The following is a 132,815-nucleotide window of genomic DNA, read 5'->3' on the forward strand; positions in this document are numbered from 1 at the left end:
GTTCTATAAAAACACGTCTGCATGCGACGACGATTGCGGCTAGAATTGTGACTTTTATTATGCAATTGAAACAACTCAACAATAAAATACTTTTACCAATCTTAATGTGCAGTCTTTCACTGTCAATATCACTATTAATATGCTAGTTTAAATAAACTAAAACACACAGATCAATTAATTATATCAGACATAACAAAAAACACTACCGTTCACCGCAAAAGCTTAGACTTCTGTATCATAGCGGTACTGCGTTCTAGTTTGTTGGCAGTAGCTTTGCAACTAACATGACCTGCTCCCGTCATGCTAGAGGTGTGGCCGCTGGCGACACGCAGAGGCGAAGAAGAGCCTAATAGGTCATGTCAAATCTGGGCATCAACACAATAGTCGGCATAGCAAGCCGCCCAGAAGAAACAACAACACGGGAGGAAGTCAAATGGAAGAAGCAGAGCGCAGGGGAGCCATTCAAGTTGTACATCAAGTCGACTTGCAAGCATTGATGAGGCTATTTCGTTACACGGAAGTGCAAGAACTAGAACAAATATGTGAGAGCACTTTGCCATACCAATGCCGGGATCTGCAAGAGCTAATACGGCTAGCGGACGAGTTCGAAGCACTGGAGAGGGACAAAGAAACGCTCAGAAATCAAGCACGACAAGCACGCGGTAATTTTGGGACAGAGTTGCACGTAGCCAGGCAGCCTTATGACAGCCACAACGGCCGAACATCTGTCTATCTCAGAAAGGCTTGAACTTAGCTCTGATCATATCCCATTAATTATTAAATTAAGAGTTGCTGCGCATAAAATCTGACATAGGCCTCGCATCCTGCCTCGAAATGCGACCGTTCCTCGTTTTCAAGCAACAATAAGCCAGCTTGTTAACCTCAATTTGGTATTAAGCTCTCCCGACGAGATCAATGAAGCTGTTGAGAAGTTTACCCAAAATATATTGCTCGACCTACGGACTAGTCTCAACCCCCAACCTTCCTCAGACACTTTTAAAACCTGAGGTTATGGACTTGGTAAGATTGAAAAGATTCTACGTCGCAGGTATATGAGAACTCAAGATCCAGCTGACAAAAGAGCATATAGACATGCAGAAGGCGACCTCAGAAAGCTCCTGCGAAAAAACAAAGTGCGAATATTTCGATGAGATGCTTCTTAACGCAGATCCCACCAAACCGTACGGCTTCAACCTTTGGAAATTAAACGGCAGCCACTTCGAAAGATCCCTATAAAAAAGGCAGACAACACGTGGTGCAAGTCTGACACTGAAATTTCTATAGCTTTCACGAGCTTTAGAATCGCTTCCAGCCATTTGACGTCGCGAGCCCCGAGGAAGTGGAGGAAACACTGGCCTACCTTAATGCCCCTTCTCCGGATATCGTTAGCGGATCATATGAGCCTAGAAGAAGTATCTCACCATATCCGAAATCTACATCACAACAAATCGCCGGGATTTGATGGTATTGACAGCAGAGTTGCTTAAGCTTTGCCAAAAAAAGGTATCCTGTTCCTGGTTCTCATCTTTAACTCCATGCTGCGTATCCACCACTTCCCCTCCCAATGGAAGTGTGCTGTGATATCGATTATACCAAAGCCCGGTAAACCTGAGAACCTCGTCGAGCCTTACAGACCGATAAGCTTACTACCCAAATTCGCTAAAATATTCGAGAGGATATTTCTTAGTAGAATCATGAGAGTAAGAAGTGTGTAGGACGTTATTGCAGACCACCAGTTTGGTTTCAGACCACCATGGACTCCAGAGAAGGTACACCGAGAGCAAATCTTAAAGGCGTACATGGTCGAGGTGAGAGGGGAAAAGTGAAGCATCAGAACGGCTCGTGCTGGCGTTCCACAGGGAAGCGTCCTTGGTCCTTTGTAAACTTTGTACACATCAGACCAGCCTAATGAACCGGGTATGGGGGTATGGCTTCTGACACCAACGTTATGAAGGTGCAATGCGTGTCCAAAACCGAGCGCTGCACATGATTACAAGTGTCCCCATGGTATGTTAGAAACGTCGCCCTTGCAAGCGACTTACGCATTCCCGCAGTCAGGGAGCAAATCAACCGCCATACGAGTCGGTACAATGAGCTCCTCGCTGCCCGCACAAACCGGCTAGCGGCATCTCTCGCCAAGCAGACAATCAGAAGGCGACTTAAGCGAAGACAAAGACAAAAAGACGACACATTATTCGAGTCCTTAAATTGTAAATGGTTCCTGTTATTTCATGTTATGCTTTCCATGTTATGTTATCTTTTTATCTAGTTCCTAATTGCAAACAACGTTTTATAACCATAAAGTTGATTGATCAACATTAATAAATGTATATATGTTAAACTAAAAAAGAAAAAACAAGATCCCGTGTATTAAAGTATAATAACAATCCTGTTTGCGGCTTTTTGCGGCTTTTGCAGTACTTCAATTTTGTAGATGAGCTTGCTTTCTGTCATGTAACTCTGCTGGACGCATGGATCGACCACGCAACTCTACTAGGCTCGCTAAGTGGATATTTGACCAAAAAAGAGAAGAAACGCTGATCGATAAAATAAGGAGTGAAATTTTTTTTTTTCAACTTTCCTGTTTTATTTTAATCTTCTCTGAAATTGAGACTAACAATAAGTATACAAACTTATATATAAACATTATCTAACAGTTTCTTAAACTGTTTTAGGATTGCACGTTCCTAGATTCTATCGCTGGTTGGTAGGTCGTTACTAGACGCAGACGGGAGCGGCTGCACAACCTTGTTAGCCCTCGCGCGAGGGGATTAGGATACGAAGAAAGCTTGCTGTAGTATTTTTCCTTGTGTTCAGCTATTACATTTCTGACTGGTTGAATATTTAGGTCTTTCTGTATGTTTTCCTTTCGAACATACCACGGTGCGCCGGTGATAGTTCTAAGGACTGAGACAGGACCGAGCGTTGATAAGCCAGTGGAGGCTATTGGCTTTTAGTTTTAGTTGCATTCTCTTTGCTTCGATGTGCCATGTGAGTCTTCTGTCGAGGTGTACTCCAAGATACATAACTTCGTTTGTTTGCGGGAGTGCGGCATTGTTTAGTGTGACCGGTGTGAAATTTTGCCTGTTTAGGGTAAACGTAACACGCATGCTTTTTTGTTCGTTTACTTTTATTCGCCAGTCAGAGAGCCATTTCTCCACTTAAAGCATATATAGTGTTGGTCCAAGTACGGACTCCAGCTCTACATCTCATTGCAAATTTCCTGTCGTATAGATAAGACTCTAATAATTTGTGTTTTATTAGGAAGCGTTGCTCTGATCTTATGCGTTAGACCTTCTAGCCAGACTTTACCGAATGCTTGGGATGCTTAATTTATTTATTTATTTATTTAATGTCAACTATGAACAGTCGACGATAAAAGATAAAGACTACAAAATATATTTCAAATTAAATTTAAAAGTATCTAAAATTTTGTTTTTTGTTTTTAAATTTGATAAACTTATAGATTGGGAGTGTTAAACAGACACAACATTCGTTGCAAGGATTGGGGAAAACCCAATCAGGTCTGGATTAGTGGTAATTATTAATAGTTAAAAAAGTTAAAATAAATATTTTAGTAATACTATCAGAGGTTCTGAGTCGGAAACAGAATAAAGTTTGTTGTAATCAGCACAGAGTACTCGTACGGGTTTATGGAGTGAATAGTAAGTGTACAAACTTTAAGTGATAAAGGAACAAAGTTTCGAGTATACCGAGCAGGAACTGAGAATTAAGTTGACTCAATGGAGTCAATTTCCCCTTTAACTAATTTAATCATAAACATGACGTCTAACATAATCGCAAAGCAAAAAAAATAAAATTTTTTTTGGACAGATTCAATACTATTCTGGCGGTTCGAGTATTGTGGAGACCAAACACAAGAGCCATACTCCAAAATCGGAAGAACAAGTAATTTAGTTGTGTAAGGGTCATCAAATTCTTTAGCTCTTCTTTTGATAAAGCCGAGAACTTGAATTGCCTTACTGACACTTAGAGAATTATGCTTGTCAAACTTTAGCTTACTATTAAGGAGAATGCCTAAGTCATTTACTTTTGCTAATCTATTGAGAGGTAACTGATCAATGTGATAGTTGACTATGTGAGACGAGTGTCTATGGAAGGACATTACTTTACATTTATAACAGTTAAGTTTTAATAAGTTGTATTTACACCAATTGACAAAGCGGTCAAGATCTGTCTGCAATAAAGTACTACTTGACATGTCTCTAATCGACGTTTCAATTCACAATGACTGAGGGCAGATCATAGATAAATAGATTAAAAAGCAACGGTCCAAGGTGACTACCCTGAGGAACACCAGACGTCCCAGCACTGGCTTGGAAACCGCTGACTTGAAAACTACCTTTTGAAATCTGTTAGTTAGGTAATTAGATACCCACTTCAAAAAATTTCTTGGAATTGCAATCATAGTTAATTTATTTATTAGAAGACGATGATTGACGGAATCGAATGCTTTAGTAAAGTCAGTATTAATAAGTCAGTCTGCATTTTATTTTGAAAAGCTTTAACCAGCCTTGAAGAAAACTCAAGTAAATTGGTGGTTTTAGACTTTTGTTTTAAACTGTGAACTACAGAAATGCATAAGCTGAGATGTAATAATTTTTCAAAGAGACAATAGCAGACAATTTTGAAACACCTGAATAGTAGCTTACGTTACTTTTAGGGCCATTTTTATGTAGCGGAATAATAAAAGATTCCTTCCAGATTGAAGGCAATGAGCAACATTAAACGGGCAATGCAAAAAGTCTATGTAAAATTAAGTAAGGAACAATATCTAAGTACGTAACCTGGTATACCATCTGATCCCGGAGTAAACACAGGTTGCAATTAAGTTAGTTCACGTAATATCGATTCTTCGGTAATCACAGGCTCTGGAATAAAATTATATTTTTGTACTATAATAATAGAGTGTAATTGATGAGTCGATATTAACAGAATAGGATCATAAGCAAACTGAAGCCGACAACGGCATAAATAATCGTTGTAAAGTTGCAAGTTTAGTAAGCTAAAATTAGACTTGGCAGTAGAATAGCGTGAAAAATCAACACTGTTCCCTGTACGCTTATATTTTTTATACACTTTGACAGTTTTGAAAAAAATGGAAAAAGGGTATTATGAAGTTGCTCAAATGTAATTAACAGGGAGAAGGAGGCGTGGCAGACCCCATAAGTATATATGTATATTCTTGATCAGCAAGACAAACTGAGTCGTATAGCCATGTCCGTCTGTCCGTCCGTTCCGTTTTGTCCGTACTGTTATGAGTGCATGTTTCTCATGCAACTATAAAGAGCTAGAGCCAACCAATTGGTACTGTAGGTGCTCCTATATGCCAGACATAACGCTTTTATTTTATTTTTTTTATTTCCTCCCCCCTCCCCCGAAAAACTATATATAAGGCAGTACAAAAATCTTTAAAAACCAGAAATAAATCACACCATACAAACGTCACTGCCGACGCAGTCGCTACAGAGAAAACTAGCTGTGACGCGCTAGTTGTTTTGTGTGTATGTGCTTGTGAGTGCATGCGTGTGTTTGCTGCGATGCCCTATGCAAAGTGTATTTAAAAGTTGGTGGCGCTCAACTTTAATTTGTCCACTTGTTAAAGTATAGAGATTTTATATTCTTTAAACCATCTAACTCTCGGGTAAACCATAGAGGGTAGACATACTAGGCTGCCTCCGAGTTATTAAAGGCGTCATAAAAAATAAATAAAGCAATTTCCAAGTTATTACTGGCAAAAAAGTAAGACCAGTTATAATTTAAATTAATTTATTTAATTTATTAAAGTCGGTTTTTCTAAAACAAAGGGGCTTTAATGCTACTGTACTGTGTACAGTTTGCTCTAGAGCCGGCAGTTCTATAAGCAGTTCCAAAATTTGGTGAAAGGCATCTTCGGGGAGAGCAATCGGATCAATTCTGCTAACAGTGCTAGCTGAAGGATCAGATACAAATATTAAATCAAGAAAACGGTTGTTGCAATTACGAACGGTTTTTATTTCATTACGTAAAAGATCAAGTATGCTATTTACTCATGAGACCTAGTAGGAACAACTTAATTATCCATTGTGTGACAAGATACATCTTGTAAATTAAAATCTCCCAGTACACAAATAATCCCTATCAGAGAGCATAGAGGATATTAATTGTGTATTGGATAAATGTTCATTATAAATTGAAACATCCGCTAGAGGTGGAATATAAGAGCATGTTATATAGAAGGAAATTTGACAAACAATCACTCTAACTGCAATAAACTCAATATTAGATAAGCAACAAATTAATTCCGATAAAAGATCGGCTTCAACGGCAATTAAGACGGTCACATCTATAAGTGGTAAATTTATTTGTGAAAATTAATTTAACAGAGATAACAAAAAACTCGTCCCTTCACCGCAAAAGCTAAGACATGTGAAAATCAACAATAACAGAAATTTTTGTGTGTAAAAAATTATAATCTTAAAAAAAAACTTATTTTTATCAACAAAAAAAAAGCGATAAATATCTTATTTATGGAGCAAAAAAATATTAATCACAGATAATTGTTATTTAAATACTAAAAATATAAATAAAACCATTCAAAATTATGTGCATAATAAAAATTGGAAAATTTTGATTTATTTCAGAATCATACTATACGTCAATTGTCACACGTCTTTTCAAAAGTATCCTAGCACGCCACCTTATCTTTAATTTTTTTGGTAGAAAATTTTACAATAATAGTTATTTGCGGTCCCTGGTATAAAATTCTCTTTACATCTTGTTTTTATATCACAGCTGTTTGAAGCCCAAATGTTTTGAGTATCTATTACTTAGTAAAAACCTTTTACATAACACAATTATTGATCCCAGTATCGATATTATTGTGAGGAAACATTAAAAGTGGGGGCTTTTTAGAAACTTTGACTTCTAGGCGAAAGAAATAAATTTATTAATTAAAAATTATTAATTAATGTTTAAAATCAACCAAATTGTATCGTTGTGCACTTACTCTTTTGTCCTATTTACTAGCAGTCTAAATAAACACACGCACATTCGCGAATTCGGCCCGCTGTCTAAAAAATACTATTTTTTCCGTCTTACATCAGCTTAGGATATTGCATTGGGCTATTAAAATGACATATTGTTGTCTCTATCTAATCTTGCATGTTAGCTCAATTGAGATGACTGCTTCGATATTTATGACAGTTGTCACTTTTTATGGAGTGTTTCCCCATTGATTTAGCTAATCGATTATTTTACATTTTCGATCAATCTAGGATCTTTCGATTATTCTTGCACTTTTCAATCAATTTTGTACTTGTCTTTGACTTGTGCAAAACTAGCTCCAGAGTATGTTATGAGACAATTGCAAAAAATTTTGATTGTTGGTTTTGATTAGAATAATTAATTTGGAATGAATGAGTCTTACTACAAGTTTTGGAGCCCAAGTTTAGAAAATTTAAATTAATAAGCCAGTCACTCATGAATTGTTTTATTATTAAACATCAAATCTTTTTTCCGTATGTTTATTAGAAGATTAAAATATTTGAATAGTATTTTTCAGAAATGATATCAATTATAACGTTCATCATTGGAGCTCTATGTGTATTATGCTGCGGACTAGAAAATGGATTGGCAAGGACACCCCCAATGGGATGGTTGTCTTGGGAACGTTTTAGATGCAACACAGATTGTTTGAACGACCCGGACAATTGTATTAGGTAAAATGAATTAAATCTAATATTCTGCTACCTCATATTATAGTTAACAAGTATTTTTTTGTAAGACTATCAAAAGAGAAATACAATTTTAAAATACTAATACCATCCCCAAATCATATACAAGAGGATTTTTGATGGCGTGCCCGCGATGCCCGCTTCCATATGATTTGCAAATCTTAAAAACACTTGGATCGGAGATTTCTAAGAATTTAACAAAACAAAACATAAAATGTATAAAAAGTAATACTGTTTAAGAAAAGTCATTCAATTTCTAATATTCATATGAAATATATTTCAATATTAATATTGTAGAGAATTTTAGCTAGTTGTCGGTGGCACTACTTCTGGTGTGTCCCGGTGTTAGGCTCCTGGTTGGCCGTGGCAGGTAGACGGTTGAAGTTAGAGAGCGGCGCATGAAATATACTACGTCGGCACTTTGTCCAATCCAGTAGTAACGCGCCTTGGTTTTCTCCACAGTTTTCTTCACGCCAAAGTGACCACCACGTGTGGTGGAGTTGTGGATAAGCTGTAGCGTGCCGTCTCATATCGAGTGAGGCACCAACGTGACGAGCTTCCCACCTTATTGATGAGCATTGGCATCCTTTCGTTGAGTTGCAGACGATCGAACAGGTGCCAGTAAGCCTTACGCGCTTGGCGCATTTGGATGGCCTCTCGCCGTCGGTTACCCCGGGAAGAGTAGGGCTAGGGTTGGATCCGCCGTTTGCGATTTAGTCGTGTGTATAAATCTGTAAGAATAAAGGCATTCTCCGCAAGGTCGATGAGATAAAGCATCTGCGTTCCCATGCTGTATACCGTTGCGGTGTTGGATGTGCATGTCTTGCGATAGTAGGAACATAGTCCAACAAAGGATCGCACGTCACTTTGACATCGGACCTGTTCTTTCGCAACACCATGTCGCAAAAAGACTGACCACCTACAGTCCTACAGGAGATCAACAACAAGTCCAGCCTACCGGCTGGTTATACCAACCAAAGATTAATAAGTCACAGAAACAGTTAAGCAAGGATATATGATATGGACGTACGATGTGGCAATTATATATTTAAAATATTTTTCAAGATTTTTTGAATTAATTACACAACGCTATCACCACCAGAAGTAATTATGGCTGCGTCTCCATACAAGCCAAACCACTGTGCAATGTAGCGAATTTTAGCTGCTACCTCTGGTATGTGCCCAGGTGCTAGGGTACTGGTTGGCCGAGCGGTGGCAATCCTGTGGCAGGTTAGCAGTAGGCGGTTGTAGTTAGAGAGCGGTGTCCGAAATATTAGACAGGCTTAAGGATGCGGCGTGTGTTTGGCGCGGGCGTTAATTCAATAGATCACGCAAAGTAATTGGTTTTAATTTTAGATTGTTCAAACAACACATTTGAATTGTCCGAAGTCCAGGCAAGAACAGAGAGAGATCTAGGGGCTCTATCGCCTAGAGCTAAAAGCGCCCATGGACAAAGAGTAGCTTGGGCTAAAGCCTCTGTTCGGCTGATCCCACCGACAACTCATCTTATTTCGCTTCAATATTATAGATATTTTATTCGAGGATTTTAAATTAAAACAAGGAAAATCTCCCATAATGTGGCATTCTTTATTAGAGTTAAAAATCATCGATTCTGACAGGTTTCCACCCAGTGCACAATTGGCCCAATTGCCGATATTTTGGCATAAATCATCAAAATGAACAAAAGCGAATGTAATAAATTGTCTTATATTTCTAATACTAAAGAGTGGACACTTTCGTCGTCAGATTCATCAACAGCTTAGTGTATGATTTCCAGTACTTGGTTCGATGTTAGGGATTTCCCCTAAAAGCAAAATGATTTCTTTTGGCAAAATAAATTTTTTTTGACCGTTTTTCATTAGAAATTCTTGAAAGCAGTGGATTTGTAGAGTCACGATCTGTGAAACACATCAATCAATTATTGGCTCATAAACAATGTCGAGCGTGCGATCTCCTATCCAGTTTATATAATTTATTCCGGAACTATGTATGTATTTTCGGCAAGGCTGTCTGCTGGAACAACCGCCGTTGTTATTATTTCGTATTCTTGAACTAATATTTTATGTAATGTGGGCGACATTGGGTACCATGAGTATTTTGTCATAATCGCTGTACAAGTTTTTTCACAGTACTTTTGGAGCTTGAAAATTCGTATGAAAATGCAATTAATATAACTCAAAGGCTTTCAAGCATATCTTCATATATCCAGCTCCTAAATTAATGCTAATAATTTGATATCTGAAAACCCTTTTCTTGCCGTATTGCCATCATTAATATTCACACTTCCATTTTGCTTTAGCTTATCTACATTTAAACCCATTTCCTGATGCATTCTCTATTGAATGCAATTCTTTTTTTCCTTCATATATAATTTATCCATTTCATCCCTTACTTGCCATTTCTTGAAATCCATTTTTAACGATTTTAAGTTTTAATTCAAAGAAAAATCCATGTATGTAATGGGATAATTCCGTATTGCAGAGCCCCTTGATTTGGTGTAAATATTATTGCAAAAAAATTGGTGGTAGCCATAAATTGCTTAGGTGTCTGTCAAAATATTTAAAATTTTTTTTATCTATTAACGTCTATTCTATATGCTAATCTGAATTCCGTTCGAAGTTGTAAATATAAATGGCAATATACTTTTTACTTGTGCATCCAAACTTTCTTTTTCCTTTAAAATGTGTTCATTGCTTTCCCTAACGAATTTAATTTTAAGTATCGTACAATATTTTAATGACTGGGGTGAAAGTCAAAGAACTGTTTTTCAGTCTCATGGTCTAGGGAATCCATGACCCGTTGTAATATCGAACCCGTAGCTAACAATCAACTAAGTACTCCTAATATCAAGTTCAATCTAATATTACATCATGCATAAGCACAATCCGGCTTACAGTATGGTTTAATAGGCTTCACAGTGGAAGTTCAGCTTATGTTTCAGTAGCAGTTATTTCTTGCGGCCGCAATAATAATTTAGCCTCCTGAACTCTTTTGTAGCAATGAAATATATGTAGCGTTATATTTCTTTTTGATGAAGCAAAAATTCTAACGCATTACTATGCATTAGAGGTATGGGCTATTTTGTTTTTTTTCTAACTTCACTTGGTCCATTTGAAGTGCGTATTGTTTTCTTTAGGACATATGATGTATCATGTTTATTTGTTTTTTTTTTGTTTTTGGCTGAAATCTCAGCTGCCTGCATTAGTCTCTTAATGTGCTATGTGCTTCATTTGCTGCTAACTCGGAGGCCAACTTTGTCGTCAAACGTGCTCCTGCTGCATTATGATAAGCATAAAACACATAGAGGAGTCAAATTGACTAAAAAGTTGTTGTGGACGATTGGGTCCCATGCCTGCTTCGTGAATTTTAGTGCTGAGATCGCGACCCGAACACTCATTGCCGTTGTATGCTTAGTGATTATATTTTAGCTAAGGACGACCCTCTCCTTTAGGGCACTGTTTATCTTTCTGGCGTTCCATAGAAATAGTTTTTCAGAAACCCTGCTTTTTAAGACGGAAACCTCTTTGATGTTATTTAACCATATGTCAAGCAAGATTGCATGAGAGAAACTCAAAGCTGAACTTTTTTTTTTTATTTTTTGTTTTTATTGAATCTTCTCTTTAATTGAGACTAACAATAAGTATACAAATCTTATAACTAAACATTATTTAACAGTTTCTTTTAACTGTTTCAGGATTGCACTTCCTAGATTCTATCGCTGGTTGGAAGGTCGTTACGACGAAGATGGGAGCGGCTGCATAGCCTTGTTAGCCCACGCGCGAGGGGATTAGGATGTGAAGAAAGCTTGCTGTAGTATTTTACATTGTGTTCAGCTATTACATCTCTGACTGGTTGAATATTTAGATCTTTCTGTATGTTTTGACTGGACTCTCTGGACAATATTAATGTTGCTAAGGATTTTTGACTGGACTCTCTGGACAATATCAATGTTGCTATTGCTAGCGTTCCCCCATAATTGGGAGCCATAAGTCCAGATGGGTTTAAGTACGGAATTGTAAAGCAGGACCTTATATTCAAGGCTGAGAGAGGACCGAGCGTTGATAAGCCAGTGGAGGCTATTGGCTTTTAGTTTTAGTTACGTTCTCTTGACTTCGATGTGCCTACGCCATGTGAGTCTTCTGTCAAGGTGTACTCGAAGATACGTCACTTCGTTTGCTTGCGGGTGTGCGGAATTGTTTAGTGTGAGCGGTGGACAATTTTGCCTGTTTAGGGTAAACGTAACATGTTTGCTTTTTTGTTCGTTTACTTTTATTCGCCAGTCATAGAGCCATTTCTCCACTTCGACCATATGAAGAGCCAGTTGCGCTTCTGCTTGCATAGGGCACCTCGAACGGCTGAGAATAGCTGTATCGTCAGCAAAGGTGGATGTTGTTAGTCATCTACTTGTTGGAATATCTGCTGTGTAAAGGACATATAGTGTTGTTCCATTTACGCTCCCCTGTAGGGACTCCAGCTCCTTGATACATCTGTGGGAACTCAGCACGTCCAGACATAAGCAGAATTGCATCTCACTTGCAAATTTCCTGTCATATACATATACGACTCTAATAATTTGTGTGTATTATTAGAAAGCGTTGCTCTGATCTTATGCGTTTCCTTCTAGCTAGACTCTATCGAAGGCTTGGGATACATCTAAGAATATTTCAGTGCAATATTCTCGGTTTTCGAATGCGCTTCTTATTTCAAATGTTATGCGATTAACCTGCTCGATAGTGCCGTGTTTTTCACGAAATCCAAATTGTATTGTGGATGGATTGGTTTGGATTCTAGTATGGATTTTTATCCGTGTCAGCAACATTTTTCAGAGAGTTTTTACAGGCATGATAGAGGCTTAGGGTCTGTTATGACGATGGCATTTGGTTGTGTGATCTTTGCCTGGCTTTGGTATCATTGTTAATATTGACTTTTTCCATCTCTCTGGGAAGTAACCAAGCTTAGTGAATGGCATTTGAAGAGTTGCAGCGAGGGATGCAAACTGCACAATATGGGAGCTCCATAATCATTTTTGGCGTTATTTGGTCGAAGCCTTGTGATTTTTTCGGGTTCAACTGATTTTTGATGATGTGTGCGATTTCGTTTGGGCGAAATTCCATTGACTCTTGTTGAAGCTGAGAGTCACTTATTAATGTTGGTATTGTGAATGAATTTGTGGCAGGATTTGGCTGAAACACATTTTCAAAGTGTTCTGCAAAGGTTTTGGCTCTGTCTTCATCACTGCGGGCCCAGCCGCCTAGTTGGTTTCTTATAGGCATCAGAGTTTGTGTTGGTGGGCATAGAGTTGGACGAGCTTTCCACAGTGGTTTTTCGTAGAAGAGGTGATAAGTTGCGGATTTGTAGCGATGTTGACTATTTGCTTCTTTGTTGCTTTAACGCTTTGGTAAGCTTCCGGGTGGCGTCTTTAAGCCTTTGACGTGCATATGGCGACCTGTGAGACTGCCATTCTCGTCGGAGGCGTCGCTTTCTAGAACGAGTTGCTCGATTTGCTGATTTGTCTTCTTTTGAGTGTAAGGCGCTTGTGCGGTTTGAGGAGTTGCAATGCGGGCTGCGGTGACAAAATTGGACTCTAGTGTTTTTTTTATAAGGCTGTCGATATCATCTTTAACGTTGAGTACAGGATTTAGAGTATTGTGTGAACTTATATATTTCCTATAGCAGATCCATTTGGTTTTGTATGAGGTCAATCTAAGCGTTGATCATCAGTTACTGGATGACTGAGTAAATTAATTAGGACGGGTGAGTGGTCAGATGATGAGATCTGAGAGACCTTGCGGCGCGATCAAATTCGAAGGAATTTTTGGTAATTGCGAAGGTTCTGATTAAGTTGGTCTGGTGGCCAGTATCGTTGCGTCTACCGGGGAAAACGTGGTCGAGTTTTTGTTGCTGGCTTGCATTGCATTATAGAGCTGCTTTCCTTTTGGAGTCACAAGGCGAGATTCCCAGTGTGTGTGCTTTGCATTGTAGTCTCCTGCTGCTATGAAATGGTCTCCTAGTGAGTCGAAGAACTGCATGAAATCTCCTTCTGTTATCGGTGAAACGAGGGGGGCAATATACTGCGGCTAGAGTAAGTTGTTTACCACAATCCAGTTTTATTCTTATTGTTGTGGCTTGTAAATAATTTTCTGCGAGCTCCTTGTAACGGTGATGCTTGATACGGTTTCTCATCAGGATACCAGTCCCACCGTGTGACTTGCCATCGGGATGGTTTGCTGCATAGAATGTGCCTCTTAAATTGAAGTTATATTTGTTGGTCAGATGTGTTTCTGACAATAGCATGACGTCAATGTGTTTGTCGAGCAGGAAATGAGATAACTCAAGTTTATGCTTGTGGAAACGCCATTAGCATTCCACGTGGATATACGTGGAGGAGCCATTGTTTATTTGGACTGGTGTGATACTAACAATTTTATCAAGAGATTCTGATTACGCATTAAATCTTGCATAGTTTGTTTCGCATGAAGGACATGAACTCCATAATGCTTTGTTGCAGGCTAGAGAACAGTGCCTCAAGGTTATTTTGTTGGTGTTCAATAGGCTGGTAATGGTTTGCCATATTTATCTCAGTGTTAGGTGCTTTTGGGTGCAATGTATTTGGCGCAGTGGGCTCCACTCCTGAATTTAAAGCGCCTGCAAATGTCACATTTTTCCTTGTTGAGGATCCGGAGTCAAGCGACGATCTTGGTTGCCGACGAGGAAGAAGACATCTGGGTGTGATTTAGAATGGTGTAAGCCGTACATTTGCGGAGCGCGGCGTGGTGACTCGCTGGTGGGATTCGACTTTTTAACTCCTTATATATTGGGCAACCTCTGTAGTTAGCTGTGTGATTACCACCGCAGTTGCTGCACCTTTTGGTACCAGAGTCGTCTTTGCTTGCTAGGCAGTGTGCGGATTCGTGAAGCTGTCCACAAACTACGCACACCGGGCGGAGTGTGCTATATTCTTGTGTGTGGCCATATTCTTGACAATTCATACATTGTACAGGGCCGTTGCGTTTATATGGTTCTTCTACAGTGATTCTGCGATGCAGTAGAAACTGAAGTTTCTTCACTTCGTTTTTTTAAGAGTAATTGTTGTCTGGCTCCAACTCTACCTTGAAGAGCGGATGGGGCTTCTTATCCTTGTTTAAGATGTTGAAGACTGTTTTAGCGTTAAAGCCTTTATCATGTAGAGCCTGAGTTATTTCTGCAGGTGTTACATCTGATTCTATGCCCTTTAAGACCACTTGCAAGCCCTTACTGCTTTTTAATTGATACGTGAAAAAATTCATTTTAGTGTCGTTTAGATGCTTGAGATAATAATTCTAAAGGCTTTTTTCTTCATGACTTCGTTTGAACTTTTGTTTCATGAATATTACCCCGACAAGGGAAATTTATGTGGAAGTTGTCTTGTCCAATGAGCTCTATAATTTTGCTCACAAGGACATTGGAACTTTTCTTCCGTATATATATCGGAGGTGGCCTTGGCTTCTTTTTAACGCCGTCTTCGGGCTGCAGATCATCTGAGTTGTCTGATAGAATTTAAAATCTATTGGTGGTGTTAAGTTTTTCGCTTGAAGCTGCTTTCATATTGCTGCGGGTCATTTTCGCTCTTTGCATTAGGGGGCTGCACAAGCGGCCCATCGCTTGCGTTGTTAGTCGTGGAATTGGTTTTGGTTGTCGTTATGATTAATCTTTTTAGTTTTTTGATATATCTTATTTTTTATACACTTTGACATTTTTGTAAAAAATGGAAAAGGGTATTATTGTAGTTGCACAATGCTGTGAACTGCTGTCGGATGTGCTGAAGCCGCATTCGTCGGACAAACAGCTTGTGGGTTGAGAAGGAGGCATATCCATAGCCCATTGGTCGATATAGCCATGTCCGTCTGTATGAGTGCGTGTTTCTCAGCAACTATCAGAGCTAGAGCAACCAAATTTGGTATGCATGTGCTCCTATATCCAAATCCGAACGCTTTTATTTTATTTTTTTAATTTCCTCCCCCCTCCCCCGCAAATCGAAAAAAACCATATAACGGCAGTACAAAAAATCTTTTAAAAATCTGAAATAAATCACAAAATTGCCCTAGTCATGCTTTTCGAGCCGATTGGTGCAATGTTTTCAGCACGATCGGATAAATAACTTAGGAATTATTTATAATTCAATTTTCAATATAGACAGCGGCGGCGTCGCGTGCTGACGCGCCATACAAACGGCTGCCGACGCAGCGGCGGCGTCGCTGCTGACGCTACAGCGAAAACGAGCAGTGGGACGTGTTAGCTGTTTGTGTGTATGTGTTTGGAGTGCATGCTTGTTTGCTTGCGATACACTAGTCAGAAGTGTATTTAAAATGTGGTGGCGCCCAACTTTAACCTGTCCACTTGTTTATAATTAATAATTTTTAGTGCGTTTTCATCGCACTTAGCGTCTTTTCGCGTTTTACACTAGTTATACACTCCACTGCACTCTAAACTTGTGGGATTTATATTTTTGTGAATAAACTCACGCGCACTCTTCTTTGCGCTAGCATTCGGCACGGCGCTAATAACCTCGTGCTCTCTTTGTGCGTGCCCACTAAGTTCATCTCTCTTTGCACTTGCCTTCTGCACAGCTGCACTCGCTCTAATTAAATCTTCTATCACATCACAAATCGCTAAGAATTATAAGGCCGTGCCTATAATTCTCTTCTTAACACTTACTTTTTAACGTCGTAACGTACAATTTAGTCACTTAACTCGATCATATATAAATTACAAACATTGGTAAACAATCGCTTAACTTGCTAATAATAACTTATACGGGCGGGCCTATAATTATTTACATACATTGTTATATATCGAATTGTGAACTACTAAATTTGTCTGCTCAAGGCAGCAAATACATATATATATGCAAGGAAGAAAAACATCGTTTTCTTATATTTATATATTCAGGCGTTTAATTCGCGATTTGCAATAACACAGGTAGCGACAAGTCGCTACCGCAACACTACTGCTGGCGTTCCCCCAATAGTTGGGAGCCATAGGTCCTGATAGACAGAGTGTTGACAAGCCAGTGGAGGCTATTAGTTTTTAGTTTTAGTTCTCTTATCTTTTATGTGCCTACAAAGTGACGAAGGAAGTGACGTATTATGGAGTACACTTCGACAGAAGATTCACGCCATATGTATGTCACTCCCTTTGCTTACGGGAGTGCGAAATTATTTGGAGTGAGTGGTGGGCAGTTTTGCCTGATTAGGGAAAACGTAACATGTTTGCTTTTTTGTTTGCTTACTTTTATTCGCCAGTCAGAAAGCCATTTCTCCACTTCAACCATATGAAGAACCAATTGCGCTGATGCATGCTGCCTCGAATAGCTGCATCGTCAGCAAAGGAGGATGTTATAAATCGTCAACATGTTGTAATATCTGCCGTGTAAAGGACATTTAGTGTTGGTCCAAGAAGGCTGCCTTATGGAACTCCAGGTGTAATTGCTTAGTCGTCAGACGTAGCAAAATTGCATATCACTGCAAATTTTATGTCATATAGATAAGACTCTAATAATTTGTGTGTATTTTAGGAAGAGTTGCTATGTTCTTATGCGTTAAACCTTCTAGACAGACTGTATCGAATGCTTGGTATACATTAAATATATTGCAGTGCAATATTCTCGATTTTCGGATGCGCTTCTTATTTCAGATGTTATGCGGTTGTCCTTCTCGATAGTACCGTGTTTTTCGCGAGACCCAAATTGATATCATGCGATTTTTTTATGGATTCTTAAATATGAATTTATTCGAGTTAGCAAGCATTCAAAGAGTTTTGAAAGGCTGATAATAGTCTTATAAGTCTGTAGGAGGATGGAACTGTCCGATCTTTGCCTGGCTTCGGTATCATTATTATTATTGACATCTTCCATCTCCCTGGAATGTAACCTGCAAAATATGGGAACTCAATAATCACCTTTTGATGATATGTGCGATTTCGTTGCGCGAAATTCCATTGGCTCGGGTTGAAGATTAGAGTCGCGTTTTAATGTTGGTATTGTGAATGCATTTGTGGCAGGATTTGCCTATTATATCGTATATTTTTTTTTGACTTCTAGTTTTATTTTATTTCTTACAGCAATTTTAATTATGTACATAGGTATATTCCTACGCATAGATTAACGTCCCAGCAAGTGACCCTTTCTATCTTTCTCACCCTTTCAGGCTTTGCCTATGATGGAATAAAGCACTAATTTTTTTTTTTTTTTTTAAACTTTGCTGTTTTTATTGAATCTTCTCTTAAATTGAGACTAACAACAAGTATACAAATCTTATAACTAAACATTATCTAACAGTTTCTTTAAACTGTTTTAGGATTGCACGTTCCTAGATTCTATCGCTGGTTAGTAGGTCGTTACGACGCAGACGGGAGCGGCTGCACAGCCTTGTGAGCCCTCGCGCGAGGATTAGGATGCGAAGAAAGCCTGCTGTAGTATTTTACCTTTTGTTCAGCTATTACATCTCTGATTGGTTTGGATATTTAGATCTTTCTGTATGTTTTCGTTTCGAACGTACCCGGTGCCCGGTCATAGTTTCTAGGATTTTTGTTGACTTGGACTTCTGGACATATCAATATTAGCTATTGTTGCGTTCCAATAGGGTAGGAGCCATAGTCTAGATGCGGTTTAAGTACGGAGTTTGTAGAGCAGGACCTTATATTCAAGGCTGGAGAGGACCGGGCGTTGATAAGCCAGTGGAGGCATTGGCTTTTAGTTTTAGTGCTTCTCTTGCTTCGTTGGCCTACGGCCATGTGAGTCTTCTGGTCGAGTGTACTCCAAGATACGTCACGTCGTTTGCTTGCGGGAGTGCGGAATTGTTTAGTGGGCGGTGGACAATTTTGCCTGTTTAGGGTAAACGTACCATGTTTGCTTTTTTGTTCGTTTACTTTTATTCGCCAGTCAGAGAGCCAATTCTCCACTTCGACCATATGAGAGCCAGGTGCGCTGCTGCTTGCATAGGGCACCTCGACCGGCTGAGAATAGCTGTATCGTCAGCAAGGTTGGATGTTGTGTAGTCGTCTACTTGTTGGAATATCTGCTGTGTGTAAAAAATATTTAAAGGTGTTATACTGAATAATAACCCACGGAACGGAACAATTGTATGCTGCGTGTATTCTTTTATTACTAAACTTAAGCTTAAAGGTAGAAGATTCATATGATGTTATGCTAGTATAAGAGTAATAACATTGCTATGTTAATTGTTCAGTGTTAACTATCGATTAATAACATATTTCATAAATGATTAGTATTCAAGTATATTGTATGAAGCTATACTTTTGATAGCTTAATTTTTCACACTGTGTAAAGGACATATAGTGTTGGTCCAAGTACGCTGCCTTGTGGGAACTCCAGCTCTGATTACATAGTCGTCAGACATAGCAGAATTGCATCTCACTGCAAATTTGCTGTCATATACATACGACTCTAATAATTGGTGTGTATGATTAGGAAGCGTTGCTCTGATTTATGCGTTAGTCCTTCTAGCCAGAGTGCTTGGGATACATCTAAGAATATTGCAGTGCAATATTTTCGGTTTTCGAATACGCTTCTTATTTCAGATGTTATGCGATACACTTGCTCGATAGTGCCGTGTTTTTCACGCAACCCAAATTTATGTGATGGGATTTTGTTTTGGATTCTTAGATATGGATTTATCCGAGTCAGCAAGCATTTTTCAAAGAGTTTTGGACAATTTAGAATCAATTTCATTACATTTTAACAGAGCTCGCAAGAGCAACAAGTCCCAAAAAGAACTGTTGCTTGCAAAAAGTCCCAAAAAGGGGATCAAAAAGACACTTCAAACCCTGTTTTTACAGCGTGATATTGCTCATCAGTGTAGTTCTTGTCGCTCTCTTTTATGGTAGGCGCTCACTTCGAGACACTTAATCGGTGAGAGGGTCTTGGGCGTATGTATGTGTGACCATTTCTATCTCTCTCACCCTTTCATGCTTTGCCTGAAATAAAGCAAGAACAAAGCACTAATGAAACAACAACAATAAAGACACTTTGTGCTTGAACCAGAGAACGGCAATTGTGGCACTTTTTAAGCACAATGGTGGCAGACACAACAATCAAGTGCGAGACCATACGCGCACAATGGCAACTCGGGAAAAAATACGCACACGGACACAACAAAAAATTGCTTGTGCGGCGCACAATCAGCGCACAAAACACCCAGAGAGATCCGAGAAAAGGTCCGTTGTGTTTTTAGCCACAACGAAGCAAGCGCAAAGGAAATGTGCGCGAGGTCGATCGGCTGGCATATAAGCATAAGCGAGAAACAATATCGCTTGCTGTCTCGCTCTGTCTGCATTGGCAGCCGCGACGACGCGACAACAGGTAGCGAAACAGAGACGCAGATAGTTTGACCCTTTTCTTAGTGTTTGTGGCTTGGGTAGACTTGGCCTGCGCACAAAATGCTGCTGAAATAATTTTTTATACGCTCAAGTAATTGCATTGTGGTCTGATCCACAATTTCGCTTGTGTGTGGCAGTACTACCATGGTGTACGCGTTGTGTTTTTAGTGGTGCGTGCACTCATGCCGTTCTCTGCCTTGAACGCAAATCGTTTGGCTCAGTTAAGGAGCGCCGATCAAAAATATCCCATTCAAACTGTTGTCGCAAAAGCGCTTCGTGTGTTGTCTCACCGATCAGCATAAAACAGAAAACACGAGACGAAACAAATTTGAAGTATTCTGTTCAGAGAGTGAGCGAGTCTGTATAATATTTCCCTGTTAATTCAGTGAGCAGACAGTTTGTGAAATTTTGGTTTTTTATTTTATTTTAGAAGCTCTACATTTTAACAAAAAATTTTTTTTAGAGATAGTTTGAGATAGCTCGTTTATGCTGTGAAACACCATTAGCAGCATTGCACATGGATACATGTAGGGAAACCATTGATTATTTACACTGATGTGACTCCAAAATTTTTATCAAAAGGTTTTGATTACACATTAGATATTGCATAGTTGTCCGCATGAAAGACGTGAACTCCATAATGCCTTCCTGTAGGTTAGAAAACATTGCCTCAAGGTTGTTTAGTAGCTGCTCCATAGGCTGATAATGGTTTGTCATTTTCCTCTCTGAGTGAGGTGCTTTTGAGTGCGATGCATTTGAGGGAGGGGACTCCAATCCTGATTTCAAAGCGCTTGCAAATGTCGCATTTTTGATTGTTGATTTTATTGTCGTTTAGATGCTTAGATAATATTCTATAGCTGTCTTCCGACTTCGTTTGAATTTTATATTTTTTTGTGTGAAAATTAAGTAAACAAGCAATATTGTGCACTATAAGCCTCTACTTCGAAATTGACTGCTACACCTAAACTTATTAAAATTATTACTTCTCAACTAAGCCATTTCTGTAATTCAATTATCTCATCTTTCCAATAAGGTTTTGTGAAACATAAGGCTACCACCATCAACCTACTTGAGTTTTGTTGATAAATGGTTTTCAAAGCAAAATGTAGACTGACGTTATTTATTCTGACTTTAGTAAAGTATTTGACTCCGTTAATCATTGTCTTCTAATGAATAAATTAAATATGATTTGATTTCCAAAGAGTTTTTTGAAGTGGATATCTAATTACCTAACTGACAGAATTCAAAAGGTAGTTTTCACATCGGCGATTTATAAGCCGGTTTTATCAAAGCATCTGCTAAAGAATTTGATGACTAAATTACTTTATATATCTCTGGTTTGCCCGATTCTGGAATATGGCTCTTGTGTTTGATCTCCACAAAACTCAAATCACCAGAAAAGTATTGAATCTGTTAAAAAAAAATTTTATTATTTGCTTTCCGAGGCTTTTACTGGGATTCACGTGTGGATCTACCATCTCATACAAATAGACAACTTTTAATTAAACTCACATCATTAGCTAACTGCCGGATTATGTTAGGTGTTATGTCTATGATTAGTTACGGAGAAAATTGACTCCCCATATTTGTTGATTTAATTTAATTTCTCAGTTTCTACTAGGTACACTCGAAATTTTGTTCCTTTGCACAACTAGTTATTCACTGCATGAGTTCCGTCGAGTACTCTGTGCTGATTACAACAAACTTCATTCAATCCGCACAAAGGATTCTGATTTTTTTACTAAACGATAGACTTTAACTTTTTTAACAATTAATAATTAACACTAACGCAGAACTGATTGGGTTTTCACCAATCCTGGCAACAAATGTTGGGTCTGCTTAACACTCCCAATCTATAAGCCTATCAAATTTACAGAAAAGAAAAAACTAATTATATACGCTTTGACATTTTTGTAAAAATGGAAAAGGGTATTATGAAGTTGCTCAAATGTATGTAACAGGCAGGAGGAGGCGTCGCAGACCCCACAAAGTATATATATTCTTGATCAGCTCGACGAGCATGAAGTCGATATAGCCATGTCGGTCTGTATGAGTGCGTGAGCACTGTTTCTCGCAACTATAAGAGCTAGACAAAGCAAATTGCACTAGTTACTTTAGATTTAACATGCTTCATTATTTTATTTTTTTTAATTTCCTCCCCGTCCCCCGCAAATCGAAAAAAACAAAAAACAGGTCAAAAAAATATTTTAAAATCTTAAATAAATCACAAAATTGCATAGTCATGCTTTCGACCGATTGTGCAAAATTTCAGATCGGATAAATAATTAGGAATTATTACACTTTCGATTTTCAATATAGGACAGCGGGCGTGCACGTGCTGACGGCATTACAGAAGTCACTGCGACGCAGCGGCGGGCGTCGCTGATGCGCTACAGCGAAAACGAACTGTTGACGCGTCCGCTGTTTTGTGTGGTATGTTGCTCATGAGTGCATGGGGTGTTTGCTTGCGATGCTCTAGTCAAAGTGTATCTAAAAGTTGGTGGCGCCCAACTTGAATTTGTCCACTTGTTTTTAAATTAAAAAACTTTTAAATTTAATTTTAAAAATTTAATTTTTTTTTACCGTCGACTGTTCATAGTTGTCATTAAATAAATTAATAAAATAAAAATTTGTTTAATTTTATTTTGTACATGATAATTCACTGTACTCAGGGTTTTTTTTTTATTCTATAGCATTTAATGTGCAAATGTATATAACAGGTATATATAAAGCTGTCGTGGCAGACCCCATAAAGTATATATATTCTTGATCAGCAAGAGAAACTGAGTCGATATAGCAATGTCCGTATGTAGGAGTGCGTGTTTCTCAAAAACTATAAAAACTAGAGTAAGTGTAAGTGCTCCTAAACCCAGGATAAATCGCTTTTATTTTATTTATTTTTATTTCCTCCTTTAATTGCGCCCGCTATGTTTATAATCATGTTACTTTGCACTTGAAACGCACCTACAACTATATTAGAGTTCTATTTTATAATAATATTTATTAAATCATTAAAAATTTTTTAGTGAACAGCTTTTTCAAATTATGGCTGATCTAATAGTATCAGAGGGATATGCATCTGTGGGATATGAATACATAAATATTGATGACTGTTGGCTTGAACGACATCGTGGAAATAATGGAAAGCTTTTATCTGATCATAAACGGTTTCCGAATGGAATAAAGGCATTATCAGATTATGTAAGTATTAAAAATATTTTTTATGGAGATTTTCCTTTAGCTTATCCTAACTCATCAGTACCATCGCCGAAAGATGATGCTTGTATGAAGTTGGGCAAATGTATGTACTAGAGAGATGGAGGCGTTATAGAGTATATATATTATATCAGCAAGACAGACTGAGTCGATATATACATGTCCGTCTATTGGTATGAGTAACAAGAACTCAGAGAGCTCCTAATTTTTGTGTTTTTTTTTTTTGTATATATATACTCTCTCACCTATATAAATAGAAAAAAAAAAATTTACGCCCACGTTCTCGACCGATGCCACAAATTTTCGACACGGTCGGAATAATAAGTTAGGTATTATTCACATTTCAATTTTCAATATAGACAGCGGGGTGCGCATGCTGCGTCGCTGCGCACGCTACAGCGAAAACGACGCGTTAACTGATTCATGTGTCTGTGCTTTTGAGTGCGTGAGTGCGTTTTCTGCGATGCCCTTGTAAAAGTGTACGTAAAAGTTGCATGCGCCAATCTTTAATGCGCTTTTTTCATCGCTATAATAAATCAAAAACTAAAAAAGGTATTATGAAGTCATGCAAATGTACTCAACAGGAAGAAGGAGGCGTGGCAGACCCCACAATAAATATAAAGTCTGAATCAGCAAGACAAACTGAGTCGATATGTCCGTCTGTCTGTGCGTCCCCAAAAATAATTTTCCTTGCGCTTGCTGACGCTGCAGTCTGACTTTATAGCGAAATGTGTTGTGCGATGCCTTAGTCCAAAGTGTATATGTATAAAAGTTTATTGACCCCAACTATAATGCGTCCACTTGTTTCAGACTAAGTATGTTCACAGCAATATTTGTATCTCGGGAATATTTCGGTAAGATGTCTTAACGGGAAGTATTTTTGGCGAAACTAGTCTGCAGATCCATCAAAGCGCGCTAAATATCAAAAAATTATATAAAACTATTATTCTTTGCTGTACATTGAGTTTCCAAAGAGCAAAATTAAGGAGTGCAGGGCTGTTTCTGCGGACATACCGTTGGTATATGCATTAGGTGCACCTCTATTACTCTCTCTAGTGCTTTGAACATTGAATATGTGTATTTGAAACAGCAATCGTCAGTCATTAAAACAGTTGGGATCCCAGTTGCAGTTTGTTACGATCCTAATATCGTTTTATCGAGAATTTGAATCAGTTGGTATTCCCTAAACGTACGTATAATTTCGTCACAACCAAAATAAAGCAGCTCGCAGTTTATGAAAATATTTCAAGTTACAAACCAAAAGAAGAAATGTAGTTTAAAATATGAAACAACAACACACTGCTTACTCCATAAATAAAACAATTAATAATTGCATATGCCGGCACATTATGGGTAATATAATCTAATATAAGCAACATACAATAATACAACTATTGTGCTAAGTTTAATTTTACATTTGGTGGCTGAACCTTACTTTTGCAAAATTGCGAAAATTTTTGAATTACTTAAGAGTAAGTGAGATAGCGATAGTACCTTCACCTGTTTCTAATTAGGTTCCTTTGTTTTTTAAAAAAAAAATCTATAAAACAATGCTTATTAAATTAAATAATAAAAACGTTAAGGCTATCTCTATGAAATACATCTGAATTTTTGCTTTAAACTAAAGTTACGAACTTATAATGTATTAATATTACCGGTAGATAAAGAGGTGTGTCTTTCATTTAAAATTAATTTAAGTACTGAGAACGACCTCTCCATCGATACTTGTGTGGCTAACACCACCTTGGCAACTTCAATCAAAAGAGGTCACTTAAATTTTGCCACAGTAAACATCTTTAATGTTTGCCGTTAATGGTAACCGGCCATAAACTAAATTAAAATTTTCAATTGCCACATAAACTGTTAGTATTTAACAAGGACGGTTTTATAGCTAAAAACACACATATAAAAACACATATTTCCTTCCAGTAGACGAGACTTGTATGTTTCAACACTTTTTTAGATCATAATTTAGTGCCATACTTGATTTAAATTAAAAAACCGACTAGCTATTGTTGTTGTTTTTCCACACATTTCTGCTATCCGCTCAAAATCAAATTAATCCTTGGGTCCAAGTAAATAGCTGACAACAAGGAGTCGTTTTCAAGCAACTTTGTTTCTTGCAATTGGAGTTGAGCTAATAACTTCTTTGATAGTTCGTTTTGGCTATTCTATGAAAAAATCACTGTAAGCTAGCTGCTCATGTTGGAGTTTAAGAGTTGCATCGTATCTTTAAACGCATTAAGATACAAGTCAGCCCAGCCCCAGTCAACGTCTATAAAAAATGTGCTTTCCGTTTCTAAAAAGCTCTTCAAGTCAAAAAGATTCATCAGCAGATATGTGGAGTTCCACCTTGTAGTGACATCCAGAGTCGGAATGCTTTTATTATGCTCCATCAAATTCTGCCTGCAATGATATCAATTATATTTTAATATATTATTTGAACTTACAAAACAGACAAACCAATAACTATATTTTCCTGATCGCAGAGTTTTTATACAATTGCATACATACACAATTGCAACGTGTGCGCTGCACATCGCACAAGCTAAACATTATTTAATGTCATGGTGTCCAACATATCCATTACTTCGATGCCCTTGTCGTCGCCCCTTAACATATTGTAGCGCAAATTAGCTTTGGGTGGGGAAACAAGATTTCTGAGTGCACCGATGCTACTCAAGCTGTATTTAAACGTTAGGGACGGGCAGTTAGTGCGTAGAGAACACAACACAGTTTTGTAGTTTTAATCACATTTATTGGTAGGATTATTAAGCTATTAGCAGATTTAAGTTATGGTTATAATTTATCACTGTGGAGTCCACAATGGACAAAATGCAGTACCTCAACATACTAAAGGCAAATGTGGAGCAAAGTGCAGAGAATTTGGAAATACGTGATAGCTTAACATTTTATCAAGATAATGATCCCAAGTACACAGGGGGAATAGTGCAATCGTGGCTAGTTTATCATTGCCCACATGACATCAAACCAGCAGCCCAATCACCAGATCTTAACGTGATTGAAAATTTATGGGCTATTATGAACAGAGAAGTTCGGAAGCAGAATATTTTGACCAAAAATGATCTGAAAACTACTTTGGTGGAGGCATGGGCAAAAATTAGTCCCAGGTCACACAAAAATTAGTCAATGGCAAAAAGGCTTAAAATGGTTGTTGACCAGAAAATATTAAAATAAAGCTTTTAGTTATTAAGCATTACATATATTAATTAAGGGGCTGGTTTACATAAGCTGCTTTAGTTTTCTTTGTTATTTTAGTTTTTAAATGCAAATATATTATATTAAAAAAAATATATATTAAAAAATGTGATTAATAAAAATAAATAAGTTAAAGCACAGCCCTATGAATGAACATTTCAATTGTAACAATAACTAACTGAGCTTTTGAGGTGAACGGACGTGTTCTTTGTTATCTCTGATATAATTAATTGATCTGTGTGTTTATTTATTTAATGTCAACTATAGACAGTCGACGATAAAAGAAAAAATATTTAAAATTAAATTATGTTTTTGTTTTTAGATTTGATAAACTTATAGATTGGGACTGTTAAACAGACCCAACATTCGTTGCAAGGATTGGGGAAAACCCAAAAACCCAATCGGGTCTAGCTCTAATAGTTGCTGAGAAACACGCACTCATACAGACGGACGGACGGACAGACGGACATGGCTATGATCAAGAATATATATATATATTCTATGGGGTCTGACACGCCTCCTTCTCCCTGTTACATATATTTGCACAACTTCATGATACCCTCTTTCCCTTTTTTACAAAAATGTCAAAGTATATAAAAACGGTTGTTGGTTGAGCGAAGAGCTAAAATACCGTCAACGACATAAATTATCGTTGTAAGTGAAGTTGCAAGTTTAGTAATTAAAAATTAGACTTGACAGTATAATAGTGTGAAAAATTCAGTGCGTTTTAAAGTATTTTTTAAAGTATTGCGATTTTATATTTATTAGGCCAGCTTACGCTTGGCCAAACTATAAAGGCTTGTTAGACATTGTTGCGCTAGCGATTTGCTGCTACCTGTATTGTTGCGATGTAACGCCCGAATTTAAGTATATTAGAAAAAGATATTTTTCCTTATTATATATATATTTATTACTGCATTCTGCAGGTAATTTATGTTTAGCTTTAGTAAATTTTACAAGTAAATTTCGAAAGTCTTTACATCTGTGAATAAGGTACGGCCTGTATATTTAGTTAAGACTTAAGTGAATCGAATGAGAAGCGACAGCAGGACCGTCTTGCGAGAAAGACTACATAACTATATCTGTACGTCTCGACGATCAAAAGTAAGTGTGTTCTTACTAACAAATAATTAAAGGTACGGCCGTATTAGTTATTATTAGTAAGGAAAGCGATTAGAACTGATAAGTCAAGCGACGGTACGACCGGCTTGAGAGAGCGAATAAAGTTCAACTTGTTAGTTGAGACGATCGAATGTAAGTGAGGGAAGAGAATTATAGGCACGGCCTTTTAATTCTTAGTGATAGATAACCAGTGATAGGAAACAAATGATAGCTAGTGCAGCACAGCTTGCAAGAAGGTAAGTGCATAGACAGAAGAACTTCATGAGCACGCACAAAGAGAGCGCGAGCTTTTATTAGTGCAGTGCCGAATGCACGCACAAAGAAGAGAGCGCTTGAGTGCAAACGCAAAGACGAGAGAAACGGTTCCTAGAGAACTAACCGATCCAACCAAAATCCGATGGGCAATCGATTAATTTTTGAGCTATAAGTCCCCAGGTATGGATGTGATAATCCCAGCCGTGCCAAAGACGGTCAAAGAAGACGTAACGCCATGGCGTTTAGTTCAAGGCTAATCAGCCTCACCTCGTTCACGCTGAAAACACTCGAGAAACTCATAGAGATTCACATTAAGAATTCCGAGAGGTTTAAACTTAACCCAAACCAACACGCGTACACCAAAGGAAAATCAGTGGAAACGGCGCTGCACTCGGTGGTCACCATAGAGAAAGCACTGCACCACAAGGGATATACGATGGGTGCGTTTATAGACATATCTGGTGCATTTAACAATGTAGCCACAGAAGCCATAACGAGAGGCCTACAAGCCAACTCTGAAGACCCAGCGGTGAATTCGTGAATCAAAAAGCTTTTGAGCTGCAGTAGTGTTCAAGCGGAATGGGGTCCAGCGATCATGACCAAGAAGGCGCACAGGGGAATACCGGAAGGTGGTGTCCAGTCGCCCCTACTATGGAACATGGAGTGGACGAACTAATAAAAAAATTTGACAGGAAAGCACCCAAGATAACTGCCTATGTGGATGACACATGAAAAATCACATATGACATCACGGAATAATGTCCATTGACCACTAGCTCGGTCATAGAAGGAGCTCTAAAAGAGCTAAGCTTGACATCAATGCAGACAAATCAGAACTGGGTCTTTAAAGTTTCCAGATGGATTCTGCCAAAAATAAAATACATTCATTTAATACCGCGCAAACATTCATTTAATACCTCAATACTCACATGGAATGTGGAGGGCAGGGTGGAAAATGCTACCGTAGAGCTTTACACATCACAAAGAACGTTAGGTAGCACATGGGGTCTATCATCCCGACTTACACATTGGATCTTTATCTCAATAGTAATGCCAATTCTCCATGGCATACTAGTTTGGTAGGAAGCCACCCAAAAGTCAACATTGCTAAAATTAATAGAGAAAGTACAGCGGCAAGCATTAGCCTGCATAACGGGGGCGCTGAGAACAACTCCAACGAAAGCGCTAAAAACAATCCTAGGTGTCTTCCCTCTGGACATTTAAGCCCGCTTAACATCAAAAGAGGCAGCGCAATGCGTAAGTGCAACGGGCAACATTAGAATACAGCCCTTCGGACACAGCTCAATCGGCAATGGTTCCGAAAGAGTAACAGATTATTTAGCTCCCCAGGACAATTTCAAAAATATCCCTACTACGCTGGGACCAGACGATTTGTGCTATAGTCTTAAACAATGAATTCCATCGGAGCAGGAGACTACTGTGCGAGGCCGGAACTGAGGCTCTCGCACAAACTACCTGATTACTGCGGCATATTTCAGGCTGAAATATTCGCTATAAGGAAAGCCGCAGAAACGATCCAACAACAGCTACTGCCTACACGAGGTACAATAAACTTTATTGTAGACAGTCAAGCAGCTATCAAGTCACTCCAAGCATCTCCTGACATGCAAGGAAGCGATAGACAAACTACACACCTCGAAGAATGTGTGTATCTCTTGGATACCAAGCCACCAAGGTATAGAGGGCAACGAAACTCACCAGATTCCTAATACAACTTCAAAGAAAAGAGTGTAGGAAGGGTCAAGGAAGCCCTAGAACACCTTCTATGCCAATGTTCGGCACTTGCGAGAACGCGCAAAAGAAACACTTCAACAAGTGCGAGATATCCACACTAAAAGCAGCAGCCAGGCAAAGTCCCGGCTCGCTACTGAGGTTTGCTAAAAGCAATAGCATACTAATCGAATTAGACAACATCGAAACTCTCCGTGGCAGACTCCGACAACACTAAGGACCCAAAATGCTCTATGCGAGGCCACTGTATGGTGACCTAACGGATTAACCTAACTTAACCTATGCACCTAACTGTAAAAACTCATCAATAAAATACTTTTACCAATCTTGATGTGCACTCTTTCACTCTTTCACTATTAATAAACTAGTTTAAATAATTTAATAAAGCAAGAAACGCACAAATAAATCAAATATATGAGAGTTAACAAAAAACACGTCCGTTCAGAGCAAAAGCTAACTACGATTTCACATATGCTCGACAACGTTAACATCCTTGATTTAAATTTAGCACAGAATAAAATTTTTCTTTCTCAAACTAAATTGCTTATAATTAATTTTACATAAATTTAGGGTCAACTAGTCAAACTAATAATTGCAAATATCCTTTTCCATTTTTTATATTTATTTATTTACAAGAATAATTATTATACAAACTAATATAATAACTAAAGATTGTGAGTGCTAGCTACTAAGTCCATCGACTTGACAGTTAACTAGATGCTAATCAGTATGTTATTATAGTCTAAGAACTTAATTATTAGCTTTACGTTGTTGTGGGTAGATGCGGAGAAGCGAGGTTGGTTGGATCTGGCCAAAAATCTGAATCCTAGAGTTGCTAAGTAGACAGGTGTCCAAAAGGTGTTGCGTTGATAGTTCTCCTCCGCATTTGGGGCATCTGAGTCTGGGGTTTCGTTTTAGCAGGTGTTCGCGTGTGGCCTGTTTTCTGTGACATCAAGAAGTATAGCCGACTGGTTCCTTGTTGGGTTTGTGTTGTTTTAATCTATATGCGTAATTTTTCCATTCCGACATTTCCTCTTTCTCAGTATATCTTTAATAGTAATGCATAGGTGTCGGATTTCGCATTTTGCTGTTTTAGTTATATGTGTTGTTGACGGCATTGAGAGTTGTGAGGCTGTCGCTGCAAATTATGAATTTGCCTTTAAGCTCGAGAGCATGTTGGATTGCTTTTAGAACCGCTACGGTTTCGGCGGAAGTAATGAGAAGTAAGCAGGGAGCAAACCTGATGAAACAAACAATTGGTTAACGACTGGGTAAGGCGCCAGTGCTTCGCCGTACTGCTGGTATGCGGATAGTATTTGTTTAAATAAGTAGATTAGTATCTTTGCAGTTGCTGAAGATGATGGCATCGTCAGCGTAAACTGAGAGTTGTTTTTTTTCTACTTTAGTATTATATTATTGAGTGATTGGAAAGCAATCGTGAACAAAACGACAGAGAGTGAGGACCCTTGTGGAACGCCGTTGTGTAATTTATAAAAGTTGGTTAAGGTGTTATTAAATCTAACACGGATGGATCGCTTGGTCATGAAGGCCTTCACGAGGTAGAAGATCTTAGGACCTTAGGGAAAGTTGCTCAGGTATAGAGTGCTTCTACGTGGTCAAATGCCCTTTCGAAATCAGTCGCCAGGATGGTTACATGATTTCTAGTTGAAAGGGCATAAGCCGTGTAGTGATGGATATACAAAAGGGCAACTCGTTCTAGAAAAGCGACGCCTTAACGAGAATTGCAGTCTCACAGGTGGCCATATGCACGTCAAAGGCTTAAAGACGCCCACCGCAAAAGCTTACCAAGCGTTAAAACACAAGAAGCCAAATATTCAACATCGCTACATCCGAACTATCATACTCTCTACGAAAAAACTCATTTGAAAGCTCGTCAACTCATGCCCACAACACAAACTCTATGCCTATAGAAACCAACTAGGGGCTGGGCCCCAGTGTATGAAGACAGAGCCAAAACCTTTGCAGAACACTTTGAAATGTGCTTCAGCCAAATCCTGCCACAAATTCATTCACAATACCAACATTAACAAGTGACCTCAGCATCAACAAGAGCCATGAATTTCGCCCAAACGAAATCGCACACATCATCAAAAATCAGTTGAACCCGAAAAAAACACCAGCTTCGACCAAATAACGCCAAAAATGATTGAGCTCCCATATTGTGCATTTGCACCCTCGCGCAACTCTTCAATGCCATCACCAAGGCTTGGTTACTTCCAGAGAAGGAAAAAGTCAATATAATAATGATACCTAAGCAGGTAAAGTCACACAAATCCATCGTCATACAGAACCATAAGCCTATTATCATGCCTGTCAAACTCTTGAAAAATGCTTGCTGACTCGGATAATCCATATCTAAGAATCCATAAAAATCCCATCACAGCAATTTGGGTTCGTGAAAAAACATTAGCACTATCGAGCAGGTTACGCATAACATCTGAAAATAAGAGCGCATTCGAAATCGAGGAAATATTGCACGCATATATTAAATGTTATACAAGCATTCGTAGTCTGGCTAGAAGGACTAACGCATAAGATCAAAACAACGCTTCCTAATAATACACACAAATTATTATTTTAAATAAATATGAACAGATTTGTGATTTGCAATTCTGCTATGTCTGACGAACTATGTGCATCAGAGCTGGAAGTCCCACAAGGCAGACGTACTTGGACCAACACTATATGTCCTTTCACAGCAGAAATTCCAACAAGTAGACGACTAACATCCACCTTTGCTGACGATACAGCTCTTCTCAGCCGTTCGAGGTGCCCTATGCAAGCAGCAGCGCAACTGGCTTTTCATGTGGTCGAAGAGGAGAAATGGCTCTCTGACTGGCGAATAAAAGTAAACGAACAAAAAAGCAAACATGTTACGTTTAGAGGCAAAATTGTTGACCGCTCAGACTAAATAATTCCGCAATCCTGCCTTTATTTTCCAACGTAAACTCTTTAATAAGCAAGTATTGTGGCCAGAAAGAAGTACAACAAATAGAGTCGAATAATGAAGATATTTCTACAGTTGTAAGCAGTTACATCCTGAAACAAAGTATTCCGGGTGAAGCCTATAGATAAAAAACTTGTTTCCGTATAAGGAACAGCTAATAAGGGCTTAGGATCTGGTCGGGGAGTATGGAAATTATCAGTGGGCGGTGACCTAACAATCTTTCTAACAATTTTAGATGACGGAACCAGCCTCGTCCATCATTTATAGCCTATGCTAGCGTAAGCTGGAGTAACAGGTGTTACTGGACAGCTTACCAATGTTAGATCGTTAGTGTTCTTTAGGCGTTACATCCGTCATTAACTGAAGATTCGTTCTAAAGCTTTATGAGCTTTAAACTGCCTCTTCATGCTTATAAACTCATCGTTGAGTTTATTAAAGGTCTTTCGCATAGCATAGAAATTAAGTTTAGTCTGTCGCATCAACTTAGACATGTCGGTCTTCGGCTTCACGGCAAGATTCGCATGACCAATTTAAGCCGGTCTGCGCACTTGACATGTATAAATTTATCGCACAGCCAGCAAATGATGCACTCATTTTCATCGCTTTGGAATTAAGAATTTTTAATGCAGCAAGCGAACATGATGACAAAAAGTATATGCTTTGCGAAAGGGTAAAAAAGTAACAAATATTTTAACAGTTAATGCCACGTATGAGAGCGCACAACTAAGAGAGTACGTTAGATGAGAGCGTAATTATTTTAATGCGTGAGCGCAATTACAAAAATGCAACAACAAGCACATACTAGTTTAAACAAACTAAAACACACAGATCAATTAATTATATCAGAGATAACAAAAAACACGTTCATCGCAGAAGCTAAGACCGTGTAAATTTAATGGTCCATATAGCCATAATCTGTGATCGTGTAATCTTCGTGCGGATGTTCCCCTGGAGAATACATCAGCTGCATTGTTGGCAGATGATACATGATGCCATTGATTTTGGTTTGTCAATGCCTGAATTTTGCAATTCTATTTGCCACAAATGTGTGGTATGTTGATGCTGCTGCATTAATAGGACAACAGTAGAATCTGACCAAAGTAGCCTGGCACTAGTTCAGAATTTAGATTAAGATCTTGTCGAACTCTGGCAGTGAGTTCTGCGCCTAATAGTGCGGCACATAGTTCTAGTCGTGGTAATGATTGTTTTGCTGTTGGAGCTACTCTACTGCACCGTATGCACGCTCTGATGCATCTAGAAACGTGTGTAGCTCCCTAGTCCTCTCATCAAATAAGTGTTTTGGAATCTGCATTTTATTTAGGCACTGCAAGTCCTCGCGATATTCCTTCCATTCATTTTGAAGATTTGTAGGTAGCTCCCAATCGAGATTTGATTCCCAGAGACTCTGCATAAATATTTTTGCCTTTACCACTACTGGAGCAAATAATCCTAAGGGGTCGAAGATTTGTGCCAGCTCTAAGCATACTATACGTTTTGTAATCTTTGTTGACGTGCTAGCCTTCTTGGGCATCCATATAAAACCCAATGTCTTAACACTGTACTATTCTAGCATTTCTCCAAGCTGGACATCGCTTACAATGTCGACTTTTGGGATTCCTTCTAGAATTTGCTCATTGTTTGAGCACCATTTGCGAAGCTTAAGTCCTGATTGCACTGCTTCGGCTATTGAATTTGTGCCTGTTAAGCAGTCATCCACATAAAAGTCATGTTTTAGTGCTGTTGTACTTGATTGAAATCTGTCCATATGTTTTGTGGCCAAATGATCCAGACATCTTGTTGGTAGAAATGGAGCGGTTTTTGTACCATATGTCACTGTTTTTAATCTCTAGTACTTTGACTCCTCTGATGAAACTGATTTTCTGGATTGATCCATACCTGGCGATACCTTTTTTTCAATATTAGCAGTAAACACATACTTATATGTTTTGAATCGTAGCATTATTGACATTAAATCGCTTTGAATGGTAGTGGCTGCATGCAATATATCATTTTATGATTTTCCAGTAGATGTTTTACATGATGCGTCAAACACAACTCGCAGTTTTTTTTTGTGCTGCTGTCAGGTTTTAATACGAAATGATGTGGGATAACGTAGTGATTTTTGGGTATTTGATGAGTTAACACTTGTTTCATGCGTCCCATCCTTTCATACCTTGACATAAAGCCTACGTATTGTTTCCAAGTATCTGTTGAGGCTGTGCGTTCCAATGCCAAGAAGCGTTTGGTGGCTATATCCATCGAAGCTCCCAGGGCTGAACAGTGTTCAGAAAATGGAAGTTTGACTATGAACCTGACATCCGCTGCAACTTGTAAGTGCTCGAGGAAGTGAGTGGCAATAATAGCGAGTAGTTATGTTCCGCTTCAATCAACATGTCAATTTTTCCTGGTATGTAGAAATATGGGTCTGCAAAGGGCATTTCTGGCGTTTTCCATCTTCTCCTTATTTCTTGAGCTGGTTGATCTGATATGATACGTCATATCACAAATGCCTCAATCCGGTGGTTAAAGCCGTTGTGAGGTGACTTTAGCGTCCACCAATGTAATTATTATTACTTGCCGCTCCTACAGCTGGGGCCTGCAAGATGCTGCTTGGTTTGCCTTCCAAATGTAGTAACGTGTTGTCTTTTGTTATACTTGAAGCATGAACGACTGTTATATGCCTGTGCTTTGTGATCATAGTTCGTGAAATAGTTGGTATAGAGTCCCTCCTTCTGAACCCAATGTAAGCGCTGCGGCACAGTTAATCCAAGGAATTTGTCGCAATGGTAAAAAAGTGCCCAACTGCCTTGCAATGATGGCAGATTCGCTGTTATTGGTGGTTGCTGAGGCGCATGTATTTATTCTTGCCTCCTTTTTTCCTGACCTTTTTGTTGTGCCTAGCACTCTTATTCTTTGGTCAGGAATTGCAACAGGCTGAATATCTTTTGAATTGCCTAATGACTGTTCATACAATGTTTTATTATTGATATGATTGAGATGTCAATCCCTAATCCTTTTAATGAAGCTAAGGATTCAATTGTTGTTATATACAACTCCTTTAATGACTTGGAAGCGGTTCAGAATTGTGCTGGCCACTTCCCTGGGATTATTGTACGTATCATTCAATATTTGTAATTTTCGGCTCTCATGTCGATGTGCCGAATCAATCTTTCAGCGTCGCCGGTTACTGTGGTTTTTAGGTACCAATATTTTTGCTCCGTAGGCAGTTTTGTTTCATGAGAACAGATCATAAAATTGACTCCATTTAAGGATGTCACTATCAAACCTTGGAATGTTGATTCGTGGTAAATTAATGTCTGTCTTAGTTTCATTGCAGCCCTTTGCTTGCAATGCCAGTTGCACATTTCTTTCCAAGGTAAGGTAGGCTTCTAAGTCATAGTTTCCTTCGCTTGGATTGTTGTAAGTATTCTTCATAAATATGTAAGTGCAGCTCTTGGGTATGATGCCAGCCATTAAAGAATATAGCTCTAATTTTCCGCTAGATTTGTTGATATCATTAATATTTCTTATCATTAAAATTTCTTATTAATGACTCCATCATCGCCTTTTGCCGTTTGCAGTGTGCTGCCAATTTTCGGCCTGCATCGACATCAGAAGGGCGTCGGGCTTTTTGCTATGAGATTGTTCCTGTGTATCTGCATTGCTCTTAAAAACCTGCATGTATTTTGCAACATAGTCCTCGTTGCCGTTAGCTCCGACAACCTTCATTATTTGGTTTTCGTTTTCCACAAAACGGTTTTATGCTTCCTGTAGCATTTACATACATCTTCGTTTTAAAGTATGACCCTTTTGCCTTTCTCGCAACAGAATCTTTCTTAAAGTTCCTGATTATTCTTGAGATTTCTTCGCCAATCTCTTGTTGGACATCCATCGCTTCTTGAATGTCCATGTTTGTTTGTTATTATTGACGGGTGTCAATATTGTGTGTTATTTGTGACAATGAAATCTGTATGTTTAGTGTACTTAAATGAATGTTTTTTAAGACTATTGATGCCTGAACAATACCCATGGAGCAGGTTGGTGAGCTTATGTTGAAAGTTTTCTGTGGGATGTTTTGACATATAAGTATACCAACGCCATGTTTAGCATGGAGGATGGTCGAATTATTAAAGAAATAGCCAGTGAATGGTTTGCGAGTAACGACTTGTGAGATATTTTATTTGATATTAGTCTCCTGTAGGCATGTAATATCCGGATTGACTAGTTTAATTAATAGTAATAGTTCTATATAATTGAAGTATCCGTTTTGTTGCATTGTAGAATTTTAAGGGTCATTTTGAAAGAAGTGCAGTGAATATTACATACAATGGAAAATTGAAACGGAAACGCCTTTTGTGAAGTGCTGGGCATTCGCAGAGGCGATGTTGAATGCTTTCTTCTTCTTCAGTTTTCCCGCAGGTACGACAGAAGTCTTGGTGTGGACTACCATACCATGCGGCTGATATGGCACTGCCATGTTAAGACTCATTTCAGCATCCTTTTCTTGCTAAAGTGTAGGAAGACTTATCAAAGTTCTTTTGAGATCAGTATAGCTGATCAGTGTCTTCTTTCCATATTCCTCTCAGACCCCGTGAGTTTTAATAGTGCATACTGGATGGGTTTTCTTACATCCGTCACCGCGGAGCTTGAGAACAGTGCTGATCCGGACCTAGCACACCTGTCAGTCATCTCATTCCTGGTACACTTATATGTCCTGGCACTCAGATGAGTCTAACAGATTGTTGCTAGCAGTGGCTCTGCGCGCTGACTGTGCTTTGAATGAGTTCGCTCTTTACTGTACTAGAGGTTTTATCGCTGCTTGACTGTCACTGTAGATCGACATGTCCCTTGGCATATCTGTCAAGTTGGTTGTCAATTTTATTGCTTGCCAAACAGCGTAGATCTCCGCCTGGAGGACCCTGCACCAATCTGGAAGTCGGTCAGAAAGCGGCAAAGCTAGGTCAGAGAAATAGACTCCAGATCCTGTGCTTTTCTCCGCAGTCTTCGATCCGTCCGTATAGATCGACATTAGTTCTAGTTCTTGTTGGAAAGACAGTTTTAAAACTGTCGGTCCATTTGACTTCTGGAGATCGTTAGTCTTTTTCTTCTAAAAATAGCTGTCCTACCGAGAGTTGAACGGTGCTATCTCCAGTATTTCGCAGCTTAAAGAGCAATATGGCTGACTGCACTTCTCGCAGATGTGTACTTGAAGATAATTGCTTTTGGGTTCAAATCTAGTATGGTATCTAACGTAAACATCCTGTTACACTCAGGCAGGCCAGGCTTTGCACCTTGTGGAGGTTTTGCAGATGAGTAACAGCCGCTTTCGGTGGTGACACTAAAACTCCGTAGGCCTAATGACTGCGGTGTGCATCCAACAAATAATGTACGGTTGCAGTACCCATAATCTACCAAAAGTATTTTAACCTATGAACAGTGCTTCTACTGAGTTTCTCTGCCAGGAGAGCTTAGTTTATATTACTAAGGTTTTTTTAACTCTCTTCATAGCTTGAGCTGCGTTCCTCCAAGTGTTGGAACTTTGATGGTCGGGATCTTGTATTTTCGTGTGAACATAACGATTTCGGTTCTGCGGGTCGTCCACAAGACCGTTTTGCTCTGTCCAACGCAGAGTTTGGCCAAATGCGTTTTCCACAAGCTCGCTGATTGGAAGCTTCTTCCCTGTAACCAGTAGAACTAGGGCGTGGGCGTACGCTGTAGCTCTGCATCCTTTGTGTTTTAATCTGATTAGAAGGTCATTTAGAACACGATTCCACAACAGAGGGGATATGACTGTGGAGTGCCCCTCGTGGACTTTTCCTTATTGACGATGTTGATGACGAGCTCATTGATCATTCTTCAGCTAAGTCATCTATTGATCATCGGGTGTGAGCCCATATTCTTTGGTGAGCAGCGGTTTATGTGTCCTATCTTGGGAATGAATGTCACTCTCACTTCTCTCAAGTTTCTCGGAAGCTACCCTGCATTCCATGAAAAGTTTTAAGAGCCATGGTATGAGTTAATTGCTAACCGTAACATGGCTGGTCTTATTTGACCCGGTCCTGCAGATTTGTAGAGGTAGAACGGCTTGACAGCCCAGATTCTATGTTCTTCAGTTATTATTTCATCTATGAGGGGATTGATATTCATATTCAACTCGTTCATGGGGTGCCCGCTGGTAGTGACCTGGGGCAACCAGGGAAGTGAGTGCTTATAAGAAGCTGCTACGCCTGACTGTCCCTTGCAAACTTGCAAACTTGGGATGGCAGGATTTTTTGCTATCAACCGTCTAAGTCTGGATGCTTCTGTGCTTCTTTGCAAAATGCTACACATGAGTCTCTTTTGGCTTTTCTAGATATCGTTTTGAATCGATAGTCTTCCCAATCTGCCGGGCAGTTTTTGTCTTTTGCCCTGTTATAGAGTCTTCTCGTCTCCTTTCTGTTTTCGCCGAGCTTCGGTGCTCACCATGTACTGCGGTTTGAAAGTGGTGCTCCGATAATAGGGCAGGATTTGCCAATGGCTCTACACAGCATGTCAGTGACTTTTTGGTTCGCTTTCTCGAGAGTGCCGGGATCGTCTAACTGGGGACAGCTTATTTCAAACACTATTCTATAACGAGCCAATTATCGTGTGGAATCTTTTCTGTCTATAATGACGACCTGGAGTTCAGGCTTTAAGCTTAGTCTGGTCAAGATTACTCTCGGACGTAGCAGTGTCATTTGACCTCTGTCTTTTATTGACGTAGGCAGATGTCTTCTGATTCTTGTTGTCACCAGTTTACCTAGTCAGTGGCTATCAAATGCAAATCTATTTTATTTGTTGAGCAAAATTCACGGAAATTATTACTAGCAAAACTCCTGCCTTGATCTGCAATAATGCGATTGGGAACGCCAAAAAAAAAATGATATGGCTGACTTTACAGCTTTAATGCAATTTTCAGAGTCTAGATTAAGAGTGTGATGTAAGTAGACAAACTTGGTGAATGCATCTATCTGGACAATAATGTATTCCTTCAAATCATTCTTTCCACTAAGCTTGCCACTTATATCCACGTGGATGGTATGCCAGGGTATATCAATCTTAGGTATGGGATGCAGTTCCATTTGAATCTTTCCTGAAGATGGTTTGGATAGTTTGCAAGTTATGCAGTTTTCGACAAATTTTCGGACATACTTTGACATGTGTTCAAACCAGAATTGTTCATAAGCCTTGTCTAGAGTTTTTTGCCATCCTAAATGCATCATGGCCTCGTGCACATGATTTATGACAGACCACCTAAACGCCCTTAGGAATAACTGGTACACAACGAATCTTCCCATTACGTTGTTCTTGATTTCATAAGTCTTAATTACATCTGCCTCCATATCTTCGCTATTTAATTGACCCATGATTTTCAATATGCTTTCATCTCTTTGCTGTTCCGCTATCAGCCAATTATTTGTTATTACTGCTAGACCTACACGAGCCTCTGCAGTCCTACGGACAACAGTTGAAGCTATAGGAATTGGGTTCCTTGATAGAAAATCGACATGAACCATTTGGCTACCCTTTCTGTACTCAACACTAAAGTCAAATGCCTGTAAGTACGCCCACCAACGATGCACTCTCGGGGTCAACTCAGCTTTTGTTCGGGTCGCTTTTAGTGAATTGCAATCGGTGTGCACAAATTTTCGTCCGTGTAGATAATGTCTGAAGTGTTTTACTTCATTGTAAACAGTTAACGTTTCTAGCTCGTTTGAGTGATATTTTGATTCTGATGCGGTTGTGCTTTTGCTAAAATATTCCACTACTCTTCGTTTTCCATCCATATTATGCATCAGCATTGCGCCATAGCCATCTGTATGAGGTTCGATTGGTAGGGAAGGGTCAAAAATTATCAGCACGGGATCACTTGTTAGTACCTTAATAATCTTCTGTCGAATCTGCTCGTGCTCCTTTTTCCAAACAAATGTTTTAAGTTTAGAGGTCAACTGATAAAGCGGTCTCATCTGCTCAGAGAACCGTGGGACAAATTGTCTAAAGGACGATGCCAGACCTATGAATGGCCTTAACTGAGTCGCAGATGTTGGTGATGATAAAGCAGAGAGGGCCTCTATCTTACTAGGATTCGGTTTAGTTTCACCATCATTAATATAAAATCCAATATACTCTATACCAGTGCGAAGAAAAGCGCATTTTTTTACATTAAAAGTAAAACCTGCATCTGACAAAACCTTTAACACTTTGTTTAGCCTTTCGAATGCCTCCTCCTATGTGCTCGCAACAATTAACACATCATCTATATAGACTACTGCATATGAATAGGCCAAGTCGCCCAATGCACTATGGCACGTTGGAAAATCTCTCTTTTTCGCAAACGATGTAGTCTGACTAGATTGTAGCAGCTCGTCAATGTAAGCTTTTTCTTTTGGGCTCCATCGCATGCATATCCCAACTGGTTGATGGTCTTCACACGAAGATAGGGTTTTTTCAATTTTGAATCTGAAAGAAGCTTGCAACTGTTTTTGCAATTTTTGCGGATAGTTCCAGTTGCAAATATGACCATTTCCTTCAATACAATCACAAGGCTAACTGACGTGAACCTGTTGTGAAAATAAAGCTTAAAAGATTTGCCTTTGGGAAGCCCTTTTGCTACATCCGACGATATTCTCAATCCATAATGAGGGCAGGTGCCCTCACCAACATACAGCGTATAGTCATACACTAACCCAGATGTCCCACCGCATGTAAACATTTTCAGACCCCATTTGTGGGGCTTAGCTGGGTTGTATTGTTTATATGACGATTGGCATGACAACAAAATTAAAACTAAGGACAAGGTTTTCAATAAAATTTAAATATGACATATATGACAACAAAATTAAAACTAAGGACAAGGTTTTCAATAAAATTTAAATTTAAATATCTTTGTACGGAATAACTTGCGCACCATCGCATTGATGTTCTTCTTGGGGTAATTTACCGAAACTTTCGTTTAGCATGTCTAGTAAGGGACGTATCTTGTATCTTGTCATAGTTTGAATCTGTTTTCGTCGATTGCTTGGTGTTATCATTGAAATGTAAACATTGCTTGATTTTTTTAAACCTTCCTCTTGGCATTGCATCAGATATAGCAATAAGCGTTCATTCCTTTGACCACGCCTTTTTCACTTGCGGAACTTTTATAGCACCCAAGTATAACAAAATGCAATATATCTTCTGATGTGCTCCCCAATGCATTAAACCACTATGCCATGTTCTTTGTTTGCATCGTTATGAAATCTATTACTTTTATGTCAACAAATTTGCAAAATTACGCTACAGGTGTCATCACTTCGTCAACTTTGGACACCCAATTTATTGTTGTGTCTGTGTGCGTGTATGGTCGTTCTCTGATGTATATACATCCATGTATGTATGGATTGTGGTAGGATGTATGGATGTATGTATGTATCGGACAAACTCTTGTGTTATGTTTTCTTAACACACTCTTTTAAAATGTCAAGGTAGACAAATTTATACATTTTACCATGGATGTGTATGAGATTTACGGAAGAGTAGCTGGAGACGAACCCTCTATAGACCATATGAATAACAAATGTTGAGTGCGATTTGCAAGGAAATACTTGCTGAAAGCACCAGATTTTTGGAATGAGGTAATTTAATAGAATATGCTTATAAACTAAATTTTTTTTTAACACTAGGAATGAATAAAACCTTAAAGTATTGCCTAGTGTTAAAAAAAATTGTTATTCCGCTCGCTTAACCTAATGGAAGTATGTCCGTACATATATATATATGTATATGTCACAGCGTGATTGCTAGTAATTATACGCGGGTACATTCCTCAGTAGCATTCTCGGAATTCGGGGATTCTGGGAACTCTTCATCCAACGTTTCGTGGGCATTGAGACAACTTCTGCCATACTGATGAACATTTTGAACAGACGTCCCAAAACCGGAGAGAGTTTTGCTGAGTACGGCAGTCGCATAGTCACCCTATTGCTCTCTAAGTGGAAGGCAAATAATTTGGAGGAGATTGCTGTATCAGTAGCGTTAGCCCACATGGCTCAAATTGAAAATAATTTGTTGCGTTGGCTGTTTACAACGAATGTGACGACTCGTAATGAGCTGCAGCAGTAGCTACAGCCTTACGCTTTCAAGAAACGTAACAACGAGGAGGACGGATATTCGACTGGTCCGGATAAGAAGAAAACAAGAATGCAGTCGCAGGTGAAGTGCCATTTTTGTGGAAAGGCTGGCCACAAATATGCAGAATGCCGCTCTCGAATGGGAAAAGCATCAGCCCCCACAGAAAGGAGTTATAGCGTGAGCAGCCCGTCCGGAGTGAAGGAGCGATCAAAAATTAAATGTTTTAAGTGCGATGAAATCGGACATGTGGCTTCTATATGCCCCAAAAATCGTACTGGTGGAAACAGCAAAAGCTACGAGAAGCGAGTTGACGTTTGTACAGTGGCTCCACCAAGTGGAACAATTACCTTACCCGGTGAGTCGATTCAATATTGTTTTGATTCTGGAGCCGAATGTTCACTAGTCAAGGAGAAAGTTGCGGAAAAACTCACCGGAAAACGATTTCACAATATTGTAACTTCAAATGGCATAAGTAACGATTCAATTAGTAGCACATTGCAAGTTCTGAGTAATATTAATATTGAACAATATTGTTTAGAAGTTTTATTACATGTAGTAATATTTGAAGCATGAAGTGTTGATTGGCCGTGAAGTTTTAAGCCAGGGCTTTGGTGTATCAATAGATGCAGATAAATTTTGCTTTTATAAGATAAAAAAAATAAATGTTCTGAGTCTAGTGAAGTATGAAGAAATCATAAATTCTGATACCAATTTAAATGATTTTGATAAGACGATATTGAACAATATGTTGAGATGTCACTCTGATAGGCTTATCGACGGAATTCCAATGACTCGTGTGACGACAGGTCAATTAGAAATTAGGCTAATAGATCCACAAAAGACTGTGCAACGCCGACCTTATAGGCTGACACAGATCGTCTTTGTGTAGATTATCGCGTTTTAAATGACAATACAATTGCCGGTAAATGCTGATTACAACAAACTTTACTCTGTTATCAGCACAGAAGCCTCTGATTGTATTTATAATATTTATTTCAAGTTAAGCGCCGGCTTATCTATACGCATCTTTTACATATGCACTTTTCGCTGTAAATTCGACGTTATACCCTTTATTACTTGCTCTAACGATTGATATAAAGTTGTGCTGCAATTCTTTTACATACAGTACATCAAGTAGATCCACTACTCTTTTTTCCAAATATAAGCGTACGGTTCCACGACCCCTTGCCACGATATAATTGTCACCTGCAAGATTGATGCGTTCAATACACTCAGTAAATTCAGTAAACTGAGCTTTATCGTTGCATAAGTGGACTGTGGCTCCACTGTCCAAGCACCAAGCATGTTGGAGAGCTTTTATGTTCGTATTCGAATTGAACACTGAGAACGCTCTATTTGTCTCTTCGTCGTCGTCTTTTGCATTTCGCTCTCTTGACTTGCAATTCGCAATATGACCGACGCGGCCGCACTTCCAGCATCCCGATCTCTTGTCGTCGCTTCGTTTTGTTTTCTACTTGATTTTTGTAACGCTGCTTTTGCGCACGCATTGCGAACATTTTCTGCTCTTCCTCTGCGCATTCTTCTGTCTTGCGCCTATCGCCTTCTTCTAGAAGTTTAACCTTCAAAGCAGTAAGCAAGGGCAAAGTGTCGCGCGCTTCCATTGCTACCACGAAATTTTCGTATGAGGTAGGCAAAGTGGACAACAGAAGTATGGACAATAGCTCATCGGGCAACACAACCTCAATCTCGTAGAGTTTTTCCACTACGTCAAAGAAGCTACTGATGTACTCACTCATGGTGTCACCCTCTTTCATTTTTGTGGTCAACAATTGTTTCAGCAATGTTACACGACGTGCAGGTCCTCTTGGTACATGAATCTCTTTTAGGAGATTCCAATGATTCATAATGTTTGCAAGCGCCTTCTCATCTTTTGTGTCAAAGTCAGCCTTGACTTGAGCGTTGTCGGTTTCTTGTTTTATAATACGTCCGCAAACGACCGACCACAGATTAGCATGAATAAGCACACTCTTCATCTGAACTGCCCACGCACTGTAGTTTTCATCATCTAGCTTCTCGATAAAATGCATTGATGACATCATTTTCGCGATGAATTAAAGTTCACTAATTTGTTAATAAAGTCTTTTGCGCAGACCAGCATTGTCTGGGCCCATAACCTATTATATTTATTTCAAGTTAAGCGCCGGCTTATCTATATGGAGTTCGTTTAGAGACTAACTATTCTAATTGCATAGCTGTACGCAGACAGCTTGCTGTTCTATTTAAAAGCTTGTACGAGTTGCTTCAATCAATCGAACATGTATTATTTACAAATACGTTGTAATTATACATAATACCAATAGTATTACTAAAAGATTTATTTTAACTTTTTTAACTATTAATAACTAACACTAACCCAGACCTGATTTGGTTTTCCCCAATCCTTCCAACGAATGTTGGGTCTGTTTAAACTCCCAATCCATAAGTTTATCAAATCTAAAAAACAAATTCGCTAGTCCTGGTTATGAAGAAAAATGGCACAGATCGTCTTTGTGTAGACTATCGCGTTTTAAATGACAATACAATTGCCGATAAATATCCTTTGCCTCTTATTTCGGATCAAATAGCTCGTCTTCGTGGTGCAAGGTACTTTTCGTGTATAGATATGGCAAGTGGATTTTACCAAATCCCAGTTCACCCAGATTCAATTGAGCGAACGGCTTTCGTTACACCTGATGGACAGTACGAATTCTTAACCATGCCCTTTGGTCTGATGAACGCACCTTCTGTGTTTCAGCGTGCAATAATAAAAGCCCTGGGTCCGTTGGCACACACATTCGCAATTGTTTACATTGGCGATGTTATGGTAGTAGCTAAAACGAAAGATGAAGGGTTAGAACGACTAGAGATAATGTTTGACACCTTAAGTAAAGCCGGATTCTTATTTAACATAACGAAATGTTCGTTTCTTAAAACTAAAATCGAGTACCTTGGGTTTGAAATAACGAACGTGGGAAATTCGGCCAAATGCACGAAATATCCAGGCATTGATAGGGTTGCCACCTCCGGAAACTGTAACTCAATTACGACAGCTTCATTGGCTTTAGCTTTCTTACTTTCCGCAATTCATTCCAAAATTTTCTGAAATATTAGCAACCATTGTATATGCTTACTTCGAAAAAATAATGCTTAATTTAGTCTGGTTGTCAGAGCATGAACAAATACGTTTGAAAATAATAGGTGTATTGACACAGGCCCCAGTATTAACTATATTTGATCCTTGTGGATCATATTGTTATCTAATAGAGTTGCACACAGATGCCAGCTCCATTGGTTACGGGGCGATCTTGTTACAGAAAATCGAAAATAAATCCTATGTAAGTGGAGTATTATAGCAAATGTACTTCTCCGGCTGAATCAAAATACCACTCATATGAACTCGAGACTTTAGCAGTTGTCAATGCTATGAAGCATTTTAGGCATTATTTACAAGGTCGTAAATTTGTCGTTTACACAGATTGTAACTCTTTAAAGGCCAGTCGCACCAAAATGGAATTAACACCGAGAGTGCATAGATGGTGGGGGTTTCTACAGTCATTTGATTTCGATCGTGAATATAGAAAAGGGGAGCGAATTGCGCATGTCGATTTCCTTTCCCGAAATCCACGGTCAGAAAGAAATAAGTGTGCGGATAAAATAATTGAGAAGCGTATTAATCTTACTGAAGTAACCGACAATTGGTTGGTGTCCGAACAGCAGCGCGATCCTAAGATAATCAATATTTTATCCAAGATACGCAATAACGAGCTACCGGAAAATTTAAATAAAACATTTGAATTCAGAAAGGGTATATTGCATAGAAAAATACAAAGAAATGGCAAAACAAGGTGCTTGCCGGTAATTCCAAGGGCATTTAGGTGGGCAGTGATCAACCACGTACATGAATCTGTTATGCATTTGGGATGGGAAAAAACATTGGATAAGGCATATGGATATTACTGGTTGTAATATCCATATGTCCAAGTATGTACGTAGATTTGTAGAAAATTGTATCACGTGCAAACTAGCAAAACCCCCAAACGGAAAGGTCCAGGCAAAATTGCATCCAATTCCTAAGATAGAGATACCATGGCACACAGTACACATCGACATAACAGGTAAAATGAGTGGCAAAAACGACTTGAAGGAATACGTCATTGTTTTAATAGACGCCTTCACCAAGTTTGTTTATTTTTACCACACACTGAATATAGATACTGAAAGCTGTATTAAAGCTGTGAAATCGGTTGTGGCGCTATTTGGATTGCCAAATAGAATAATAGCGGACCAAGGTCGTTGTTTTGCTAGCTCAGGCTTTCGCAATTTCTGTTCCGCTCAAAAGGTTCAACTGCATTTGATCGCTACCGGAGCTAGTAAGGCAAATGGACAGGTTGAACGCGTGATGAGCACACTTAAGACAATGCTGACGGCAGTTGAAACAAGTCAGAGATCATAGCAAGATGCATTGGCTGGCCATGAATTGTACCGCAAATCGGGTCACCAAGCTTAGCGCTTTAGAGCTATTAATAGGAAAAGAAGCTAGGCCTTTTGGTTTATTGTCAATAAACGAAGAAGACAATGATGTAGATAGAGAACAGATTAGAATTCAAGCCAAGGAAAACATGGAAAATAATGCAAGATATGACAAATAAAGATTTGACAAAAATAAGCCAAAGATTATGAAGCATAACGTAGGTGATCATGTTTTACTGAAAAACATAACGTAGGTGATCATGTTTTACTGAAAAACGAAGAACGGCATCAGACAAAGCTCGACCCTAAATTTAAAGGTCCATTTGAGGTGATCAAAGTCTAAGACGGCGATCGATATGAACTAAAATCATTGGTTAATAAGCGAACGTATAAATATTCACATGAGTGGCTAAGAGCGCTACCAAGCAGACAAATTAAACAAAAATTAAACGAAGAATTCGATGGCCTAAGTGATGGCGATTCCCAAGAGGGGAATTGAGAACCGCACCATAACAGCTGTCTCACAGAGATGAGAAGCGTTATGGCGGGGGTCAAGGTGATTGGGTGTAAGTGTGCACCCCAAATTAAATTGAGAAACTGAGAGACAAATCTAAGTTATGTAAAATATGAATTATTGTAAGTTTGTAAATTGTAAGAGAAAATAATGTTATTAAAAACAAGAGATATCATAATTAAAAGAGTCTGGTATGTGACTTGGACATGGGTGGTGGATGTAGCACACGCGGACGTGTGATAGGTCAGGAAGGCCGTGTCGCAGCATGATTGCTAGTAATTATACGCGGGTACATTCCTCAGTAACATTCTGGGAATTCGGGGATTCTGGGAATTCCGTACTTCTGCTTTACTAGCTGATATTGAGCGAAAAGCACGGCAGCAGAGGCAGAGACGCTCTGCTGCTGAGAGAGGTTCGATGGTAAGATACCAAGAGTCTTGAGTAAGACAGAGACGGCTATATACACTCGACATGAGTGAGTTTATGGCATGAGTGCGTATGCTGACAGAGTTCAGTTGAGCTTGGGTATTCGAACCGATCGGAACTTTCTGTGCAGCCGCGTCAATCATCAAAAGTGTTAACATGGACGACATACCTTTGCCGCCGACATTCATACCCTTGCCTCCGACATATATATGCAACCGCGCATCTTGCCTACCACAATATTACAATTAATTTAACATAGCTTAGCTAAATCATTGATAAAATACTTCGTTTATACTATTAACCTTTCTTTTTAATAATTTTATAAGGAAAAACTTACTTTTAAAAAGTCTCAGTATTTTACAACTTTTTTTACAACGTAAGTGCAACTTGTTGAAAATATTTTATATACTTGCAATGCCCAAGATTGCCCACAAGCAACTTTGAAACTTTGAAAATTCGAAATTATTTTTAACTTTACAATAGCTTAGATAAATCAATGATTAACAATATTTGATTTGAACTTTTAATTTGATTTAAAATATTCATTTTATAAGTAAGTTGGTCATTTTTAAAAAGCCTCAGAATTTCAAAAATTCTTCTTCAACTGATGACCAAATTGAAATTTTTTTCTCACATTATGAGATAACACAAAGAGCACCGTAATATCAAAGACTGACAAGATAATAATTAGAGAAACCATTACCGTAATCCATTAAACATTTGAAATTGCTCACAGGCAATGTTGTCGAATGGGTTAAGAGAGTATTTTCTTCTTACATAAAACCATGGCATAAGCTACTGTTGTTTTTATACCTTTATTTATTCAGATTCATTCAAGAGGCCTAAAATTTGGAATTTATGAGGACTACGGAAACTATACATGTGCTGGTTACCCAGGTATAATAGGCTATGAAAAATCAGATGCTGAGCAATTTGCAGAATGGAATGTAGACTATGTTAAATTAGACGGTTGCTACTCTCTACCAAGTGATATGGATAAAGGATATTCTGAATTTGGAAGGTATTTGAATAAAACAGGCAAAGCGATGGTTTATTCCTGTAGCTGGCCTGTTTATCAAATATACGCTGGAATTCAACCGAACTTTTCAGCAATACAAACTCATTGTAATCTTTGGAGAAATTATGACGATATTCAAGACTCCTGGTCATCTGTTGAGAACATTATTGATTATTATGGAAATAACCAAGATGCGATTGCACCAAATGCGGGTCCTGGACATTGGAATGATCCTGACATGGTAAATATATTAATTTTTTAATGGATAAATAAGGTATATATCCCAGAATGTAGTGTTAAAGATATATGGGCCAGCATACAAAAAAATGTTGTATTACCCACTGCAAACAAAAAAAAAAAATAATAATGCTGCATAAGCGTCAGCATTGGCATGGAGTGTTAGGTATGCGATTATTTTTCGAAGGCTCGAAACTGATCGAAAATCCGCTATTTTTAACCCTTTCATGCCCGAAGTAAGGTGGGCCAAATAAAAAATATTTAACGCCATAAATGATTAGTAGGAACCCCACGTAACGTTCATTCCTATTTTCGATACTTCGAGTCCTTTGGTATGTCCTTACTGCAATGTTGCCAATGGCAACATTGGTCCATCCATATATACATACATACGTACATACAGTACTATGTTAGTATTTGTATAATTTGAGAACAAATGGATATTACGTTTTGAGCAGTTTGACCTGTGAAAGCCTGTAGCGCAGTACATCTACCTTTTGATCCCTTTGCCTTTGCTGGAGCCATAATTTAAGATCTCTTTGCATGTGAAATTTTTGGTGATATAATACCTTTTTAATAAGCTGGTGAACTTCGCTCTACAAGATCGATTGATAAGCTTGGAGAGTTTAAAATTAATGAAGCATATGCAGGCCGACCTGTTTTTCGTGATTGATCCACATTCGCATTAAGTAGCTCTTTGGCAATATCAATTTGAAAACTTATAACTTATATTTGTTTCCTTCAAATGATAACATAATAATAGCATATCTGATAGATCAACACAACTCATGTTTCTATAATAAATATCTACAATAGCTGGACGAGATATTTTAACCATGCTTTTCACTTTTGCGGCACCAACGCATGCACTCAGAAACTGGTGTGTCGGCAACATAATTTGAAATAAGCTGAACACATTTATTATCATACCAACGACATGAGATTAAGTTATATGCTTCGACCTTTATGTCAAAAGAACCCCTGCCTTTGCCAGTAGAGCAGTATGCCTATATAACTTCGCAACTCCCATACCAGACACTTCAGCTCCACTCCTTTATTTTGAAAGACGTACTTATTAGTTTCCAAGCATATCTTTTGAAAAATGTCATCATAAAGAAATTAATTGAAATATTCAACGTGGCTTTTGGTGATGTCAGCAATCACATGGCTTTTCTATTCTGTGTCCATCTTATTTACTTTTGAGACATGTCATCATCTCAAACTATTTAAATCGACTTATTCATAAATTTGTTGTACTGTTTCATCAAAGTCGGCTTACATCGAATTAAGCTCATCTTCAATATTCAATATTTCCACCTTGCGGTATTATGTCCTACTTTGTTCTATGAATGCCTCCAAGCCATCCATTTTATCCTCTGGCCCTTCATTTTCATTTTCGTCGTTTGAAACTTCCCAATCAAATTCGAAAATTTCTGTGGCGGGTGCTGCCTGATGGTCAAACGATAACTTAAAAAAAAATTCACATTTTTAACTCATCCCATTCGTGAAAGCAATTTTTGTTGAGTGCACAAGGGAGTTAAGGAAATGCATGAATCTCTCTGGTAATTCTAAAATTTGATCTAAAATTTTGATAGTGGCTTGGTGAAAATTTCAGCTGTCTAGCTTTAATGGGCTCGCCTGTAGAGCAAAAACCCGTCACCCGTAAGTCAGGACTAAAGTATCTAAAGTAATCATTTTTGGTACATTTTCGATAACATTTGGAAAATTTTATCACTTTTGAATTTTTTGATTACTTTTTCACTGTTTGATAACATTTCGATTTATCGATAATTTTTGAACTTTTCTCTAGTCAATATTTGTAAAAATCATACAGGACTGTGTAATTAATAAAATCGTATTAAAATGGTCTGTGAATTTTGCTGTGTAGCTACCATTATGCATGTCTAATATGGTGGAGTGAAAAAAATTGTTTTTAATGGGGATTTTACTGTATTATTAATCGGGTCATCGATTTAGTCGAAGAAACATTTCAGCTTTCTAGCCCAATACCTTAAGGTGGCGCAATCTTTTTGAAAAAAGTAAAAGTAAAGAAAATACAAAATAGTTAAATTTACATTCCGAGAGATTAATTTGTAGTAATTAATTGGAATCCTCCGGGTTTGACTTAAATCGAAAAAAACAGATTTTTGGTCTCGAAAACTAGTATTTCCTGTCTAACATTTATATAACCGAGTAAAAATAAAACCATCTCTTGCGTCTGGTCCACAGACAAAAAATAAAGCATCCGTTACAAGCTTCACACATCTCTCCACAGCTTGAGTGTGGCAAGGAAACTTCTCATTATCCAGCAAAATGGATCCTGATGAAATCAAGTTCGCAAGTCCTTCGTTCGTATACTTCAGTGTCATTGGTAATTTCTTCTTTTGCCCAATCTATTAAATTATAGTAGTATGACGCATGAGCTTGGAGTTCTGGAAGCCAACATTCACGAACTTGTGTTTACTTTCTCGCTCTTAATATTTTTTTAAGAGCCCGATTCCTTATGTATGACGCTTTGTTTTGGTATCGCTTTTTAAAACAATGCTTTTTAAATATCGCAAATTTTGTATTATTATTATTAATGGAGTAAATGTGCGCTGCGACCTAAAATATCTATTGTGCACATTGTGATTTAAAGTTCCTTCGTGTGATGTAGGTTGACCTGTGATACGCTAGTGCTCTTCCTCTCAACTTCGACCTCAAGGTTCGCTACCGCGTCCCTCCCGGCACTGCAGGGTACCTCAGGGGCAATGTCTTTCCAATCTGCTTTAGGAACTCCTGCTTCCGCCCTCTTTTTCTTATGCAGGTGACAGGGTAGCTGGCCAAAAGGATATCTTATGAGCATGTCGTTCGGCAGCAGTAACAGTAGCAGTAGAGTAGCAGAGTGGGATGCTCCACTCCCAGAGTAACCAGCTTGCCCTAGTTCGTTTTCGTGCATTTCAGCACTATCTGGTATCGTCACCGGACGACCGCGGTAGGTGAACTGTGATGATTTCCAGTTCCGTGTTCTCATCCCCAATCCCCGTTGGCTTGTCCGTCTTCGCCTGTTGATGAGCCATATTTGGTCTAGCGGTACTACCCCGCTTACCTGTAGCTTGTACGGTGCCATCCACTCCAACCACTTGAGGTGTGAAAACCTCTACTACCCGCGGAGTGCTGTGCGTGCGTGGCGATCCCCGCTCTGGCGTAGCACCTTTGGGTAGAGGTGCTGGGCCCCTACGCAGTGGAAGGCTACCACTTTGGTCCAGAGCCTTCTCTACCATCCGCTTTGCTATTTGGGTTGCGGCTAAGCCCGGCCTGTAATATTTTGTTTGTTTGTAAGCCAGAGGATTTTTGCCAGCCCATCTCGCTTTTAACCATTTTGAATACGTGTATCGGACAAGTTAGCCATCGCGATTGCGTCAGTGCTCCGGGGTCTCTGCATGCTAGGTTAGGTGAGATCGTCCCAGCTGAAACAGCTGAACATATTTGGTATAGATATTTTTGATCTCTGCTCAGTAATTCTGTATCAACTTTCGGCAATTTTATAGAAATGAGTTTAAAAGTATACGTATGTAAGTAAATACACTTATTGAGCTTTTTGCCTATGCTGCCGGAAAAACTGTTGGGGTCCGTTGTGGTATCATCGAAATGAAAAAAAAAAAAAAAATGGCGAAGTGGCGATTCGTTGGTATGCACTACGCACACAAACCATTGCAAGGGTCGGTTCAAATGCCTTTCCAGTAAACAAAAACCTTCTTTTTTTTTGTCTCGTATTTACCACAGTTCCATCGCATCCCATTGCCATAAGGGAAGAGCATTAAGCAAACAATTGTTCCAAAAATTCGACAATAATTTTCTTAATTTGCTTTCCCCGAATTAATCGTAAGATGTCCGATGTATTCAGAGCACATTGAGTTACCACAATTGAACGACTATTTTCAATGTAAAGCGTCATTATTTCAGCGCGTTCTTTCGGAGTGAAGCGATTCATGAATAAAATTGTGCAGAACTGAGGTTTTCAACACTGGCGTATTCAAGTTAATCGGTTCACTAATGACAAAGTTATTCAATATTTACATACCGACATAAAAGATGGCGCACCCTGTATGTGGGATGGATGTCGAAGCACTTGAAGTATCGTGAGTTTTCTTGACTGCTTATCATACTTTCGCTTCCTGCTTTCATTGCGTCGAATTGATTTATTCACAATCCTATCCACAGAAACATTTTCCGGTCATTTCGCTGGTCTATTAAAAATGTTTCCTCTGCAGCAGGTACTTTTGTAACGCATTTAGATACTGCTCTGTATGAACATTTACATTTTGCGACGTCAAACAACTTCTTTGTAGCATCTTCGTAAAAAGCCTGCTCTTGGTGCCACTGCATATTTTTATCATTTTTTTTTTTGTTGTAATACAATATCAATCTAGCGACCACTTGCCGATGACTAATCGTCGGCAAGGATGCCTTTTTCCATATTTTATCTGTCAGTCGCAACAGTATCGCAAATATCCTTCACAGCCTTTGCCATTACTTGACTCAAATAATTCGTTTCTATTCCGCAAAGTTCAACTGGATCACCAAAAACAGGGTACTTTTGGTTAGTTTTGATTGCCTGTGCACAAAGGCGAGTAAAAATATAACCAAACAAGCTTTAAAACTTGCTGAAAGCTTTTTTTTCAATATAATCATCTATTGCTGAGCTTTTAAAACAATCAAAGCGATATTACCCATAACTCAAAACTTTTCTCATAATTTCAACTTGAATCATCCAATCATGTGAATATATTTTTTTATTGGCCCTTTTCACTCCGCCCTAATGTCTAAGCTTATAAGTAAAACAAAGATTGAATTTATATTTTTGCTTGAGGGCTTTAAAAAATCTCTAAATTGCATTTAAATTATAGGTCAATTAAAATTTAATTTTAAGGAAGATTGTTTTTTAGGTATAGAATCGATACATGGTACATACGTACGCAAATAAATTAATAGTTTCCGATAAATTTTTGCCTATTCGCGAACTTTTTAAGGAATCGGTTTATACATTGAGCGATAGTCTTTGGTATATTTTTCGATACTATTTGAAATTTTGATTGATTTTAAACCTTTCGATACACTTTAGAATTTTCGGTAGCTTTTGAAGCTCTTGATTTATCAATAACTTTTCGTTTTGGAAATTTTTGAGCTTCGTCAACTTAGCTTATCGATATATATATATATTTACCTGTCTCCACATTGTTGAATTTAGTCAATATTTCACATTTATATATCATGCACTTTGTGTAGTTTCATTCTTTAAGTGAATACTTGCGGAATATTTACAATCGAAACATGTATTTTTTTTATAGATTTTTAGTGAAAATTTTAGATTTTGTAACATGCCAAGCGTATTAAATATTTTTTATAGATTTTAAGTGAAAACTTCTAGTAATTTTTATTGAGAGATAATGGAATTTTTCCGGGATATTTTTAACAGTCAAAACAGAGTCTTTTATATATATACCCCAGAAACCCCTACTCTGATCGCTTCCTGAGTTCCGATAACCCTGCATTGAAAAGCCTGCCCGATTTTAAGGTCTCACCTCAATCCTATCTTAAAATGAAGTTCTTTTTATATTTGAATAACAATTATTTTTGTATAATAATAATATTATATAAAATAATATTAATTTAATTTAATTTATTAATAATAAAATAATAATAATATATGTATTGTAGCGTAAATTAGCTGTTGGCGAGCCCACAAGATCTATGCAGGGCCAAGATAAGCTACGGTTGGCCGAGGGGAGTCAATCTTTTTGGTTAGATTAGGTTGGCGGTAGGCAGTTGAGCGAGAGAGCGGGTTATGTTGAGCCGGGCGCAAGATTTCTTCCAACGACGGATGCGGTTAATTAATAAAATGTAGAAGTTTTGTAGTTTAATGGCATTTGTAAGGAAGGTTACTAGAACCTCCATTAAATTAAATAAAGTAAATGTCCGCACTTGCACTAGAAACAAGTCTATTCTGCACGATGCCCGGAAGGAAAGAGAAAGAACCGGGGACGGGAAGCGCCCAGGGCTAGATGCTAAAAGCGCCCAGGGACGAGGGAGAACCAGGGCTAGGTCCTCTAGGTTTCCAATCGATAACAGAGCTTTCGGTGGTGGTAGGCTGATCCCACCGAAAGCTCAGCTTAGCGGCCCAGCTGATCGTGTGGGTCAGCTGATTTCGTTACAGTTACCCCCCGCTGGACTCGAGCCTCCTGGCCGGGTAATCCAAGTGTCGTCGACTGGTATTTGGCGAGGCGGTTAGCGTGTATCGTTTTAGTGGCACGTCGTCCGGGTAGACGCACTTCGTAGATCAAGTCAGAGATGCGGCGTATCACCGTAACAGGTCCTGGCAACGCCCTACGCGTCGGGTGGGTGAGTATAGCCAAACCAGATCTCCGTCCTCAAAGGTGATGGGGTTAGCACGCAAATCGTACCGTAGCTTGTTGTTTTTTGCGGCGGATGCCAAATGTAAGCGTGCAGCCTCGTGCGTGTAGCGGAGCCTGCCAATGAGCTGTTCCACGAAGGCTGGATAGCTCTCGCCAGGCGGGGTGGGGCGTCCAAACATCAGTTGTGCTGGCAGGCGAAGCTCGTGGCCCATGAGCATCTGTGCGGGAGAGAATCCAGTAGCTTCATGTGGCGCGGAGCGGTAGGCCCAAAGCGCGAGAGGCAGTAGCTCATCCCAGTTTCGTTGGTCGTCGGCCACGAAATTGGCTAGATAATCGAGCAGAGTGCGGTTAAAGCGCTCTACCATGCCATCCGATTGAGGGTGCAGTGGCGTAGTACGGGTCTTCTCTATGTCTAGCCGCTGCAAGCAAGCCTTGAACACTTCTGACTCAAAGTTGCGGCCTTGATCGGAGTGGAGTACGAAAGGCGCCCCGTAGCGGCAGAAGACTTCTTGTATCAGAGCGCGGGCGACAGTCTCGGCGGTTTGATTTGGGAGAGCTATACACTCTGGCCATTTGGTAAAATAACACATGATGACGGCGATGTATCGATTGCCGGCAGCTGTGGTTGGTAGGGGGCCCAGTATATCGATGGCGAGGCGTTCAAATGGGGCACCCACGGAGCTTGGCTTCAGCTGTCCTACAGTCCTGCGCGGCGGTCCTTTGCGAGCACAGCACACTGGGCATCGGGCACACCACAGGGACACGTCGGCGCTCTGCCCAATCCAATAGTAACGCGCCTTGGCTTTTTCAAGCGTTTTCTTTACGCCGAAGTGGCCACCAGTAGTCGAGTTGTGAATGTGCTGTAGTGTGTCGTCTCGTAGTGAGTGAGGCACTAAGGTGACGGGCTTCCCCACTGCTGTGCTTTTGGATAGTCGTCTATCCAGCGGGCGATTTGGCCTTCGGGCTCTTTAAAAGTTGTATAGCCAAGTCAACGACGCATGATCGGTACGGAGGGTAAATTTACGGCCATACAGGTAGTGATGGAAGTGCTTAGTGGCCCGCACGACAGCCAACAGCTCCCTGCGGGTGACGAATAGTTGCGCTCGGATGAGCTAAATGTTTTACTGTATTACTCCAGGACTCGTTCGTGCCCATTTAGCATCTGGCTAAGCACGGCTCCTGCGCCATGGTTAGAAGCGTCAGTGTCCAGAATAAATAGTCCATCCGGGTCCGGAAAGGTAAATAGGCGCCGTGGTCAGCTTCTCTTTCAATAAGTCAAAGGCGACTTGTGCCTCCGGGGCCCACGTGAACGGTCGACGAGCTTCAGTAAGCTCGTGAAGCGGCCTGGCTACGGTTGCAAAACCAGCAATAAACTTGCGATAGTAGGAACAGAGTCCAACGAAGGATCGCACATCACTTTGACATCGAGGCGGTGGCCACTGTATCACCTTCTGAATCTTTTCCGGGCACGCATGAAGTCCTTGGCGGCTCACTCTATGGCCCAGGTAGCTGACTTCGGTGCAGAAGAAATGGCACTTACGAGGGCTAAGCTTCAGCCCGGTGTATGCCAAACGTTCAAATACCGCCTGTAAGTGCTGGAAGTGTTCTTCCGCAGTTTTAGAATGCACTATAATGTCGTCCAAGTAGACCAGGGTAGATTTCCAGGTGTCGTCGGAAAATAGGCCATCCATTAATCGTTCAAACGTTGCAGGTGCGTTCGTCAATCCAAAAGGCATCACGTTGAACTCGTATAAGCCGGCGTCGCAGACAAACGCTGTCTTTTGTTGCGATCCGGCATCCATTTCCACTTGCCAGTAGCCACTTTGTAAGTCCATGGTGGTAAACCAGCGGGATCCGTGTAGTGTGGTCAAAATGTCCGTTATTCGTGGCAGTGGGTATGAATCTCTTACAGTGACATCGTTGAGCCGTCGATAGTCAACTGTAGTGCACTGTCACACAAAAAGAAAAAAAAAAAATTTAAATAAATATAATAAAACAATAATATTTTTAATAAATCCAACAGACGGAAAAATAGTAGTAGAAGATAGGTTGTAAACACTCCTATTTTTTTTCCCCGCATAGGCAATCAAACGTAGGAATGCTTTTAAGCTTTTAAGCTCTTAGCGCATTGAGCGTAAGTGTAAATCGGCGCTCTTAGTAGAACGTCACTCAAAAATAAAGCCAAAGTGCAGTGACCGCCAAAAACGTACGATTACGCCGTTTAGCGCCGGCGCCAAGCAGGCGCTACCTACGACTGTTGCTAGGCAGAAGAAAAAGTAAGAAAAAACTCTCTGTCTAGCAAGACAAAGAAAAAGCTCTCGCCTGGGGGAGAGATGCGAAAAGAAATTAAAGCATCAGATCAGTTTCTAATTGGAGTTGGAGAAAGTGAGTCGCGATGCGCAAGTGCGTAATTACGAACAAATCAAGAACTTAACCAAAATTGAAAAATCAAATAATTCACTCCAACGCGCAAGTACTCACAAACGAAATCCTATAGTGTTTAATAGTATCAAGTACGAAAGTCATTGGACACTTTAGCCGTTTTCTTTCGCTAAGCGAAAGCAGAAAGAAGCTAAGAACCAACTCCAGGATGAGAATTGGTTCCCGCCACACCAAGTTCTTTGTTCGACCGACATCCACGCCATAACCGCCAATATCACAGTAGCAGCAACTGCCTTACCAAGAAACAAAAACTTCCAAAAACCATAGAAACAACGCCAGCATCCACTCACGCAGGCCTCCAAGTGCAACTTAATATCTACAACTTATCCGACGCACATAACCCCATCTTCACCCCGAACCAGCGCCGCAAGCAAATCAATTAAATAATTTATTCACACATAAGTTAACTAGCCTCGCTAAAAGAACCCTAAAATATGTAACCGATATTATACTCAAATGCAAACTCCATAAGGCAAACGCCAAAAGCAAAAGAAAAAAAAAAAAAAAAAAATTTTTTATATATAATTATAATAAATCTAATATCCCAGTTCTAATTAAAGTACATAATAATTTAAGAAAAATTTTTTTTTGGTTTATGTTAAGCTAACTAATAAATTTCTTTTTTTTTCATGCATGGATAGCCATATATAGATATTAGATTATTATAACTTTTTCCACAGCTAGATATCATCCATCCTCGCAAGGGTGATCAAACAAACTCTGGGCTGTGATTCTTTAACAAAAAAATAAAAAATATGCTGACAATATTATTTTAAGCAAAAAAGAGTGGCAAAGTGCGAGTACATAAAGCATCATCAAGTTTCAGTTTCAGTTTGGGGGGGGGAGCTTTGAGTTTTATGCGAGGATCGTCGACGTCGAAAAATGTAAAGTTACCAAATATTTAACAGCAAGACAAAATTTACACTAGTTATAAAATTACTTTTATACTTTTTTGTTAAAAATGAAATTATTAAATCTAAGTGTGAAATCTAAAGCTATGAATTAATAGTCTAATTATTGTTGGAGTCATGTTGTCCGTGGATGGTCTATTGTCAGAGTAGTATCAGTTGTGCATAGTTGCATATGCCCGTTAGCGTTGCCCAAGTCCGATTAAAGCAAGCACGCGAAAATTCAATAAGATATTAATTACAAGTCAGAGCAAGCGTCTCAGTGGCATTAAAATTATTCCCACCCCATATTGCCGACAACTATTGAGCCGGAGCCAGCGCGTGCGCCTTTGACCGACGCAACCCAGATCAGCTCACAAAACTAGTAGGTTGTATACTACATACTTTAATAAATAATTATATACTTAAAAAAGCAAAACTAATGAAACTGCAAGTAAAATATTTTAAGTTAAGACGAAAGAAAAACTAAATAAAAAGAGAAATACAAAAGCGCTGCAGCAGTTGAAGTTATTTGTGAAATTGAAAGTGTTTTTGTATATATAAAAATTTTGTTATAGTGAGTGATTTGGAGTAAATGCTATATAAGGCATTTCCAGTACTCTTAATAACAAGTTATGTTTTGTTGTGCAACTAGCTGGATAGTTACAGTTTAAATTTTTCTTAACTCCGCTGTTGCTTACAGCAAAAAACAAAATACTAGCAAGGAGTAGGCTGGCGTTGATAAATGATGTTATATGTTTTTTGTTGAGGAAAAAGCACATCATTCCGTCAGAAACTGTCCTAATGCATAAGTATTGTCAGTAAAAGTTGCATATTGGATATTACGTTAAAATACTGCGTTACCTTAGCGGCTTTTACAATTGCTAGTAAAATTGGGTATATCTTATAGCATGTGCAAAATTAAATCACAGCCTTACTTATGGGCATAGGCTTGAAGCTTTCAATGTGACTCCAACAAATTTCCTTTTGAACTTTTTTATTATATTTTTGTTTATTAATACTCTTACTTATTTATCTTGCAAAATATTAATTATAAACAACTTTGCTTTTTGATTTTATATAAGTAAAATATTTTATCAAAAATATTATTTTCATAAAATTCTTGGGTAACTTTAAAGCTTTGTGTCCAACAAAATCATTAATTTTTTTTTATAAATTTTTTGTCACTCGCCAAGCTTAATTATTTTACTTTGGCGTAGTGCCTTTGGAAATTTACTCAAGCAAAATTTTATTGGAAATTATATTTAATATAAAGTTGCTTTATACACTTACAAATTGTCTCTCTTGTAGGCAAAATTTTATTATATTTATTTAAAACACCTTGCAAAATTTAATCTATGTTAATTGTGTTCTTGCTTTAATAAAAGTGCCAAGAACAACATAGTTTTAATCAACAATTAAATATCGCTTGTTGTATTGTATTTAGTGCCTCTCAGCTATAATTAGTGTTACCATAACAGCTGAGTAAAAATTTTAATTCCCCATAGATTTATTTTTTTTAGCGTTTTAGTTTTTTTTGCCAACCACCAGCATAACAATTATTCTTGCTTACTAGTTGTACCAAACCAATTGGTTTATTATGCCCTTGCAACGTAGTCCAAGTAGGCAGACTGCCACCGGAGTAGCTAACTGTTATATTTGTGCAGGGCCTGTAATACATAATGCGCAACTTGTGACCACCAGTTGTGGTCATACGTTTCATCAAGCCTGTTGCGATTCAGAAGAGACCCGTGGCGTATGCCCTGTGTGTAGACAGACATTGGCCGTAGAGCAAGATCAAGTTCCTACCGAATTCGTAGATCAGCGACCATCACTGGCCGAAGAATTTAATACCGTAGCGTCAGTGTCACGCCCTCCGACAAGTACAAATCCACACCAAACTAGATTACAAACAAGGAAAACTAAGGCACAAAATATGGCTGAGCAGTCAGCTCCGTTGCCAGCTACCGAGTCAGCAAGGCAAGCTGAAAATGTAGCGGCAGATCAGCGACCACTGGCTGAAATAGTTAGTGAGGCTGTAGCAGCAGCTATGTCGCAGCATGCAAACCAATTAACTCAAGCAATTATATCCGGCTTCCAAAGCTTATCTGCTGCTGCGGCTATCACAAGGCAGCAGCCAGATATATCCGCCACACCGGCAGGGCCGCAATATACTTGTCCGCCTGGACATAGCTATTCAGCGGCGCCTGTGCCACCACCAGAGCCTACTAATAGTTTATATAGCCGGAACATGACTAATAACAGCCCCGTCAGCAGTGAGCTAAGACCCGACAGAATTAGTCAAATAATAGCTAACTGGAAATTTAGGTTTTCGGGCAAAGGCCCAATGACCATTGATGATTTTATTTATAGAGTAGAAGCATTAACGGTGCAAACTCTAGATAGCAATCTAGGGATTACGGCGCGATATGCGAGTAATTTATTTGAAGGTAACGCTAGCGAGTGGTATTGGCGTTATCACAAAAAAAGGTGGACAGGAACGTTAGGCCGAACTTTTGCGCGGGTGCACTTACGCACGCCACTCAGAATATAAAGATACAAGAACGGACGGGATATCGAGCAGCCGAATCGATCCCAGACGAAACGCAACGGACCTAGGAAACGTTTGAATGATTTTTACAATGCCAAGTGCGTCGGCATTCGAGGGCGGACAAAAGCTCTGCGGGTTGGCCCCAGGGCAGATGAGACTCGCTACAGTTAGATAATAAGTGCGAAATCTTTTGTTAGAAATCCAGCACGAAATATTATATGAACGCATAAACAAGTTGGCCGCGCTTCGACAGGAGTCGTGAGAGCGGCGCAAAGAAGATGTAGCTATAGAAACAGGTTGATCAAGCAAATTTGGCAATAGTTCAGCGACGGCCATACGCCGCAACTATAAGTTCTATCAACGAGGCGAAGATAGACGACATAGCAATTCCGAACGAGCATCAGCGAGGTGCAGAGCATATGCTCAAATTGATCGATGTTATTCGATGACCAATGTCGTGTGAGGCGATCACTCGTAATTGTGGCAAAATTGTCATCGTCGGAACTTGCTGCGTTGGAAGTGCGGCATCGTTACACTGTAGAGCCTGTATTCCCGGCAGGACGACGGTGGTATTTTCATTGATGTAATCTGAGTTTTTCCCTAGTTGTATGGTTTTTTACGAATACTGGGAAGCCAGACTTGCTCTCATAATATTCGCATGACTACGATCAAATGCTCAAATTAATAACTTGCGAGTGCAGTGCGTACCGTGCATAAAGTCAGCTACTCGCAAACACTCAAATCTATTGCTCAGTCTCTAGTGTGCAACGTCTACTACCGCAGATAACTTTAACCCAAGCAGTGATATGTGGCCTAACTAATACAAGCATTGCTACAGGTTCACTATCCTCGCGATCATGACAAGCACGAGACGTCGGATAAAGATAAGGCTGCGAACAACCGTAATTAGTACTCTTTCGCTCTCGCGCGTATTAATCCTCGTATTCTCAGTCAACAGAGAGGCTGATAGACTTTGCACGGTGATATTATACGATGAGCATCTTAATAAGCCAGCGGGATGGAGACGCAAAGTTGAATAAATTAGCCCATCAGTCTTTATTTTGTGTTTCCAAACTCACAATGACATTCGCACCGAGTACGCAGCAAGTATGCACTGCCTTCATATATACACAGCATTTAAAACCTCGCGCTGAAGCGATGGCTAATGGATAGTCTCGGTAGCTTAATTACTAATTTAGACAGTTATGGCTCGGCAACTACTCTACGCGTGGTCGTGCTTTGGAACAAATTAATTTTCCACCTTGTGAAAAAAATAAAGGCTATAACCGCGGTTGCGTAACATGCGTGATCGCAGCACAACATATCCGCAGCTCGACTCTGATTGGCCACGCAAGGTTAACACACCCTCTCTTGTAGGTTTGAAGGGAAGTTGGAGAAACTAATAAGAGACCCTATTAAATAATGTCAGATGTGTATCGGCTCAGTTGCTGTATAGAACAGAGTGTTCTTTTTGCTAACTTGTGAGGCCACGGCAATCTGGACTTTCTGTGGTTAGCTTGGCTTGTGACATCGCAATTGCATTAATAAACCAAATGGGCACTCTTCAACCTAAACAGTGTCTGAAGAGCTAATTAGTTATGTGGCCAATAGGAGGCAGACCCGAGAGTACATTTAGTTGTATTTTGCTCTCCAAATAGCAGCCCTTGAGCCTTTTACATAATATCTGCATAGAATAACCAATATCAGAGCTGCGGCCTATAATATGCCCTAAGTAGGTATATTCGGAAATTTCCAGATCATGGTGAGCAATAATATGACAGCTCTAGTAATAGATTCTATATATTGTAAATTTATTTGCACACAAGTTGAACCCTGCGTTAGTTCATGAACGCAAAACAAGCCCCTAAGATTAAGCCTCAGTCCGCTGTCTAGTACACCGTGCTGTTCTGTCCAAAGCCAATGGGAAAGAAACTCTCTTATACGACGAACTTTGATCGTAATGTCATATGCAATCGGGTTTGTATATAGAGGTCAAACTCAGCCTTGCTTATATGTGTCACTCTCACTATGTACGGTACTAATATACTGTGCACGTCAGGTAAAAATGTGTCATTCAATCGTGTATTGAATATGTAGAGATTATGTGTATAATGCGATACGTTAGTATTACGTAGTTAATCAGAACTTGTGAGCGCACTACGCCTTTACTATACGCGCGTCATCTATTATAGATTCTGGGACTATAAAAGTCCGTTTTTGCCAGGCAATAGAGGCCGTGTATCAAATATTATATTACAACACAGTACTTTAAGTAAGCCCATAAAGGACGACTCTTTCTAGAGACTAAGTCTCCGCTTCAGCAAAACGAAGCTCTAGGTACTAATGCTGATAAGATTTCTAGCTGCTCTTAGCAGTGTGGAAACTTTGGCACTGGGCGAGTCCGTTTTTTAACGCGAGATTTAACACAGACTTGGATGGATCACCTTTGGGTTAAACTCCCCCGCCTTATACGAACAAGTGCGCCCCCATACAAGTCCCGTACGAGAGCCTCCACATGGACAATAAGTTCGCAGCAGGTGAACAGCCCATTAGCGGCGTTAACGGTGGCGAGTCATGATTCGTAGAATCATAACGTCTATGAATGAACGCACACGTGATGCAATTATCGTAGTTCAGAAAATACGGTTTTGACAGGCATTGACACTTGCCTGCAGAAAATAGGCAGCCCCAAAGGTTAGACGCGCTAAATTGACCATAAACGTAGAAAAAAGTAAATTTTGTAGGAAGGAAGTGCATTACCTAGGCCACGTTATTGGCAATGGAACAATAAGCACGGATCCAGAGAAGATTGCAGCAGTTAAAGATTTCCCAGTTCCACGATCCCTAAAGCAAGTTAGGCGATTTCTAGGAATGACGGGGTGGTACCATAAATTCATTAAAAATTATGCTGCAATAGCTTCACCTATTTCAGATACTCTTAGGCAAAAGCGGCACTTTGTATGGACAAATGAAGCTCAAGCTGCTTTTGAGGAGCTAAAAAAGCAAATGTGCTCGGCGCCTTTGCTACGTAGCCCGAATTTTGCTGAGCCATTTTATTTGCATTGCGATGCAAGTCAAACAGGCGTAGGTGCCGTGCTCATGCAAAAAGACTCTGTCAACGAAGACATACCAATTGCCTTTATGTCCCGTAAACTCAACAATTGTCAACAAAAATATACTGTGACAGAAAAAGAGTGTTTGGCAGCAGTTTTAGCCGTGAAAAAATTTAGAGCATACATTGAAGGTCAGAAATTTACTATAATTACTGACCATGCCTCGCTCAAGTGGTTAATGAAGCAGACCGATTTGAGTAGTCGCTTGGCTAGATGGGCACTTAAACTTCAAAGTTTCGCCTTTGACATCGAACACAGAAAAGGCACAGAAAATATAGTGCCTGATGCCTTATCACGCGTGTTTACCGAAGACTTAGCAGCTTTACAGATAAATTCTGCGGTAGTAGACCCAGATGCTAAGGAGTTTGAGTTAGATGATTATGCGGACATGCGAGTCAAAATACAGACAAATAAAAATGCATTGCCAGATTTAAAAACAATAGGGAAATATATCTATCGCCGGGCAGAACATGCACCAGCGGAGAAATTAGTTGACGATAATTGCTGGAAATTGTGGGTGCCACAGCCACTGGTGGCTAAAGCATTGAAAGCCGCACATGAGGATCCCCTTGCTGCTCATTGTGGCATTAATAAAATGCTTGAGTCACTGCGTCGCTTGTACTATTGGCCAAGTATGGTCAATACAGTAAAAGAATATATCAACGCATGTGACACCTGCAAAGGCACTAAGTACCCAAATAGGCCATTAAAGCCAGCTATGGGTAACACTGGACAGTCGTTACGCTTTTTTCAGCGACTGTATGTCGACTTCTTAGGCCCATATCCGCGTAGCCGTTCAGGACACATAGGTATTTTTGTGGTAATGGATCACCTTACCAAGTTTCCTTTTTTAAAACCGGTAAAACAATTTACAGCCGACGCCATAACCAAATATCTAGAGCAGGACTTGTTTCATTGTTTTGGGGTACCGGAAACCGTTGTTTCCGACAACGGTGTCCAGTTTAAGTCAGTTGCATTCAATAAAATGCTGGAAAAATACAATGTTAAACATGCGTATACGGCGTTATATTCCCCTCAAGCAAATGCTTCAGAGCGGGTCAACCGATCAGTCCTATCAGCTATAAAAGCATATGTAGATCCCGATCAAAAAAACTGGGATGTGCTTTTAAGCAGTGTTTGCTGCGCCATGCGCTCAAAAGTGCATTCAGCAATTAATACCAGTCCTTATCGATTAGCTTTCGGCCAGCATATGGTCACCAATGCTGCAACGTATAGGTTGCTAAGAGACGTCAATATGCTGGAGGATCGCAACGTTCAATTTGAACGAGAAGACACTTTTGATTTACTTCGCAAAAAAGCAAAAGAGTGTATGCAACTTCAGCGCATAAGAAATGAAAAATCTTATAATTTGCGCACGCGTGACGTTACGTTTAATGCTGGTCAAGAAGTATATAGGCGGAACTTCTCCCAAAGTAATTTTGTAAAGGGATATTCTGCCAAGTTAGCACCAGCCTTCCTTAAAGCCCGAATCAAGAAAAAAGTCGGCAATTGTTATTATGAGATAGAAGATCCACAAGGGAGATATGTAGGCAAATACCATGCAAAAGATCTCAAACAGTAGCTTAAACACTGTTCTTGTGCCAGCGTACATCCCACTTGTGCGACACTACCGCCAAGTGTGATTTCAGTGGGGGGGAAAATTTATGTAGTGCACTGTCACACAAAAAGAAAAAAAAAATTTAAATAAATAAATATAATAAAACAATAATATTTTTAATAAATCCAACAGACGGAAAAATAGTAGTAGAAGATAGGTTGTAAACACTCCTATTTTTTTTCCCCGCATAGGCAATCAAACGTAGGAAAGCTTTTAAGCTCTTAGCGCATTGAGCGTAAGTGTAAATCGGCGCTCTTAGTAGAACGTCACTCAAAAATAAAGCCAAAGTGCAGTGACCGCCAAAAACGTACGATGACGCCGTTTAGCGCCGGCGCCAAGCAGGCGCTACCTACGACTGTTGCTAGGCAGAAGAAAAAGTAAGAAAAAACTCTCTGTCTAGCAAGACAAAGAAAAAGCTCTCGCCTGGGGGAGAGATGCGAAAAGAAATTAGAGCATCAGATCAGTTTCTAATTGGAGTTGGAGAAAGTGAGTCGCGATGCGCAAGTGCGTAATTACGAACAAATCAAGAACTTAACCAAAATTGAAAAATCAAATAATTCACTCCAACGCGCAAGTACTACACCGAAATCCTATAGTGTTTAATAGTATCAAGTACGAAAGTTAACGCGTGTGAGGCTATCAATAGTCATATAGTCATTGGACACTTTAGCCGTTTTCTTTCGCTAAGCGAAAGCAGAAAGAAGCTAAGAACCAACTCCAGGATGAGAATTGGTTCCCGCCACACCAAGTTCTTTGTTCGACCGACATCCACGCCATAACCGCCAATATCACAGTAGCAGCAACTGCCTTACCAAGAAACAAAAACTTCCAAAAACCATAGAAACAACGCCAGCATCCACTCACGCAAGTGCAGCATTTCTAATATACAACCTTATCCGACGCACATAACCCCATCTTCACCCCGAACCAGCGCCGCAGGCATATCTGAACAATTAACTAATTTATTCACACATAAGCTAACTAGCCTCGCTAAAAAACCCTAAATATGTAACGATAATATCATACTCAAAAATCAAACTCCGATAAAGGGTAAAGGCCAAAAGCAAAGAAAAAAAAAAAAAAAAAAAATTTATATATATATTGAATAAAAATTCTATTCCCAGTTCTAATTAAAGTACATAATAATTTAGGAGAAAAATTTTTGTTGGTTTATGTTAAGCTAACTAATAAATTTCTTTTCATGCATGGATAGCCATATATAGATATTAGATTATTATAACTTTTTCCACAGCTAGATATCATCCATCCTCGCATCGCTGAGCTCAACGACCGCAAGGGGAATCAACAAAAAAAAAAAAAAAATGCTGTAAGTTAATTCCTCAAGAAAAATAATAATTTAATCTGTGGCCTTAAGCCTATAAATTTACCTGAACACAATATCTATATATGCATGTGTGCAAAGCTTTTCCTTTATCATAATTAAAAAGAACACCTGCCTCTCTTTCTAATTCATATCTTTTAGTCCTTAGTTAATAATGTTAAATTTTACCAAATTTTATAAAAGCCAAAACAAAATTTACACCTAGTTATAAAATATTTTTTTTATACTGTGTTCATTGTTAAAAATGAAATTATTAAATCTAAGTGTGAAATCTAAAGCTATGAATTAATAGTCTAATTATTGTTGGAGTCATGTTGTCCGTGGATGGTCTATTGTCAGAGTAGTATCAGTTGTGCATAGTTGCATATGCCCGTTAGCGTTGCCCAAGTCCGATTAAAGCAAGCACGCGAAAATTCAATAAGATATTAATTACAAGTCAGAGCAAGCGTCTCAGTGGCATTAAAATTATTCCCACCCCATATTGCCGACAACTATTGAGCCGGAGCCAGCGCGTGCGCCTTTGACCGACGCAACCCAGATCAGCTCACAAAACTAGTAGGTTGTATACTACACAACGCAAAAGCGTGTGGAGCCATCCTTCTTTTTGACCAACACGACAGGTGATGCCCAGGGGCTGTTAGACGGCCGAATGATGCCTCGGCGTCGCTACCAGCTCTCTTACTTGATTTTTGCTTGCTAGCGCGAGGCGGCGGGGTGACTGTTTTATAGGTCGTGCTGTACTCGTGTCGATTATGTGACGAGTCAACTGAGTACGGCCGGTGTCATCGTCGCTATGCGCGAACACGTTGCGGAATTTTTCTATCAACGCAACGAATGTCGATCGCTCCTTAGTCGTCAGATCCGGAGTGGGCAACTCCGTCCAATCAACCGCCGTTGATGCTCCGGATAGGTGGGGAGGGGCCACTTGCACGGCTTCAACCTGTCCCAGGATTGTGAATGCCGGCAGGATGTGCTCTTGTGAGCTTAGGTTGAGCATGCGCATCGTCATGACGCGCTGTTTAGAGTCCAAGAGAGGGCAGCCATAAATCACGTCAGCGGGCAACTGGCAGTGTTTTCCTCGTTTCAATATAGCGAATGGCTCCGTCTCTTGTACGGCACAGCGGATACGTACACGTGTATCACTGTGTGGGGAAAGGCGTACGTTGGCCGTCGAGTACATCAGATTCGCTATCTCAGCCTCGGGCGGTCGCAAAGGTTCGGTTCCCCAGTCAAATCGTAGAACCCATGATTTGAGATCCACGACGATTTTGTGCTGCAGCATGAAGTCCACTCCCAAGATGCTGGGTATAGGATCCTCCACCAGTAGAAATTCATGCTTCAGGGGCCGGCCAGCCATCATGAGGGTAACGATGGCTCGCTCGGTGGCGACAAACTGCTCAGCCGATGGCCCCTGGAGAGTTACGTGGCAGGACGTAGCTGGCAGTGGCTTTCGCAGGTCGCGGCGATTTAATAAAGACACGGCAGCGCCAGTGTCAGTAATGAGACTACAGGGTGTCTCTGTAAGAAAACCACGCAGTGTAAGTTATACTTTCCCAGACTAGTTAAAATGTACTTAGCTTGAGTTGGCGGCGTGGTAGTCCCTATATGGTAGCCGATATGCTTGTTGGCTTCCAATAATTTTGGCTTTGAACTTCCTGCGAATGGCGGCTGGTCGTCGTCGGCTCTTACGGGCGTTAGCTGGGCTACACTGTTACAGGGCGGCGGCCCTTTGCGCAACTGTTGCAGGCAGTCTCGCAGGCCTGTGACAGCAGGAGGACTTAGTCCGCAAGAGGGTTGCGCGGGCGGCGATGTGCTCCCGTGGGTGCGCTGAGCAGCGTTAGGATGCCGGTAGGCGTGATTACCAGGCGCTTTGTGATCGGTAGTGGCCGTTACTGGAGTTGATTTTTTTATGGGCGTCGATGTTCGTTGATTGTTCGTTGTTGTCGTCAAAAGCTCGTGCTTCGAGCGGCGTGCGGACTCCTGAAACTCGCGCTTGATAGGGGGCTCTTGGTGCACAGCCAATCCCAGCCCCGTGGGACTGGCGCGTTTTAGTTTTCCAAAAGCGACTGTTGCACCGTCGATGTGTCCAACGACGGACGAGTTTTTGCACTGTTTCGCTGTCTAGGATTGCTCAAACCAGGTGCGACCGTAAACACGGATGAAGCAGGGCGGCCGCGGCACTGCCCCTCCTGGCGAACGGCAATGCTTAGTGCATCCATAAGAGTGGCAGGGTTTCCAGATATTACCAGCATCTGGTGCGACGTCTCTCGCATAACATCGACGAAGCGTTGAACCATAATGTCGTTGTACGTTTCGGGGAGTCTCTCGCCAAAAACTGCGCGTCCCAGCCGATCCAATTCCAATCAAAGTCTTCTAGCGTTTCTTTGGCACCCAGTGTGCGGTTATGGAAACGCATATACTTGGCTGCCGAGCTCACTTTAAAATACTCCCGCAAGGCTTCCGTTAGCGCCCCGTAGGTGCGGCGAGTATTTGCAGGCAAGGTGGCATAAAACGTGGAGGCTCGGCCCCTCAGGCTAAGCTGCAGTTTTAGGCACCTAGCGCGTTCCGGCAAGTCATAGGCTTCGGCCATGTCTTCAAACAATTGGAAAAATTCGTTCCAGGGCCTCGTGCCGTCATACACCGGAAATGGTTCCATTACCGGTATGACCGTAGGCTCGCAGCAGAGGTTAGTCACCGGTAGTGTGGAAGCGACTGTAACTGGTGGGGCTGGCACGGCTTGAATAGGAGTGCACGTGGCAGCCTCCGAACCACTGGCTCTTAGCGCTGAGCGCGCCAGCTGCGGCGCTTTCCATTGAGGAGTGCTGGACGTGGGTGCGTCGCCTGCTGCCGACGTGGCTCCCGCTTCTGCACTCGCCGGGCCTGGCCATCCTGGTGTAGGCCGGGACCCCAGGGCGACTGCCCACGACTGCTCGAAACTAGCCCATACCTGCTGGAATTTATTTTCCATGTGGCTGACCAGCTCCACCGTTGATGTGGACAGCTGCTTGATGGCAGCGGTCAACTCCTGCTGTTGGCGTGATATCTCACGCTCTCTCTCTCTTAACTCACGCCGGCGGCTTGCCATTTTCGATGGCATCGTGGTTGAGGTTAAGTAACCGAACACTACCCCACACCTGACACCAATGAGCACAAATTAGCCGTTTGGTGGGTCCCACAAGATCTCTTTTGGTCTCGAGCTACGCTCGTTGGGCCGAGCGGAGGCAATCTTTTTGGTTAGGTTAGGTTGGCAGTGGGCGGTTGAGCGAGAGAGCGGGTTGATTTCTTGCAACGTTAGGCACAGTCGATAAATAAGAAAAGATAAAGGAAAAGAGAATGAGCCAGGGACGGGAAGCGCCCAGGGCTAGTGCTAAAAGCGCCCAGGGACGAGGGAGAACCAGGGCTAGGTCCTCTAATTGCCCGATCGATACAGAGCTTTCTGTGGTGGTAGGCTGATCCCACCGAAAGCTCAGTTTAGCGGCCCAGCTGATCGGTGGGTCCAGCTTATTTCGCTACAATATAATATAATATTATAATAATTATACATTAGCTAAGTTAATGGATATCAAAGGACATTTACTTACTCGATGTATTTCGGTCTACAGTGGATTAATTAGTTAGCCGGTAGGCCATCATACGGTGGCCTCGCATAGACCATTTTTGGTCCTTAGTGTTGCCGGAGTCTGTCATGGAGAATTCCGATGCTGTCTAATTCGTTTAGTATGTTACTGCTTTTAGCAAACCTCAGAAGCAAGCCGAGACTTAGCCTGGCTGCTGCTTTTATTAAAACTATCTCGCACTTGTTGAAGTGTTTAATGCGCGTTCTTGCCAGTGCCTTACATTAGCATAGTAGGTGTTCTAGGGTTTTTTTGACCCCTGGTTCCTTGCATTTACTGCAGCCGTCCTCTTCTGTCAGGCTTATTTTCATCGCGTGAGACGGTGATAGGCAGTGTCCCGTTAGTATCCCTACCAAAAGGCTGCAGTCCTTTCTTTGAAGTTGTATTAGGATTTTATGGAGTTTATCGTTCCATGAGTAGCACATTGATCTTGCCGTCTTGCAGTTGGTTGTGCTTTTCCGTCTTAGTTGGGCTGTATTCTAATGTTGCGCGTTGCACTTACGCGTTGCGCTGCCTCTTTTGATGTTAGGCGGGCTTAAATGTCCAGAGGGAAGACACCTTGGATTGTTGTTAGCGCTTTCGTTGGAGTTGTTCTCAGCGCCCCCGTTATGCAAAACTAATGCTCAGCTTGAACTTTTATTTTTTTTTTTTTTTTTTAAACTTTGCTGTTATTATTGAATCTTCTCTTAAATTGAGACTAACAATAAGTATACAATTAATACCTAAACATTATCTAACAGTTTCTCAAACTGTTTTAGGATTGCACGTTCCTAGATTCTATCGCTGTTGGGAATAGGTTCGTTACGAGAGCGGGAGCGGCTGACAGCCTTGTTTAGCCCTCGCGCGATGGGATTAGGATGCGAAGAAAGCCTGCTGTAGTATTTTACCTTGTGTTCAGCTATTACATCTCTGACTGGTTGAATATTTAGATCTTTCTTTATGTTTTCGTTTCGAACGTACCACGGTGCCCTGGTGATAGTTCTAAGGATTTTTGACTGGACTCTCTGGACAATAACAATTTTGCTATTGCTGACGTTCCCCCATAGTTGGGAGCCATAGGTCCAGATGGGCCTTAGTACGGAATTGTAGAGCAGGACCTTATATTCAAGGCTGAGAGAGGAACGAGCGTTGATAAGCCAGTGGAGGCTATTGGCTTTTAGTTTTAGTTGCGTTCTCTTGGCTTCGATGTGCCTACGCCATGTGAGTCTTCTGTCGAGGTGTACTCCAAGATACGTCACTTCGTTTGCTTGCGGGAGTGCGGAATTGTTTAGTGTGAGCGGTGGACAATTTTGCCTGCTTAGGGTAAACGTAACATGTTCGCTTTTTTGTTCGTTTACGCGAGCCGCCTAGTTGGTTTCTTATAGACATCACAGTTTCTGTTGGTGGGCATAGAGTTGGATTAGCTTTCTACAGTGAGTTTTTCGTAGAGAGGATGATAGTTGCTGGGTGTAGCGATGTTGACTATTTGCTTCTTGTTGTTTTAACGTTTTGGTAGCTTGCGGCTGGCGTCTTCTAAGCGTTTGACGTGCAGTATGGGCGACCTGTGAGACTGCCATTTTCGTCGTAGGCGTCGTTTTTCTAGAACGAGTTGCTCGATTTGTGATTTGTCTTCTTTGTGAGTGGTAAGGCACTTGTGCGTTTCTTGAGGAGTCGCAATTGCGGGCGCGTGAACAAATTGGACTCTAGCTGTTTTGAAAGGCTATCGATATATCTTTAACGTTTGAGTACAGGCATTAGGCGTCTAATGTTATTGTGAGCTTATATTATCCTTATAGCAGATCTCATTTGGTTTTGTTGAACAATTGTAAGCGTTGATCATCAGTTACTGGAGACTGAGTAAATTAATTAGGAGGTGGAGTGTCGATGAGAGATCTGAGGACCTTTCGGCACCTGATCAAGTTTTCGAGTGTATATTTTTGGTAATCAGGAAGTCTATGAAGTCAGGCAGTTCTATTGCGGTCTGTTGGCAGTATTGTTATACCGGTCGGGAAACGTGTTCGAGTTTGTGCTGGCTTTTAGTAATTGCATTATAGAGCTGCTTTCCTTTTGGAGTACAAGGCTCGAGATCCCCCAGTGTGGGTGCTTTGCATTGTAGTCTCCTGCGGCTATGAAATGGTCCCCTGTGAGTCGAAGAACTGCATGAACACTCCTTCACTTATGGTGAGGGAGAGGAGGGCAACATTACTGTGCTACGCTAGAGAGAGCTACCACTATCCAGTTTTCTTCTTATTGTTGTGGCTTGTAAATAACTTTCTGCGAGCTCCTTGTAACGGTGATGCTTGATACGGTTTGCTGATCAGGATACCAGTCCCACGTGTGCCTTGCCTCGGGATGGCTTTGTTTGCTCAGTAGAATGGTGTAGCCTCTTTAATTAAAGTGTATATTTGTTGTCGATGTGCTTTCTGACAAGTGAGCAGACTTCAATCGTGTTGTGCTCGAGAGATTGTACATTAACTCAAGTTTATGCTCTGTGAAACGCCATTAGCATGCCACGTGGATATACGTAGAGGAGCCATTAATTATTTGAACTGGTGTGTTAGTACATTTGTATCAAGAGATTCCTGATCGCATTTAAATCTTGCCATAGTACTGTCCGCATGAAGGACATGAACTCCATAATGCTTTGTTGCAGGCTAGAAAACAGTGCTCAAGGTTATTTTGTTGTGTTCCACAGGTTGTAATGGTTTGCCTATTTATCTCAAGTAGGTGATTTTGGGTTTGCAATGTATTTGGGACGTTAGTGCGGGTTTCCAATCCGATTTTTAAAGCGCCTGCAATGTACATTTTTCCTTATTGAGATCGGAGTCAAGCGAAGATTGGTTGCCGAGCGAGAAGAAACGTGCTGGATGTGATTTAGATGGTTGTAAGCCGTACATTTGCGAGCGCGGCGTGGTGACTCGGTGGGATTCGACTTTTTAACTCCTTCTATATTGGGCAACCTCTGTAGTTATCTGTGTGATTACCACCGCAGGTTGCTGCACCTTTTGTACTAGAGTCGTCTTTGCTTTGCTACGCAGTGTGCCGGAGTCGTTGAAAGCTGTCCCACAAAGCTAAGCACACCGGGCGGAGTTTGCAGTATTGACGTGTTGCCAATTCTCTGGCATAATTCATACATTGTACAGGCCGTGCGTTTATGTGGTTCTTCTATAGTGATTCTGCGATGCAGTAGAAACTGAAGTTTGTATATAGGGTGCACTTCGGTTTTTTTAAGAGTATTGGTGTCTGGCTCCAGCTCCACCTTGAAGAGCGGTTGGGGCTTCTTATCCCTTGTTTAAGATGTTGGAGACTGTTTTGGCGTTAAAGCCTTTAATCATGTAGAGCCTGAGTTATTTCTGCAGGTGTTACATCTGATTCTATGCCCTTTAAGACCACTTGTAAGCCCTTACTGCTTTTTAATTGATACGTGTAAAAATTCATTTTAGTGTCGTATAGATGCTTGGATAATATTCTAAAGCTTTCTTCTGATTGTTTGAACTTTTGTTTTTTCGAATATTGCCCCTTACCAAGGAAATTATGTGGAAGTTGTCTTGTCCAATGAGCTCTATAATTTTGCTCACAAGGGCATCGGAGGTGGCTTTGGCTTCTTTTTAACGCTTCTTCGGGTGAGATCATCTGAGTTGTGCTGCTAGAATTGTGAAATCTATGTGGTGGTGTTAAGTTGTCGCTTGAGCCTGCCTTTCACGAATTGCTGCGGGTCATTTTCGCTCTTGGCATTAGGGGGACTTAAAGCTCCGTTAATTTGGAATGTAGCGATCCATTCCAGTCTGCACGAGCGGGGCATCGCTTGCGGTGTTGGACGGAGTTGGTTTTGGTTGCTTTTGTTTGGTTGTTGAATTCAAAACGGGGCTTTTCTGCCACCGATGACACTAGGGAGCGAGTGTTGCCACGATGGACCTTGAGGGCTGGCCGATACCGTGCGGCGTTGTTGCACTTGATGTTGAGGTAGTCAGAGAGACTGTTGTGCTAGTCACCTTAATCTCGCATTTTGGCTTTGCACAGCGGTGAAGAAACTTACGCGCACTCTTCTTTGCGCTAGCATTCGGCACTGCGCTAATAAGCTCTTCTTTGTGTGTGCTCACTAATTTCATCTCTCTTTGCACTTGCCTTCTGCACAGCTGCACTCGCTCTCATTAATTCTTCTATCACATCAAAAATCGCTAAGAATTATAAGGCCGTGCCTACTCATGAAATTTTTTTAAGTTCATATTTTTGTCTACTATTTCGTATATTTTTCTAGTTTTATTTTATTTCTTACAGCAATTTTAATTATATACATATGTATATTCCTACGCATAGATTAACGTCCCAGCTAGTGACCATTTCCATCTTTCTCACCCTTTCAGGCTTTGCCTGTGATGAAATAAAGCAACAACAAAGCAGTAATGAAACAACAACAAAAAAAAGACACTTTGAGGATGATCGCAAATCGTTTTACTCAGTTGCCTAGGCTCAGATAAGGAGCGCCAAGCAAAAATATCCCATTCAAACTGTTGTCGCAAAAGCGCTTCGTGTGTTGTCTCACCGATCAGCGGTAAAACAGAAAACACGAGAGAAACAATTTAGAAGTGTTCTGTTCAGAGAGTGAGGAGTCTGTATAATATTTCCCTGTTAATTCAGTGAGCAGACAGGAGCAGACAGTTTGTGAAATTTTGGTTGATCATATTTTGGAGCTCTAGTTTCTAGGTATATTTTTTGAAATTGCGAAGTCTTTTAACTGTGACTGGTCTCCTGAGGGAAACGTCGTCCAATTTGTTGCTGACTTCATTTCCTTCTCGATCAGCAACGCAGGCCTTTAAGAATTGGGTTTCTCAAACTTACCTAGACACTGCATTGCCATAGACGAGCAAGTGATATTACATCACCCGGGATTCCTTTCCCAGCCGGCACCCTTGTGGAGGGGCCAGTTAGAGGATTTTCGCAGGCCACTATATATATATATATATATAACAGAAATCATCCGCCATTATCACTCGTCCCTTTTTATATATGTATATAGCCAAGTGAGCTTCATCCTCTATTCCAGTCGTTTCGTAAGCTCCGTCAGTTTTTTTCGCATTAAAAAGTCGGCCTGGTGTGTTTTTAAAATACAATTTTTTCCGTCTTACATAAGTTTATAGCATTGCATTCAGTCTTTAAAGATAAAAAATTATAATTTTAAGAGCCATTTAGCGTTTTAAGGAAATGAACACGTAATTACCTTTTGCTGTGAACGAACCGTTTTTTGTTGACTCTGATATAATTAATTGATTTGTGCGTATTCGCTTGTTTAAACTAGCTTATTAATAGTGATATTTACGGTGAAAGAGTGCACATTAATATGGGTTAAAGTATTTTATTGTTGAGTGGTTTCAGTTGCATAAATAAACTAAGAATTGTTTTCGCGGTTTAATGCTGTGTTGTTATTGTTGATTTAGGCATATCTTGTATCAGAGAACGACAAGGGCACACCCACCCTAAAAGATAACATGTTTCTAACATGTTGACATACGTACACACAACTGAAATTGCGGCTGAAGCCAGCCAATGCTTATTGTGCGGCTATTTGATTGGCAGCCTATGCTTATTGCGCTGCTACTTGATGGGCAGCCTACAATTTTCTGAGAGATGTCAAACAGACATCCGTCGAAAGTACGCAAAATAAAAAATAGGTTCATTCAATTTTTTGTGCGTCTTTTATGTGCTTCTACGAGAGATTTTTTCTCGCTTATGCCTACCGATCGTATTTTGTGTGCGCGCACATTTTCCTTTGCCCTTGTTCTGAGAATGTCTGAAGACATCCCTTTCATTTCTTTGCATACGAGTATTTGCTAATACTTGTGGATGTGTGTATGTTCCTCTTAGCCTCGAGTTGTGTTCGCGATTATGTACCCACACCCATGTCTTGCGCTTAAAAAAGTGCCACCCCTGCCGTTCTGTCATGTATATGCTCTCTTTCGCTTACTCTCTCTATTTCTGTGCTTTTCTATTTTTAGAACAGTGCTTAGAATAGTGTGTGTTTGTTGTAATTGAGCTCACACATTAAACTAACTAATGCTCTCATCTAACATACTTACATTAACTGCTAAAATTTTTGTTACTTATTTACCCTGTCGCAAAGCATATATGTATGTACATTTAGTCAGCAATGCTTGCTGCTTTAAAAACGGCAAATGCCAAAGCGATGTAACTACAGATTTATGCGTATAGTCAGCAGGTCTCACGATTATTAATAAGACCGCGCTTAAAATTATCATGCGAATCTTGCCGTGAAGCTGAGGCTGACATGTCTATGTTTATGCGACAGACTAAACTCAATTTCTATGCTCTGCGAAAGAGCTTTAATAAACTATGATGAGTTTAATAGAGCATGAAGAAGCAGTTTTAAAGCCTCTTTAAAGCTTTAGCGATTTAGTTATGACGGATGTGAAGCCTAAAGAAAGACAACGATCTAACGTTGGTAAGACCTGTTCATATACCGTGTTACTTCACTTACTTACTAGCATGGTATAACCTAATGAATGACAAGGCTAGCCGTCCCATCTAAAAATTTGTTAGAAAGATGTTAGGCGATCCCGCCCAACTGAGATAATGTTCCATACTCCCGACAGCTCCTAAGCTTATTAGCTGTTCCTATAAGGAAACAAGTTTTTATTTCTTGGCTTCACCCGGATACTTTGGTTGAAGATGTAACTACTTACATTCACGCAAAGATTCCTAGTCCCTTAATAACTGTAGAAAAATTTTAATTTAACTATTCTAGAGGTATGTCTTCATTAAAATTAAATGTGCCTCCAGAATTATTCGCTTCTATTTGTTGTACTTTTTCCTGGCCACAAGACTTACTTGCTAAAGACTTTACGTTTAAAACTAAAATCAGACCAAATGTATCGCTGCCAAAATTAAATTATCCTACAGATAAACCTACTAAACCTACTACTACTTCGTTTGTTTTAACATATCAAAATGTTAGAGGTATTAAGTCTAAATTATGTAAACTATATATAGATTGTATTTCTTTTGATTATAATGTTCTTGCCTTCACTGAAACTGGTTAAAGCCTGAAATTTCTAGTTCAATTTTTACAAATAAATACACCACTGGTGGTGGCGTCATAATTGCCGTTGAATCCGACCTTTTATCGGAATTAGTTTGTGGCTTATCTAATATTGAGATTATTGCAGTTAGTTTAACTGTTTGTCAAATTCCCTTCTATATAACATGCTCATTTATTCCACCATTATCGGACGTTTCTGTATAAAATAAGCATCTTTATTTCTAAAATTAAATTAATATCCTGTAAGCTCTATGATAGCCGACTTTAATAAATTAAATAACCTTATTATTAATCATGACTGGTCTCAATCTTCTTTTAAAGTTTATAAGTCGCGATAACTTTAAAAAAATATAAAGCGTACAAGGCAACAGTGTTGATGTATTTTCACTCTTTTCGAAGTTTCCTATTTAGCGTTGTGACTCAGTTTTTCTCAGGAATACCAAACAGTTCTAGTAATTTTGTAAATTCCAAACGTAAATCTTCTTTAATACCTAATTTAGTTCCATATCAAATAATGATCAGGCATCAGCCGATCTATTTGCAGAATTTTATCTTACACTTATTCAATTGATAGCGACTCTTCAATTACACCCCACCTTTATAACGTACAAAAATCTAATTTTATTGCAGAGTCTGTGACTACCGAAGACTCGATATTCCGTGAACTAAATTTGATGAAACTTGTGTTCACTTCAGGACCAGTTGGCGTCCCAGGTTGCGTACTTAAGTATTGCGTCGGTTCCATATACTTAATTTTACATAGACTTTTTGCATTGTCCGTCAAATCTTGCTCATTGCCTTCAATCTGGAAGGAATCATTTATCATTCCATTACATAAGAGTGGCCCTATGGGTATTTCAAAATTGTCTGCTACACCTAAACTCTTGGAAAAAAATATTACTTCTCAACTAATGCATTTCTGTACTTCAATTATCTCACCTTAATAACACGGATGTCTACCACCACCAATCTACTTGACTTTTCTGCAAGGGTGGTCAAAGCTTTTCAAAACAAAATGCAGACTTACGTTATTTTTACTGACTTTAGTAAAGCATTCAGTTCCCTTAATCATCGTGTTCTAATAAATAAATTTACTATGACTGGATTTCCAAAGAATTTTTTGCAGTGGGTATCTAATTACCAAATATCAGAATTCAAAAGTTAGTTTTCAAGTCAGCGGTTTCCAAGCCATTGTCGACACATTAGAACGTTGCTTTTTAACCATCATCATTAATAAGATCTACCCTCAGTCATTGTGCATTCAAAAATTCTAATGTATGCTGAAGGTATGCCTATCGTTTAGAGACAAGTCATATAGTACTTTAATGCAGATATACCTGGTGGTGTATTGGTGTATATATAATTGGTGTATATATAATTTATTAAAACTTTACTGTTTTCAATGTAAAGTTATGTCCATCCATAGACACTCGCCTGACAAAATCAACTACCACATTGATCAGTTGCCTATCAATAGATTAGCAAAAGTACATGACTGATAAGGTAGTACGAGGCCTTACGTGTTAAGCTTTAAAGGTTGCAAAGCATGTTTCTTCTAACCGTCTTCCGTAAGGCATTCAAGTTTTCGGGATGATCGATATGGGGTGCTCAGATTTGAGTGACCCTTACAACAACTAAATAACTTTATACATCTCTTGTTCGTTTCCGATTCTGGAATATGGCTCTTGTGTTTGGTCTCCACAATATTCGAACCAACAGATTAGTATTGAATTTCCTTTTTCTTAATTGCTTTGCGAGGCTTTTACGGGGTTCCAGGTGTTGGTCTACCATCATATATAAATAGACTACGTTTTATTAATCTTCCATTTGCATTCTGTTATCAACACAGATGTCTCTGATTTTTTTACTAAACGACTGATTTTATCTTTTTTAAATTAACACTAACCCAGACCGTATTGAGTTTTCCCCAATCCTTGCAACGAATGTTGGGTCTGCTTAGCACTCCCAATCTATAAGCCTACCAAATTTAAAGAAAAACAAATACTTCTTTTTTAAGTACATTTATATTTAATGTTAAATATTTTTTGTAACCATGTAACCATAAAAGAAAAATAAAATTAATATACATTTACATTTCATAGAAAAGAGATCGAGCTCATACACACGCAAGAATAATTTTATTTTTTTTTATTTCCTCCCCCCTCCCCCGCAATCGAAAAAACGATATAAGGCAGTACGATAATGCTGAATCAACAGATCGGATAATAATAGGAATTATCCACATTATCAATATTTTTGATAGAGAGCGGGTGTTTCTGCTGACTATTATGCGCATACAGTGGCGCGCTGTGGTGATAGGAATGCAAGATTTACGAAAACGAGCTGTGACGCGTTAGCTTGTTTTGTGTGTGTATGTGATTGTGATGTGCATTGCGTGTGTTATTGTTATAGCGTTAAGTGAGCACTCATAATAACCCATTTACAAAGGTGGTTTGTATAATGTATTTAAATGTTGGTGGCGCCCAACTTTTACCTGTCCACTTGTTTTTATTAGTTTCCGATAACTTTTGAACATACATATGTAACTTGGAAGTTTTTTTAATTGTGAGCTTTTCACTATCATCTATAATTATTGACTTGCTTGACGCATGATTTTAATGAACATTTCAGATTTTACCTCTTTCCGTTCCTTTTTTTTTTGAGACTAACAATAAGGTTATTTATTTAATGTCAACTATAGACATTCGACGATAATTTATTTATTTAATTATTTAATGTCAACTGTGGACAGTCGACTATAAAAGAAAAAGGATTACAAAACATATTTATAATTAAATTTAAACATTATTTAAGACTATGTTTTTGTTTTTAGATTTAATAAACTTATAGATTGGGAGTGTTAAACAGACACCACATTTGAATCAAGGATTAGGAGTAAAACTCAACAAAACCTCATGTCATTGTCTGGGTATTGTTAGTTTATGTAATAAGTTTCAAAAAAGTATAATTAATAGAATCTTTTATTATAGCAATTAGTGGGCTCATCTGTGTCTGATAAAAGAGTAATAAAGTATGTCTGTAATCAACACAAGAGTTATTACTCTCGAAGGGGTTCATGTAGTGAATAATTAGTTGTACAAACGTTATAAGTGATAAAGGAACAAAGTTTCGAGTATACCGAGCAGGAACTGAGAGATTAAGTTGACTCAACAAGTATGTGGAGTCAATTTCCCCTTTAACTAATTTAATCATAAACATGACACCTAACATAATACGGCAGTTAGCTAACGATGGAAGATAAATTAAAAGTAGACGATTAGTATAAGATGGTAGATCAACTCCTGGAACCCAGTTAAAGCCTCGCAAAGCAAATAATAAAATTTTTTTTTGGACAGATTCAATACTATTCTGGTGGTTCGAGTATTGTAAGCGACAATGAACAATTCTATCAGTAGAAGCCACTTCAGAACAAAAACTAATCACAACAAAACACTAAGACGTAATAGAGGAAATAATTCGGGTTGTGTAAGTTGGTTTATCAGATTTCTTACTGCAATACGTTAGATTAAGCGAGAACTCTGAATATTGATTACTGACAGTTAGAGAAACATGCTTGTCAAAACTTTAGCTTACTATCAAGGAGAATACCTAAGTCATTTACTTCTGCTAATGTATTAAGTGGTAAGTGATCAATGAGGTAGTTGACTATGTGAGGCGAGAGTCTATGGAAGGACATTACTTTATATTTAAAACAGTTAAGTTTTAAAAAGTTGTCTGCAATAAAGTACTACCTGACATGTCTCTAAACAATAGGACATAAGGCTTAGTCAATCACAGGCATAACATTAGAACGTTTGATATTCAGAATATCTGAGGGGAGATCTTGATACTATTATTAAAAGCAAATATTGACTCACCTGAGGACTCCAGACGTTAAGACATGGCATTGGAAACGTGACCATTGAAAACTAACTTTTGATTCTGTTAGGTAATAGATACCCATTCAAAAACTTCTTTGGAATCCAGATCATATTTATTTTATTTATCAAAAGAACGTATGATTAATTAAGGAATATGATATGCTTTTTACTAAAAATTCAGTATGTAAATAAGCATCAGTTCTGTACATTTTGTATTAACACGCTTTAACCACCTTGAAGAACGCAAGTAACTTGGTGGTGGTAACTTGTGTTTTAACAAAACGTGCATGATAGAGGTGATTATAATGTGAACTAGCATGAAAGTATGCATAATTGAGATGTAATAATTTTTTCAACAGAGTTTAGGTGTGCAGACAGTTTTGAATTACTAACTATAACGTTGTTTACGTGCTCTTCGGGCCGTTGTTATGTAACGGGAATAAGAAAATATTTACTTCAGACTTGAAGGAAATGAAGCAAAGATTTAACGGACATGCAAAAAAGTCTATGTTTAAAATTATGTGTATGCGAACCGGCGGCAATCAATTAAGGTACGCACCTGGTAGACGGAGGAGTGCTGGTCCTGGAGATGAACACAGGTTTCAGTAAATTTAGTTCACTCGCATATCGATTCTTCGTACTCGGAGTGGGAATAAAATTTATCTAGTATTTTGTACGTTATGAGGTAGGTGTGTAATTGATGCAGAGTTCGCTATTATACAGAATAAGCTGTTTGAAAAAAAGTCTGCAAATAGATCGCTGATGCAGGTGATCATTATATTTGAACGTCGTGATTTTCAGTATGTACTGAATCTCACGCTATTAAAAGAGATTTTCGTTTTGGAATTTCAACAATAATGTTAGACGGAGAGGGATCTTTTGATTTATGGATCATCATAGAGGCAACTAGAAGTAGATGAGATAATAAGACAAGTGGATTATAAACCAATTGCGGTTGTAATTGTAAGGCCCAATTCAGATATAGTCATCAGGAATAGGGATCTAAAACTCTAGACTCTCAAACAATAGGCGGACAATGAGGGTTCAACAATGTTGGTCGTGGGTGTATTGTCTTATATATGTTTTTAAAATTGTTAGAAAAAGTCCAATGGTTTCTATGTATTGTCTGAAACTAGAGTGACAGTGCTACAGTGAGGGAAATTATCTCTAGATAGGGGCGATGTCTGTAATGACCAAATAGACGTGGCTAGCTTTGCGGAGGCAGCGGCAACTGTCAGATAAAATACCCAGATCATTAACAGACGTCAATTAGGAAACGATATTATAATAACAGGAGTTAGATTTTGTTTAACTGAGCCCGGTATTACTTAAGGAAGTTTGGTCATAGAGGGAGTCGCTTTGTCCTAAAGCAAAGAGGCTTTCAAATTGCTCTACGTCGACAGTTCACATAGGCGCAGAGTAACCCGCATTAATGAACTTTAAGATTCAGCAAAATATCTCACTGTGATGGAGAGGAACAGAGTCATATTCAATAGGGAAGTTAGAGTGTTCCAATATGTTGTAGTTGGTTTGGAGCCCTTTAGAAGAATGGTCTAGCGTGGGGGTAGCGGATCATTTGGCATGAGTAATTGAGATTGCTGTACTAACGAGGTAGCTTATATGTACATAGATAATGAAGTGAATTGAGCAAAGATCACTAGACGCAATGATGCCAGTCTGATGTGAACCTAGCAAATCTGGGAACATTCGCCAAATTCAAGAGCGTTATTGTATTTCATTAAGTGAAAGATCAAGTATGTTATTTACAAACTGATGAGTTATCCACTGTCGACTAAGATACATCTGGTAAATTAAAATCTCCCAGTACACAAAAATAAATCCCTATCAGAAGAGTTCATAAGAAGGATATTATCGTAACATTGGAATAAATCGTTCCTTTTAGAATTGATTTAACATCCGAATTATAGGTGGAAAATATAAGCACGGATTGGTATTTTAATTTGAGTAAAACAGGACCATTTTGACACGCAAACACTCACATAGTAAACTGCATACCTAAAAGAAAATAGAATAAGCACAAATTATTTCTGCATATAAGCCCATAGGCTCGTGCAACCAACAGCTTGACAAAGACGCGTCACAAAGAGCGTCTCGTATAGCTTGGGACTGGATGATATATATATTTAGTTTCGATAGAGCGCATGGTGAATTGAGAATGAACTCAGATATTTACAGAGCTGTTCAATATCCAGAGTTTGTTATAATGGATGACGGAAGAATTGAGTGTTACAACATTAAAAGAAATACCTATATACACGGACTTTAGCAGCGGTTACATGCAATACATTATGAAAGGAGTGTATCAAATGGGCGTAACGACTGACGCATTGCAGTAGTTCCACATATTAATTCACAAGTTTCTAACACGATTTTTATTAGAGAGATATGACTATAAGAAATAAGACCAAATTGTAGAGTTGCATGTTATTTTGGCATCACTGACTTTGTTTAGTTAATGATTGATATTTGACTAAAGAGATAGGTTATTATTTCATACAATTGGTACGGACAATTTAATTGTGGGAGGGAGATACACAGTTGTCTCGCCATATCCTGGTATTTTTTAACGTTGAAAGCCATCTTTAATATATATCGAGTATCCTCTGTCAGCGCCACGCGTAAGAGGAGCATTCAAGATATAGTAGAGGCGACTACACTTCTGGGGGAACGTCTTATTTATAAGTGAAATTTCTCTTCTCCACTCGTAGAAATGATATTTAATTTTAAAATGTTAATTGTATTGACTTCAAGGCTGCGTAGGAGGCTTCGTATTTTTAGACATTGAACTACTGTATGATAAGCAGTTAACATCTTCAAACCAAAGTACGCTTTCCAAAGAGGGTGTTAAATACGACTCTATATCGCAATCCATAATTCCTTAATACTCTCTTCGTTTCCTCTACATTAGAGAGTGCAGAGAGGCCTTTGTGCTAGAAGCTGTTTAATGATCGCGAGGCAGCTTAGCTGTGTGATCTGTGCGAGAAGCTGTTATGATGTGAAACTATCAAGGTGGGCCGCCTGGACCTCGTCGAAGTAACCGAAATGACTGTAATCACATCATTAATAAAATTTTTGACAATTATTATCAACCTCGGCGCACTCTTGACTCATGGCGCTGATACATAGCACAATTTGCAAAATGGAGCCAATAAAAACCAAATGTCTCTATGCGTACATCAGCGCCAGACACCCATCCACGTCTAAGGCTCTGCCGAGAGAGCATCTTCCACCAAACTTCAATGTTCACTTCACTGTCAATCAGCTTTCTAGCAACATTCATGCCAGTGCATATATGCAGCAACGCAGAGTCACAGCAGCACAAAGTCCTCATGAGTACGGCATCGATATGAATGACAAGCTACAAGACAATATCGGGCCTGTATCGCTTCTTGAGTGAAGAGAAGGGGTAGCAATGTTAAAGATGGCTTCAACAAAAACTCTGGCTATATACAAGAATAATCAAGTCGAGTCTATTTTGAGAGCGCATCACGCAGAGAGCGGCCGGCTAATAGGTCCATACATGACGAGCTTCGTTTAGGAGCTATGACACATTACGAGACAAATTTTAATCTTCTTGGTATTCATATAATTAATAATGTGAACCTAGCGGTAGGTCGCTCGTGCAATTGAGCATCACATAAAAGTACTGACAACAACAAACACAGGCCAAACCGAGCAGCCATTGGATCTGCAGCAGCTTTTTGTGCGAACCCTCAATCATATTTGCATGTATTGTTTGGTTGTGGGGCGTAGGACTACCAAGTACGAGTGGCAGAGCGGCTCAGTACAACGGCGTACGTCATTAACATAATATTGAGACTACCAGCAACATATAAACAGACAAGGTTGATGATATCTCAGAGATGAAGCTATCGTCATACAGGACGCGCATATGACACACCATAAAAATAATAATTACAAACATCAGCAATAAAAACTCATATTGAGGCGATATAAGAGAACCAATGTGTGAGTAAGATCTTATTTTATATTACTCAATAATTGAAAAACAGAGCGCACAACATAAAGAGTTCTAATTAGCTTTTGATCACTCAAAATTTAAATATATTCTAATTAAAAAGATTAGTCTCCACTAATTATGAGCTTCTGAGAGATAGAAAATAACTTAAACATATTCTATGATGTCATCAATTAATTAACAAACTTCAAATTATCACACAGATACAGATTTCTTAACTATAATTAAAATATAAATTAGATTTCAGAATATAAAAATAAAATAACTCACAAACGTCAAACTCTGTTTGTCATCGCTATACTATTATTTATCTTTAATACATTATACAATATAATGAAACTTTAATTGACTCATTTGTAACGAGAAAATATGTTCTGAGATCTGAGTATTTTCATAGATTAGATCACCTCGACTTCTTTAATACTATACATTTTAGCCACTGTGTATAGGAGGAGAATTGTTTTTATTGAAAACTTTGCAATGTGTATACTTGGACATGAAGAACTGGCCACGACCGGAGATATTTCGTAATTAAGCTATCATATTTGTTTAAGTCTTGATTAGTTATCGCTGATTCTTATTGCCATTATGTCAAATAGTCTGCTTACACTTAGCATCTCCGTGGAGAGTACTACTGTACATACATCCTGCTAAATTCAATCACTGCTGATTATACACCCCCACTAATTCCTACAGTTACACAGACATCACATGGCCTCTCGGTACTCCCGTTTATCCTCGGTATCGATTACGGATTTCTCAGCTTTTCATCCATCTGTTGTATCAATGACTTTACATACCGATGATCCAGAATTTGTCGAAAATTTTTTCATAAATGAGACTATTGCATAAGAAGCATCGATGACTAGGATATTTTGTTCGTTGTTCATATAAATTCTGGCTTTGAAAATTACAATTTTGTTTTTATTTCATTATTTGATTTATTATTGAGACAGCCATTCTTTTATCTCTCACATATATAACATGGATTAGAACGTTTACCAATTGTGACTATATGGTTAACAAGATTTGTCAAAGAGCGCTCAACTTGAGTCGCTCTTATTTTGGCTGCTGTGGTTGTGTTTAATAGCCAATTGCTTGTTGGTACGTCAATCAATTTTTGAGCGTCCTCTTTTATTAAATTTTTTTTACACACTTTGACAGTTTTGATAAAAATGGAAAAGGGTGACTTCTTAGAAGTTGTCAAACTGGTTTAATAATTCACTATACTCATAGAGAGAAGAGATGCGACTGTCGACGCATCTTTCGATACTAGTCATCAAAAGGTCTTAAGAGTATGATTTTGTATTTGAATTAATGAAATGTGGCAGACAAGCAAAATGGGGCTTACTTGATACTATATTTGTTGTGAATCTGAGCGCTCCGATCTCTAGAGCGATCAGTACACTTGGAGAGCTGTGGAATGTCGCTCAAGCGTCTGTGTCTAGAAGTGCAATCCGTTATAAAGTGTATGTGACTCAGTCTGTAGCAATAGCAGAGGCGATACTAAAGATGATCAAGCTCCTATAGTCTGTTGAGTTTATGTTATACTCTTCATAACGCTTACATTGCCTTCATAAAAAGTCTTCAGAGCATAAAAATATGCTGAATTATAGTATAAAAGGCAAATAGACTAGCAATTAAAAAAATAATCTATGGTATATATAATACTTTTAGCAAGTCTAAATGTGAGTCAAATAATTTAGCCAAGTTTGTCACTTGACCTTTCCGGAACCCCTCTTGTTGTGTACAGGACACATACATCTGATCGGTATGAGAGATGTGAACTTAAGAGACATGTATTTACATCTCACATATATTCAGCAATATAGAGAGCAGGTGGTGTCGCGTGTTTAGTGCTGATGAACGGCATAGTGAACGAAGCGACACTTGGCACGACAACGCGCAGCCGTGCTGAAGAACTTAGGTGCGTTTTATTTTATTAATTACATAATTGTGCAATTTGATGTTTATTGAACTGCACACATAATTGTCAGCGGAAACGAGATGCTCGAATGAAAGGTTTAGGTGTTTGTTTTAGTGAATGTATGTGTTGGATGGTGCGCACTGAACCCTGTTTGCTTCAAAAAAGAGATGAAGACGCAAAAAGGTAGAGTGCATATGGGTAGACTCGCGAATGTGTTTTATAATTGTCCACTTGTTGACTCATAGCTCGCTCATGCTTTTGTGTGTTTCTTGGAGTCTCTGTTACAGGCACTGACTTAAATATTTTGTGAGAACATACATTGAGCGCAATTTGGCACTTTCACTAATAATTCACACATATAGATGACCAAAGTTAGTTATATCACACAGACTCCTCTGTCTCATGTCGTGTGCTCGCTCTATCGCATATAATTGCGTGCTGTTTATTTTAACTTGTCACCAACATATTTCTAATATACTTTGCTCATCGCACAGTGAGAATATATTCTCGGAGTATTAATAAGTACATCTATAAAATATACTAGCTATGTTCAAAAATACTGGAGCCATAAAGAACAACAACTCACACACTGTTGCATTAATAATTGTTGAAAGCGAATTTGTTATTTTGTTTAACTTTGTCACTACACTCTAGATTGGCACTTCATCTTTGGGGTCAACACGTAATATTATTGTACACTCTCAAATAAAATTATATAAATTAAGTAATATATTGCCACTATGAGAATCATATCAAATTTAACAAATTAATTTGCATAATATACTTATGCCGTGTGACGAAGAGTGAACGCCGAGTATATGTCTTTTATTAGTATTTTGCTCAGTATTTGTTTTTGAGAATTGTATTTTAAAAAATTTGTGAAACGATTGACTCTTGGAGTAGCTAATTATGTGTAGTATGGAGACGCAGCTTAATGCTATTAAAGCATTAGACGAATCCCCGTTGGCTAGTACCTGTGGTAATAAAATAATGATAAAAATTAATTAACTAACCAGTAACCCCTGTTTCTTTAGATTACTCTTTGCATTGTTATAAATTATGCCGAGGCCAGCTCGTCAAAAATAGTTTAAAAGTTTGTTCTTCTACAATTTTAAGCAATAAATTTAAATAATAAACAAGCAAAATTTAAAATTAAATTTGCATAATATTGTGTCGAGCCCGAATCCAGGATAACAATTTTATTTGAGGTCATATCTTCATGAAGTGTAAACATATTTTTCTTCTAGGCTCACCACTCGGTAAACTTTATTTGGGGTATGATTGTATGTAGAGGCGGTAACCAAATTTCATTCATATGAGATGTGTATCAACACCATAAAAAATTATTATTGCCTAATACTAGTTATTTAGAAAACAATATAAAATTATAATATTTGCACGCAATTAAATGTGTGTCGCACTGAGAGAGAGCTTTGTGTGGAAATTTACTTTGATTATTTGTATACTATCTTTATCTTGTGCACAATAGGACGTATTTTGACGTCAACAAATTTCATTTAAGTGTTGCGTAAATTGGAAACAAGATAAAATAAAATATTGATAATTACTTCTTTTGTTTTGCACATCACCCGAACACACACGATAATAAACATTATACTATACAATATAGTACATCAATCGACATTATGTTCTTTTTTGTGTTCTTTTGTTTTTTAAAAATTTTGTGATACTGTAGCTTGTTCTGTTGAATCTTTACACTCATATAAATAGTTTGTAAATCTAACAACTAACAATTATAATAAAGTTATGTTTTGAGTTTTTAGCAAATTCTTTATCAACTAAAGGGCACTCACGTGAGACTGTTACATCATAACTGGTTCTAGCGAGTGACAAGCATCTAGACGCAATTATAACTACCAGCTGAGTTGGCTCAGAAGCTAGCCAAAGATAGCTTACACAATTGCTTCTACTTTGCAGTCAGTCAGCAGTTTACGTCACCTCGTTATCGCAACAGTGTCTCGCAAGACCGGCAGTACAAAGTGGGCAGTGGGCACTAGTTGTCGCTTAGTTAGCTGGTCGGCTCCACACGGCGCGCAGAGTGTATGTTCATTTGACCGAAAAGTAAATCTATTCGCTCGGTCGATGTATCATCGTATCTAATTACAGGTGATATTGGACGTACTACGAGCTACTGTGAGTGCGCTTGATATTGTGTGCATGGAGCATTATCTGTCACAAGTCGTGTCCTGTCTGTTTGTCGAACGTTCCCGGAAACGGTGGCGCAACACGGTAGAGCTAAGCTTGATCTAAGTAGCCTTTTCTATGAGCTAGGACCTGCCACTATTGGACGAGGTATCGAACTTGTTGCGCTATATATTAGCCTGGAGCCTATGAGTAAAGCTATCACATAGTTGCAGAGCCATAGGTGCAGGCACGTGTGTAGTTATAAGTTGACCGACGGAATTGCTGTGAGAACGGCGAAGCTGTCTTATAGTATGAAACTTCAGATGAGCAGAAGAAGCGCATAACTGCGAGCGCTGTCGAATTAAAAAGCGATTGTGGTGCTAGGGAGGCCTATTTGCTTGCCTCAATTCACAGTTGACTGGGTGTGACGTTGAGTCCTCATGTATTGGGTTTGTGCTCGTGCTACGCCATGTGAGTCTTCTTATACGACGGTGTAACTCTATGATAACGTCACTCTGTATTGACTTGCGTGGAGTGCTCGGGAATTGTTTAGTGTGACGACATAGAGTGAGTGTTCTGACGTTCTGATGGTGGGTACAACGGTCTACAAGTTTTGGGAGGGATTCTTATTTTGGTTGTTCGTTGTGAGTCATATAATTGCACGTTGAGGAGACAATTTTCCGACTTCGCCGCTAATGTAAGAGCCAGTTGCGGCTGCTGCTTAAGCATAGCGGCACTCGAACGGGCTGAGAATAGCTGTTCGTCCAGCAAAGGTGGATGTTGTTAGTCGTGACTGAGCATTGCTTGTTCAGAGGCAATACGGTGGTCTGCTGTATGTAGCACAAGGGGCACGAAACTACATTAGACGCTCGCGTGGGGTGATTCCAAGTACGTCTATGGCTACAAGCTCGCACTGGGCTGTGCAGTTGTGGATAGGCGAAATCGTCAGCTTCCCAGCTCTTAGTATCTACTCTACAGTCGTCTAGACACTATATGCAAGAATGTGGAACGCGAATCACAGCTCGGAGAGAGAATTTCCCTGTGTGAGCAAGTGAGTGCAGCAATTGCTCGCGTGCACTGGACTAAAATTTTTGTGGTTGATATTTATGTTAGGTGATAAGTACGTTGTGTGTGCATAAGGATGCCTCTAGTGTGTGAGCGCGCTACGTTCCTATGCCGCAATTAGCATTCTGTCATGGAATGTGTTAGAGGACTATATCTATACAGTCATAAAATAACTCACCTCATTTGCAGGGACGTGAAATATCCTTGCTCCGGCCATTTTAACGAAGATGTCGCCTCTTTTTGAATTTCGCGATATATGACGCGGTTCAACAAGATTACTTTGCCTCGCATAGTGCCGTGTTTGTTCAGCGAGAGCGCAACTCCACCAACATCGCATCTTTGAGCGCAAATTTTTGTTATGGACTGTGTGCTGTAGACAATAGTGGCGTCAAAGTGCTGAGATCATACTTTATTCAGAGGCAGCAAGCGCAGTGTGGAGTTGCGAGGGCGCAGTGTGGTTGAGTGAAGCTATGCGCGAGGGGCAAACGCACACACTCATGGGGCACGCCTACTAATAATGTACATTGACAAAATTCTTGACGTTTACTCTTGATAGTGCTGTACAGCAATGGTTTGATATGTTTTCGAGTTGATCTTATAGAAACGGCATGATTTTGAATGAGTGTTGGTGCGATCTTGTTAAGGGCGAATTCCCATTGGCCTCTGTTGATAGCTGAAGGTCACTTGTTAATGTCGGTATTGTGAATGAATGAACTTTGTGGCAGGATTTGGCTGAACACATTCAAGGTGATCCTGCAATGTTTTGGCTCTGTCTTTTCATCACTGCGCGCTCCAGCGAGCCTAGTTTGTTTTCTTATAGGCATCACAGTTTCTGTTGGTGGGCATAGAGTTGGATGAGCTTTCTACAGTGAGTTTTTCGTAGAAGAGGATGATAGTTGCTGGATGTAGCAATGTTGACTATTTGCTTCTTGTTGTTTTGCTTTGGTAAGATTGCGGGTGGCGTCTTTAAGGCTTTGACGTGCATATGGCGACTGTGAGACGCATTCTCAGTTCTAAGGCGTCGCTTTTTTCTAGACGAGTTGCTCGATTTGCTGATTTGTCTTCTTTGGAGTGTAAGGCACTTTTGTGCGTTTGAGGAGTTGCAACTGCGGGCTGCGGTGACAAAATTAGACTCTAGTGTTTTTGATAAGGCTGTCGATATCATCTTAAACGTTGAGTAGAGGATTTAGCGAATGTGTGAGCTCATATATATTTCTATAGCAGATCCATTTGGTTTTGTCGTGAAGTCAATCTAAGCGGTTGAATCATCAGTTACTGGATGACTTGAGTAAATTAATTAGGACGGTAGCTGGTCAGATGAAGAGATCTGAGAAGAGTTTCGGACTGAGAGAATCAAGTTTCAGTATATTTTTGGTATTGCAGAAGTCTATTAAGTCAGGCAGTTTATTGGATTTGGGTCTTGTTGGCCAGTATGTTGGTCAACCGGGGGAAACGTGGTCGAGTTTGTTGCTTGCTTTTATAATTGCATTATAGAGCTGGTTCTTTCCTTTTGGAGTCACAAGCCGAGATCCCCATTGTGTGTGCTTTGCATTGTATCTGATGTTAATCGAATGGTCTCCTAATGAGTCGAAGAACTGCATGAACTCACCCTTCACTTATGGTGAAGCGAGGAGGGCAATATATACTGCGGCTAGAGTAAGTTGTTTACAACTCTACCCAGTTTTATTCTTATTGTTTGGCTTGTAAATACTTTCTGCGGAGCTCTTGTAAGGTGATGCTTGAAATACGGTTTCTGATCAGGGATGGTTTGTTGCATAGAATGTGGAGGGTTTGTTGCATAGAATGTGTAGCCTCTTAAAATAAAGTTATATTTGTTGGTCAGATGTGTTTCTGACAAAGCATGACGTCAATGTGCTTGTCGAGCAGGAATTGAGATAACTCTAGTTTATGCTGTGAAACGCCATTAGCATTCCACGTGGATATACGTAGAGGAGCCATTAATTATTTGAACTGGTGTGATACTAACATTTGTATCAAGAGATTCTGATTACGCATTAAATCTTGCATAGTTGTCCGCATGAAGGACACGAACTCCATAATACTTTGTTGTAGGCTAGAGAACAGTGACTCAAGGTTATTTTGTTGGTGCTCCATAGGCTTGTAATGGTTTGCCATTTTTATCTCAGAGGGAAGTGCGTTTGGGTGCAATGTATTTGGGGCAGTGGGCTCCTATTCTGATTTTAAGCGCCGTGCAAATGTCACATTTTTCTTATTGAGGATCCGGAGTCAAGCGACGATTTGGTTGCCGACGAGAAGAAGACGTCTCGGTGTGATTTAGATGGTGTAAGCCGTATTTTGCGGAGCGCGGGTGGTGACTCAGCTGGTGGATTCGACTTTTTAACTCCTTATATATTGGGCAAACTCTGTAGTTAGCTGTGTGATTACCACCGCAGTTGCTGCACCTTTTGGTACTAGAGTCATCTTTGCTTGCTAGGCAGTGTGCGGAGTCGTGAAGCTGTCCACAAACTACGCACACCGGGCGGAGTGTGCAGTATGACCGTGTGTGGCCATATTCTTGACAACTCATACATTGTACAGGGCCGTTGCGTTTATGTGGTTCTTCTACAGTGATTCTACAATGCAGTAGAAACTGAAGTTTGTATAATATAGGGTGCACTTCGTTTTTTTTAGAGTATTGTTGTCTGGCCCAGCTCAACCTTGAAGAGCGGTTGGGGCTTCTTATCCTTGTTTAAGATGTTGAAGACTGTTTTGGCGTTAAAGCCTTTATCATGTATACATAAGACAGTGAAAGTGAGTGAATGTTGTGTTTTTGACGGCTCCGTAATCTTTCTTTCATAACATCTTTGATCTGCAAGCAATAAAGTTCTTTCTTAACAAAAGTTGTTTACAAGTGACCCTGTACCTGTGGCGTTGATCTTAACATAACATATCCTGGCGGGGCACACTGGCCGAATTGACCAAAATTGCTTAAAAAAATTGAGTTAATGCATTCATAGTCCGAATCTCAAGCGGCATTGGAATCGATATTTTCTGTAAATCCACTTATGTCTTTGGCAAGGGCAGTGGGTTCAGCGAAAAGTTAAAGAACTGTCTGCAATTCAATTTTCTCTTGCCTCGACCTTTTCTTAAAAAAGGACTAGACTGCAAAGGTTCAGAAGAAACAATTGCGCGGTTAAACATATCGGTTATTGTTTCGTGCATTGCAATCTCTATCGCGCTTGTAGAATTTATTTCTAGCTTCGGAGGCATTTTCTCCTAAGCATCCGACGGGAATATTGTCCTAAAGCATTGAAGTACATTGACATCAAAATTTGAGAACCCTTTTCTATCAGTATTGTTATTTATTATTATTTGGAACAGCGCATCCGTTTTATTTTGGTCAATCTACATGAAGTCCCATTGGTTTTCCATGATTTTTCTTGAATATTTTTTTTTTCAAAATTCATTTGAGTATCGAATTGCCATTTATCAAGCGCAATCCGGTATAAAATATGCAATACAAAATTCAAATTATCCATGAATGCTATGGGCTCACCATATTGCAGTGTAAGCGGATTTGTCTGAAATAATTCCGCATTTACATCTGTTGTCAACAAAATCGTTTTTGGAGTTGCACCACATATTGTGCATGACTGGGTGGAGTTCATTTTCGATAAAACATTTAAAACCTTTCTGTCAATGAGCGTCAAATTAAGATCAAAAGAAATATTCCTAGCATACCATTGAATAAATGTGGTTTCAAATTTTGAATTTTTTCTGTAACCTATTATTTTCTTGTAAAATGTGCTCTTTGCTCTCCTTAGTGAATTAAACTTTTAGCGGTCTCAAAATCTCACGTTCTGTATTGTGATGATTTTTTCATTAAAAATTCGCGACAGTAATCATTATTTACGGTCCCTGCTCTAAACATTACTCACCGTCGTATTCAACAAATTTTGACGGCAGATGATAACATTAAATATACAAAAATGGTGCACAAACCTATGCTTCTGCCCAGGCACAACAAGTTCGTATGACATTTGCCGGAAAATATAAGTTTTGGACCACCGAATGGGAAAACGTTGTCCTGCTCTGCTCGATTTCGGGGGTGCGTCACTAATGGTATGGGTTGCCTTTGGGTACCTCGGAAAGTCACTAATATACTTCGTATCATCTAGGAACTCTGACATGTATATAAGCCTGATGGACGACGTTCTCATAGAGTTCGGAGATAGATATTGGGAAGATAAGTGGATATATCAGCAGGATAATCCAGCTATTCACGTTTCAAAAAAGTCAAAGCCGTTCTTTGAAGAACGGAAAATTGTTTTTTTGGGGTAGCAGGCATATAGTCCCGATTGAAACCCAATCGAAAAAGTTTGGGTACTACATTCAAGCAAAGTTTATTTATTTATTTATTTATTTAATGTCAACTAAGAGCAGTCGACAGCAAAAGAAAAAATTACATTATAGTTCATTTATATACAAAAATATGTAAAATTAAATTTAAAAGTAATTAAATAATTAAATCTTTATTTTTAAAACCTTAAATATTGGGCAGTGTTAAACAGACCCAAACATATGTTGCAAGGATGGGAAACCAAGAAAACAATCAGATCTGGATTAAAGTTAATTGTTAATATTTAAGTAAGTTAATATACACCGCTTAGTAATAAACTCTGAGGTCTCTGTGTTGATAACAGAATAAAGTTTATTATAATCAGCACAGAGAACTCGAAGAGGCATTCAGTGCAGTAATAGGTAGTTGTGCAAAAGTTAAGAGTTAAGGGAAAAAAATTTCGAGTATAAATAACAGGAACCGAGAAATTAAGTTGACCCAACAAATATGAAGAATCAATTTCCCTTTAATTAATTTAATCATGAACATGACGCCAAGCATTTTTCGTCGATTAGTTAAAGATGGAAGATTAATTAAAAGTAGTCTACTAGAGTAAGATGGTAGATCAACACCTGGAACCCAGTTAAAGCCACGCAAAGCAAATGATACAAATTTTTTTTGAACAGATTCAATACTACTTAATCTGGTGGTTCGAGTATTGTGGAGACCAAATACAGATCCATATTCAGATCGGATCGAACAAAGATAAATAAAGTATTTAGTTGTGTAAGGGTATCAAATTCTTTAGCCCATTCGTTTGATAAAGCCGGAACTTGAATGCCTTATGACAGTTAAGAAACATGTTTGTCCAAACTTTCACCCATTAAAAACAGCAATCAAGATCGGTCCCGCAATAAAGTACTGGCATTGACATAGTCTTAAATGATAGACACAGCTTCACATCATCAGCATACATCAAAATATCGGAATGCATAATGACTGAGGGAAGATCGTTAATAAATAGGTTAAAGAGCAAAGGCAAGATGACTACCTGAGGACACCAGACGTTACGGAATACTGGGGGATTGAAACAGCGACTTGAAAATCACCCTCTGAGTTCTGTTAGTTAAGTAACTGGAAATCCATTTCAGAAAATTGTTTGGAAGTCCAATCAAGCTTAATTTATTAACTAGAAGACGGTGATTAACAGAGTCAAATGCTTTACTAAAGTCAGTATAAATAACATCAGTCTGCATTTTGTTGTGGAAACCTTTGATTACCATTGACGAAAACTCAAGTAGATTGGTGGTAGTAGACTTATGTTTCACAAAACCATGTTGGTAAGGTGAAACAATTGAGCTGCTGAAATGCATTAATTGAGAAGTAAGAATTTTTTCAAAAAGTTTAGGCGTAGCAGACAATTTTGATATACCCATAGGGGTAGCTATTTACATAACTTCTAGGGCCATTTTTATGTAACGGAATAATAAAAGATTCCTTCCAGATTGGAGGCAAATAGCAACATTTAACTAACAAGGCAAATAATCTATGTAAAAGTAAATATAGTGAATCAGCGCAATATCTAAGTACGCAACCTGGTACACCATCTGGTCCTGGAGAGAACGTAGGTTTCATTACATTTAGTTCACGCAATACTGAGTCTTCGTTAATCACAGGCTCCGCAACAAAATTAGATTTGTTGATGTTATAAGGGTAGTGTGTGTAGGAAAAATTGTTAGTGACTGAATAGGTTGTTTGAAAAAGTCTGCAAATAGATCGGCTGATGCCTGATCATTATTTGCAGTAGTATTTTCATAAGAAACATAGTTAGGTATTGAAGACGATTTATGTTTAGAATTTACAAAATTATAAAACTGTTTAGGATCCTGAGCAAACTGAAGCCGACAACGACATAAATAATTGTTCTAAAGTTGAGAATTTAACAAGTTAAAATTAGATTTAGCAGTAAAATAGCGCAAAAAATCAATACTATTCCCTGTACGTTTGTATCTTTTAAAATAACGCGATTTTATATTTTTTAAACCCGCTAACTCTCTAGTAAACCATAAAGGCTTTTTAGACCTACTAGGTTGGCTACGAGAAGGATTGTCAAAAAAAACATTTAAGGCGTTATAAAAGGACAAAGCAATTCTAAGATTATTGCTGCGCAAAAAGGTTAGACATCATGATTTAAATAAGGAATATTTAATTTATTAAAGTCAGCCTTTCTAAAACGACGAGGCTAGGCGCTGCTGTAGGCTGCACGGTTTGCTCAAGAGCCGGTAGCTCTATAAGTAATTCTAAAGTTGGGTGAAATACATCTTCGGGAAGCACAATCGGATCTATTCTGCTAACTGCGCTAGCTGAATGATCCGATACAAATATAAGATCCAGAAATCGGTTGTTACAATTAGGAACATTATTTATTTCATAAAGTGAAAGATCCAGTAAATTATTTATGAACTCGGTGGAGCTAGTAGGAACTTCTAAGTTATACATAGTGGACCAAGATATTTCTGGTAAATTAAAGTCTCCTAATACACATAAATAATCCTTTTCAGATAGCTTAGAGGATATTAATTGTATATTAGATAGATGTTCATTATAAATTGTAACATCCGATTGAGGTGGAATATAGGAGCAATTTCATGCACAACAGTTAAATAAAATTTAATTTGGCAGCGACACAGTTGCGTCTGCTTTTTATTTTTTAAATGTAAACTTCTGTATAGAGAGCATCGTGTTGGACGCACAGAAAGAATACCTATATCCAAAGCACAAGGCGTATTAATCGATGTCCGAATAATTCTTGTAGCACATTCAACTTTAAGATGAGATAGTTCTCTTTAGAATGTTTAATAAATGTTAAATTTTACAGTTGATTTAGAGTTTAGGAATCATTGATTGAATTTAAGCCATGACATTTTCCAGCCCCAAATTTCGGTTGGAAGCCTTTAAAAACAAAAAAAACTTGTTTCCGTTTATAAATGCGCATAGTAACACTGCTCGATGAGTGCCGTGCTTTTCACGAAACCCAAATTGATGTGATGGAATTATGTAAAGGGACAGCTAATAAGGGCTTAGGAGCAGGGCGCGGAGTATGAAAACTATCACCAGGCGAACAATCTTTTTAAACAATTTTAGATGACGGACCCAGCCTCATCATCATTATAACAATACTAGGAAACTGCAGTAACAGGTGTTACTGGACAGTTTACCAATGTTACATCATTAGTTTTTTTAGGTGTTACTGGTGGTGCCAACTGGGATTCGTCTAAAACTTTAAGAGCTTTAACTGAGTCTCCATACTTATAAACTCATCATTGAGTTTATTAAAACTCTTTCGCAGAGCATAAAAATTAAGCTTAGTATGTCGCATAAACCTAGACATGTCGGCCTCAGCTTCACGACAAGATTCACATGACCATTTTAAGCCGGTCTTGTTCATAATGGAATCTTTAACTTTAATCGTGAAGCCTGCACACTTCACATGTATAAATTTATCGCACAGCCAGCATCCGATGCACTCAGCAGTTGCATCGCTTTGGCATTTGCAATTTTTAATGCAGTAAGCGAACATTTTAACTAAATTTATATGCTCTACGAAAGGGTATGTGAGTAACAAAAATATTAAACAGCAACGCGACCATTGTTGTTGAAGTTTACAATTCGAGAATTTACCTGGGCTCAAAAGGCTATTATTGAAGAATGGGTAAAAATCAAAAAAAGGACCCTAGAAGAAGTTAGTTCGATCCAATGCCTAACCGCTTAGCTGAATTTATTACACAAACATGTCAAGTAATACGTATTATTAGGTATGATTTTTTTTATCAATTTTACCTTTACAATAAATTTTTTTTTATAGAAAGAATTTTTTCCAATTAGTTTTAACTATCTGTAAAATTAATTTGCCTTAATTTAAAAAATAATTTAAACAAGAAATAATTAGGTGCATACAAAATTATAAGACACTTTTAAATCTTGTGGTCTTACCCTCGCAAAATTCTGTTGAATATGCTTAAAGCAAGTATGAAGAACGAAAGAATAACCCATAAGCAATGATAATTTACCGTTTTTAGTTATTTTATGTATTGATTGGAAATATGCCGTTAGTTTTTCGTTTCGATCGTGCATATTTTGCTATCGAAAATTGACGCCAGACTGTTGACTTCTTCGAAATTTGTAATTTTTGTTCGCGATTACGGTGCTGCTCACTGCTTTCTGAAAGAGAAAAAGGTGAATTTCAAGCATTTTCAAAATGCGGCTTGAATAAAATCCAATATTTTAAAGAGTCCACAAGAATATGGCATAAAACGCAGCACTGGACGAAAACCAGTGTTAGATGACACAGCAAGCGCCGCATTATTAAAAAAGCGAGTAATTCATTCGCCTCATTCTCTCAACTTGCTGGCTTGAGCCTAAAAAAAGTGTCACCTATGACGGTTTGGAGGCTCTTGAATAAGTCAGAACATATTGTGAGAGGTGTATTAAAAAAAATACCTTATGACGGGCAGTTAAATAAATCAGCTCGGATCACTTTCGCGCAAAATACACTACTGAGCCTCAAGTAAAAAAAAATTATAATCAATAGAAATCTTTAGGGAGTTTATGCGACGATGTGTTTGCATGAAAACACTCAGATTTGATCATGTTTTCAATGCACTTAAGGTGCGGTGTTAATTAATATAATAAAAAAATAATCAATGGAAAAAAAAAGGATTTTTGAATTGTTGATACAATCGATCGACTATAAATGAGCCCAAATTGAATTACTGCTTAGAGGAGTGGACTCGGATTCGATACCAATGTTTATCCATAAATCCTTTTCCTTTGTATCCGTATTGGACATTCCCATGTGGGCTTCCGACCCATATTGCAGATCTGCACTCTGTTCCTCCGGTAGTGTCACGACTCCCTTGACCAGAGTAGATCATGCCGACAACTCCACAGATGGAGGTACGTTTCATTGTCAATTCTGGGACATTGTTGTTGTTGTTGGTTTTTTGTGGTATACTATGCTCGTGGCCATTGCTGGAAGCAATTTCGATATGTTTACAGTGGTGGATTTTTTTTCTGGATTTTGGCAAAACTTGTTATGGTTATAAGTCTGTGTGTACGTGTAGATTGGAGCTCCAAAACAACTTGCAACTTATCGGTTAGCATGCATGAACGAACACGCTCAAGTCAAACTCAAATTTACTACATGGGCGTCCCTTGTCCCTAGACTTCTATCAGCTAGGTTTGGAGGTATAGGAGGTTCCATATCCCAGTATACTGATGGAATGACAACATTTCGGAGGCAATGAGCAGGAGTCAGTTGCAGTGGCTGATCAAAGAGACCTAACGTTAATTCTTTCTCGACCTTTGCAAGACTGCCGATCACGACCCACGTCACTGAAAGCCATAGTGGAAAATCTCTCTCTCCCACACCTGGCAGATGAAAACCCCATGGCACAACCGACGACTACAACGGGTGACTTTATGGAGACCACTCATGATTAGCTACGGCAGGCTCCACTTAACATTAAACTGAAAAAAGTCCCCGGGACCAGACGGCATCCCGAACCGCGCACCCAGACTCGCATTGTCAACAGCGATCTTCAATAGCTGCTTGCGTTAAGGCGGTTTCCCATACCAGTGAAAGGTGCAGCACAGTGTAAACACAGCCCTGAAAAAAACAAAAGTAGTACTCTTCACCGCCTAGGGGCGCTCAGAATCTGCAGTGGCTTCCGCACGCCCTCTGATCTCTGACGATGCTCCACCCGTTTACCAAGCTTTACAGGGAGCGCGCAGGGATTCACAAAAAGCTTTATGGCCGGAACCTAGCGGAGGCCCCTAATCCCAAGACTAGCGGTGTGGATCAATAGAGAGCACGGCGAAGTAAACAAACCCAAACTGCAACTGGTGTAGTGACTGTGTTGAGGACGCTGAGCATGTGATCGTCCACACATGACGGCCACCGCCAAGAACTAACAAGCTCTATTGACTGCGCCATCTCTGTGAAAAATACTATCCCACTAATGCTGCAGAGAAACGCAAACTAGGCGACAGTCAGCTGAACGCGCGCGTAGAGGTGTATTAGGATAGATTTGGAGGAGCGAGGTGTTTGGGCTAAAATTGGGCTAAAAATTTATCTATGTCTAAGTGCATATAACCGACTTTCATCAAATGACTAAACATTCATATTTTTTAAATTATGTACTTTTTCTATTTTAGCTAATAGTTGGAAACTTTGGTCTTAGCTATGAGCAAGCTAAAACGCAGTTTGCGATGTGGGCAATTTTGGCAGCTCCGCTTCTAATGTCTGTGGATCTCCGAACTATTCGTCCCGAATTCAAGGAGATTTTACTTAATCGAAAAATTATTGCTGTTGACCAAGATGGCTTAGGAATACAAGGAAGAAGGATATATAAGCATAAAGGAATAGAAATTTGGTCAAAGCCAATCAGTCCCGTATATCAAAATTTTTATTCTTATTCTATAGTATTCATTAATAGAAGAACAGATGGCACTCCCTCTGATATATCTGTAACATTGAAGGAATTAGGACTATTAAACTCCATGGGATATCGAGTTGAGGTAATTAACTTTGCATAACTTGTTTTACGAATCGTCACTAAAGTAACACATCTTATATTACTTTATAGCTGCGTTGAATTTGTCTTACAAAAGTGTTTGAGCATATAATAATTTGAACTAAAAGCAGCCATAAGCTGCATTCTTCATTAAGAAGACAAACTGAGTCGTTTAAGACATATACGTCCGTCCGTCTATCTGTCTGTCTGTTTGTCTGTATGAGCAACAAGAACTGAGAGCTAAAAGCTAAGATCTAATTATATTTGGTAGGAAGACACTCCTATTTCTAAAGCAGTAAGCTTTTATTTTTGTGGAAAATTCTCGCCCCCATTGGCAAGCCTACGTTGCCATATCATTGATTACAAATTTAACACATAATAGCATAATCTCGACCGATTTTGAAAATTCAATCCTAACGGATAACAAACATCAGCGGTCGATTACTGGCGCAGTATGCGTCCAACTTTAATTGGTAATCTTTTAATAATACATAATTTGTTCGATTTGTAAGCTCTGCGAATTCACGCTTCTGAATCTTTGACAAATTTACTATGAGTTATGGGGGGGTGTATGAAACGCCATTCAATGTTCTCCGCCGCTAATGTACCGCACACCTTAAATATTAGTGTCGTTGCCATTCCATATTTGACCAGGCTTACCCCATGTAGGTATAAAGACTTCAGTGACTTCAGACTTAAAGAGATGGGGCTATAGTTAAGTCCTACACCAACACCACGGAGCAAAATTTTTAATTTCCATCGGAAAATCGAGGAGGAGGAGTATAAAGCGAAGTGGGTTAAAATATATTTTTGCGTGAAGACCCAAGCTCTAGTATTAACCTTTTTAGACATCATTATAAGCCCACAATACCCATTATAATATAAAAATTCAACATTATAAACAAAGTCAATTTTAAGACTTTACATCTATTGAAAAAATTTCGAACCAATTGAAAAAATTTCGACTTATTACTGCATTGACATTTTGCAACTGTTCAATATGAGCTGGTGCTTCTACTTATGCTTTTGAGAAAAACGAAAGTCGCAGTCGAAGTAACAGCAGAAACCGATCACCGACGAAAAGCGAAGCAGCTGTCGCCGTTTGAGAATTTGTGATTTTGTTTAAAATCAGTGTTTAAAAAACTGCAGTCGAAGTAGAAGAAGTCGCAATATTTTTTTTGCTTTTGACTGCTTCGATTGCGAGCGACTTAGAAAATGAACAGTTGCTTCTGCTTCTGAAAAAAAAAAAACAGACGTCGCAGTCGAAGAAAAGGCAGAAAACCATTTCCGATGAAAAGCAAATCAGCAGCAGTCTCCGTTTAAAATTTTTTCCTTCTGCTTTGCTCCTGCTTTCGCTAATCAACGCAAGTCGAAGTAGCAGCAGCAGTCGCCGATAGAAAATTTGTTGTTTTGCTTGCTTGCGCAGTCGCAGTCGCGACTGCAGTCGAAACTAGAGTCGGCGACGGTCTATCGCGAGTTGCGACTGAATTTCACTTTGCTGCTTATGCTGTTTGACTCTTGATTCTTGTGCATTAATTAGTGTCAATTGAAATAATGTTGACGAAGGCAGAGCTATATGTAAGACATGTAAAAATTTAATTTACACAAAATAATTTCAAATGCGCAAGTGTCGAACAGTATGAAACGTCGTCAAATTTCTCCATGAAATTAAAAAAAAACAACTAGAAAAAGAAAAAAATAAAATTGAAGTAAATAAAAAACAATTGCTGATATCATATATTGGATTGGTAACAAAAGACAGTATTCCTTTCAATGTTTTAAACTCGTAAAATATGCGAAATATCCTTGACCCAATATGTGATGGACTGAAAGCCGCGGATGGAAAAAAAATTACCTTAAATGCATCAAACTGCAAAAAAAAACTTTGCAAACAGTGGCAAACAATATAAGAACGCATATAACCACTGAAGTGGCAAATAAATTATTGTCTCTAAAAATAGACAGTGCTACCCGGCTGGCAAGAAACATTTTTGTCATAAGTGCACAGTATATCAGTTCAGCTCAAATAAAAGCCCTTATATTGGGTATGGTGGAGCTTAAAGGTGTTGGATCAAGCACAGCCAAAAATCTTGCCGCTGAAGTGCTAAAAGTACTAAATAAATATAATATAAACTTAAAACAAATAATTTCAATTACATCTGACAATGGTTCCAACATGCTGAAGACAACAAATATATTATCATTTGTTTTTGATGAAAATATTGGCGAGGATAATTGAAAATATACAAAAAGCGTGTTAATTGGAAATATTCAAGTTTGTCGTTGTTTGTGCTGCACATACAGCTCTCGTTGCTCTCGATGTAACCGAATCGCCGGATATGTTGAAATATCTATTTAATTGCCGTAACATGACGAAATTTATAAGGAAAACTTCAAATGGGTTTCGCGAAATATTCGAGCTGAAACAGCTAAAAATGCCGCAACTAGATTGTCCGACTAGATGGGGATCCACCTACATAATTCACCTAAATGATTTGTTGGTGGCTAAAGATGTCTTAATTGAAATTGAGTCAACTAACAACAAAATCGAAGATAGACAATTTTGAAGTAGATGCATCGTTTTGGCACTTTATTGAAAACTATTGGTTAGTTTTTAGTCCATTGCAGAAAACAATAAAAAAAATTCAAGAAGAGCAACTGCATTAAAAATTTGCACAGAAAAAATTGTAAGCGATGCAACTCACGATATGACAAAAACGATTGTCAAAAAGATTCTGAGCTCTATAGAAGTGCGATCAAAAACTATTAAATAATAAATTTCTGATTTCGTGTTTGATTTTGGATCCTCGTTTTCAAGATACACTAACACCGCAACAAAAAAATGATGCAGTGAATCATTTAAAAATTTAAGTATGGCACAGAATATAATTTATGCTCATCAAAGCAAAGCAGTGCACTGACTAGGAGCTTTATTCACTAGGTAAGTTTGCTTTGTTGTACCACCAATACAGGTAAATACGATTGTTGTAATAAATTAATCTTTAAAGTTTCATAAATGTGATTTCTAGCATGTGACGATTGAACGTGCGTCTTAGACATTAAGACTTGTACTTACTGATAACCGAAATCGATTAAGTTAGGATCTACTAGAGAACATACTACTCGTCAAATTGAATCTAAGCTTTCTGGACTCAGCGATTAACAATTTACATATCTCTTTTTCAAGATGGCGAAGATTTTGAGAGTCTATGAAGTGTCTTATTATTAAGTGTATTATTATTGTCATTTGTATGAAATGCAGCAAAAAGCAAAAAAAAAAAACGGCATTAGCAGCAAACAGCATAAGCAGAAAAAGTCAGTCTCGACAGCAGTCGCGACTGCTACTTGCAGCGACTTGCAGAAGTCGAACAGTTGCTGCTGCTTCAACTTACATTGCTGATCGAAAGCATCAGCAAAGCAAAATTTCAAATTCTCAAACGGCGAGAGCTGCTGCTGCTTCGCTTTTCCTCGGTGATCGTAAAGAAAACACTGCATTAAATTAAATAAAGTTTTCAAATAGAGAAACTTGTAACTGCCTATATAATTTATTAAAATGATTGCATTAAAGCCGGGGTTGTTCGTACTGTCTCACCATGCAAACGTCGAGCTGGGTGCATGTATTGGCGAGTGCGTGCGTATGCTGCGGTGCCCCAGTCAAAGTTGGTTGCAAACAACTTTAATATGTTTACTTGTTTTACATAAAGTTATTTAATCATAATGTTTAATTGTAGGACCTCTATGAAAATGTTGACTATGGAGTACTTCATCCTCACACGAAGATTAAAGTAAAAGTAAATCCATCTGGAGTTGTGATGCTAAAAGCGATAACACAATTTTACTAATGCATTTATAATATGTTTAATAATTTTTAATTTTATTAATATTAATTTTTAAAGCAGTATATTAAAGTAAATAAGAAAATGCACATAGCTTGATTTTATATGAAAAATAATGAAATTATATTATCTGTATGAATATGCATTGTTAGTGCTAATGATACAATATTTTTGCTTAATTATATCTGTTCATACATATGTATATGCAAACGCGGAACATGAGGCAAAAAATATAGATATAAATATATATATACATTGCCTGACATGTTTTTTTGTAAGTTCTCTTTTTGGATGTTCTCTTCCGGATGCTCTGCGTGTTTTCGGTATTCCTTTGAAGGTTTACTATTTATTTTACTATGTACTTCACTTTTCTCTATGTTCTTTTAGGAAATGTTCCATAATGATTATTTCGCAGCCGGCTTAACCAAAATGGCTTGAAAGATTTAGTACACTTAAATATAGCCATACCTTCATAAGAGCAATCTTAGTAATTATCATAAGAGAAAATAACCTAGCGCAACTACCTACCTATAACATAATTTTTGCACTCTCAATTGTCTTAGATTTAATGCTTGGCCTTAGCCAGTTGCTAAGTGCAAATTTTTACCAATGGTCATGTCCCATAGCAAAGACTACTCGAATCTTACTGCATTTCGTTTAATGCATTTGTCTATTTGGGACAAACACATATTTAAATTAGTTAAATCTGCACAGCCTAAGTCGGGGCTGCTGTAATAAAATAAAATTGTGAACACGAAGGCAAAGAATAAACTTGGAATTTTAATATAAACAAAAATCGTGAAAGGTGTTTTAATTTCGAACAAAAACCACAACTAATAGCTATTAAAAAAACTCAACAATAATGGAACCCAGTGGTGATTGATGGACGGATGCTTGAGAACAATATAGGTGTGAGAAGCAAGACTTGTTCTTACATTATGTAGTACCGCCAGGTTATCATCATCATATAATTAAGTTAAGATAGTAATTGGCTCTTGATGTAAGCTCAAAGTAAGTACGAGCAATGGTCCATAGATAAAAAGGTACTCAACGTTTTATTTGCCATAATAAGGCTTACAAATTATATAAGTAAATAAATACGTAACATATAAAAAAAAATTTAAGACAAACTATATTTTATTAACCTTATTAAAATGGATTGCAAGAATGTCACGAGATATAACATTTTTACTTAAAATAGTATCAGAAAAAAGAAAAAGTATACAAATCTTATAACTAAACATATCTAACAGTTTCTTAAACTGTTTTAGGATTGCATGTTCCTAGATTCTATCGCTGGTTGGTAGGTCGTTACAAAAGTGACAGGAGCGGCTGCACACCCTTGTTAGCCCTCGCGCGAGGGGATTAGGACGCGAAGAAAGCCTGCTGTAGTATTTTTCCTTGTGTTCAACTAAATATGTTTTGTGGCTAAATATGTTGGGCGTGACGGACGCACAAGAGCCTGCGATGTACGCTTGAAAAATAAGCAAATCTTAAGGAGACCCATACAACTACTCAATCCACTAGAGATTAAGTCGGTCTTTGGCGAGGCCGAGGATGTGAAAAATTAAGCTATACTGTTGAATACAATATACTTGAATACTAATCATTTATGAAATATGTTATTAATCGATAGTTCACACTGAACAATTAACACAGCAATGTTATTACTCTTATACTAGCATAACATCATATAAATCTTCTACCTTTAAGCTTAAGTTTAGTAATAACAGAATACACGCAGCATACAGTTGTTCCGTTCCGTGGGTTATTATTCAGTTTAAGGCCTTTAAATATTTTTTTCTTTTTATAAATTTTATCCAATAATGTTCTGCAGCTAGATATTCGTCCGCTGTTATTTCTTTTGTGTTATTAGTTGTCTTTTGTTTATCTTTGATGTGCCTTATAAAACGCAGCACAGGTGCTGTTACATGTAACGTCTTCTTAAGAGTGCTGTAACGTTCTATTGCAAACAACGGCTCGCTCGAAACAGCGTTTATATCATCTGCATTACACCTTGAGACGGTCAAGACGGTTTCCTCGATTGGTGCAGCACCGACCAATAACGGCCAACTGCCACTGCTCGCCGATAGCCATGGTGGCCCTTTACGCCAAAGTTTCGATTCTGTTAGCTTCTGGACCGGTAATAATAGATCCGCTGGATTATTGTTTCCTTCGCAATGATACAAATCGTAAACATTGGTCAATCGGTTAATCTCAGTGACCTTTGTATGGATGTACTGCTTTGGCCGCTTGCCATCTACTGCAATCCAGTTAGGGACGATGCTTCAGTCTGACCACATAAATAATCTTGTTATTATCAAATTCATTTCAGTAATAAGATACTTATCCAATCTAGAGCCAACTAGTGCTATGTGTGTGCATTTCCATTTTTTATTAGGCTTACTCTGTTCTTAGAGCATACAAACATTATTTTTATGCCGCCCTCGCTATCAATCTCTCTAATATATGCCACTGCTCCAAGTGCCGCTGGACATGTTTTTTTAGCTCCGTTAAGTTTTCAAAAGGTAAGCAGCGTTGCATTTTAAATTCTTGAAGTCCGTCAAAATCTTTTTGCCAATTCGCAAAATCATTCGCTAAGTCATCCGGTAAGAGAGTATCCCAACCAGTATGTTGTATCCAAATCTTTTGTAGGAGTATTTTTATGTTGACTGTAAAAGGGCCTAACATTCCCAACGGGTGATATATACGCGCCATCGATCTTATAACATTACGTTTTGTGGGCGGTAAACCTTGAATGTAAGGGACTGCCAATTTTAAGTCCACGCTTATCTCGTCTGTGATAGTGCTCCATTTCACCGCAAGAACCTTTTGCTCTGAAGGTGGCACACTCATTTATTCTGCAAATAATTCTTTTAGATTAAAATCGTTTGAATTCCATTTACGTAGGTTAAATCTAGCCTTTTGCATTATGCTTTTGGCTGAGCTATGTAGCAATACCGCTTCTTGATGACTGCTTACGCTGGTGACTAGATCGTTAACGTAAAATGATTTCTGTAGTATCTTGCATACTGTCTCATTTTCCAGTAGCTGTCCGATTATATGCTGTTTAATTGTAGACGCTAGTAGAAAAGGGCTCGATGTTACCCCAAACGTGACGCGAGTCATACGAAATTCTTCAACCTTTGGGTAGCGCTTTCCTTCCAATGGCTTGGATTGGTACCAAAGGAATCGATGCGAGTCACGATCAATCTCGTTAATCGCTATTTGTAAAAATGCCTTTTCAATGTCTGCCACTATTGCAATTCTCTGGCAACGAAATCTTATTAATATTGCAATTAAATCAGTAAGCAAATTGATACCTGAATCAAGATGGTCATTTAATAACGCTGTATTACCATCGCTAGAAGATGCATCAAAGACAATTCGCATTTTTTTCATTTCTTTGTCATCTCGGTATACTGGGCGATGCGGCATATAGTAGCTGTTACCGTTCGATTTTTCTGACACTGCTTCTGCACAGCCATCGCTCAACAACTGCCGCATTCCATCATCATATTCTTGCATTTTATCGTAGTCTCGCATAAGCTTGTTGGTCAACCGACTCAGCCGCGACAATGCCACACTCTTATTGTCTCGCAAGTTCTCCTTCGCTATTTTCCAGGGCATCTTAGCTGAATATCTGCCATCTACAAATTCTATTTCGGCAGTTTTAGCCTCGCTCACTGCACGCTGAAATGCCAATATCCTCCAATTCCAAGATCTTTTCAATGTTGAGTTCGTAGTTACGCTTACAGTTACGCTTCGTATACACCTTTGATCAAGTTTAGCATCTCCATAATATCCGAAGAATGTGTTAACTGCTACTAAATTCGTGTCAAGGTTTTCTCGGCTCTCGTAGTTTAATTTCCAATAATGATCTTGCCCAATGAGCATATGTATCAGAGAACGGCAAGAGTGCACACAGCCCTAAAAAGACAACGCGTACAGTGGCATAAATTTCTATTGTGTTCTTAGAATATTGGTTCTGAACATTCACTACACTCGCTTTAATTTCATTAATCGCTTGTTTTGTTTTGTTGTTTTGATTCCCCAAATGCGTAAATTTTGGTTCTTTCTCTGCTTACAGTTTGAAGTTTCAAACGCTTGGCCAACGCTTCCGTTATGTACGTGCACTGGCTACCATTGTCCATAATTAATCTCGTCAGCACTTTATTAAATTTGCAAGTAGATTTCATTATCGATGCGCTTTACTGCTGTACTTATGTAGAGTCGTTGCATTGCTCCCTGTCGCTCGTTCACTCGCTGATTCATTTTTGCACGTTCTTTCGCACATTGGTTTCATGTCTACCGCCGCACATTGTGCATTTTATAAAATTATTTTTGCAAAATTTGGAGGTGTGGTTTGCTTTTCCACAACGAAAGCATCTTCCTTCACTTCTCAATATTTGTTTTCGCTCACTGATCGCAAAACTTTTGTCTTTACAATCCTTTAATTCGTGATTATCCCGCTTACAAAAAATGCACTGTCGCTTGTTTGCTTGTCCCGCTGCGTATAATCCAATTGCTGTACCTCTCATTGTTATTCGTTCTTTGCTTGCTTGCTCCTTCCGCTGCTTATTTTCGCTCTCAGACATCTGAGCCTTTTCTAAAGCTTCCACTTCTATTTTTATGTACTCCAATAACAATGTTATTTGATCAGAGCTTTCAATAAATGTTGAGCTGAGAGCTTTATGACTTATCTCCTCTATCTTACGCATCTTGTGATACTCGATTCGCATGTGAGAAGATATAGCTTTGAGTAACAACGAGACAATCATAATGCAATAACTGGAAACTGGGACTCCAAGAGCCGTTAGTGTGCGTGCGTAGCTCTAGTTTCGTTGTACAATTCTCTTAATCCCTTTACATCATCCACTGATTAAACGGCCTTTATCTTGAGGAGTTTTTGTACATATTTTTCAGTTATTTTCTCGTTGTCTCCGTATTCCTCAATCAACAAATTAATGGACTCGCTGCCGTTGCTGCTGCCGATTGTGTCAAGCACTCGTTCAAATAATTACATTTTTTTTAAATGACCAAATTAAATTGTGTCCAGAATGGCAACCAATTTTCGAAAGCTCCATTGAACTTTTTTAATTCGATGGGCTTGAGCTTTGTAATCGGTGAACGACTCTCTTCGTGAAGTTTGCTTTGAGTCTCATTCTCTTTGGTTGCATTTTGCTCACCAATCTTTTCAGATAACCGCTTGATCATATATTCAATACGCGCGACTCTACTTATTGCTTTGTCTTCATATTCTGATATTGTATCATACTCCTTCGCCGATTCTACTTTCTGTGATGAGTTCAAAGTCTGTTTGTCAGCCCATTTTAAATTTTGCGCGTTCTTTAGTCTGTGTAAGTACAAGTTAACACATCCAACCAAATGCATGGTCACCGTTCTCACGGCCACAGTACACCGCCCGCCTAACTGCAGGGTCAGCGCAACTGCACAACTTCGCTGCAACTGCAAACGATATGGCATGCGCATCTTTCCGTTAGCGATGGGCAACGATGTTTGTCTGGGGCTGCTTACTTATACGAATTAAAAAGTATTTAGCAATTTAGATCCCTTCGACCAATAAAGCTGAGCAGTCGCTCTTTAATAAATAACTGGCGCCCAACGAAAAAAATACAAGAAAATTAAAACTGGGTAATATCACGTGGGTGATTTAATTGTTCATTTAATCCTGAGAGCATGAAGTCGAGCAAATTTAACCTAACGATTTAAATAAAATTAAACACAATATTAAAAATACAGACAACGACCTAAGACCCTCGGAGTGTCAGTGCTTAATCTTTGAGATAAAATACAATTTAAGTAAAAACAGCCGTCAGCTCGGTAGTCATTTTTTAAGCTCTACCCAAGTCACAGCTTCATTTAAATTTTGATATTTTTTTTTTATTTGCTGCATGCTGTGCAGACAAATTGCCAAGAAAAACACTTTGAACAACAAGTGTTAATCAATGCTTATGTGCTTAAATATTCAAAATAAAACAGCTTACAACAAACAAACAAATGAATATTGACGCCGATAGCCTAAAACTTTTGATTGAGACTGCGGTAAACGCTGCACTCAATCACCAGGCAGCAAACTTCGCTGCAAAGCTAGAACAGGTTGAACAAAAATTCAAAGACACACAAATAGCCGTGTGAAAAATAGAAATTTTTAAAGATGCTGAGATCGATGCCAGTATCGAGTGTAAAGAGTCCCTGGACATAATAAAATCAATCCCCGACTTCGAGGGAAAACATGAAACTTATGTTTCCTGACGGAAAGCCGCACATACAGGATACAAAGTATTTGAACCACACCAACGCAGCTCAAAACATTACCAGGCACTAGCAATACTTAGGAACAAAGTAAAAGGGCCTGCTGACATGGTGTTGTCATCATATGACACACCATTAAATTTCAAGGCCATCATAAATAGGCTTGATTTTACGTATGCGGACATACGTCCGATATATCTTATTGAACAAGATACTATATACTATCTATCTATACTCTCCGTCAAGGATCCTTGCCGTTAATAGAGTATTACGACGCAGTAGAACGAAAGCTCACGCTACTCGTAAACAAAACCATCATGACATACGATGCCACTCTAGCCTCGTCTATCAACGAAAAATATAGGGCCGATGCCCTGATAGTGTTTATTTCTGGCACCAAGAAAGCTCTTAGTGACATACTATTTTCGGCGCGTCCTAAGGACCTGCCCTCAGCCTTGGCTCTGGCCCAAGAGGTCGAGTCAAATCACGAACGATTCCAATTTGCTACTAATTATGCGAAAAGCTTGGAAGACAAATCTCAGCGAGGTGAGCAACGCCAGCAAAAACAAAAAACTGCTGACAACAAGGCAAAAGTCCATATTATACTAAGCCTAAATTACAAAATAATGCCAATACACAAAAACTAGAGGCACCCCAACCAATGGATGGACGTCGTCTAAATTTAGACAACCCACATACCACCAAACAAACCAGGCGGTTCCTGCATATTCGCCATTTCAGGACCAGAGCCAGAAAAGGGCAAATAGTGGCTCAGCTAGGTTTACAGGCCCAAAGCCAAAAAAGAATAAATAATATTGCACAGGAGGAATATCAAAATGAACAATGATATGAAAGCGGAAGTAACCGATATTGACAACGAGAACGCACAAACTCAGCAGATGAATTTTTTAGGAATGATTCCCTGCTTCCGTTCGTAGAAAGGACGATTGTAGGAAAGACCATAAAACTACTTATTGACACAGGAGCCTCGAATAATTATATTAAACCAATAGAAAACCTAAAGGGCGTAACCCCAGTAAGCAAACCTTTCATAGTAAAATCCCTACACGGATTCAACCCGGTGCAAAAGAAATGCCTTATGCATCTCTTTTGTACAACATCAGAATTTTTTGTCCTACCCAATCTTAAAACTTTCGATGGCATAATAGGACTTGACCTACTCAATAAAGTAAACGCTACGTTAAATTTAAAAAATAAAAAACTGTATACAGAGTCTGGATCTGAAGATATTCAGTTCCTCAAATGCGCAAACGTAAATTTTACAGAGGTAGAAAATATAGAAGAGTCAAAATAGAGTTCCAAGGGATGCTAAAAGCAAGACGCGACGTCTTCGCGGATCCCGACCAAGCCCTTCCATACAACACCAACATTGTTGCGACCATAAGAACTGAGAACGAGGACCCCGTCTATTCTAAATTATACCCATACCCAAAGGGAATAGCAGATTTTGTAAATTCCGAAACATGCAGTCTATTAAAGGATGGCATTATTATGCCATCAAGGTCACCGTATAACAATCCGGTGTGGGTTGTGGATAAGAAGGGGACTGATGAGAAAGGAAATAAAAAGAAAAGACTTGTCATTGATTTTAGGAAACTGAATACAAAAACCATAGCTGACAAATACCCGATACCGAACATAGTAGTCATTCTTTCAAAACTCGGGAGATCAAAATTTTTTACTGCCCTTGATTTAAAATCAGGATTTCATCAAATTCTTCTAGCAGAAAAAGACAGAGAAAAAACGGCTTTCTCAGTAGGAAACGGGAAGTATGAGTTCTGCCGGCTTCCTTTTGGGCTCAAAAATGCCCCTAGCATCTTCCAAAGAACCATTGATGACGTGCTCAGAGAAAACATCGGAAAGTCGTGCTATGTCTACGTTAACGACGTGATTATCTTTTCAGAAACCGAAGAAGAACACGTAAAGCAATAGATTTGGTATTAGATTAACTATTCCCGCAAATATGGGTTCCCCGAGAAGTTCATTTTAACAAAAGTGGTATCTAAGGATTCATAGTTCTCGAGGTGCTTATTCAAAAACCCCGAGTAAAGTCGAGCAATTAAATTTTTACAGCAAACCCCTGTATCCATGATACGATATTCCTGACCTAGAAGCTTACTATAGGTTGTTTTTTTTTTAAAGATTACGCTCAATTAGCTGACCCATGACGAAATCTTAGGGAGACAATGGCAAGGTCAGTGCTAGCGATCAAAAAATACCAGTTAAGACCTAGACGAAATCAATGTTGCCTGCTATTAAACTTTTGACCTAACAACTGACGCCTCGTCCACTGGCCTATTAGCCGTTCTATCTCAAGAAGGGAAACCAATCGCTATGATATCAAGAACCCTTAAAGACAACGAGTTACACTTTGCCACTAACGAACGCGAACTACTTGCAATAGTGTGGGCTTTAAAAACCCTAAGAAACTATTTGTACGGAGTATCAAACCTGAACATCTATACCGACCACCAGCCCCTTATATTTTCGGCCTCATAAAACCCAAATGCCAAAATTAAAAGATGGAAAGCCTTCATAGACGAACATAATGCTAATATCTTTTAAAAACCAGGGAAAGAAAACCATGTCGCTGATGCCCTATCGTGACAAAGCGTTTATGTTCTCGAAGACGAAGCGTCATCTGATAGAGCTACAATACACAGCGAAATATCACAGACATACTTCATCGAGTCTTCTGATAAGCCTGTGAACTGTTTTTGAAATCAAATAATTATAGAAGAAAACACAGTCCCATCTATGCGTTCCATTTGGCCAAAAAACAAGACATATCATAAATTTTTCTGACAAACAACAACTGTTGGAAATGATATATGATGTAGTAAATGATGTAGTAAACGCAATTATATGTGAACTACCAATATTGGCACATATCCAGAATAAACTTGTAGCAGCTCAAGAAAATGTAAAACAAATACTGCAAGACTATTTTTTCCCAAAAATGTCCCGCTTAGCAGGAGAAGTTGTAGCCAACTGTAGGGTCTGTAACAGAGCAAAATATGACAGACACCCGCAAAAGCAAATGCTAGGCGAAACGCCCATCCCTTCCCAAGTAGGAGAGATCCTACATATAGACATTTTCTCCACTGACAAAAAAATATTTTCTGACGTTCATAGACAAATTTTCAAAATTTGCCATTGTGCAGCCTATAGCTTCCAGAACCATAATAGACATTGAACCACCTATTCTGCAACTCATGAATTTTTTTTTTCCAAAAACAAAAATAATATACTGCGACAACGAACCATCTCTAAATTCAGGCACAATAAAATCATTACTGAACAACCGATTCAACGTTCAAATTGCAAATGCCCCACCCCTACATAGCTCGTCAAATGGGCAAGTAGAAGGTTTCACAGCAGCGGAAATGCTCGATGTTTAAAAATTGAAAAGAAAATAAACGACACAATTGAACAGATTCTGCAATCAACTATAGAATATAACAAAACCATACATTCAGTAACTAACAAAAAGCCAATCGAAATAATACATTCCTCTGCGCCAGTGTTCGAAGCAGAGATAAGAGAACGGGTCAACAGGGCTCAAGAAATACAAATGAAAAGATTAAATGAACCAGAAGAAATAGAGTGTTTCAGGTAGGAGATAGGGTATTGCTCAAATCTAACAAAAGACTAGGTAACAAACGCACACCCTTGTACGAGGAGGAAACAGTAGAAGCAGACCTGGGAACAACGGTTCTCATTAAAGGGAGGATGGTCCATAAGGACAACCTAAGATAAGTTAACCTCTATTATTTCACTAAAAAGTTCGTTTCACTACTTCATCCAGGACTCCGATAATGCTACTTCTGGTAGCATTTACCATGACCAACGCAAAACTAACGGACTACACGAACTCGGACTACATACCGCTGGTACGTAGTGATCTGGAAAGACTACAAGCTCATCCGGCATACAGCAAATGTCACCGCGTACTCGGTAATAACCGAGGATAGTAAGCTGTTAATGAAACATTTTCCACAGTCCCACATGAAAAAGATTCTAGAAGCAGACATAGATCACATAAAAAGACTAATAGAGACAATTTGGGTACATCATAGGCACGCCAGGAGTCTAAACATTAAAAGTAGTAGCAGGAACTCACGGACTTAAAAGTTTTGAAAAGTTAGTTCAGACAAAGGCTCTCTTTATAGAGAAATAGAAGGCAGTAGTAATAAACCAAAAGGTGCAGGAAGTAAACAAATTGTCGAAACTATAAATGCTGTAATTTCCAATGAAAAAACAACTCAAATTGGCACCGGCCACTTATATGAGACCTTACTAGCAAGAAACAGAATCGTAATACTAGAACTCGAAACAATTATGCTATCCATAACTCTCGCAAAGATCGATGTAATTAACCCAGCGATACTAGATTCAGAAAATGTAGGAATACTATTGAAAGAGCACTCTACAGTTACAATTACTGATATAATGGATGTAGCCCATGTTAATGTCCTGTTAGATAATAATCTTATACATTTTATAATTAAGTTTCCAAACCCTAGCTTAATATGTAGAAAAGTCACATTGTTCCCCGTCCAGCACAACGGAATAATAATAAACTTCGCCGACTGCGGCAACAATACCCTTGCCATCGAAAATTGCAGCGCCACACTTACGTGAACATTCTGCAGGGAAATTTCCTCCACGACCTGCGCGCAGCAATTACACGCCGGCACTACCGCACACTGCACGACCATAATCAGCCATTTGGAGAAAATTAGAGGTCGTGGACGACGGCGTCATCATAAAAAGATACATCAGCAACCTGGAGGAAAAGATCACTAAATTTCCTGCGATCCTTGGCGCCGTCGCTCTGGTGACAATCATCGGGCTGACCATCTGGCTCATCCGAGCAAACACACGAAATTCAGCATATCTCTGCACTATACTAGACAACATAAGGAAGTACGGGGAAGGCCTTCGTCTTGAGGTGGGAGAATTTAACACATCCAACCAAACGCACGGTCAGCAGTCTCACGACCATAGTACACCGCCGGCCTAAACTGCAGGGTCAGCGTTCCCACGCTCACCATGCACATGCCGTTGCAAACGATATGGCATGCGCAATCTCTTTCGTTAGCCGTGTCAACGACTTGGGGTCTGGGGCTAGGTTTCTTATAAGAATAAAAAGTTATTTAGACATTAGTCCATTCTGACCAATAAAGCTGAGCAGTCGCTCTTTAATAAATAACTTGTATATACATATATTAATTATATCGATAGATAGGTAGTGCTCTTCATCAGGAAGAGTGTTGGGTTGGTCATGAGTTATAACTCATGAGTCACGAGCTACTAAATCAAGTTGGTCATTAACCTGAGCGAGTGAGCATGGCTCATTACTCATTGCTCATATTGCTCAGTAGTTTAGTATTTCTCCGTTGTTTGCTTTGAGTAATCATAAATAAAATTCGTTACAAATTTTAATCTGATACATATGTACATATATATTTTCGTTTTGTAACAGATTCAGAAATGTGAAAATAAAAGTCTCTAACGAATGTGGGATGAGCGGTTTGATCAGTTCAAAAAAATAACAATTTATCACTTCTCACACAAATAAACACACTTACCAAAACATTAATCAGAAAGCAGCTAGAAAATAAATAAAATTGAGCAAATATTGCTCAGAGAGCATTTGGCATTTGATATTTTGTGCCTTGTCAACAGGCATTAAAGAAGCGTTAAGATTAAAAATAAATTTGTTCATAAGAAATTGACTTTAAATGAGATATTGGGATAATTTGACAGTGGTCTAAAATTATGTTTACTGACAGAGCTGCTTTCCGTTTGGAGTCACGAGGCGAGATCTCCAGTGTGTGTGCTTTGCATTGTAGTCTTCTGCTTTAAAAATGGTCTCCTAGTGAGTCGAAGAACTGCATGAAATTCCTTCTGTTATCGTGAAAACGAGGGGGCAATATCCTAGCGGCTAGCAAGTAAGTTGTTACCCCACAATCAGTTTTTTATTCTTATTGTTGTGGCTTGTAAATAATTTTCTGCGAGCTCTTTGTAGAGGTGATGCTAAATACGGTTTCTGATCAGGATAGAAGAATGTGTAGCCTCTTAAATAGAAGTTATATTTGTTCGTCAGATGTGTTTTTGACAGATTGACACATTTTTGACAATGTGTTTGTCGAGCAGGAATTGAGATAACTCAAGTTTATGCTGTGAGACACCATAAGCCATTGATTATTTAGACTGATGTGATACGAACTTTTGTTTCAAGCGGTTCTGATTACGCATGAAATTTTGCTTAGTTGTCCGCATGAAGGACATGAACTCCATAATGCTTTGTTGTAGGCTAGAGAACAGTACCTCAAGGTTGTTTTGTTTGTGCTCCATAGGATGGTAATGTTTTGCCATTTTTATCTAAGAGTGAGGTGCTTTTGGGTGCAATATATTTGCGGCAGTGGGCCCCAATCCTGATTTTAAAGCTCTTGCAAATGTCACTTTTTTCCTTGTTGAGGATCCGGATCAGAGAGCGGCAATTGTGGCACTTTTTAAGCACAATGGTAGCACACACAAATAACAAGTGCGAGACAATACGCGCACACAGACAACACGGGACAATATACGCACACAGACACCACAAAAAATTGTGTGTGCGGCGCACAAGCAACGCACAAAACATCCAGAGATAGCCAAGAAAAGGTCCGTTGTTCGCAAACCCACAACGAGCAAGTGCTCCGCAAACCCAAATAGCGAATCGGCTGCAAACATAAGCGTAAACAAATATAGCTTGCTGTCTCGCATCTGTCTGCAGTGGCATAGCAGACGCCGACGCCGACAGCAGGTAGCGAAACAAAAGCACACACAGAAAACATTCGAAAAAATGTTTGTCCTTTTTCGTGTGTCTTGCTTCGGAAAAGAATTGCCTACGCACAAGTAATTGTCTTGTAGACCACAATTTCGCTTGTGTCTGGCAGTACTACCATGGTAGTTCTCTGATCCGGATGAAGCGACGAATCTGGTTGCTGACGAAAGAAGACGTCGTGGTGTTTAGATGGTGTAAGGCCACTTTCAGAGCGCAGCGTCGCCACCCGCTGGTATATTTTATTTTTCAACTCCTTATATATTGGGCAACCTCTGTAAGTAGCTCTGTGATTACCACCGCAATTGCTGCATCTTTTAATGCTAGAATCTTCTTAGCTTGCTGGGCAGTGTGCGGAGACGTGAATCTGTCCACAAACTACGCACACCGGGCGGAGTGTGCAGTATGACCGTGTGTGGCCATATTCTTGACAATTCATACATTGTACAGGGCCGTTACGATTATGTGGTTCTTCTACAGTGATTCTACGATGCAGTAGAAACTGAAATTTGTATATATGGTGCACTTCGTTGTTTTTAAGAGTATTGTTGTCTGGCTCCAGCTCTACCTTGAAGAGCGGTTGAGGCTTCTTATCCTTGTTTAAGATGTTGAATACTGTCTTTGCGTTAAGACCTTTATCATGTAGAGTCTGATTTATTTCTGTAGGTGTTACATCTGATTCTATGCCCTTTTAATACACTATCCTGCTTTTTAATTTAAATACGTGGTAAATATAATTTTAGTGTCGGTAATGTTCTAAAGCTGTCTCTGATTTTGTTTGAAAACTTTGCTTTTCCGAATATTCCCCTTACCAAGGAAAATTATGTGGAAGTTGTCCTTGTCCAATGAGTTCTATGATTTTGCTCACAAGAGCATTGGAACTTTTCTCCCCGTATATCTGTATATCGGAGGTGGTTTTTGGCTTCCTTTTAACACCTTTTAAATTTCTGCGGGTCATTTTCGCTCTTGGCATTAGGGGGCTGCACAAGCGGCCCATCGCTTGCGTTGTAGTCGTGGAATTGGTTTTGGTTGCTTTTGTTTTGATTGTTGACTCATGGGGGGCTTTTCTTACCGTCGATGACACATAGGGAGCGAGTGTTGCTAACGATGGGCTTGAGCGCGCGGCCGATACCGTTGCGGTCGTTGTTGTAGTTGCTGTTGCGGTAGTTAGAGAGTCACCGTAGCTGAGAGCATGTTTTTGATATATTTTATGAATGTGTAATTTTTAATTAATTAATGAATTAAATATTATGTGCGATTTTATCGCACTGATCGTCTTTTCGCGTTATACACTAGGGTTTGCGTCTCTCACTGCACTCTAGACCTGTAAGATTTATATTTTATCCGGAGTTGCATAAAACCAAGTCTGCATGCGACGACGGTTAACACAACTACTTTAGCATTGTGTTGCGACATTATTTCTCTCCAATGAGGCTCTTACTTCATCGATTTACAAATACGCTAGAGACCAAAACAAACTTGCATACGTTGATAAATATGAAATATATGAATATGATGAAGTCGTAATGGTTGTTCAGGTTGTCCATAGGATAACGGCAGGAACATAGGATAACTATTTTATAATTTGTCTTCCACGACTGTTACATAAAAAACTTTTTACAAAAATGTCTAATTGTAAGTGTAATCTGTTTTTAATTTTCTTTAAAAATAATTGGTTTATATGACTGATTATTACTAAACGAAATTAAACATTTAATTAAATTCGAACTTGCGCCTCTCAACATTACCCTTTTGAAAAAAATATTTTTTATTTATATATGAATATCATTTATGTGGGTTGAAAACAAAAAGGTTTAATGTTACAGCTGGTTAAGTTTCAAACAATATACCATATCATATCATACTACCATACATTTAATTAAATGTTGTCATTAGGTAATGCATACATATGTACTTATATAAAATAACGAATAAATATAAAATAGTAGAACATACCTACAACGGAAAAGATCATTGTGTATCCAACTGGAGGACTTGTTGACACCTGGCACTCGTATACTCCGGAATCTCTTATTTGTGGGAATTTTATCTACAAAAAATTGTAAATGAATAAATGATGAATAGTATTATAGATTATAGTATTTGAATATTTATTCCTTAAAAATATATAAAATAAATAAATCTATGGTAAAATTATTTTCAGTGTGGTAAAAGCAACACAATATTTTTTAATATTAATGGCAATAAACAACTTCTACCATTCATAAATAATATATGGGGACTTTTATTTTTATTTTATTAGTTTTTGCTTAAACTTTCAGATAATTTTAAGTCGGAGAGAATTGTATTGAAACGATTGGAGGCAGCGTTGCTTACGCTACAGCGAAAACGTGCTGTGGCTCGTAAGCTTTTTTGTATTTATATTCTTAGGTGCGTGCGTGTGAATGCTGCGATGCTCTACTCAAAATATATAAAAACTTTAATTCGTTTTTTTTATGTTCCACAATTTGTGGAGGTGCTGTGAGACGATCGCCTATCTATCTACCTATTCTATCTTTTTGGCATTCACATTGTTCGCATTGCAGTCAAACTGGTAAAAACTAATAAAATTTACAGTTATTTATTATACTTATTTGGAAAAAATCTAAGCAATAGTGACGAGGGCGTCAGCGAAATGAGGTAAATAAATTATAATATTATTATGTATACTATATATAATATTATTATATATTGAACAGTCAGCAACTGATGTGTTTTGGCTTGGTATATTAATCAGTAAATAAATGTTATTTACCAGCATATCAAATTTATACTTGTATGCATAGATTTATCTTATGCAAATGTGTATGTTTGTATGAATGTCTAAATAAACCACACGATTACTGAAGCTTTTAGTTATTTATAAAATATATTTTGGATTAAAAATATATAACAAGAAGCTTCAAATTAACTTAATAAATATAAATAAAACAGCTAAATGTTCTTTATCTAAATGGGGCTGTAAACATTCGTAGAAATAGATCAGCTGAATATATTGTAAAGGTGAAATACAATATGGTGGAGTCAATCTGAAATGATTTATGTTATAAAAATTAAAATATAACTTTAATATTGTTTCTTTTCCGCTATATGCGTTTAATTTTGATTGTTTTTTTTATTTTTTTTTTTTATTTTAACTTTGCTGTTTTTATTGAATCTTCTCTCTTTAATTGAGACAAGATTCTATCGCTGGTTGGTAGGTCGTTACGACGCGAGGGAGCCGGCTGCACAGCTTGTTAGCCCTCGCGCGAGTGGATTAGATGCGAGAAAGCTTGCATGGTAGCTATTTTTCTTGATATTTAGCTATTCATCTCTGCCTGGTTGACTATTAGGTCTTTCTGTTTGTTTGCGGTGGACAAATTTTGTCATGTTTAGGGTAACGTAATAATTTGCATATATATATATAGATTTACGTTTATTCGCCACGTCAGAGAGGCCATTTCTCACTTCGCCATTGAAGAGCTCGTTTGCCCTGATGCATGCACCAGCGCACCTCGAACGGCTAGAATTCTGTATCGTCAGCAAGGTGCATGTTGTTGTCGTTACTTGCTGGAATATTGCTGTGTTAAGGATATAGTGTTGGCCCAAGTACGCTGCTTTTGGACTCCAGCTCTGATCACAAAGTCGTTAGACATAGCAGAATTGCATCTCCACTGCAAATTTCCTGTCATATAGATACGACTCTAATAATTTGTGTGTAGTAATGGAAGCGTTGTTCTGATCTTATGCGTTAGTCTTTCTAGCCAGACTCTATATCGAATGGTTGGGATACATCTAAGAATATTGCATTGGGATATTTCTCGGTTTTCGAATGCGCTTCTTATTTCAGATGTTATGCGATGACTGCTCGATAGTGCCGTGTTTTTTCACGAAACCCAAATTGATGTAATGGGATTTTGTTATGGATTCATAGATATGGATTTATCCGAGTCAGCAAGCATTTTTCAAAGAGTTTTAATAGGCATGATAGTAGGCTTATGGGTCTGTATGACGATGGATTTGGTGATCTTTGCTGGCTTGGTATCATTGTTATTATGACTTTTTCCATCTCTTGGGAGTATCCAAGCTTAGTTGATGGCATTGAAGGTTGCGCCAGGGGTTGCAAACTGCACAATTATGGAAGTCAATAATCATTTTTAACGTTATTTGGTCGAAGCCTTGTGATTTAAAAAAAAAAAAAACTGATTTTTGATGATGTGTGCGATTTCGTTTTGGGCGAAATTCCGGCTCTTGTTGAAGCTGAGAGTCACTTATTAATGTTCGTATTGTGAATGAATTTGATGGCAGATTTGGCTGAAACACATTTTCAAAGTGTTCTGCAAAGGTTTTGGCTCTGTTTCATCACTGCGGGCCCAGCCGTCTAGTTGGTTTTTTATAGCCATCACGGTTTCTGTTGGTGGGCATAGCGTTGGATGAGCTTTCCACAGTGAGTTTTTCGTAGAGAGGATGATAGTTGCTGGATGTAGCGATGTTGACTATTTGTTTCTTGTTGTTTTAACGCTTTGGTAAGCTTGCGGGTGGCGTCTTTAAGCCTTTGACGTGGATATGGCGACCTGTGAGACTGCCATTCTCGTCTAAGGCGTCGCTTTTCTAGAACGAGTTGCTCGATTTGCTGATTTGTCTTCTTTTGAGTGTAAGGCACTTGTGCGTTTTGAGGAGTTGCAATGCGGGCTGCGGTGACAAAATTGGACTCTAGTGTTTTGATAAGGCTGTCGATATCATCTTTAACGTTGAGTACAGGATTTAGCGTAATGTGTGAGCTTATATATTTCCTATAGCAGATCCATTTGGTTTTGTGTGAAGTCAATTAAGCGGTTGATCATCAGTAACTGGATGACTGAGTAAATTAATTAGGACGGGTGAGTGGTCAGATGAGAGATCTGAGAGACTTTCTCTCACTGATTAAATTTCGAGGTATATTTTTGGTAATTGCGAAGTCTATTAAGTCATGCAGTTTATTTGGGTCTGTTGGCCAGTATGTTGGTCTACCGGGGTAAACGTGGTCGAGTTTGTTGCTGGCTTTTATAATTGCATTATAGAGCTGCTTTCCTTTTGGAGTCACAAGGCGAGATCCCCATGTGTGTGCTTGCATTGTTAGTCTCCTGCTGCTATTGAAATGTCTCTAAGGTGAAGTCGAAGAACTGCATGAATCTCTTCTGTATCGTGAAACGAGGGCAATATACTGCGGCTAGAGTAAGTGGTTTGCCACTATCCAGTTTTTCTTATTGTTGTGGCTTGTAAATAATTTTCTGCGAGCTGCTTGTAACGGTGATGCTTGATACGGTTTCTCATCAGGATACCAGTCCCACCGTGTGCCTTGCCATCGGGTGGTTTGCTGCATAGAATGTGCCTCTTAAATTGAAGTTATATTTGTTGGTCAGATGTGTTTCTGCCAATAGCATGACGTCAATGTGTTTGTCGAGCAGGAATTGAGATAACTCAAGTTTATGCTGTGAACGCCATTAGCATTCCACGTGGATATACGTAGAGAAGCCAATGATTATTTGGACTGATGTGATACTAACATTTGTATCAAGAGATTCTGATTATGCATTAAATTTTGCATAGTTGTCCGCATGAAGGACATGAACTCCATGCTTTGTTGTAGGCAAGAGAACAGTGCCTCAAGGTTATTTTGTTGGTGTTCCATAGGCTGGTAATGGTTTGCCATATTTATCTCAGGTTAGGCTTGTTTTGGTTGCAATGTATTTGGCGCAGTGGGCTCCAATCCTGATTTTAAAGCGCTGCAAATGTCACATTTTTCCTTGTTGAGGATCCGGAGTCAAGGGATGATCTGGTTGCAGACGAAAAGAAGACGTGTGGAAGCCGTACGTTTGCGGAGCGCGGCGTGGTTACTCGCTAGGGAATTCGACTTTTTAATCTTATATACTTGGGCAACCTCTGTAGTTAGCTGTGTGATTACCACTGGAGTTGCTGCACCTTTTGATACTAGAGTCGTCTTTGCTTGCTAGGCAGTGTGCGGAGTCGTGAAGCTGTTCACAAACTACCGGGCGGAGTGTGCAGTATGACCGTGTGTGGCCATATTGTGTCGTTTAGATACTTGGATAAAATTCTAAAGCTTTCTTTTGACTTCGTTTGAACTTTTGTTTTACGAATTTTACCCCGTACAAGGGAAATTATGTGGAAGTTGTCTTGTCCAATGAGCTCTATAATTTTGCTCACAAGGGCATTGGAACTTCTCTCCCGTATATATATATGAGGTGGCTTTGGCTTCTTTTTAGCGCCTTCTTCGGGCTGCAGATCATCTGAGTTGTCTGCGAGAATTTGAAATCTATTGGTGGTGTTAAGTTTTTCGCTTGAAGCTGCTTTCTTATTGCTGCGGGTCTTTTTCGCTCTTGGCATTAGGGGGGCTTCACTTCCGTTTAATTTGAATGTAGCGATCCATTCCAGTCTGCACGAGCGGGGCATCGCTTACATTGTTAGTCGAGGATTTGGTTTTGGTTGCTTTTGTTTTGATTGTTGATTCATACGGGGCTTTTCTTGCCGCCGATGACACATAGGGAGCGAGTGTTGCCAACGATGGGCTTGAGCGGGTGGCCGATACCGTTGCGGTCGTTGTTGTAGTTGCTGTTGCGGTAGTTAGAGAGACTGTCGTGCTCGTCAGCGTAGGTGAGAGCATGTCTCTCGGCCCATTGCATGCCAGCTTTTGCTTGTTTGATGTTTGCTCAATGCACTCGGTGCACAGTAGAGCTGGAGAGCAAGAACAAGCTCGATCACTTGTTAAGTGCAAGTGGTCGAATTTAAGGTCAGGGGTAATTGACCGTTCGAAAAGTACTGCATCAGCAGTATTTTCGCTGAAGCGAAAGCTCCGGAAGCGTTGTTAATCAATTAACTTAATAATCTATAAATTAAATTTTTAGTGCGTTTTCTTCGCACTTAGCGTCTTTTCGCGCTTTACACTAGTTGTACACTCTAAACTTGTGGGGTCTATATTTTTATTTCGGAGTTCTATAAAAACACGTCTACATGCGACGACGATTGCAATTGTGTTGCAACGAATGTTGTGTCTTTTTAACAACAAAAACATAATTTTTAAATACTTTTAAATCTAATTTTAAATATTTTTTGTAATCTTTTGTAATTTCTTTTATCGTCGACAGAACAGATAACAGACTGCCCCTGGTATGTGCGAGGCTCTACCCTACACAGGGACTTGAAAATACACACAATTGAAGGACAAATCGGTCACCACACCAGCCGATACAGAGACAAATTGCAGCGACACAAGAGCCGTCTCGCAAGACACCTACTACCTGCCTGTCCACTACCGGCAAGGTTTGGCCCAAGACCTTGGGACGACATTAAAAAGACTTCCCAACATTTCCTCCCCATAGAGCTAAATGGGGTTTGCCTTTAATTAAACTGTCAGAGTTGTGTTGTTAAGGTACATTTATAATACGGAATCTACACGTACTAAGGAAATAAAAAAAAAAAAAAAATCGTCGACAGTTTATAGTTGACATTCGATAAATAAATAAATAACTATGCCACCATTTTGAACAAGCAAAGCAAACTCACGACTTTTTTCATATTCTGCATCAATAATACATTGAAGGAATTTAAAAAGAGTCCATTTGCTCGAATTTTGTTTCGATTATTTAAATACATATGCTTCTGCCCTCCCATAAAAATTAAATTACATAATGCTATGGCATAAATTTAAAATTATTACTTACACTTGTCCGTTACTGTTTCTTAAAATATTTTCTTGGCTAAAGCAAATGTTTCGAAAATGTTGTTCACAGGTAGAAGAAGTAAATATAGAAACTTCATAAATAGCATATACATATGCTTGGTTATTGCATTTAAGCAATTTTTCCAAGCCGAATAAATTCCATGCAAGTTTTTTGCATGCTTGGGTGATATGTAACCAACGAGAATAGAAATTCATGCTTGGATACGTAAATAAATGTGATAGCATTGGATTATGCATTATCAAAACAAATAAAATGTATTATAAAAGTGGAAAAATTAAATTTTGGAGCAACCAATTTTTATATACACTTTGACTAGAACATCGCAGCAAATACACGCAGAGGGGGGAGAAGAAAAAAAAGCAAGTTGTTCCGGATGTAGAATCACCTACATACCAAATTTAGTTCCTCTAGCTCTTTTAGTTGCGCAGAAATAGACACTTATACGGACGGACATATATACTTTATGGGGTCTGCCACGCCTCCTTCTCTTTGTTACATACATGCATAACTTCATAATACCATTTCCATTTTTTTATAAAAATGTCAAAGTCTATAAAAATAAGAATATTTATTACTGCATAAATTTATCTATTAAAAATGTATGTTTTTCTCTACATTTGTTATCCTAATTTATTAGAAAACAATAAAATAAAATAAATGTTACATATTAAAAAATGTTACATATTAAAAATAAAATAATGATAATGTATAGTATAATTTCCTAGCAATATATATTTTAAAAGTCTAAGCTATTTTTCTTTTGCAGCTATGTGGTTGTGTTGATTGCATTATTAACTTTAAAACATTATTTTGAAAGCAACTTTAGCAAATATTATTTTAGATAATAAAAATGCAGTAAAAGTGGAGTAATTGCAAAAATATATGTGTGTTCACTTACATAGCGAGGACATTATTATAATATATTTTTTTTGCTATCGATGCAATTTGTTCAGTATTGCTTTCTTTTCGACATTTAATACTTCGAAGTCTTTTATCTACGCGCGAGGATATGTTATATTTAGTTCATGCGGAGATATGATGTTTCGAAATCGCGCGGAGATATGTCATCTTTAGTTCTGCGGTTTTGAAACGTGATCTTCAAAGTTATGCTCTCATTCATACTCAGAATTGTATATTGACACCTAACCAATACTTATTTTTCTATTTTAATTAGAGCAAACAAAACTGCAACTTAATACGTTTCCATTTTGTTCAGAGAAATTCACATACAAGTACACACACACACAGAACACGCGAACACGCGAGTATTAACAACAACCTTAGTTTAATTAAGTATTTTTTATTTTGATTTGAAAGCGACTTGATAAACAATAAATAAAGGCGTCGATTGTTTGTAATTAATTTAACCTTTTTTTTATGCAAAGAGCTTTATTCCTGCCATTTATTTAATTTATACTCTGAACAGTCGACGGTAAAAGAAAATTATTACAACAATTATTTAAATATAAAGTATTTAAATTAAGTTTTGGTTTTTCTTTATTTATTTTATTTATTTATTTATTTATTTAATGTCAACTAAGAGCAGTCGACAGCAAAAGAAAAAATTACATTATAGTATTTATATACAAAATAGGTAAAATTAAAGTTAAAGGTAATTTTAATTATATCTTTATTTTGAAAACCTTAAATTGGAGTGTTAAACAGACGAACATTTGTTGCAAGGATGGGGAAAGCCCAGAAAAACCCAAATCAGATCTGATAAAGTTAATTGTTAATATTAAGTAAGTAAGAACACCGCTAGTAATAAACGCGACGGCTCTGTGTTTGATAACAGAATAAAGGTTATTATAATCAGAACAGAGAACTCGAAGAGGCTCATGCAGTGGAATAGTTAGTTGGCAAAAAGTTAAGATAGGGAAAAAATGTCGAGTATAAAATAACAGGAACGAGAAATTAAGTTTGACCCAACAAATATGAAGAATCAATTTCCCCTTTAATTAATTTAATCATGAACATGACGCCAAGCTGATTGTCGATTAGTTAAAGATGGAAGATTAATTAAAGTAGTCTACTAGAAGTTAAGATGGTAGATCAACACCTGGAACCCAGTTAAAGCCACGCAAAGCAAATGATACAATTTTTTTTGAACAGATTCAATACAAATCTGGTGGTTCGAGTATTGTGGAGACCAAATACAAGATCCATATTCCAGAATCGTCGAACAAAAGATAAATAAAGTAGTTTAGTTGTGTAAGGGTCATCAAATTCTTTAGTCCATCGTTTTAATTTATTAAAGTCGGCCTTTCTAAAACAACGAGGCTTAGGCGCTGCTGTAGGCTGCCCGGTTTGCTCAAGAGCCGGTAGCTCTATAAGTAATTCTAAAGTTGGGTGAAATACATCTTCGGGAAGCACAGTCGGATCTATTCTGCTAACTGCGCTAGCTGAATGATCCGATACAAATATAAGATCAAGAAATCGGTTGTTACAATTAGGAATATTATTTATTTCATAAAGTGAAAGATCCAGTAAATTTTATGAACTCGTTGGAGCTAGTAGGAACTATCAAGTTATCCATAGTGAACCAAGATATTTCTGGTAAATTAAAGTCTCCTAATACACATAAATAATCCTTTTCAGATAGCTTAGAGGATATTAATTGTATATTAGATAGGTGTTCATTATAAATTGTAACATCCGATTGAGGTGGAATATAGGAGCAGGTTATATAGAAGGAAATTTGACAAACAGTCACTTTAACTGCAACAAATTCAATATTAGATAAAGAACAAATTAATTCCGATAAAAGGTCGGATTCAACGGCAATCAATACGCCACCAAATTTGATAAGCTTATAGATTGGGAATGTTAAACAGACCCAACATTAGTTGAAGGAATTGGGGGAAAACTAAATCAGGTCTGGATTAGTGTTGCCTGTGAGCAATTTCAAATGTTTAAAGGATTACGGTAAATGTTTCTTTAATTATTGTCTGGCCATTCTTTGATATTACGGTGCTTTTATGTCTTAACTCATAATGTGTGAAAAAAATTTCAATTTGGTCATCAGTTGACGAAAATATTTTCAGCCAACTGCAGGTGCGTCGCTTAAAATTCTGAGACTTTTAAAAATTACCAATTTACTCATAAAATTATTATTTTAAATCAAATTAAAAGTTTAAATCAAATATTGTTAATCAATGATTTATCTAAGCTATTGTAAAGTTAAAACTAATTTATTTTCAATATTAATAAGCAGGTGTCGAATTTTCAAAGTTGTAAAGTGCTTGTGGGCAACCTTGGGCCATTGCACATACATATACATATGTATATAAAATATTTTCAACCAGCTGCACTTGCGTTGTAAAAAAAAGTGGTAAAATTCTGAGACTTTCTAAAAGTAAGTTTTTCTTTAAAAAATTAATAATCAATGTTATGTTAAATTAATTGTAATATTGTGGTAGGCAAGATGCGCGGTAGCATATTTACATATATATATGTACGGACAGACTTCCATTAGGTTAAACGAGCTACGGAATAACAATTTTTTTAGCACTAGGCAATACTTTAAGGTTTTATTCATTCCAAGTGTTAAAAATTTAAAATTTAATTTATAAGCATATTCTATTAAATTACCTCATTCCAAAAATCTGGTGCTTTCAGCAAATATTTCCTTGCAAATCGAAATCAACATTTGTTATTCATATGGTCTATAGATGGTTCGTTTCCAGCTACTCTTCCGTAAATCTCATACACATCCATGGTAAAATATATAAATTTGTCTACCTTGACATTTTAAAGCAGCTACTTTGCGTCTTACCAAGATAGCGACTTTAGGCATATTTCAGGCGTCGCAAGGCTCTGGTTGATTCGCAACTGCCCAAGACTTAGTCAAACGCCTTTCTAGAGGCTGGACCTCGTTGTTATAGAACATCTCTGGGAAAAAATTTGTACAGGAACAGATATAACACATTGGACCAACTCAAAGTAGGGTTGGTCCAAGCCTGGAACTCAATCCAGCCGGAAGTGTACCAAATCTTGGTAAAATCGGTGCCAAAGCGATTACTAGTAGTTTTGACAAGCAAAGGAATACCACCAAGTATTAATTTCATTCTTTTTTTTTTGATCCGGACAGGTGCTGTTTGATTATGCATTGACCTACGAAATTTGCCGTATTTTTGTTTTCGTTTATTATTTCAATAATTATATATAGAGATATAGGTTTAATTTTTTTTTTTTTTATTAGTTTTACACCTCGAAACATAACACAAGAGTTTGTCCGATACATACATACATCCATACATCCTACCACAATCCATACATACATGGATGTATATACATCAGAGAACGACCATACACGCACACAGACACAACAATAAATAATTGTGTGTCCAAAGTTGACAAAGTTGACACCTGTAGCGTTTTTTGTGCAAATTTTTTGACATCAAATCAATAGATTTGATAACGTAGCAAACAAATTTTTATATGTTGCAAGAACATGTCATAGAGGTTTAATGCATTGGGGTGCACATCAGAAGATATATTGTATACATATTGGCATTTTGTTTTACTTGGATGCTATAAAAGTTCCGCAAGTGAAAATGGCATGGTCAAAGGAATTAAAGCTTATTGCTATATCTGATGCAATGGCAAGAGGAAGGTTTAAAAAAATCAAGGAATGTTTACATTTCAATAATAACACCAAGCAATCGACGAAAACAGATTCAAACTATGACAAGCTGTACAAGATATGTACGTCCCTTACTAGACATGCTAAGCGAAAGTTTCGGTAAATTACCCTAGGATGAACATCAAAGCGATGGTGTGCAAGTTATTCCGTACAAATGTATTTAAATTTAAATTTTATTTTTATTTATTTATTTTATTTTATTTTTTGTCCTTAGTTTTAATTTTTTGTCAGGCCAATCGTCATATAAACAATACAATCCAGAAAGCATTTACATTTGATGCACCCAAACCAATAATATATACCGCTTATGAAATTTCAAATGGAAGTTGCTCATGAGCTGCTACAATCTAATCAGACTACATCGTTTACGAAAAAGAGAGGTCGGCCAGTAAAGAAAGAGAAGGCTCAGTAATATCCTGCGGCTCTCCAACAAGCAGTGTCATCGAAGCAAAGCAAAAAGTACAGGTTTCAGCCAGACTCGAAAAATTCTTTGCGTTACGATAATTTGGCACATTGGGTGGTATTTTGTGAAAAAGGACGTTGCAGTAAGAATAAGACAGGAGCCCAAAGTCCAAATGCACTAAATCTAACGTGCAAGGTGCTCACAAGCAACATCCGGTAGCACCAAAACTAGTGGCGTGGCGTGGCGACTTGAAATTTTACTCAAATACTTCTTAAGCCATTACAAAAAGAAAACATTAAAAAAAAATTTTTTAATCCTTCAGGCAAAAAGTTGGGGTTTAAAGTGTTAAAATAAATCGTTTAGTAATAAAATCAGAGGCCTCTGTGTTGATAACATAATGAAGTTTGTTGTAATCAAAACAAAGTACTAGAAGACTCTTATGTAGTGAATAATTTGTTGTGCAATCGTTAAAGGATAATGGAACAAAATTTCGAGAGTACCTAGCAGGAACTGAGAAATTAAGTTGACTCAACAAATATGAATTTCCCCCACTAATTTAATCATAAACCTAACGCCTAACATAATCCGGCGGTTAGCCAGGAATGGGAGATTAATTAAAAGGTGGTAGATCAACACCTGGAACCCAGTAAAAGCCCCGCAAAGCTAATAATAAACTTTTTTTTTTACAGATTCAATACTGTTCTGTTGGTTTGAAAATTGTGGAGACCAAACACAAGAGCCATATTCCAGAATCGAACGA

The 132,815-nt window shown here is 38.7% G+C and overlaps 1 protein-coding gene across 1 annotated transcript; it reads left to right on the forward strand.

The window, feature by feature from the left end:
* Nucleotides 1-7,566: 7,566 nt before the first annotated feature.
* On the forward strand, nt 7,567-106,166 carry LOC117135003 (alpha-N-acetylgalactosaminidase). Its single transcript, XM_033294780.1, has 5 exons — nt 7,567-7,721; nt 23,138-23,312; nt 49,009-49,440; nt 101,966-102,328; nt 106,056-106,166. The coding sequence occupies exons 1-5, from the start codon at nt 7,567-7,569 to the stop codon at nt 106,164-106,166; spliced, it is 1,236 nt and encodes a 411-aa protein (XP_033150671.1).
* The last annotated feature ends 26,649 nt before the right edge of the window (nt 106,167-132,815 follow it).

The sequence above is a fragment of the Drosophila busckii genome, unplaced genomic scaffold, assembly GCF_011750605.1.
Source record: "Drosophila busckii strain San Diego stock center, stock number 13000-0081.31 unplaced genomic scaffold, ASM1175060v1 hic_scaffold_16, whole genome shotgun sequence".
Taxonomy (NCBI): Eukaryota; Metazoa; Arthropoda; class Insecta; order Diptera; family Drosophilidae; genus Drosophila; species Drosophila busckii.

Coding starts and splice junctions, on each gene's coding strand:
- LOC117135003 (XM_033294780.1), top strand. CDS start 7,567: ATGATATCAATTATAACGTTCATCATTGGAGCTCTATGTGTATTATGC. Junction 23,313..49,008: donor TAAAGGCATTATCAGATTAT/GTAAGTATTAAA, acceptor TTATTTATTCAG/ATTCATTCAAGAGGCCTAAA. Junction 49,441..101,965: donor ATTGGAATGATCCTGACATG/GTAAATATATTA, acceptor TTTCTATTTTAG/CTAATAGTTGGAAACTTTGG.